Here is a 131,503-nt window from a genome sequence, read left to right as displayed (position 1 = left end):
GTCCAGGCCCAGTGTTGGCAATTTATCAACCAGCTTGCCCGGGTTGACAGTATTAAAGGCTGAGCTGAAGTCAACAAACAGTATCCTCACATAAGTGCTGGGGTTCTCAAGGTGTGTCAGTGCAGAGTGGAGCAGGATGGTTTCTTCAGGGCATCTGATGGTTTTATAAGCAAACTGGTACTGGTCCAGGTCAGGAGGGACAGAGGCCTTGATGCGGTTCATTATCAGTCTCTCGAAGCATTTCATGATTATCTGTGTTAATGCAACCAGCCAATAATCATTCGAGCAAAGAGGTATATGTAGAAGTGTATGGCCATAATACACAGTACCGCATCTGGCAAAAATGAAATGCAGCATATCAGCACAGACACCTCATACCAACTGTCAAACATGATGGTGGAGGGGTGATGATTTGGGCTTGTTTTGCTACCACATGACCTGGACACCTTGCATTTTTGTGTCAACCACAAACTCCTCTGTATATCGAAGTATTCTGGAGTCAAATTTTAGGTCATCTGTCCAAGAGCTGAAGTTTGACCTAAATTGGGTCATACAACAGGACAATGCTAAGCCCAAGCACAGCAGAAAATCTGCAACAGACTTGCTGAAAGAGAAAAAAAATCAAGGTGTAGCAACGGCCCAGTCAAGGTGTAGGATGCAGTGGAAGAACTTCACGGGAGCTCTGCAGAAAAAAAAAAATTCTCACAAACCTCAATCAACTGAAGCAGCATTGTAAAAAAAAAAAAAAAAAAAAAAAAAAAAAAAAAGGGCCAGAGATCTTCCACATCAAGTTGAGACTGATGAAGTCATGCAGGAAATGATTATTTCAAATTATTCCTACTAAACATGGTTCTACAAGCTAATAAATATAGGGGGGGTTTTAGTTTTTCATAGGACTGCATACATGACAGTATGTACAGTATAGATACACATGTATAGCTCACTGCTATTTGAAGACATGCGTCCATACAGTCATACTATTGGTACAAAAGTGCCACAATGGTGTCTGCAGTGTAAACTGGCTGTGGCCATGCTTAAAGGCTATTTGTTAACACTACATAAGGGATCGATAAGAAAGTGCAGTGTCTTCCTGGAGTAAAGAACAGATTTAACAGCATTATTGATTTTCTCATCTAACTCCTGGAAAGAAAAGAAGCAGGCTTATTTCCTGATATGTTGAATTATTTCTTAAAGCAATAAAGCCGCATATCTCAGCAGCAGAAGCATTATATATGTTTACTATACGGATGTCTTCATAATAGAAATAAAACGCCTCCTCTGCACCCCATTGGTTGCAGTAAAAGGCTGTTAGAAAAATCACTGAACGCAGTAACTAAAGGTGTTGGGGTGACTGTGAATCTGCGAAAAGGAAGAGTTTATTTATAAATATGTAAATAAGTGTGTGCCGTGTGCCTTCAAAGTTCAGACAGTGTTTAAAACCAGATCGATTACCTCGAAATCATGAGTCAAGTCATAGAACAGGCTTACTTTTGCCTGCTCCTGCTGTGTAGTGTGTCAAATACACTGTATTAGCAGCTCAGATTTGTCAGCTGCATGTTCATGTTGCATCTCAAAGGCGTTCTAGACAGTTCTGACCTGGGGTCCGTGTTACATAGTAAGTTTAACATTAGTGTCTGGTTTTGTTCTCTAGCCTCACTGAGTCTGACAACATAAATCTCACTAAGCCATGTCACACTGGGGCATACCTAGCTGACGTAAAAGGCATTGTTGAACATTCACAAATATGTCACAAGAAGAGCAACCTTTAATGTTCAGAAAATGAGAGTAAAAATACGCTCCTGTGTGCACATGCTGACAGAGTCAGGAAGGAAAGCTGCCACAAAATTCTGCAAGTTAATTTTCCTATTCATATTTCTAGTTGTAGTTAGAGTCATACTGAATGCAAAACCATTTTAGCCCATTTTTAGCTGCAGCCACAGTGAGGTTAAATAGTCTGGTAGTCCTGTAGTGCTTCCTGTTTCAGGATTAGTATCAATGGAATGGAATCTGAAACATATGGAAAAAGAAGACACGATAGCTTTTTTTCTACCAGGCTGTCAATTTTTTGATTGTAAAGTTGGGCATTTTTACATGCTACTGTATGAAGATTGATTTGCTTTTAAAGCCAGCCTCCAATGGAGAAACCTTTTGGTACCTTTTGGTTTAAATGTTTGGCGCATAACATGGTCCTGAGCTGGCTAGGTTAGGCCCCATAGTTCATACACAGAAATGCATTAATGTCAAACACCTTTAATTCTCCTCTGCTTCGTTTCCAGCAGAGATATATAATATAATGCAATGAATTTCAGCACAGTGATCGCAGGCTTTCTGGCTTCAGCTAGGCTGACAGTAACTGCTGAGTATGTAGAGATCAGCAGCCGCTGACCATCAGTTACATAAAGCTCTGTCCCTGCTGAACTTTCCATTGGGCTGTTTGTTAATCAGTCATTATTAGCAGAGGAAACTGGGGATTAAGTGCTGTGCAGTTTACAGTAATGTAGAACTCAGAAAGGTACAAAAACAGGAACTGACCTTGACTCTTCCTGCTGGTTGTGTGTGTGTGTGTGTGTGTGTGTGTGTGTGTGTGTGTGTGTGTGTGTGTGTGTGTGTGTGTGTGTGTGTGTGTGTGTGTGTGTGTGTGTAAATGGACATTCTTACTTCCTCTGAGCCACCACAGGTAGACAAATCCTTGTGTGTATGTATGTGAGTGTGTGTTGTAGCTGGAATGTACAACGGCTGCTTTCCTGTATGATGAAATTGGCCAATTGCTTGCTTGTTACTGGCATCAGTCACAGCAGCAGACAGGTTCACACTGTGATGACAGAACAGAACACAGTGATCATTAGAAACCCATGCAAACAATGCTGACATTAACATTACAAACATAGGAGGATACAGACTGCACTGTACAGAATAGTGATGAGATTTTAAAGGGAAATGCTGACTTTCATCCAAACTGAAACTTTGGGATGAATGTTATCAGACTGCAGCCGTGTGTCATTTGCACACGAGGCTGACAGTGCAATCTGTGACGAGCACGAGCACAACATGAATGTTGATTCTGCAGGAAAAGCGTCTGTTCCAGTGAATCAGACACTCATGTTACCATTTGCAAGTATAACTTACACTTCGGGGCCACATCAAGGTCAATTGTGAAACGCAAATGACTTATTATCTGCAGTCGATAATATTCCGCTTAATCACTTCTTGAAACATGTTGTTGTAATAGGCTAGTCATTTTTGACTTTGAACCCACAGCAGATGTGACCTCAAAAGTGGGATGGAAATCAGGCTGTGGGTGAATAGTTTGTTTTGCTTCATATGTGAGAAAAGTGAACCAAAGCATCTGTGTGGAAACTATAACAGGAGCCAATTTAGCAGTGGATACACTGGATCACTCTATACTAAAGGAAAGGAAACAAAACTGCCCCACAGTCTGAAGCACTAACACATCAACTAACACATGAATGATCCCAAAGCAGCCATGATCTTCAGCTTCTTCACTGTTTGAATGGCAAATTATCTCTAAAAACTGCAACAAATGAACAAATCAAATAAAGAGACATTAGCTGATGGCCCTTACTAACACCCCATATCAAATCTTTTCAAAGGAAACATTTCATGTCAGAATGCATAGTTGGACTTGTTAGCTTCACACTACAACATACATTTTGGTATTCACTGTAGTAACCAAAGCGATGCTTCCACTTTTTTTTTTTTCAGTGCATCATGCATAAATCATGTCAGAAAGAATCAACTTCAATACATAAATCCCTCCTCTCCAACACATATCTGTTCATTTAGATTTGTATTTATGTCATTTAAAGTTTGCATGGTGTTAGCTTTGAAAGTATTTGGTAATGAAGTGGAGCTGGACTAAAAGAGATGTTATGGTATCACCAGTATAATTAAGTTTCTTCTCAAGGAGACCATGCACGTTTGCATTAACTATCCATGTAGCAGTTATCAAATAAATGGGAGCCTTATGGTGGCGCTTGATAACCAAGAAGGCAACGTTCCACCTGGCAGGTGGCCTTCTGCTTGCAGGGGATCACAGAAAATCCATCCATTCATTTTTTTCCTACTTATGCAATAAAGGTTTGCTGGAGGACTGGAGCCCATCCCAGTTGTCACTGGGCAAGAGACGGGGTACACCCCAGACAGGTGGCAAGTCTATTGCAGGGCAGCGCCCATAAATATAGCACAAAATTCCATGGTCAACCACCGAGTACCTGTTGAGGTATTTTACTAAAAACAATCACTGGCAATCCCATGGAGTACCAGAGGAAAGATCAATATAAAACCAATATAATTTCATTTAATTCTAAAGGGAAAATTTATCCTGCGACAAATGAGATCCACTGTGAACCAAAATGTAGCCCCCGCTCCCCCCTCCCCTAAAGAAAATTCAGGAGACAGTTACCTGGAGGTCATAGGACACTTTTACCAGAAACCATGACAAACTTTTATCTGGTAGATATTCAGATACACCACTGAATAAGTCAGTATGTGCTCTAAATGAAAGGTCACAGACGCACACCGATGCACCCAAATACCTACAGAGGTATTTAAAAATAATTGTCACCCTGACAGTTTTACTAGAAGAAAACTGACTGGTTTACACAAGTCAGAATAATTCACCATGAATGTCTTCATCAAGCCCTGGTCCAAGGTCATGGACCAACCAATCAACCAATGACCTGCTTGGCACACCAGCATTTACCACACTTGGATTCAACTCACTACTTTTGTTAAACACAACTTTATTTTTGCACAGGTTTTCCTTTTTGCAGTTTAATTTTAGCATAATGTTTGCTCTGCTAACACAAGATGGGGCTATTTTTAGCGTAGTTATTAGCAGCATGCCAGTAATGCTGCATTTTCCTGTACAGAGGGTGATAAAAGTGAGCATACATTGGTAATATTTTATTTATAGATGTTTTCTGGCACTTAGAGAGGAAAACTGACATGGAAACCGCAACAGGAAATTGGAAGTTGTGTACAAAGATACAATGAAAGTCAGAGGGCACGTGTTCCAGCCACTGACAGCGGTCCTTTTACTTCCAGTTATTGTTAATAGGATGTACCAAATAATGCTAGGAATGAAGCGGCGGGTGCCGCGTGTCGTCGCTGTGTCTCCCCATACACAGCCACAGGATAAACACACAGACACACACCCTGCATTTTATGAGAAACTGTTATTGATTAAGAACACTCTCACACATCTCCAAATCCTGCTGACGCCTTTGCTCCCCACTCTCTCTCTTTGCTGAGCCTGAGCACGGGGACTCTGACCCACTTCCATCCCCCTGTGACCCACATTACCGTTCTCTTCCTCAGTCCTTGGCCTGTGCAGCAGAAATGTAAGGACACAAAAAAAAGTCTAGGATTTCAAACAGAAAAGGGTTTAAACACAAAACATGACAAAGAATTTAGAAGAAAAACTTTTTATAAATAACCAGGTTTGAAATGCTTTGAAACTGATGGCCAAACTCTCAGCACTGGTTAGAACTTCTGTTTAACATGTGACACATCACAAAGAACAAGAGACAAAGAAACAAATGTGACAACTTTCAACCAACAGAATTCATAGCACCAATTCACACTGTATCGCACTGAATGCGCATTCTGGGAAAACAGCTTCCACAGAGGCATTTGGCTGTAGCCGCTCTGGCAGTGGAACAATGAATGCTGGAGTGTTTCCTGTGGGAGACTCTGCAGTGCTGATGGCCGTCACTGACAGTGACATTTGTTTCTGTTTCGTGACCCTGACAGCTAACTGGAATGTGGCACTTGCAAGTCAGCACCAACAACCTCTAATCTGGAAGAAGCAGAAAAACAGGAGGTGGACAATTTACAGGAATACCTTTGTTGTTTGAAGGAGGTAGAAGCAATAAATGTTGTGTAAGGGACAATATCAACCAGGAAGCCACTTATCTAAAAATCTAGATTTTGATTGGCTGGAAGATACGAATTAACTTCTGGTAACTAACAAGTATAGCTGAACACCTGCTGTGTATATCATAATGCACCCATATTAATCTGCAAGGGTCTGCAGTCCACCACTGCACCACTATGCATCACTGTTGCCTCACAGCAAGAAGGCTCCTGCTTTAAATCACCTGGCTGGGGTCTTTCTGTGTGAAGTCTGCACGTTCTCCTGTGTCTGTTTTTCCTGAGGGTATGCTGGAGTCCTCCCGCAGTCCAAAGACCTGCGTGTCAACTGGTGAGTGCCTTAAGTGCACAGAATGAGTGTATGGTTAATGTAGCTTGTAGGTCCATTTTCATACCTTGAAATATTTTTGTAGCATTGCATATGTAATATTACACATGTACTGTAATATTACATTTCCTCTAAAATGTTCCTTTGATGTTGACACATCTGTATAAGTCAATTAATAATGGACAAATGGAATAACTGAAACCCCTAACAGCTAAAAATGTGTTTTCAGCATTGTGCATGTGGACTGTTGAACCTCTAAACGTCTCACACTGCATGCTGAGAATCACCCCTGCTGCCTGCAGATTTCCTGAGGCGTGGCTACTGCTTGTGGGAAATGCCTTTGGCTGTACTGCCACCTTGTGTTCAGTCTGTCACACTACAAGTTGCTTCATTTTCATTGAAAAGTGCTGCAATTCTTTAACCCTTGGATGCATGGACGACCAATACCTTCACTCTTCCATGAGTGGGGTCAAAAATGACCCCTATTAGAATCAATGTGTTTTTGCAATGAATTTAAAAAAATGTCTATTTTTGGTTAAAGGTGATTATATTAATCATATCTGGGTCAACAAAAGACTGGTTTTACATTTAACATGCTTATTTTTAACTTTTTATAACATTTTTTCACAAAATCTTCAAAAATTATCTGTCTGGAGGACAAAAAAAGAGAATGAACATACATAAGACCACATAACATACATACATAACACTGTCCACCCACATGTGCCCACACAAACATCTTTTCTCTATTCACTGTGTGCAGTTGTCACAAACTATTTGCTTTTGGCTGTGACCATTGCACAGTGGGTCAATGCATTTCCAACACCAATTGGTGGCTTTGCAATCTTTGTTTCTTGGGCACATCCGGCATGCCTCTCTCCTGTTGCTGGTTTGCAGCTTTTGTCACTCCACACCTTCCCATTGCTTCAGTGATGTAGGTTGGTAGGTTCGAGGTACCTTCCAGTTGACCTTCCATGTGAGGAGTCACAGCTCCTTTGAGAGCTCTGTGAAGGGAATGTCGCCATGTGTTGGTGATACCTGTGGAAAATTCAGGGTGCTGAGCCCTGAAAAATGAGTAGGCGTTTAGAGCGGCTATATCAATTTTGTTGTACAGGTGCACCATGGGCCACCTCTGTGTCTGGAGCTTGCAGGTGTAGTTGCCAACCATCTGTCAACGGTATCTACACCCCCTTCGGTCTGATAGAAGAGGATTACTTCTGTTTTTTTCTTTTGGCTGTTTTCATCCACCATCTTGCTGTGGTGCATTGTGCTGAGAAGCAGAACAGCCTTTCCCTTTTTTTCTGACATAGCTGATCATGGTCATGCTGCCACTGAACCCAAATTCAGTGCTGTGGACCTCCCTCGACTTGGAAGCCTTCATCACTGGAGGGACGTCTGGCTTGTTCTGTTGCAACGTTCCCACAATAGTCAGACCCTTCTCCAGCAGATGCTCTGCAAGAGACACACTGGTGAAGAAGTTGTCTGTGGTGATGTTGTGACCTGTGTGTCTGATTCCGCTGCACAACTGACAGACAGCGTTTTCCCCAAGATTCTTCTGGACTTCTTCCCCTGGTTGTCTCCCTGTGTACACAATTCCATCAATTGCATAAGGTTTGCATGCATCACAAACCCAGAATATCTTTATGCCGTGCTTGGCATATACTGCAAAAACTTGGTCCTCCCTCAAAATGGTACAAGTTGTTCGTCCACTGTGATACAATCACTGGGGATGAATTTCTGCCTGCAGTTGACCAGGAACAGGTCCCATATGTAGCAGAAAGGCTGTCATGTGGTCTGTTTCCAGTCGGGAGGCTCTGGTCCTCTTGTCATCAAAGCACAGCAAACGGTGAACATCTTCAAAACGTCCAACTGACATTGTAGCCTTGTACATTGGGTTGTGTCAAAGTCATGGAGTTGATAAATGAAGATAATACTTGTATGCTGCTGTGTCAAACTGACCTCCTGGTGGTGAAACTGCAGGCATCAAATGTGTAAGTGGTACAGAAAATATATCCTGACAGTCACAGTTGGTAAGAATCAAAGGTTCCCAAAGCGGGGTCAAAAATGACCCCGAGCATTTTGAAAAACTGGGGTAGTGACACAAAAACTGCAATTTCTATACTGAAGTTTAAAAACTTTTAATTTCAGAGATTTTGAAGAACAACCACCCCCGGGGTCATTTGACCCCACTTATGCATCTAAGGGTTAAAAAGGAGAGAAAACTGAAATTGTTCCCACAAAACAGATTACACTGGCTTTCTTCATGATGTAAACAATGTGATTTAGACAATGGAATACATTTTTTGCCATTATTTAATCTTCTCACTCAATGACGTAAAAGACCGTGCAGCAATAAGAAATGTATTAAAAAAAAAAAAAAAAAAAAGCTGATGAGGTGAAGTGATGCTAAAAGCAGTAAGACAAGCTGCTGCATTCTGAGTCCTCCCGAGGTAAGTGTGTGACTTTGTTCATAACTGCAGGAATCGAGCCTAGAAAAAGTAAAAGCAAAAGTCAGATTTTGACAGGGTTGGTTAAATTTTGTTCATTGGGGTTATTTGGAAGGAGGAGGACTGGACAGCTTTATTGATGTCTAACTTAAAGGTTAGGATTGAATCAGCAGGATTCACAGTAGTAGATAACTGGCCCAGAGCAAAATGATTCATGTGAATTTATATAGGGTCAGGCTGCTGGGAGGACCTCCCACGGTGCTACCTCAGCACCTCTCCTGCCCTCTTACTTTCATCTGATTGTTCAGATCAGGAGTGGAGTGTCACACACACTCACTCCATTAGATACCCCACCATCATTTTGTTCGACGTGCTTTGTCCTCAAAATAGGACCAACAGCTTCATTGAGAACAATTTCTCCATCGTGCCTGAATGAAAACACAAACTGTCTTATTATTTACATTTGTAGCCCATGCACGCTGTGCAGTGCTTCTTTGGATACTGTACCTCACATAGGCTCCCAAAACTCCTATTTCATAAGAGACAGTGTTGAGTGAGAGTGGCAGTCCTCTCCTCAGCAGGATGTTTTGTTGTGTTCTGGGTTGGATCCTGTCCATCAGGATATAAGCTGCTCTCATTTTGTCATTTTTAAGCTCTGTTAGCACTCGAACTATGTCCTCTCCAAAATAATTGTTCCCTAATGTTGCACAAAGAGAGACACACAAGCCTTTTGGTAAAGCATGATAACTATAAATTCAGTGGCTTATAAAGGTGATCTGATAATCAGTAACACAAGGAGGAACATGACCAGAATATTGGCAATTTGATATCCCAAATCATCAGAATGACACATCACTGATGATGTCTTACCTCCTCCTTCCCTCTGAGGCTTTAGAACAAACTTATCTGGATTGGCCAATGCCATGGCCACAGTTTGATCCCCTTCTGGACCCTGCAGCCACAAGGAGTGAAAACTTTCATTCTCTGCATCTACACAGATATTCCCATCCACAAAACTGAGCAAGAGCATGGGTCTGTGCAACCAGAGACTGGAGCCGCAGCCATGTTTCTTACAGCATGAAAATAAAATTGAAAAATGTGAAAAGATGGAAGACATTTTTGATGGTCAGTCTTGCAAGAATAAATACTACCCAAACTGCAAAGCAGAAACTGAATTCGAGCTGTAATATATGGCAACAATATTATATCTGTCATTATATTATCAATCAGAAGTCCGAGAGGACTGAATCATTTTTAAGCCGTCCTCCTGTGGCCATTTGAGGAACTTCAGTTTTTGGCAGTTCGGTGTTTGCTTCCTTTCTCAGGCCTCAAACATTGCCATTTTGTCAATTCACAAGGCTGCAAAACAGTATACTTAATACTTTAAATTTATTTTTTTTTTTCCACACAACCTTTGTTGGACAAACATAGGGCGTGAGGGTCCTTCACAGATTCTCCACTTTGCAAAGTGATTTCAGCAACATGCTGAAAGACATGCACAAATCTGCACAACAGCTCGGTGAAAGATCTGTATAGTACATGCAATTTTCTCACCATGTCCAGAGTGTAGAGGCCAGTGAATGTACCTCTGATCTGCTCCACTACTTGAGGCTGGTTGGGGAAGAACCTCTCCAGGACTCCAGGTTGGCTGAGTGCCTGCTGGACCTTCTTGGTTCCAGCCAGGTGGGTGCCAATATCTGGACATTTCACAGCCAGGGAGCGCTCCATCAGAAGACGAGTATCCCAACTCTGCACCATACATGAGTTCTGGGTTAAACATAACGTAACAATAGAAGCATCTCTTGCAAACAGTCCAGCACTGTAAACAGGATTCAGTGTGATGCAATTTGTTTTTGTCCATTTGCTACACAGACAAAGGATTTGGTGTGTGCAAGCTGGTGTATGTTTAGGGGATCTGCCTGTACATCTTAAAGTATGGAAGTGACAGACAGCATCCCCTGCAGCCAGTAAAATAAGGGAAAAGCTGTACTTTGATTTAACAGCATTTAAGTCATGGAACTAAATCCAGTTGAAAAGAAGTAGACTGATGTACATGTTTGTGAGCTTGTTGCTGAGACCTTCCTTTTTTTTTTTGTATTGCTGAAGAATCTGACATCTGGAAACTCTGTGCCTCCATGTCTGTGAAACAAACTGTAAAGCTGAGTTAAAGTAATGCAAATATTCATATCTATCTCACCTCTTCAGTGTAGTTGTCTGGCATGTAGCCATAGCGGTAGTACACCACAGCTACCTCCAGCCCATCTCTGCAGAGTGGATGTTAGAAACAGTTTAATCCTGCCAGAAAACAGGTTTATAAATACTTAAATATTTTTTTTTGTTGTTTGGTGAACTGATTTGGGTCTCCTCGTCCCCTCGGAGAGATGGGTCAACTCAAAGAACTACAGAGTTGTTCTGAGTGATCACCTTTAGCTGTGATGAAACCTTTCTATCCTGACAGGAGTGTGATAGGAGGATCTCTTCCAAGATAGAAATCTAGTGTTTCCATCCAGAGGTCACAGAGGCCCACCAATGAGGAGTATGTAAATTATGTGGATTATATGTTATGGGCTTCATAGGCACTAGATCTTAACCTAATTTAAACAACGAAAAATTCTGACAACATTAGAAAATGCCCGTTACCACCATCCCATCCTTCCTCCCATCCATCATCATCATCATCCATAAACTGCACCACCCTGCAGGGGATAGCTTCTCATTTTCTATCTTGTTGTCCTGCATATTTCTGGTAAGGTGGTTTTAATGTTCAGACCAGATTCTGTACCTTATGTTAGCATAAAGACTGGAAATGGGGCTCAACAGTTAACCTGGCTTAATGTTCTCACTAAACAGTCAAACATGTCAGTAAAGCTTCCTAACGTGATATCTCCAATCATTTGCTACATTTCTGTATTGAGAAAAAAAATGGGAAAAAAAAAAAAAAAACAGTGTTGAAACGTCTTGAGTGTAAATTTTTAAAAGAAACTAAATTATTTCTGAATATGGTCCTTTGAACCCATTTTAGAGCTATTAAAAATAAATGCACGTACTCACACAAACAATCTTTTGTCGCTGTCTAGAGATGCCTGTCTCGACACTTCCTCGAATTTTCTCCGGATAGCAGGAATTTTCCTGTAAAAGTGAGAAAGTTTTCTTCATATTACAAAATGTCTGCTCATGAGTGGTGAAACTCTTGGGGCCCCATTTTCCGTACTTTTACCGTTCCCGACTTGATTTTCCTGCTTTCATGTAGCATGTTTGGTTTGCATTATATCACAACTCCAGCCTGAATTTATACTCACTTGTGGACATGGACAGCTGCAAACGGTATGAACAATGAGTAATTTCTTTTATACTAGAGGCAGCAAGTATTTGGTGTAATCGGCTGTGACACACTATGAGCGAGCAGTTCTTTTTGGGGTTTTTTCCTTGTCTGCATGGATCTATTTGGAGGAGGCATGGGGAGTTGGTGCCCTTATAGTGTTTGGTATTATTTCACTTACTATGGTGTCCATGCAAACTAGAGTGATCCACATGGAGCCTCACATTTACCCTCAGACAAAATTTACAATACTGCACAAATGTCACAAGCCACCCCTCATTTCTTTATATTCTGCCTCCAATGAGCCAGGCATTTTTTTTTTTTAAAGTGGTCTTGAGCAATAGTTCTCCAGGCTTTCTGAAGGTTGGTTAAAATTTTTCCTTTGGACATTGGCTGCTTTTTCACTCATTTGGAGGAGAAGATGAAAAAAGGAGGAGAAGAATGTTAAGCAGCCAAACGCTAACCTGTAAATCATTCAAGGGATGAACTAGTGTTGTGTTTACACGGAATAAACAAAGAGCTATTAGCTGAAAACATGTTGAGGACAACATCTACAGCAGATGAACAAAAAAAAAAAGGAGAAGAAGTGTCTTAAGAAAATCAAGCACAGACCTGACAGGAGCCGAGAGCTGCATTCGGGCCTCAGTTGATCCACCTACTGTTGACCAAAGGTGCATCAGAAATGGTGTCAGTGGAAGGCTGGCTGTCAAGAAGCCATTCTTAAGAAAAGGAAGCAGGAAGGAAAGGCTGCGGTATGTTAAATGACAGAAGAGCTGGGCTGAAAATCAGAGGCAACAGGTCTTATGGAGTGATGAATCCAAATTTTAAATTTCAACACTATTGAAGCAGTGTGGGAACGAAAAGCAGCCAACATCTAAAGAAGAGCTCTGAATGTCCTTCAAGAACCCTGGAGAACTGTTCCTATTCCAAGAAAGCTGCCTCAGAGAGTTCAGGCTGTGTTGAAGAATAAAGATGGTCACACCAAACATTAACTTTCAGCCTTTTTAGGATTGCACAAACTGTTTTTGCCATATACTATATTTACCTTTATGCTCGCACGTTTCAATAAATCACTACACCTATGTCCTATTTCCCTGACAATATAAATAATTTAGGGGCAGCTCAAGATTTATGCACAGTACTATAATTACTGGACAAATGGACCTTCATATATTCAAGGATGTGAAATATTTGGCATTACAGATTTGTCATTCCACTTCCTGTCATAGTCTCTTTTATGCACAGTCAAAGACCACAAGAGCTGCTTTAATTCTTTTGTGACTTTGAACAAAAAAAAAAAAAAAAAAAAAAAAAAAGATTTGCATAACCAGGATCTGCTTGTGTCTTTTAAGAGACCTGCAGTGAACAGGGCCCACATGCTGTCAGACACTTTTATAATCCTTACCTTTTCCAAAGCACTCTCTCAATGCAACGGTGAGTGAGCTGGCTTATCTGCAACTCCTCCACTAGAAACAGAATCACTGCCCTACACAAAAAAGAAAGTCAAGCTGATTTCCTGTTTGTCATCCACAGGAATAAGTCTCTGGGAGCTCTTCTATATACAGCAATTTGTTGCTGCCCTTACCCACACTAATGTGTTGACCTCCACTGCCAGTATACTTACTTCTGTTGACCATAAAGCTCCCAGGCCTTGGCAAGGGCGGCACTCATTCGAGGAGTATTGTTGGCATCCTTAACGCGTTCAGTCTCCTCCCACAAACCAGCAGATTCCAGCATGTGCCTGACAAAAAATAAATAAATAAATAAAAAAAAAAAAAAAAAAAAAAAAAAAAAAAAAAAAAAAAAAAAAAAATATATATATATATATATATATATATATATATATATATATATATATATATATATATATATATATATATATATATATATATATATATATATATATATATATATATATATATATATATAAAAAAATGGAAATTACTCAATGATGATTCAATTTTTTTTTTTTGGTACATTGTAATGTAAGATTTGAATGTCAAACACAGCATGTCTTCAGATACCTGTGCACTGCAGGCAGGCTGTCAGTTGTACCAAAACTACCTACAGCAATTGTGTTGATTTCTGTTTGCTTCAAGAAATATGTTCCTCTCCCACCCTCATCCAGCATGTAGTCAGACCGGTTCAAACTGAGTGTAATGGACTGGAAAGAAGAACAAGTTCAGAATAAGTGTATGTACACTAAAAATAAAAAGGGCAAAGCCAGGTCAATTAAAAATTAATTTTTATACCTGTTTCAAACCTTCCTGCTCTATCTGCCTATATATACCAAACAACCTGGCTGTGAAATCATCTGCTTGGACAGTACTGCAATGCAACACATGAAGCATGGTTTTAAATCAACAGCACCTCAAATACTAAAACAGTTTAGACTGGAATTCAAGTTTTCTGATGATGCAGATGAAACTGAATGATCAGACACATTCCTCTCTGTACCCTGCCAGAGCCTCTTCGAGAAAGCCGGAGTCCTGGCTGATCTTGTCCACCAGTGTGTTGAAGTGAGTTTGCACCGCCATAGCCTGGAGAATGGCAGCTTCGGGCACAGGAGTTGGGAAGAGCGTGAATGGAATGTATGTCACGACCTGAAAACACAACAATGTATCAAATCACTGATTTTAGACAACCAAGATAGACAAAAGGCTTTTTAAAAAAAAAAAAAAAAAGAAATGCAACAAGGAGTTCACTATCCCAAGTTTGTCTTGACCATAAAGCCTGAACTTGATATTTTTGGTCTTACTGCCATAATTTATAGATCTACACACTGCCTGGCCAAAAAAAAAAAAAAAAAAAAAAAAAAATGGCGCCACCTGGATTTAACTAAACAAATAGGTACGAGCCTCCTATTGGATAATTACTGCATGGGCAATTATCTTTCAGCTGGCAAAAAGTTATTTAACCCCAACTGGTGCAATGAGTTGCTTCTCATTTCTTAAAACCACCATGTCGAAAGACACATCGCTTGGTCGTGGAAAAGATGTCAGTCTGTTTGAGAAGGGTCAAATCATTGGCATGTATCAAACAGAGAAAAGATCTGAGGAGATTGCAGAAACTACTAAAATTGGGTTAAGAACTGTCAAACGCATTAATAAAAACTGGAAGGATAGTGGGGACCCATCCTGAATCCTGAATGATCGTGATCGGTAATCACTTAAACGTTTGGTGAAATCAAATCGAAGAAAAAACAGTAGCACTCAGGGCTGTGTTTAACAGTCAAAGTAAGAGCATTTCCACACGCACAATGCGAAGGGAACTCAAGGGATTGGGACTGAACAGCTGTGTAGCCTTAAGAAAACCACTAATTAGTGAGGCTAACCAAAAAAAAAAAAAAAAAAAAAAAAAAAAGGCTTCAATTTGCTAGGGAGCATAAAGATTGGACTCTGGAGCAATGGAAGAAGGTCATGTGGTCTGATGAGTCCAGATTTACCCTGTTCCAGAGTGATGCGCCCATCAGGGTAAGAAGAGAGGCAGGTGAAGTGATGCACCCATCATGCCTAGTGCCTACTATACAAGCCTGTGAGGGCAGTGCTATGATCCAGGGGTCGCTGCAGTTGGTCAGGTCTTGGTTCAACAACATTATGTGCTCAAAGAATGAGGTCAGCTGACTACCCGAATATACTGAATGACCAGGTTATTCCGTCAATGGATTTTTTTTCTTGTTGAAGGCTTTGCGCAGTGGTCAGAATTTGCCATAGTCACCGCAAAATCTTGGTGAAAAATTAACACAATACTGGATGGAACTAAATCCTGACATCGCAGAAGCTAGGTTATGCCTCAAAAGCTCAAAAGTCAAGTCTTTGGAATGAAAGTGGCTTCTAACTCTTCCCATTGTTTGTGTGGGTGATTCTCTGTCATGATAATGACAGTTCAGCTGGGCATACTGGCTGTAGACAGTTGTGTTAATGCACTGTTTTGACTAACGGTGTTGCCGTATGAGTCGGTCTCGCGAGGTCGAGAGTAACGCGAGGTGTTAGGGGAACAGATATGCTAGGCGTTCTCCCCCATGACTTTTGTGGATTGTCTCTTAACAGCATGGTATTAATAAATACTGAAACCTAGATCATACGCCTCTCTCGTGATTGACATGGTGTCAGAAGTGGGATATCCCTCGCTGTGACTGAGCCGGACGGAATTTCACAGACAACTCGGCACCAGGAAAGGAGGTGAATAAATCGCCGGAATGGCGGATGGATTCAGACGTCCCGATCCCCTCGTCTTTGACGGAAATGTAGCAGAAAACTGGCGTAAGTTTGAACGTGAATACGAAATATTTATCGCCGCTGCACACAGTGATAAGCCTGCCAAGACGAGAGCATACATACTCCTCAATCTGGCGGGACCGGAGGCTATAGAAAGGGAACAGTCATTCACATATGCACCCGCGGTCACAGATGGCGAAAACGTCATCACACAGGCGGAGTCCCGGGAGGATCCCGTCTGCCTGCTACGAAAATTTAGAGAAATATGTAACCCGGAAACAAACGTGATAATGGAGAGACACAATTTCAATTCTCGATGCCAAAAACCAGCAGAAACAGTTGAATCGTACGTAAGCACACTGAAAAACCTTGCCAAAACGTGCAACTTCGGCCAATTACAGGATGAACTTGTTAGAGACAGACTGGTCGTTGGAATATGTAATGACAGTGTCAGACGTTCCTTACTCAAAGAAACTGACCTCACGCTAGCAAAGGCTATCCGTATCTGCCAAATAAGTGAGCTCACAGACCAACATACAAAAACCCTCTCTGCACCTAAATATGCGACAGCTGCCAGTGTGGATACCATGCAGATAAAACGCAGTAACAAACCCAAAGGCCAGTTGAAATTTAAAGCCAAACCGGAAAGTACACCGATCTCAAACTGCAGCTACTGCGGAGGCACACACCCTGCCCAACGCCACCAATGCCCGGCCTTTGGTCAGCAGTGTCACGGCTGTGGGAATTACAACCATTTCAAGAAGCTGTGCAGATCTACAAGAGTTTGCAAGTCTAGCAGACAAGTAAATCAGCTATTGACAGAGGCAGATTCTGACACTGACACTTTTATGGTTGAGGGCTTGTCAATACAGGGAGACAACAATATCGACACTATACACACTGAGGACTGTTACAAAGGGGAAGGACACTGCACTGTAATGATTAATGACAAAAGCCTTGAATTAAAAGTTGATACTGGGGCCAAATGCAACGTGATCTCCCTCGATACATACAAAACCATCAAAAAACATGAAGAAATATGCAAACCAAGTAGAATGATAAAACTTGTTGCTTTTGGTGGGACTGTGATCGAGTCAATTGGCACAGTGACTCTGCAATGTGAGCTCAATGGCCAGTACCACATGCTAAAATTCCAAGTTATTCACAAAAGTGCACAGCCTATACTAGGCTTACAAGACAGCCTGAAGATGAAACTGGTCACCTTTAGCAAAGATGTGCACCACATAGACACTGTTCAGGATCAAACAATATCACAGAGGATGTTCAAGGAATATGCGGACTTGTTTACAGATGAACTTGGTGATCTACCTGTAACCTATGTAATGAAGTTAGATCCTACCGTGGTGCCAGCCATCAACCCCCCCCGCCGCATTCCTGTGGCAATGCAGGAAAAGGTGAAACTGGAACTCCAGAGAATGCAGGACCTTGGAGTAATCGAACCAGTGGACGAGCCCACTGAGTGGGTCTCTAATATGGTTGCTACACACAAGAAAGACACAGATGAGGTTCGTTTATGCATAGACCCACGAAACTTAAACAAAGCACTAATGCGCCCCCATCACCCAATGCGTACAGTAGAGGAGGTGGCAGCGCAAATGTCAGGCGCCACTGTCTTCTCCGTCCTTGATGCCAAAAGCTCATTCTGGCAGATTAAATTAGACAGTGCCTCATCTCTCCACACCACATTCACTACCCCCTTCGGCAGGTTCAAATTCCTCAGGATGCCCTTTGGCATCAATACCGCCTCCGAGGTTTTCCAAAGAGCCATGGAACAAATATTCGCCGGATACCCCTGCGCTATAATCGTGGACGACATCATTATTGGTGGTAGAGACGCAGAAGAGCATGAGAAAAATCTGAGAATGGTTCTGGACCGGGCCAGAAAAATAAAGCTCAGACTCAACAGAAAAAAATGCAAATTCGGGCTCAGGGAGGTGAGCTACGTAGGACACGTGTTCACTGAGGCAGGCCTCAAAGCTGATCCTACAAAAATAGCAGCAATCAATAAAATGCCTCCTCCAGAGGACAAATCAGCCTTGCAGCGCTTTCTGGGAATGGTCACTTACCTGGGTAAATTCATCCCGAACCTGAGCGAGCTGACGCAGCCACTACGGCAACTGCTACACAAGGATGTGGCTTGGAGCTGGACGCAACACCAACAGGATGCGTTTGATGGACTCAAGTTGTGTGTCACAAGGCCGCCAGTGCTCTGTTACTACGACGTCACAAAACCTGTGACTCTCACCTGTGACGCATCACAACATGGTTTAGGTGCTGCCTGCCTTCAGAACGACATGCCAGTGGCTTATGCATCCCGCGCACTGACCGAGACAGAACGGAGGTACGCACAAATTGAAAAAGAGCTACTGGCAGTGGTCTTTGCTTGTTACAAATTCTATGACTACATCTATGGCAAACCCGTTGTGATTGAAACTGACCACCAACCCTTGGTCACAATCCACAGTAAGCCCTTTAATGCAATCCCTGCACGTCTGCAGCGCATGATGTTGACGCTGCAGAAATTCAACCTGACCCTGATGTACAAAAAGGGGAAACACCTCTACCTGGCTGACACCCTCTCACGCGCACCTAGACGTGATGTGGGTCCTTCAGATGAGGAAAAGCACGAGTTTGAGGTGATGTCAGTCCAACTGATATCCCCACGGCGGCTTGTTGAACTGCGTGAACACACAGCCACGGACCCAGTCCTCCAGACAATCACCCAGTTTATCAGAAATGGATGGCCCAGGTGCACAGGGAGAGTGCCCGTAGAGGCCAAACCATATTTCAATCTCCGCGATGAACTCACCGTCGAGGATGACATCATCATGCGAAGGCACAGAGCTGTCATCCCTACTTCCTTGCATTCCGAGTATATTAAGGCGCTACACAAGGGCCACCCAGGTGTGGAAGCTACAAAGAGGAGGGCAAGAGAATGCGCATTCTGGCCTTCAATAAATGAGGATGTGGAGACTGCTATACAAGCATGCAGTACCTGCAACAGCCTGAAACCACACCAACAAAGAGAACCACTAAAACTACACGCAGTCCCTGATCTGCCCTGGTCTGTCGTTGCCACAGATATATTCGAATGGGAGAACCACCACTACCTTGTACTCGTGGATTCGTACTCAGGGTGGTTTGAAGTTGACCAGCTCAGCAACATGTCCTCCCTAAGTGTAATTAACAAACTAAAACGACATTTCTCTGTTCAGGGCATACCGCAGAAATTGTATTCAGACAACGGCACTCAGTTCACGAGTCAGACATTCCGTGACTTCACCAAATCTTGGGACTTCACACATGTGACGAGCAGTCCCGACTACCCGCAGTCCAACGGCCTCAGTGAAAGGGCCGTACGGAGTGCAAAGAAGCTGCTGGAGACGACAAAAAGGGATGGGACAGACTTTTACCTGAACCTGCTAAGCCTGCGTAACACACCACGGGACAAGATCCTGGGCTCTCCCGCACAAAGACTGCTGTCCAGGCGGACCCGGACGGTCCTGCCCATCTGCAAACATCTGTTAAAACCTGCAGCAAGATCAACGGCTTATGTCAACGCCCAGCTCACAAAGAAACGTGAGACACAGAAACGTTATTATGACAAGTCCAGCAAACCCTTACTTCCCCTGCTACCACATCAAGTAGTAAGACTCCAAACGGAAAAAGGATATGACAGGATGGGCATCGTGAGGCGAAGATGCAATGAACCACGCTCATATGTAGTTGAGTCTGAAGGGAGAGAGTACCGACGTAACAGAAAGCACCTCCTGCCAGTGATGGAACCACAACCTCCTCGACCCTCTGAGCCACTCACACATATAAGCGAACAGAAACAACCTCAAAATAAACACCAACCTGAAACAACAAACCCTGACGCGGAACATGTATACCCAGAACAGTGTCAAATACCAACTACTGCAGAAAAGAGTCCCAACAGTGTACTGCAGGAGAGTCGGAGAGAAAGCGTGGCACAGCCTTCCACATCCACATATGTCACCAGATTTGGCAGAGTTTCCAAACCAAACAGAAAGTACCTGGACTGAAAGTAAAACTCAAATTAAGGCACCATTATATAAGTGGCTTAAATGTACACATGGTGTAAACTGTTATATTTTGTTGGTTAGAATGAGTAGCTGTTTCGCTCTAGACTGTAACGTTTATGCACCACCTTAACTCAGTTGTCCTCTGTTTTATTTTGATATGTTCAGTTTTGATTGTCAATTCAAGTTCTAACAAGAAGTTCTAAAATGACCTACTATCAGTCAGTTGTGTTCATTTTGCATGTTAGGCCTACAAAGGGGGATGTAGACAGTTGTGTTAATGCACTGTTTTGACTAACGGTGTTGCCGTATGAGTCGGTCTCGCGAGGTCGAGAGTAACGCGAGGTGTTAGGGGAACAGATATGCTAGGCGTTCTCCCCCATGACTTTTGTGGATTGTCTCTTAACAGCATGGTATTAATAAATACTGAAACCTAGATCATACGCCTCTCTCGTGATTGACACTGGCTTTGCCAACATTCCTGGTGTACTACTGTTTTTTATGTAATGTTAATTTGTTTGAACAACTCTTTTTACACTAAAGGTGATGAAGCTGCCGGCTTCAGGCAGTCGCGTTCAGCACATAGCTTCGTGTTTACATTCATAGCAAATCCTGCAAAAAATTTTTGAAAAAGGGTGAGCTCAATTTATTAACCAAGTCAATGAAAATTCAGCTAATTTCAATATGGAGAAGTGAGGACCAGCTTCTATGAATGTCTAGTCAACAGATACACTATACTGCCTTCACACGCATATGAACTTGACATCCAATTCTTAATCCATAGGGTTTAATATGATGTTGGTCCACCCTTTGTAACTATAACAGCTTCAACTCTTCTGGGAAGGCTTTCCACAAGGTTTAGGAGTGTTAATGGGAATTTTTGACCAGTCTATGAGAAGTAAATTTGTGAAGTCAGACACTGATGCTGGACGAGAAGGCCTGGCTCACAGTCGCTGCTCTAATTATTAAAGCAACAAGCAGAGGACTTTGAATTTTTTTGGTGGGTACCCATCTGTGTGGCTGCCCTTACCTCTGACGAATTGGGGGTCTCACATGTCCTTTGTATAACCCCATGGTGCAAAGCCCAGTCTTTAGCTTCATCCACGAAACTGTTGAGTTTGTCAGGATTTGTGATCAGCTGCTGGAGAAACACTTCTGTAGCCATCACAATGGGCCTGAAGGACAATATACACCAAAATAAGTAAAATCATGAAGATGCATTTCCACTGTATATGTATCTGCTTTTTCTAACTGTGTAATGTGCACCACCGTTTGGCCAAGGAAACCAAACACACCATAAAGTTTTAGAAGTAAAACTGCAGAACAGCGACACAGTGAAACTTGTCTCCTAGTTCAGTCTAAATTAAACTAGGACAGTACCTCTCCTTATTTGCTGTTACCAGAGGAACAACAGCAGAACAACAAAAACGAGACTAACCTGACAAAGGGACAATGGGAGGTGTATGTATATGCGCTAAGCTGATTAGGGACTGGGAAACAGGTGGGGTGTGTGTGGAACTCTGAGTCCAAGTGCATGTGGGGTTCATTCAAACCTGAAAATGGTGTGCAACATTGTATTTATGCTCGTTCACAAAAGTGAACAACATCCTCTCAAGTACATTTGCACTCGTTTGGTGAGTGTTGCCCCACCAGCACAGACATCCTTGACTTGTAGGGCTTCTTTGAGTTAATTGCTATAAAGAACTGTTTTAGTGCTCTCACACTACATGGGGGTCCTCTGTGATATGTGAGTGAGAGAGCCAGAGAATATAGAGGATGGTGGCTGCAGCTTTAATGCTCAGGACAGTTGAAGAGCAACAGCCTCATCTACAAGCACAGCTACAGTACCCAGCCAAAGGGGGTGCCTAAAAGCAGCCTTGATCATGCAAAAGACTCAATCCATCATACATTTTATGGTATCAAAATATATACTTACCCTGTGTAGCTATGAAATCCTGGGCCTTGATGCAGACACGCAGAGAGAACCAAAGCAGTCTAAGATATCACGGTACTGTCTGCCTGACTAGCTGAGATTAGGCATTAACCAACCAGAGTGAAGTCACACCCAACAAGCCTGAAGGCGTGACAACATCATGACAGGATAAATGTGGCAAAACAGAAAAAACGGGAAAAAAAAGAAAACAGGAAGATGTGTGATATTTACAAAGTGCAGTCTGTGTCAGTCAGTGAAACCACAAGTACTGTTTAAGACCAGGGTTATTATAGTAATAACGAATAATAACGAAAAAATAACGAAATCTGACATTTAAAAAAAAAAAAAAAAAAACATTTTTGTTAAGTGGAATAAATGAAAACAATAATTAAAAGGAAAAAATGATAACTAACTGAAACTGTATTGTGTGTTTACAAGACTAAAACAAACTGAAATTATAGATAAAATGTGCATCGTATTCGTGTTGGGTCTTATTTTTACGCTTTACTTTACAAACAAAAGTAAAATGCTTTAGGATAAAAATCCAAGAATTGATTCATGAATCAATTGAACGATCAAATAAATGGTGAATAAATCAGATTATTAAATTAATCTGAATTGAATTAAATGAATAGTTAGCAGTTGACTTAAAGTTCTAAATAGTAGTTGATTAAATGATAAATACTGGAATCAAATAATGTTTAATCAGTAGTTAAATTAAAATGAGCAATAGTGATTGACTCTAAATAACTGAATAGCGGCTGAAGCAAATAGACAACTAAATAAATACATTAGACAGAGAGCGACAGATAGTGCCAGACTGACTTCACGGCCTTTGGGTGATACCTTTATCTTATGTCCTTCTCTGTCTCAGGGAACAATCTTTCTTATCCTTAAAGGTTTTGCCAAAACATGTCTAAGGAGGGTGTTTATAGGTCATGGCACTCTGTTGCTAAGCGGAATAAAACTGCCAAGACATGATTAGGGACATGTGAGGACAGGAAGGTGTGTGTGTTTCTTTCATGGAAGCTTTTGTTTGACGCTTGTGCCATGACGCCGGAACCAACCACTGGATGAACCAGTCTGAGAAGGCAAAGTCTAAACCACAGCTCTCTCCAACTGTTTTTTTTAATTGATAGTGCTTGTGGTATAAAAATGTTATGGTTAGAGACTTTGCTCTTCTGGGGAGGGGGGGCCACAGTCAGCTGGCTGGAAAGGCCTGTGTCTCCCTGAACCGATTGCTCGTGTACACGTAATTCTTCTGATTCTTGAATATATTACATGTTTTAATTTTTTAATTGAAGTGTTTTAGATGTCTTCCTTCACAAATAAATACAAAAGTTGATTTAAAATCCTCGTGGACTAATATGAAACTTTTTCCACTCTAGCAGTTTTAGCCACATCTCAGTGTGTGTGTGTGTGTGTGTGTGTGTGTGTGTGTGTGTGTGTGTGTGTGTGTGTGTCTCAAGTCAATTTTATTTCTAAAGCACATTTTTTAAAAAAAAAAAAACAGCAGTTGACCAAAGTACTGTACATTTAAAATAACTTAACACAAGGACACAGTTAAAACAGGAAACAAAATAATAAAACATTAAAAGAAAACAATATCACTAATGTATCCAGGACCAGGAGGATTTAAAAGCAAAAGAATAAAAATGGGCTTTCAAACAGGTTTTAAAGATGCCAACTGTGGGAGAGGTCCTCGTGTGAAGGGGCAATTAGTTCCAGAGTTTGAGCAACAGCTGCCAAACCCTGATCACCTCTGTTTTTTAATCCTCACCTCAATGCAGTTTGGAGCATTTGCTCAGCAGACCTTGGTGAGCTAGCGGGAGCATGCAGGCTTATAAGCTCAGAGAGGTAAGAAGGTGCTAACACGCCTTAAAAACAAACAGTAAAACCTTAAAAGCAGTTCTAAAACTGACTGGCAACCAGTGTAGGGACACTAATATGGTCTTGTTTACGAGTGCCGGTTAGTAACCGTGCTGCTGCGTTTTGGATCAGTTGTAGTCGACAAAGTAGTGTCAGACTGACACCTGAATAGAAACTATTACAGTAGTCGGGATGAAATGAAGGCGTGGACTGCTCTCTCAAAGTCCATGAAACAGAAATGGCTTCACCTTTGGAAGTAGACACAGATGGAAGAAGCTAGATTTGATGACCGTGTTGATGTGTTTGTCAAAAGAGTAGCATCAAAGATCACTCCCAACTTCCTTGAAAAGGGTTTATTATATAGGCCGAGATCAGAGGTACCAAACACAATGACCTCGGTTTTCTGCTTGTTAAAATGGTGTGTGTTCACCACACCAGTCTGCAAAATAATAACAGCAAAGGTTGAGAGAAAGCAGCAGCGTCTCATTATGGGATTTCTTTCAGTACGATAGCGAGACAGAAGTGAGTGTCTTGTTGTGGATGATGATAAAATATGTGAAACACTCACCAACTCAAGGCAAAAAAAAATAAAATTTTCAAACAAAATAAAACTAAGGTAAAATCCCAAACTATTATAACCTTGTTATAATAAACAGTGTATAGAGCTTAATTTGCTTGAAGTCCTATTCTCCTTCATTGTATCTGAAGTATTTTGATGAAGCTGTAGTCCTATAAAACATGTGCAGTACTGTCCAAGAGTCTTAAGCCACCCCTCATTTCTTTATAATTTGCTTCCAAAAAATGTTCTTGAGCAACTCAAGGCTTACTGAGAGTATTTCACCTCACCAGGATCTACAGCAATGACGGTGGGATGTCATTCAAAGTATGTCGAAAGAATGCAAAGAGAAGGAAGGTGATCCGGACTGGATGGGCGGACTTGCCAGAAAGCAGAATAATAGATGTATGGGACAGCTACAAGTATGTGGGTATCCCGTGGGCCAATGGGAACCACAATAAAGATGAATAAAGGCCAAATCTGTCCAGAAGGTAAGACAGGTGCTGAAAAGCCAGCTGAACAATAGGGATAAGAGCCAAGCCATTAATACTTATGCCCTACCTGTCATGGATCAGCTGTGTGGCAGGCAGGAAGGAGGACCCCAACACAGGACACACCAGACAGAGGTAAGATGTAAACTCAGCTTCATTTGGCAGAGCTAACAAAAGACAGGACTGGGCAGAACCAGTGGCAAAGAATGCAGAACAAAATTAACTCCACTAGATCACCAGAAAAGAACTAGACAAAGACAACACAACAACAACAGGCACTGAAAACACTGGACTTAAATACACAGGAGGACTGATAAGGGAAGAGGAAACAGGTGGGAACACAGGTGATGCTGATTACCTAGAGGAGACCAGGGGAAACAAAATGAACACAACAGACAGAGACCAGATGACTATCAAAAAAAAACAGGAAGACAAAAGAGGGAAACAAAGACACAGACCAGACACAGAATACAGGGAGAACACCAGGAACTAGAAATAACCATTAAACCCCACAACCAAAAGAAACCCAGAACAGAACAGGCAAAATGAAGCAAAACAAAACACACAGGGTCAAAAGGACCCTGGACCATGACACTACCGGTCATCAGATACCCAGCTGGAATAATGAGCTGGCCACAGAAGGCGATAGATCCCACTGATGTCAAGGCATGAAAATTCTTTGCAATGCACGGAGGCCTCCACCAGACATCCAGCAGCCTGAGGCTCTATGAGCAATGCAAAGAGGGAGAGTGAGGATTAGTGAGCATCAGAGCGACACTCCAGAATAAAACATCCGCATATACATCAACAAGATGGCCCCCTGACATGAGCTGCTCCAAAAATTCCTTGGCCAGCTGAAGACAGACAGTGATGAGGAACAGGAGGACGAATTGTCATGGACAACCAAGGGCCAGCTTGGGATGTACCATCGACAGACAAAGGAAGTGGCTTACATCAAGAAATCCTACCAGTGGCTGAAAAAGGCCAGCACAGAGGCTCTGGTCATGGCAGCACAAGAGGCTCCAAGCACCAGATCCAAAGAGGCAGGAGTCTGCCACACTACAGACTCAAGAGAGTTTATTTCCTTCCAGTACTCCAATATTAACCGTGTTTGTTTTTGTTTTTTTAAAGTCCATACTGGGGCTGATTTGCTTGCAGTCAGGGAGGTAAATGAACAGAGATGAAAATGCAGCCTTACAGTCATACGATTTATTTGTTCACTCAAAATACTGCATATTGTTTTTTTGGTCCAAAGGGTGAAACAAATGGCTCTTCACCAAGTACTGTTTCACTGTATTACACAATTTCACAGTATTAACCCTTCAATGCCGGTCACAAAAAAACTTTTACGCAACCCACAGTGGGGATTGCAAACTGGCAAGCACGTATTACACGGCAGAAATACACTATCTTGTATTCACATAGACCAACACATTCCTGCTAGTCATCAAATTCAGTCAGAAAAACACAGAATAGAAACAGTAGATACCATCAGTAATCAGCTGATGCAGTTTAAGGACACTTGTTCTTTTGTGCAGTCTCACCTGGAGCTCACTTTTCCAGTTTAAACCATCGTGATTAAAGATATGTGTTGAAAGCACAGAAACTGCTCTTTAACCTCAGAAAATCAACATGAAGCAAACACGTGATGTATGTTTTTAACAAGAACCAGATCCAATTACACAAAATCATTACAGTACTTAATGATTAGTATCTCTAATAAAAAAAGTTCAGTTTTTAACAAACAGGGAGGCCAGATGGCTGTCTAAAGATGCTAGGTGGTGCTGAATCCTTCCAATGGAATCAAAGCTTCACGTGTAGTAACAACAGACTGCCAGAAGATGGCAATATAGACACATTTTGCCATGCTTATAACTTTCAAAAAAAAAAAACCTAACATAAACTAATATTATCAAAAATATTTCACTAAAGAAAAGTGATAAAGCCCTGAAAGTGTGACAATGACACTTTTTACAAAAACATCATAATGTGTATCACCTTTAACGTGTTCTTTAATACAGTCTTACAAAGATTTAGTAGTTCTTAACATGTTACTGAAATAATCCATTCTGAACACAATCATCATGTTAAAAATGGAAAAAGATGGTGACTCAGAATTCATATAATCACGGTTTTTGGTAATTGCTGCAAAAAAAAAAAACCAAAAAAACAAAACAAAGCTACACCTGATACATCAGACATTTGTCTGCTGCATCACCTCTGTCAGGTTTTCATGCGCTGTAGGAACTTCGTCCATATGTGCACGCAGGAGTGTGAAATCTCAGAACAGGAGAGGATTGTCCAGCACGGCCACTCCTGCTGCGACGCCCCCGTCTGAGTGTTCGGAGCTCTTGGTCCTCAGCAGATGGCCCGCACACTCGTTCATCACCATGTCTTTACCCTGCCTGTAAGCAAACAAAGAACAACAACAAATGCTGGTAAAGTCGTCCCAAGAAGGTAACTCCCAGTCAATATCAAATTTTTTTTTTTTCTGAAAATAAGTTGCCCACTGTGGCCAAAAACAATGACATGATGCTTTGAGGAGAAACATCAGTTAATGCTCCTAAAGTCACAATGCCCCTAGCATTAGAATCTAGCATCTACATAATATTTCTAACAAAACAGCCACACAGAAAATACATGTACTATCAGTGCAGTAGTGATGGCATACCTTATATATGCTCCAAACACTCCCAGTTCACTGAGACAGTTGCTTATTTTCAGGGGACTGTCTTGTCTCACCAAGTAGTTCCTTACAGGGGTGGGATGGATTTTATCCATCAGAATATAGGCCGTGCGTTCGGTACTGTCCTTCACTTGTTCCAGGACCTGGCAGAGCTCTGATCCATAAATGTTGTTACCTGGAAAAAGAAAATTATACTAAAGTATGGATAAATCATGAGGACATGGACAAGATACTAGTATTTTATAAAAACAAGGTTGACATGTTTGATAAAGATGGTTTGCTTGACTGTGTTTCAGACACATCTTCCATAAAGGTTTTGTGTGTAGGATTTTTCATGTATTAAAAGCTCTCATATTTCCAGTGTGTGAGCATAATCTAAAGGAGCTTTAGATTCAGACTGGGCCTGACTCTCTCGGTTGGCTCTAGCAGCCTGTGGGCTGATTTCTGGGTCGCAGACCTGGAATCGATTTTCAACAAAAAAAATTAAAGGATGTGATTTCTCTGTATGAGTTGGAATGCTTCGCCTCAACGAATCCCTTTTACTCTACTGCTGCAAAAACAGTTAGCAGCACTAGGTAGCATTAGCTTAGAAATAAAGTGCACTAATCATTAACCTCAACAAACATCAGGTCCCCAGCATATGATAGTCCAAAACTAACTCCACATGAGGGCAAAAAACTAGGATTTTGTTCGTAACAGGTACTGAAGCTTGGTAGGTGAATATTCCATAAAGAGGAATTATTTGCATTAGCATGTGAGGTAACTTTTGTCAAACCTTTGTGAACATTAGCCAGAAGAAACTAAGTTTTATCCAGTGAACCCCACCTGGCTAGACCCAGCCCAGCTGACAGACAAAAACTAGTGTCATCAGTTGGGTATTTGATTCATTCAGTTTTGACCCCCAGCAACTGCTTATGTTAGCTAATGCTAGCCTGCCTGCTGATACAAGCAAATTGCTAAATGTCTAATTTACAGTGGCTTGCAAAAGTATTCATACCCCTTGAACTTTTCCATATTTTGTCACATTACAACCACAAACATAAATATATTTCACTGGAATTTAATGTGAACGACCAACACAAAGTGGTATACAATTGTGAAGTGGGACGAAAATTATACATGATTCAAAACATTTTTTACAATTAAAAAAACTGAAAAGTGCAGTGTGCAAAAGTATTGAGCCACACAGAGAGAGGGAGAGGCCTGGGCCAAGGTGGAATCAAACCCAGGCCTTCCAGATAGTATTCTAACTGTGAGGCAGCAGTGCTAACCACTGCGCCACCGTGCTGCCCAGCACTGTTCAATCCATCCATCCATCCATCCATTCGCTTCCGCTTATCCTGGTCAGGGTCGCGGGGGGGCTGGAGCCTATCCCAGCTGTCATAGGGCGAGAGGCAGGGTACACCCGGAACAGGTCGCCAGCCTGTCACAGGGCCAACACAGAGAGACGAACAACCTTTCACACTCACATTCACACCTATGGGCAATTTAGAATAGCCAATTAACCTAACCCCAGTAAGTGCATGTCTTTGGAATGTGGGAGGAAACCGGAGTACCCGGAGGAAACCCACGCAAGCACGGGGAGAACATGCAAACTCCACACAGAGAGAGGGAGAGGCCTGGGCCAAGGTGGAATCAAACCCAGGCCTTCCAGATAGTATTCTAACTGTGAGGCAGCAGTGCTAACCACTGCGCCACCGTGCTGCCCCACTGTTCAATCCATTATCTGGAAATGGAAAGAGTATGGCAGAACTGTAAACCTACTGAGACAAGGCCGTCCACCTAAACTTACAGGCCGAACAAGGAGAGCACTGATCAGAGATGCAGCCAAGACTCATGGTGACTCTGGACGAAATGCAGAGATCCACAGCTCAGGTGGGGGAATCTGTCCACAGGACAACTATTAGTTGTGCACTGCACAAATGTGGTCTTTATGGAAGAGTGGAAAGAAGAAAGCCATTGTTAAAAGAAACCATAGAAAGTCCTGTTTGCAGTTTGTCAGAAGCCATGTTGGGGACACAGCAAACATGTGGAACAAGGTGCTTTGGTCAGATGAGACCAAAATTAAACTTTTTGGCCAAAATGCAAAACACTGTGTGTGGCATAGAATTAACACTGCACATCACTCTGAACACACCATCCCCACTGTCAAATATGGTGGTGGCAGCATCATGCTCTGGGGCTGCTTCTCTTCAGCAGGGACAGGGAAGTTGGTCAGAGTTGATAGGAAGATGGATGGAGCCAAATACAGGGCAATCTTGGAAGAAAACCTGTTGGAGTCTGCAAAAGACTTGAGACTGGGGCGGAGGTTCACCTTCCAGCAGGACAACAACCCTAAACATAAAGCCAGGGCTACAATGGAATGGTTTCAAACCAAACATATTCATGTGTTAGAACGGCCCAGTCAAAGTCCAGACCTAAACCCAATCGAGAATTTGTGGCAAGATCTGAAAACTGCTGTTCACAAACACTCTCCATCTAATCTGACTGAGCTTGAGCTGTTTTGCAAAGAAGAATGGGCAAAAATTTCAGTCACTAGATGTGCAAAGCTGGTGGAGACATACCCTAAAAGACTTGCAGCTGTAATTGCAGCAAAAGGTGGTTCCACAAAGTATTGACTCAGGGGGGCTCAATACTTTTGCACACCGCACTTTTCAGTTTTTTATTTTTAAAAAAATGTTTTGAATCATGTATAATTTTCTTTCCACTTCACAATTGTGTACCACTTTGTGTTGGTCTTTCACATTAAATTTCAGTGAAATATATTTATGTTTGTGGTTGTAATGTGACAAAATATGGAAAAGTTCAAGAGGTATGAATACTTTTTTAAGCCACTGTACCTCTCTTGTGCACTGTCTGTTGCTTTGGATGGTTGACTCCAGCTATTTAACTTTTCTGCCACTCCTGACTTCTTCATGCAGTACCACAGTTCCTCTCTTGGTACCCTCTCATATGCTTTCCTCTAGCTCCACAAAGACACTGCAGCTCCTTCTGACCTCCTCTATACTTCTCCATCAACACTCTCAAAGCAAACATCCCATCTGTAGTTCTCTTTTTCAACATGAAGCCGTATGTTTGACTTGACTGAGACTGTTTGATTTGGCCAGCTGATTTCCCCATTTATCCAGGCTGTCACCAGTTCTAGAAGAACACTGACTTTGTGCCCTTGACTCAACTGAAAGACATAATTCAACTTGAAATTAAAAGCCCAGGTTCAGCTTTAGTCTTCTGACTAACTGTTAAATATGAGGAGTAAAAGAAGGACATGTATCTATTAAGAGCCCAAGATATCTGTACTCTGATATACACTCAATTTGGGTACCCTGAGATGTAGATATTCGAGGTAGGCTCAGAGATTTCGATTTGGAATTGGTGTTAGACAACATGGCTTTTGTTTTGTTTATTTTCTCAGAGAGTGTTAATTTTTTTCCCAAAATTTAGATGGGTTGTTAAGATTATTAGATGTTTGAGTTAGAGAATGATCGGCCTTAGCTTGTCTCAATTCAGCAGTGCAGGCATTATGAAGCTGTCTAAATACTAGCCAATCTGCCTTGTCCTTAGTTTTTCTTGCTTTTGCCCACGCCTGATTGTGACTATGAAGGAGATTTGAGAGGTCAGGAGTAAACCATGGGTTATTTCAACCTTTTCTTCTGTACTTTCTTACAGGAGCATGCTTATCCACAATATTTCTAAAAGTCTCATAAAATGAATTCCAAGCAATATCATCGTCTGATATAAGATTAATCCTGTCCCAAATCAAAACAAAGCAGATCATGCTGGAAAACTTGCTCCGAGAAATGCTTCATGTCACGCTTGGTTATTATGCGTGGCTTATCTTTCTGGTCACTGAAGCAATTGAATATTTGTGAGGGACATTTGTAATAATAACGTCAACAAATGATAAGTTTTCAGGATTTTTGGTATTTGGACGAGTTGCACTGGTGACTGAAGAATCACAACATGCTCTGAAATCATTGGAAACTGGCTGGAACCAATTCGATTACGATTTCACTAGAACACTGGTCTGCTAAGAGCTCTATTATGTGCGAGAGCACCACGATCAGCAGATGGTGTCCTATAGCAGCTGACTACTGTTAATTTAAGTGAGTTTGTGACCACAAGATCAAGAGCCAGAAACTCATTCTGTTTGGTCACTGACACTGAGAGCACCATATTTGCCTGAAACTTATTAATATATATAGCTATACCGCCACCTCTTTTGGGGCGGTCAGCTCTGTACCAGGGTTATTATAGTTAACGAAAACGAACGAAATAACGAAAACTGAAATTGAAAAAACATTGTCGTTAACTGAAATAAATAAAAACTATAATTAAAAGGAAAAAACGATAACTAATTAAAACTGAATTGTGAGTTTACAAAACTAACTAAAACTAACTGAAATTATCGATAAACTGACTTTCATTTACTTGTTTTTTGGGGGTTTTTTTTAAGCCTTGTGGATTGATATGAAATCATTGTTTCCGCTCTCCGAGTTTAAGCTGGGAGCGCCACAGGACAACTGTGTGAGTGCGCATGTGCGTGCGCTCACCGCGCTGGTCCGCAAAGATGGCTGCGGTCTGCAGAGAAAGCGGCAGAGTCCCGTATGGAGGTTCTTTGAGTACAAACACCTGCACACGACCACAAGGTAATTAACACACACAATCCAGCTACACAAGCATAAATGCGGACATGAGGTCGGACACTTCCGTAGGTTATATACAAAGACCCTGCAGGTTTAATTAGCAGCATCTAACCAAGCTAGCTCCAAAACAGAAGCAGCTTCAGGTGGTGAGAACATCAGGATGCAGATGGATTTGACCTTTGACTCCTTCAAAGAGTTTGTTTTTGTTTAACACCACATGTAGGCGTTATTAATCTGCTGCACTGATGCTGAAGTTTATTGTGGAGTTTATTGTAGAATTTATTGAGTTTGGGAGTTCATGTTTTTCTTTGTTTCTCCTTGCTGATGTTCATGTGTGTCCTTAATATTACACAAATTTAGCATGTCTTGTGAACAGTTGGTTGACTATATTTCTTTAAACTGTATCTTTTGTCAAGTTTTCATTACACAATAGTCACTTTTGCGCCTTGAATCTTGCACCTGATCAGGTATGAAAATACTAAAACTAATACTGAAACTAACTAAAACTAAGCATGGAACCAAAAATAAAAACTAATAAAAACGAGCAAAACCTCTCTGAAAACTAATTAAAACTAACTGAATTAGAGAAAAAAAAGTAAAAACTAACTAAAACTAAACTATAATGTAAAATCCAAAACTATTATAACCCTGCTCTGTACACTTTGTAGCCTGTCAGACACTGATTTGTTCAACCAAGTCTCAGACAAGGCAATGACATCAGCATCAGTAGACTGTGCCCCAGATGCACATCACATCTATTTTGCCAGCAAGACTACCTGCATTTAAATGTAAGAAACCAAGAGCATCTTGTTTTTTAAAAGCTGCTGGGGTATTCAAATATGTATTATCTAGGCCAGGATTTGGTTTGACATTCCCAGATATTAATGGCAATGGGATAATCAGGCATAAATGATTTACAGCAGAAACCAACAGAATGGCTGACTCATTTTAAGATCACAAAGAATGTATAAAGCATGAATAAATGTATCATATGATGTCATGAAACTGGTTAAAGAGACCAAGTCTTTAAAGACAGATGGAGGTATCTGGAATGAGGGGGATACTGTGACAGACACAGTGCTGCTGTCTGTACACACTGCTCTATGTGGTAGGTCTGATACTGGAACCAGTGGACTGGAGTCATGCCTCCAGAAGCTGTCAGTTCCAGATCCACATGCATATGATATTAAGAACAGCACTACAAAGAAGAAACAAGCACAGCACCTTATCTTCTTCATCACTATGAACTAGAATGAAATGCTATAACAGCTCGTAGGCATTACATCCAAGAGACTGCAACCCAAATACTATCATAGAAGAGCTGTCAAATTACTGCACCAGCTAACGTGAGCCCTCATACTGACCTATGCATTTAGCAAACAATAAACAATTTAATATTTAATATTGTTATACACAGGTGTACCTTGTGTATACTATTATCTTTGATGGTAAAACAGTACATACAATAGTGCAAAACAGCAGGACAGGACAGTTGTGTGTGTCTCATCACTGTTGACTCAGGCTGCTCACACACGGAAGGCAAGCAAACACTCCATGTGTGTGCAGATTCATGTAATGCTTACACTTCCCTCATTAACAAATGGCAAGCAATAAAATGGGAGTTTCAGCATTTGCTACACTGGCAAAACTTTTAAAGGTGCTTCTATCCCTCCTTCTGTACCTCCTCCTTCTCGCTGAGGCTTCAAGACAAACCGTTCTGGTGCTGCCAAAGCCATTGCTACTGTTTGGTCACCCTCTGGGCCCTGCAGACAACAGCAGCCACAAAGAAGTAAATCAGAAGAATAAAATGTGAATGATATTACTTATACCAAACAGCAACAACCAGGTGAGGATTATCTATTTCCAAATTTTCCAATCATTTTCTCACCGTGTCTAGAGTGTACAGGCCAGCGAATGTCGCCCTGATCTGCTCCACAACTTGTGGCTGGTCCGGGAAGAACCTCTCCAGGACTCCAGGTCTGGCGAGCACTTGCTGAACCTTCTTGGTTCCAGCCAGGTGAGTGCTGATATCTGGACATTTCACCGCTCGAGAGCGTTCCATCAGAACACGAGCATCCCAGCTCTGCAATCGAAAACCAACAGACAATTTATCATTAGATTTATTTCAGTTGTAAAAAGCTCAATGAAATGTCCTCACTACTACTAAATATTCCACAGTCAGCTGTTAGTGGGATTGGGAACGAGAGCAAGTCAGCCAGGAAGTGGTAGGCCAGGAAAACTGACAGAGCGGGGTCAGCAGATGCTGAGGTGCATAGTGCACGTGCACAGAGGTCACCAACTTTCTGCTGCAGACCTCCAAACTTCATGTGACCTTCAGATTAGCTCAAAAACAGTGCACAGAGAGCTTCATGGGATGGGTTTCCATGGCTGAGCAGCTGCATCCAAGCCTTACATCACCAAGCACAAAGTCTCTGATGCAGTGGTGTGAAGCACGCTGCCACTGGACTCTAGAGCAGCGGAGACATGTTCTCTGGAGTGACAAATCACACTTCTTCATCTGACAATCTGATGGATGAGTCTGCGTTTGGTGTTTCCCAGGAGAACAGTACTTGTCTGACTGCATTGTGCTGAGTGTAAAGTTTGGTGGAGGGGGGATTATAGTGTGGGGTTGTTTTTCAGGAGTTGGACTCGGCCCCTTAGTTCCAGTGAAAGGAACTCTTAATGTTTCAGCATACCAAGACATTTTGGACAATTTCATGCTCCCAACTTTGTGGGAACAGTTTGGGGATGGCCCCTTCCTCTTCCAACATGACTGCACACCAGTGCACAAAGCAGGTCCATAAAGACATGGATGAGTGAGTTTGGTGTGGAAGAACTTGACTGGCCTGCACAGAGTCCTGACCTCAACCTGACAGAACACCTTTGAGATGAATTAGAGCGGAAACTGTGAGCCAGACCTTCTGATCCAACATCAGTGTCTGATCTCAAAAATGTGCTTCGGGAAGAATGGTCAAAAATTCCCATTAACACTCCTAAACCTGTGTAAAGACTTCCCAGAAGAGTTGAAGCTGTTATAGCTGCAAAGGGTGGGCCGACATCATATTAAACCCTATGGATTGAGAATGGATATCACACAAGTTCATATGCGTGTGAAGACAGATGAGCAAATACTTCTGGCAATACAGTGTACTTCATGTGTAAACAGTTTGAGAGTACTTCGTGCAGGCTTTCGCTTGGTTGACATTCCTGATAAAACAGCAAGAACATTGACCAGCAGAGCGTAAGAATAGTTTGTTTTTCTTTGACTGGGGGATAGTGAGCATTTAACCCCCGACACAGACAGAAGAATGACGGAGAACAACAGAGAGTCACGCGATCAAAGAGCACTCAGACAGTGGATTCAGCTGTTGGGCTTGAAACTTGCAAACTAGTAATGTCCCAATCAAGTTTTTGCCCCTGCTCCAATATAAATCAATTAAAAGCTAAGTATCCAACAGTTGGTTAATATTTGATATTTATGTAGCATAACCAAGTTTTTACTTATTCCAGGGTCCTCAAAAGTTTTCTCTCACTTGTTTCCTGTTCCTGTGAGCAGAATGCATACATAACTGCAGTGGCTTAACGGGTCAAAACTTATGAATGTAATATACCGTAAATTACAAGTTACACCCAATGCTGCAGATAATATGGAGCAGTAAAAAGTGTGTCAGTCTCTAATCACTCATTCAGACAGACACGGTGCCAAAGGTCTGTTTATGTGAACCAGTGTGAGACTCGGTGTTGCTAATCAGGAACGGAAATAAACCGGATGATACTGACATTCCAGTTTCTTGTGAATACGCATCGTTTCAAGCCAGTCTGTTTCATTTGACTGTTTTCAACTAAACTCTTTGATGTAATTTTCCATTATGACTGCAAATCTCATACTCTTAAAACCAAAAAGTAAAAAGTAGAGACCTGTTCAGAAGTGTAGTTCTGAGGCATGTAACCATTCCTGAAATACACCACGGCGACCTCCTTGCCATCACTGAAGTGAAAGTGACAGAAAGACACATTAAGGACTATTAATATGTGTAACATTAGTATTTTTTATATATATATATATATATATATATATATATATATATATATATATATATATATATATATATATATATATATATATATAAAATTATAATACACGCACACAGAGTGTATCACAAAAGTGAGTACACCCCTCACATGTCTGCATATATTTAAGTATATCTTTTCATGGGACAACACTGACAAAATGACACTTTGACACAATGAAAAGTAGTCTGTGTGCAGCTTATATAACAGTCTTCATGCAGAGCAACAATTCGTCTTTTAAGATCCTCAGAGAGTTCTTTGCCATGTTGGAACTTTCAGTGACCAGTATGAGAGAGTGTGAGAGCTGTACTACAAAATTGAACACACCTGCTCCCTATGCACACCTGAGACCTAGTAACACTAACGAGTCACATGACATTTTGGAGGGGAAATGACAAGCAGCGCTCAATTTGGACATTTACGGGTGTAGTCTCTTAGGGGTGTACTCACTTTTGTTGCCGCTGGTTTAGACATTAATGGCTGTATATTCAGTTATTTTGAGGGAAGAATAAATCTGTTATATAAGCTGCACACAGACTACTTTTCATTGTGTCAAAGTGTCATTTTGTCAGTGTTGTCCCATCAAAAGATATACCTAAATATCTGCAGAAATGTGAGGAGTGTACTAACTTTTGTGATACACTGTATATGAATATGAGAATAATACATTTAAATAATGTATCAGTGCATTGTGATATGACAGAAATGGACTTACACAAAGAGCCTTTTGTCCTGATCAAGAGAGCCTGTTTTAAAGACATTGTCAAACCGCCGTCTTATTGAGTGAATGTTTCTGAAACGCAGCGTGTTGGATAGTAAAAAGCACAACTCTTCAAATGCTTACAGATGATGGCCTAACTTTTCACACCAAACAAAATATGCAGGTAACACCTGCATCACATACCTCTTTAACAGTTCATACTCAATGTATCGCTGATCAAAGACATTTCTTTGGATCTCTTCCACCAAGAACATGATGACTGCTCTGTAATGACAACAGCTACACTTGAAAACACTTTGATTAAAGATTTCTGGACTTTGGTTCTGACTGTTTTGATTTTGACTGAAATCCTTTTCTTTTTGATACCAAATACAAATAAAAATCGGCACTGGCCATTTTTGTCCTGTGGAAAGACTTGAGGTTTTTGTAATGTTGGACTGAGCACCAATAATAGCAGAATTTGAATACACAGCTCCACTGACAAGATGTTTTACTCTGGATATACTAATTAATTAATTGTGTATTTTGAAATAATTAGACCAAGTGAGTAAAGCAAAGGGCACCATGAGTCAATCGACAGCATGTCTGGCATGTACTCAGTGGATGTATTTTGTTCTTACTTCTCTGATCCATAGAGCTCCCAGACTTTGGCAATGGCCTTGGCCAGACCAGCTGCAGGATTATTATCCAGGATACGCTGGCTCTCCTCCAGCCTGCTGGCCATCTCAAGGATATGTCTGTCAAGCAAGATTGCAATCACTCTGAGCAAACCTAATCACAGCACATTATAATTCAGTCTCAGCCAGTTAATCTTCATCTTAATCAAAGAATGTAAATAAAAGATGGACGTAGCCACTGTGACATCATCGGCTTGTCAGCAGTCATGTTGTGAGGCCTTAAGTTGAGCACTTTCGCTGACGTCTTCTGGGTGTTTTGAAATTGAAAAACCAAGGGACGCCGCAAAGCCATAGGGTAGCGACTTGTCAATCACACGGTAAACCATACCCTGTTTTGTTTTTTAAATAAAATTAACATCATATTGTATTTGATAAGATGTTAAACTCTCAATCAAGCCCATAAACCCATGTTTACTATCTGAGGGCCATTTTCACAACAGGATATTTTTTTTTTTTCTGCAAGAGTCACCCCCTGTTGGCCATTTAAAAGAATGCAGATTTAAGGAACTTCTGCAATGGCTTCATTCAGACACAGAAGCTACTATATGTCCAACTTTTATATTGTTTATGACTATATTAAAACCCAAACACACTGGTTAAGAGCCTGGCACCATCTGTACGTTAGTTTGGTTTGTTTATTTATTATTTTTTTTAATACAGGTAAAGTAGCTGTCTAAAAGGATGGCTGTGATGATCGCTGTTACTGCTGAGTTCTAGTAGTTAACCCGTTTTGCATAAAAACAAAACAGAACAGACTACAGGTGATACATAAATGACTTGCTTACCTGTGTAAACCTGGCGTGTGTGATGAAAGGCCTCCAAAACTGGCCGCAATGGTGTTGATCTCTATCTGCTTTAGAGATGACGTGCCATTCTCTCTCTGGTCCAGCATGTAGTCAGACCGATTGAGACCCAACACAATCGTCTATAAGGAAGGCAAAGAATCCCCACTCAGAGCTAATCATCAAGACATGCATACTGTTGCATATAGTATCAAAACCTGAGCATTTGGACCATTTTGCAGTTTTATAATCCAATAAAATTTTTCATGATCCCAGCTATTCTGTTGTAAGGACTTACTGGTTTTCTTCATCATATGCAACAGCAAATCTAAAGATGTCATAGGGTTTTAGAAAACTGTGACAAACATTTTCAAGTATTCACCCAATTAATCATCAAATTAGTGAGCAAAACAGCTGATAATTAAAAAAAGTTTTCAGTTGCTGCTCTAATACCACTACTGCCACTCACCCCTTTCCTGTCTGTCTCTTTCTGAGACAAAATCTCTCAGGATTGAAGTGATAGCATACAAAGCCAAAAAAAAAAAATTAGCTTGTCGATTCATTTCTGACCTTTTTTTTTTCCATTCTCCTCCAAAACAGCCCTGAAAGAAGTCCTACAGGGAGGTTTTCATGGTGTGCAAGCACATAGAGGTGCAGACCACCTCTTTCCATTGCAGACCACCTCTGCAATGGAAAACAGTCTACGCCGCAGTGGAGCAGACGGGCTGAAAGGCTGACAGGCTGTAAACGCTTTACCCCCCTCACACCTGTGCTGAGTACCTGCAGTAGCGACCCAAGATGTTAATTCTATAAACATCTTTATATGTACAACTACAGTAAACATCCTGTAAGGTGAAATTTCTCTCCATTTGTACAACTCATATTCAATCTTCCTTAACTACAAACTGGTTGAGTTTCAGGGTTTTTCTTTTTAGTACTTGAATCCTTATTAAGTGCAAGCAAACAGCTCTGTGGTGCTCAGCGACACAACGAGGTCTTAGCGCCCAAACAGCCAAAGTAAAATGTGTCACCAGGGCTGTGCTGACGTACCTGTGACCTTCCTTCTTTTAGGATCTGTTGGTGGATCTTGAACAACCTTGCAGTGAAATCATCCACAGCAATGGTGCTGTAAACAGAGACACTGTTAAAATCGTGTCAATAGGTATAATCACAGGGGTGCCCAAACTCGGCCCGCGGGATGCTTCCGACCCCGCCCCCCTACTTCCGGTTTGCAAATTGATGTCAAAAATGTCAAAAGATGTCAAAAATAAGATACAATTTGGCCCACGGCCAAATTGTATCTTATTTTTGACATCAATTCGCGGACTAGAAGTAGGGGGCAGGGCCGGAAACGGCCCATGGGCCGCAAGTTTGGGCACCCCTGGTTTATCATCACAGTGCATTCAATTTAAATTAAACTAACAGGTAATTTGAAGACAGACCACCTCAGAGAATGTAGCCATAATATGACTTTTGCCAACAGTTTTCTCTTCCAAACTATATTACAGGAGCTCATATTGGATCCTACCTAGTCAAAGCCTCTTGTAGGAAGTCTGCATCCTGGCTGATCTTGTCCACCAGGGTGTTGTAGTGTGTTTGCACTGCCAGAGCCTGGAGGAACACAGCTTTAGGCACAGGTGTGGGGAACAGTGTGAATGGAGCAAAGGACACCACCTGAAAAACAAGTTGTAAAATGTGAGACAAGACTGCTGACCAGGAAAAAAAAAAAAATGCTTGACAAACACTGGAGATGGCATGTGAGGAATGGAATTAAGCATTTGGACACAGGCTTAATAAAGATCTCTCTGAAATCCTGTGCCCTAAAGCAGAACAAATTCCTAACATGACTTCACATTAAACACGCCTGTTTTATCAGCAGTGGTTTAACAGCCCGCTGGTATGGAGTCATGGCCTCTGTTATTTGATTTATTACTATGTATTCTGCCAAAGATGCTGAAACAAAGCCCACAAATTCACTGATTTAAACTCAAATTAAGTGTTTTTTTGTTAGTTTTTTAGTTTGCTGGCAGTTAGGTAGCACACATCTCCTGGAAGTACAAGTACTAGAACAGATCATTACCAGGTCGCCACAGATCTTAATGGGATGCACCCCGGTTATAGTTTTTTTTATTAAGTAACTTTCACAATCACTTAAAAACCCAGATTTTACATGTCACAGCAGCCACAAATGCTTATCATTGTAAAAAGTAAAAAAAAAAAAAAAATCCCTGCCTGCTGGGTCACCTCTGAAACACCTACGTCACCAGAATTCATTAAGCCTTAATGTTTGAATGCTCTCTTAATCACAGTGTATTCTTTCCTGCATTGTCATGTCAGTACACATGACCAAACAGTGATTACACTGCTTGAATAGGCCTTTGACAAAATATGCAATGGCCTGTTATTTGTCAAAGGCCTATTTAAACACATCAGCTCTCCTTATTTGTAATTGGTAACAAATAATCAAAAAAATTAAACACTTAAACCTATGCACCATTTGACCTTTGAACCTCATCATCATTTTGACTACAAATTGCGGTAATATTGACAGAACAGTCCAGCCCATGTTCACATAAAAGGCAAAAACTCAAAAATGAAACAATAAGCGTGGAGCATCTTTTAACACTTCTGCTGTTGGACTGTTACAGCAATCTGACAGCAGAAGGATTATTTATTATTATGAAAATGATAATAAACCATGTCAGTCAAGGTCAAAGTCAGAGGTCATGTTTTCTGACATTGAGGTCATGATTGCTGAGATTTTTAGTAGATGCATCTATGACATTGTTATTAACATTTAGATAAAAGTATTTTCCTGGTCTGTAGGCTTTATTCTTTCAGCTGCAGTCGTGGGGCAGGGCAAGAAAAGAACAAATATAATAGAATTCAAACCTGTACATGGGTGGACATTTTATATAAGGTCCACAAGTACACACTCCCTTTTTAAGATTATATCACTATACTAAGGCTTTTACAACAATGAAAAATGCATAAAAGGGCTTGTAGCAAACTGGGGAAAAGCAAGAAACAAAGCTGCTTCTATCAATCTACAATCTCCTTGATGTGTGTCAGAAAAAGACAAAAACTTTCGACAGTCTCTAAAACTACGCCGAGCTCCATGAGGTCTTCTAGGAATTCTGATACTATTTTCCACAGAGTTGAGTCAATAGGCAGTGCTTTTGTGTGTATCGATCTTGAATGCAACATGCTCCAGAGCAGGCATGCAGCATTAGTTGAGATGGTGATGCAGCCTTGTAAGAAAGGAACCACGTTCACTTTGTAACCCTGAAAGCCCAGTGTTAAACCTGAAGTCATCTCACTGAGCCCCAGATCAAGCTTCATAGTAAAGGCCCAGATCTGCTCAAACATTGGCCACTTTAAATCAATAAGCTGCTTTCAGCTGCTCCTTTGTCACAAGGATTTGGTTCCAGCCAGAGACATGAATCCCTTCGGATGCTCTTCCTGATAGAATCCAAAGGGATTTGTGTTTCCAGCTGGAATTTATAATTGTTTTATTTTAATTATAAGTAAGCAATGGAGTAGTTATTACATATACTCAGTGTTTCCATCTGTGTCAGATACTATTTGGCTGTTCAGACAGTAACTGTCAGCACTGTGATGACCAGCATGTGTTGTGTTGAATGCTAAGAATACACTTGCTTGGATTAAATAACTGACAGTGTGCATGTGTGTATAATTCACACCTCAGATGAGTTGGGGGTCTCCTGGAGCCTCATTAGGACACCCCGTGTCAGCGCTGAGTCTTTTGCCTCCTCTGCCAGCTCTTTTATCAAATCAGAGTTCGTCAGCAGCTCGTCTGGGATCCCCTGGGCCATTCTGACTCACCTGAAGGATTAAAACAACAATAATATTAATGCCTCTATTACGTTACCTCTGCAGTACACTGCAGTACATGAATAAAAATAACTACAAATAAACACGTCATAAATGAAAAGTAACGTTAAAACTGCACATAATTGTTTTGTGTAATACTCGCGTAATAGGTCCTTGTATAACATGAAAACAACATGTGGACTTACCTGCTTAGGTTTTAACCAGGTAGTTACGAGTTCAACGCCGTCCGTTATCAGTCACTGGTTGTAGAAGCTAGTTAGCTAATCAACCTTTACCTTAGAAAGCTCCCCGGACTGTATCCTTATCAAATATTTTCACACTAATACGTAGCGGCCACTCTTTACCTCCGACAGTACACTTCTATCCTCTCAAAGGCTACAAGACCTATCTGAAGTATACTGTACACATGTAATAACCAGCGGTGTGTGGAAAGAAACAACCCGGCTGAACGGTAACTCTCTCAGCGAAGCTGATTGGTCGGCCCTGACCTGGTATTGGCTAAGCCGAACCACCTGCTTCGCTCAGCCAATCAAAGCCGCGAACATCAACAGAAAAAATGTAAAGGGCTGGCTCGGCTGTGAAGAGGCTCCTATTGACGCTGTTCTTCTGAAAGTGCTGACCGAAGAATGACACAGCATGTGATACAGACCTGAGGTAAATCTGTGTGACTTATAAGAAAAGCGGTTTGGCGTCATTTTTCATTAGTAGTAAGTAGCAGTGTTGTTCGGCCGAAAATAATAATACTACGCGGCCTTCGCCTTCATTTACGACGTGAAAATGTTCAAAAAGTCATTTATAAAGTATAATAAGAGTGGTCTTATTAAACCATTAAACCAGTTGACCGGAGGAGTCTAATTACATGAGGACTTAATCATGCGAGGGAAATATGCTCACATGTTTATAATGACAGATTACCGTGTTTACCCAGCCTTCACGCATTTTAGCATGATAAACATTATTATTTGCTGCCCCCACCCCCTCACGCAGCTACATGAACATACAGCGACATTATGACCACTGACAGGTGAAGTGAATAACACTGATTATCTCTTCTGCGTGGCACTTGTGAGTGGGATATATTATGGAGCAAGTGAACATTGTGTTCTCAAAGTTTATGCGTTAGAAGCAGGAAAAATGGGCAAGCGTAATGATTTTAGCGAGTTTGACACAGGCCAAACTGTGACGGCTAGATAACTGGGTCAGAGCGTCTCCAAAACTGCAGCTCTCGTGGGGTGTTCCCGGAGTGGTGGCAAAAAAAGTGATTTCCGATGTTGCTGGTTTTTGTTTGTTTGTTTATTTAATGTGTAATATCTTTGCTTATATTGGTAAATAGACTGTAGTCAACAGGATTTGTTAAGGGGTTCTAAAATAAAGAAATTACCTGTTTTTGCAAGTATCTTTGAATCTGCGTTATTGTACCTACATTATAAATATCAATCTAGTCCTTTTTGTCCAGATTGCTCTTGAAAAAGACATGTTTAGTATCAGTGACACTTTTTACCTGGATACATAAAGGATAATAAAAGATGTAAAAGTCATTGCAAAAAACTGATTGCAGCTTCTACCTACCTCTGGGCCAACAGCCAAGCTACTGCATCTCAAATTGCTGAAAAAGTTAATGCTGCTTCTGATAGAAAGGCGTCACAGTGCATCACAGTTTGTTGCGTGGGACTGCATAGCTGCTGACCCCTGCCCACTACTGAAAGCACCAACAATGAGCATGTGTGCATCAGAACTGGACCATGGAGCAATGGCAGAAGGTGGCCTGGTTTGATGAATCACATATTCTTTTACATCTTGTGGATGGCTGGGTGCATGGGCGTGGCTTACCTGGGGAACACCTGGCACCAGAGTGCACTATGGGAAGGCAAGCTGGCGGAGGCAGTGTGACACTTTAGGTCAGGCATCCTCAAATCCAGGCCTCGAGGGCCGGTGTCCTGCAGGTTTTAGATGTATCGCTGATCCAACACACCTGAATCAAATGGCTGAATTACCTCCTCAGTGTGCAGTCAAGTTCTCCAGAGTCCTGCTAATGACTTCTATATTTGACTCAGGTGTGTTGAAGCAGAGACACATCTAAAACCTGCAGGACACTGGACCTCGAGGCCTGGATTTGAGGATCCCTGCTTTAGGTCATATTCTGCTGGGAAACCTTGGTTCCTGCCATTCAAGTGGATGTTACTTTGACACATACCACCTACCTACCATGTACACCCTTTCACGGGAACAGTATTAATTGATGGGTTTGGCCTCTTTCAGCAGGATAATACGCCCTGCCACAAACCAACAGTTGTTCAGGAATGGTGTGAGGTGCACAACAATGAGTTTGAGTTGTTGACTTGGCCTCCAAATTCCCCAGATCTCAATGTAATCGAGCATCTGTGGGATGTGCTGGACAAGTCTGATCCATGGAGGCTTCGCCTTTCAGCTTACAGGATTTAAAGGACCTGTTACTAACATCTTGGTGCAGGTACCACAGCACACCTTCAGGGGTCTAGCGGAGTCCATGTCTTGATGTTGCTGTTTTGGCAGTAAAAGGGGACCAACACAATATTAGAGAGGTTGTCATAATGCTGTGCTTGATCAATGTATAGGCTACATGACCTAGTTTCTTAGTAATTTAGATGAACCTGAACCAGGAAGCTTGACTTAACAGCAAAAGTTGATAAACTACTGAGGTAATGCCCGTTATTGTCTCCTGGGGTCTTAGTTAGGTTGTTTTTTTTTGTTTTTGTTTTTTGTTGAGACAGCTAAGAATCTGGCAAACATCCATGCTTGCAATAATGATACAGTAATCACTGCTGCAAGTAATGACTTTGAATTTGAGCAGGAAAATTGGAAAAAGGAAGAAAGCTGACCAAATATTCCTTAGGGGCTCAAGAAGAAGGTCACTAAAAATTTAACAAATTCCCCTCTCTCATCATTGGCAAAATTTTAAAATTCACATCTCAGTGGAGTTTTCATTTATGGTGATGAAATTTGGTGCTCAGGTATAACAATTACTGTTGCAGTTTTCTGTTTTAAATTGAAAAACAAGAATGCAAATAACAATAAAAGTGTAATTTATGATGGCGTATGACAATACTGGGTGTAGGATCAGCACATAGACAGTTTAGGGTGGGCCAGGTATGTGCTCCGAGTGTTCCTCTGGTTCACCCTGTTTTAATGGCACCTGTTTGAATGCAATATGCTACCACTACCAGAAGGTGGCGATAATGCATCTACATTCCATCCATCCATGCATCCATCCATTCTCTTCTGCTTATCCTTTTGGGGTGGGGGCATCCCAGCTGTCATAGGGCAAGACGCAGGGTACACCTACATTCATGAAATCTTAATTTTAGAGCGTAGATTAATGTTGTTCATTATTAGCTTTGGCTAAAAATATTCTGTCTCAATGACACTTGATTGGTGCTTCTCTGTAGTGCTCCTCTAGTCTGTGGTGCACTAAGCATCCATGTGGTTGGCCCATGCCAATCACTAGCTCTGGTTGCTGAGGATTTAGGAACCATCATCCTTTTTGCTTATATTTTGGTTACAGACCAAAGTATAAAGGACTGAAACTGACACCATAAGCATCAACACATTTTGAAGAAAAGTTCACTGTGGAACAGGGATGTCCCCACTTGACAGCCTACTCCACCCCAGCAGAGGGAGCTAAAGCTTTCTCAATGCAAGTCATAGCCATATAGTCACTGAGATCTTCACTTCTAGCTTCTAGCTTGTGTTTTGTTTTTGGTTTTTTTGTGCATGCAAGCCCACAGGCCTCCTTACCAGTAGGTGTCATTAAGGTCTGTTGACTCAGCATATGAGGGAGAACAAATGATAAAAAGCACTGGGATGATGTCACTTTGGTAGTGCATGAAAAGAGAGGGCAGTCAGCCAGTGTGATCAGGAAGCACTGAACTGTGCCTGCATAATTTTTGTACTGTTTGTGTGTATGCTTGTAGATGGCGAGTGGACAGCTGTCGAGGGCGGAGGCATTGGCATGCTCGGGCTGCAGGCATGCGTGCCATGTGATGCTCTACGCTGACACGAAAGCTCAGCTGTTTGGGAGAATTCCCATCAAACATATCATACTGGTGAGGTGTGTGTGTGTGTACTGACATGTTTGAGTATGTGTATGCTCAAATGACACACGCCTTTACATATCTGCCTCTTTGACTAAACAGGCATATTTCTGTGTGTCTATCACTTCCCACAGATGCAGATGCGCTTTGACGGTCTGCTGGGTTTCCCTGGCGGGTGAGTCTTTCCTGGTGCTACTTTTGTTGCTTATAAGCATAGGTACATTTAACGTTTGGTTTGTAAATCACTCTTTTCCTTCACAGAAGAGCCCCACCAAAAGAGTAAAAAAGAAAAAAAATCCTTTATAGCTCTGAAAAACATTCATACATTGATGTTACAATACTTGTCCTGCAAGGATCAAAGACAGTAAAATGTGCCTGACAGGTTCTTATTTATGGTACTTTATCTTGCCTTAAACCCCTCTTTGTCAAAATTGAGATTGTCTCATACTGCTTAATTAGTATTCTGCTAAATGAATCACCTGCGCCTTTGTATTTGTGATTTTCTGTAGTCGCTGCCAGAATCTGTAATGTTTCATTTGCCAAAGCAGTGAAATTATATAACGAGTCAATACGACAGGTCTGAAAAATGATAGCGACATATGCAAAAAAGGGGAAAAGTGCATCAGCAAAGGTAACAGTGGACAAATCTACTGATACAACTACATATTATCTCACTAATCTCTGGTTTTAATATAATGTTGCAGTTGATATATGAAGAAATCTTCCAAAAACTTTCACTGATGATGAGTCAATCAGTCTGGTACTTTGAATAGCAATTAAACATCAAAAATACTGTTATTGCTGTGTAAGTTTGGTCTGCTACTTACTTCAGCTATTAGACTTGATCATGGGCCCCACAAGATAAATGTTACTAACTTAAGGGATCCTTTGACTTTTCTTGTAGCATCCATGAGCTTCACATACTTTTTGCATGCTTGTGACATCCATCCATCCATCCATCCTCTTTTGGGGTGACAGTAGAGATGCTCAGATGCCTTCCCTCTCCCCGGCCACTACCTAAGTGAGGGTAGAAACATAGCTCGAGTAAATTGATAGGTTTGCTTTCACACTCAGTTCTTTCTTTACCACAAAATACCTGTACAGTATTCACATCACTGCAGGTGATGCATCAATCCATCAGTTAATCTCCTGCTTCACTCTCCTCCTGCTTTTGAACAAGATCCCCAAATACTTAATCCTCCACTTAGGGCAGCTACTTGTCCCTGACCTGGATTGAGCACTCCACGCTTTTCCACTTGAGGACCATGGTCTCAGACTTGGAGGTGCTAATTCTGATACGCAGTTTGGAACAGTCATTAGTGTCCCCTATGGGGGCAGTCTATTCACTTATCAGTGGCCATCATCAGCTCAAATTTTAAATATACTTTGGTTTATGACTAAATGCTGTATCAGCAAAACTAGTAATGTTTATTTTCAGAATGATAAACTAAGATGGTGATGGTTATACGTGCTAAGCAGCAGCCTGTTGGCACTGTGACTCACTCTGCATTGGATTATCTTTTAACTTCTCCTTTTCTCATATAGACCAGTCTAAGAAACAGTGAATTGGCTGATTCATAGTTTGAGATGATACCAGTAATACATTAGAGCAGAGTGTTCCACACATTTGTTTACTGCAGTGCTGTTGTCTTGAAAGGTGGTCATAGAACCTGCACCCAACTCTGAGAACAGCTGTATTTCTTGAAGAAAAATGTTTTCTAATACTCTTTCATGTTATTGTATGTGTTGACATAGTATGTCACTGCATTTCATGACGATTTTTAGGTTTATAGTTGTTGTAGGCAGCTTCTGGGTCACCACCCTCTGCAGCAGTGCCAAATAGGAAGTGGAAAATCATCTGAAACTCAGGGGGGGTCACTTATTTGAACCACAGCTCTCTCTGCACTGGACACCTGATACTAAAAGGAGAGTGCAGCACACTCTAGTGGGGACTGATGTTCATTATCATATCATTAAAGGGGCCCTATTCTATTTTTCCCAGTTTTTTTTGGGGGGGGGGGGGGGGGGGGGGGGGTACTAGAGTAGCTTTGCACAATACATATATTTTAAATATTCATGCATCTTAAACTGAGCCCCAGCTGCAGTTTCAGCTCCTTTCCCTTAAGGCCAACTTTCTTCTTATTGCCCCTTGCAAACAAAAGGTGTAACAGCAGAGGGGTGGGGCTGCTGTTCTTACAGGTAGCTTGATGTGCCTTAAGGAATTTCACTAATATGGTCATCTTTTTCTGGCCTAGTAGAAAAACTGTCTGAGGGCTATCAAAAAGTAGATGATTATATTCAGTTTTATTTATATAGCACCAAATCACAACAGTTGCCTCAAGGTGCTTTATACTGTAAGGTAAAGACCATACATAGTGTATAAACAGAGTGAAAAGAGGGGAATGAAAAGAAACACTCCAGCACCCCCCAGCAGCGTAGGCCTATAGCAGCGTAACTAAAGGATGGTTCAGGGTCACCTGATCCAGCCCTAACTATAAGAGCAAAGTTTTAAGCCTAATCTTGAAAATAGAGAGGGTGCCTGTCTCCTGAATCCAAGCTGGGAGCTGGTTCCACAGAAGAGGGGCCTGAAAGCTGAAGGCTCTGCCTCCCATTGTACTCCTAAATGTCCTAGGAACCACAAGTAAGCCAGCAGGCTGAGAGCGAAGTGCTCTATTGGGGTGATATGGTACTATGAGGTCTTTAGGATAAGATGGGGTCTGATTATTCAAGACCTTGTATGTGAGAAGAAGGATTTTATATTTCATTCTGGATTTAACAGGGAGCCAATGAAGAGGGGAGCGAAGGCTGACCCGTGTGGCCTGATGCAACAAACGAGCTGCTGTAGCTCAAATTGCTGAAAAAGTTCATAATGGTTCTGATAGAAGGGTGTCAGAATACACCGTGTGTTGTGTATGGGGGTGCAGACCAGTCAGGGTGCCCATGCTGACCCCTCTCACCTTCCAAGCACCAACAATGGGCACGTGAGCATCAGAACTGGACCACAGAACAATGGAAGAAGGTGGCCTGGTCTGATTCATGTTTTCTTTTAGATCACATTGTTAGTGAGTAACCTGCTGAGACACAATAGATGTAAAAGCAGTGCTCACTTCAGTTAATTGCATGACAGCAAGTGGCCTTTTCTGTCTGTTCCAGTGACATTTACAAGAGTTAAGAACATCTCTAAAGAGCTGCTCTTGGTTGTTGGTATTCTGCTGGTGAGAACAGTAACATGTCTTTCTAAATGTTGACCAACACTCAGACACTCTGGCAGCAGTAAGAAACACCTAAACTTATCAAAGAGATTTTAATAGAAGTCTGAATATTGCTCTGAAATGATTAAAAAAATATCCAAAGTGATTATCTTTTAGGCATTTAAAACACTGAAGCATTACTGTTATGCTCATGTTATAATTGTGTTCTGGATATAAACCAACTATAAATTGCTTCCTGTGATGTAGTCGCTCTGATCTCTTTCCCAAATATTCTGTCAAACACAATGAAACGGTATTCCTTTAGTCTCTGTACATTTAATCCATATGTCTGGTATATTTTTATTGTAACAATTTAGCTTTAGCTTTTCTTACTATATTTTCACCCATTTCTAACATGAGACTCAAGATCTGATGACTTGATGCAGGAGTGGGCAGCACCACCACCTGGGCAAACTAATTTTGGGCTAAATTAAATAAATTTTTCTGTTTAGTGTGATTTAAGTCTCAGGAGAACAATGCCTCTGACAGCGTTTATCTACTTTCATATCTCTTGCTGACCTTTGAGTCCCACACTTCAGGCTTGTTAACCCTTCAAAGGAGACCCTTGAGTCGGGGCTTACCAGGGAATTGTCAGAAGAGCTGGGCCTGGCTTTGCCAATATCTGTTGAAGATCATGTGGATTCTTGCTTTGCCCCTGCTTCCTCCTCCTCCTCCTCACATCTTATCACTCACTTCTACGTGAAGAAGATGGATGAAGAGCAGATTAGGGAGGTGGAGAGGGCAGCTGCCTCCACTGCAGCAGATCATGGTCTGGAGGTAATGTGTCCTTCTAGAATGACTGATTGCAGCGATTTACCTGATCTCATGCTCCGATCCTCACCACCTACTTTCTTCACCTCACTCTAGGTTCTGGGAATGATCAGAGTCCCTCTCTACACCACAAAAGGCGGAGGAGGCCTCGCCTCCTTCCTGTCGCACTCTTTCATTGGCAGCGCTCGCTCCCAGCTGGTCGACGCAATGCTGCGCTTCAACTTGGTCACCCCCGGGGAGTTGCACAAAGCCCTGACACACTCTCTGAAGACTCATGCGCACACTAAACAAGACCTGGAAGCAGCCCTGGCACTGATGGAGGAAAGGAGGAAACGGTTTTGAAAAACACACCTGCATGGGCACATCTTCTCAAAATGTAGATACAGTTCCATCTGGACTACTCGTGAAAATATTTCCATCTGCTGTAACTTATATTCCGGCACCTCCCTGCCATATATACGCACGAAAAGCCAAAGGAGGGAGAGCAGCAGCACATAGCAGAGCAGGTATTAAGGACTACAGATATGACACTGATTAAGTCAGACACAGCATGAAAGGAGGAGGAGGTGGGTTCCAAAGCAGCTTGTAGAGCAAATTAACCTTGGGCAGACCGAGCCAGTTTAAATAGTGTGCCCTATTTGAGATTTGCCAGTTGGATGTGTAGACAGGTCTCAGATGAGCCTTCACCTGCAGTAGGCTGGGGTTGAAATCAGCTGATGTGCCGGGAGTGTGGCCGAGCTTGATTTCGTGGCCTGCCTGAACTAACCCTGTGCTCTGACCGTCCGCAGCACAGTCTCACACTTAATCCTCCACACTCACACACATGCTGTCATGCTGACTCTGAGTTGATGACTCATAATTGCATACTGTGCACCAAACACTTTGGGGCAAAACATTATCAGCTCCTTTACAATTAATGGAAATAAAGCTGTTTACACTGCCCATCACTTTTGAGTCTTTCCTGTCATTTCTCTCCTTTCTAACGGCAACATTTAGATACTAATTATAAGATGCAAGAGCAATTTTTATTGTAATATACACATACATTTTTATGTGGTGGAGAAGATGACATTTCTTCAATTCTAGAAGCAGTTTTGATGCCTATCTCATATCCTTCTGTCAGAAATGCCACACAGCATACAGTGAAGCAACAAAAGATTCAGGGCTACCTTATATGGCATTGCATAAGCATCCTGTGGTTTTCTTTATCTGCCGGTATTGATAATGAGGCAGGATGAGCAAAATCTGCAACCTTTTCAATCAGAAAGAATTCTTTGTCTGTGTGCTCCTCATATATATATTTTTTAATTTTTGGTTGGTTTCATTTGAAGTTCTATCACAGCGGTGCTGGTGGTGGAGGATTAATTACGTCCGTGACATACTATACAGCCTGCAGGCGAAGATTTGATTCTGTTTAAGTGCACCCTCGGTGCACATAATGCGCCTGCTCCAGATGTTAGTAACCTCATTCCCAGACAATATTGCTGCCTGTGAGGAAGAGCAGAGACAGGATGCTCCTTAATGTTCATGATACCTGAAAGTGCACAATCTATACTGTATTTTTATTTTTTTGTTTTTATTTTATTTTTTTTTTGCAAATCAACTTATGCAGGTGCAGGAACATAATTTATTTTACTACACTGTATTCATCCGCATATCAGAAGATGGAACCGAAGGATGAAATAAGCAGAGTCCCCCTCATTCATTCTGTTCAGCTTTATAATAGATTTCATGGAGACTTATTGTATTGTTACAGGGATGTCCATTAATCATGACTTCGCGCAGACTGACTCATCTCTCAGCAGGTGTTAATGCTATTAGTGATGAAGGTAGAATTAATTTGTGAGTGGAGTACAGTGTGATCTGCTGTCGATGCGCGCCTCTCGATCCGAGCGTGTTTTTCTGAGTTGACAGGAGGGGAAAATTACGCACCGCATCCGGCACAACAGACAGGAAGCAGAAGAGACTGGTAGTACCAAACGCTGCTGTCTGTGGTTGCCTTTATGTGATCCTGTGGCTCTTTTCGTGTGTGCATAAACGGTTGTGTCTTGCATGAGAGGTGAAGGGGAGAAAAAAAAAGGATGCTGTCATGTGGTGTAAGGGCGAATAATAGAAGGTCATTAGGAAAACATTTAGAAAAAGAATGGCGTGGAGGGGGGGCAGTGCAGAGTAGGTGAGGGGAAGGATGGATGCAGGGAGAGAGAGCCGGAGTGAGGGATGCTGAGGGAGAAAGACGGTATATTCATAGCAGCAGCGGTATTTATAGCCGCCCAGAGGAGAGGAGAGAGCATGGGGGCGTGGCTTTTTGCACCGCTTCGTGTGGCGGAGAGGGAGAGAGGGAGGGAATGGGAGGAGAGAGGCAGCTCTGGTGCGAGTGAGCGAGTGAGAGGAGAGGCTATTTGGCATATTTGGCAGGAGAGGGAAGGAAGAAAGAAAGGCGGGAGGGAGGGAGGGCTGTTTTTGAGTATGTGTGTGTCCCTGAGAAATAGAGAGAGAGAGGGAGGAGAGTACTGAGCTGAGAGAAATCTGTCAGATTCAAACAGTCTGTGTGTATGTGTGTGTGTGTGTGTGCATGATAGAAAGGGAACGAAGGATGAGAAGAGAGGTGGAGAGCTGAGGAACAGATAGAAAGAGACAGAAGAGGACCACAAAGTGAGGTATGTACAGCTGTCATGCCGCTCATAAATCCAAAAACAACCTGTGTGTGAGCATGTGCATGCATGACTAAAGTGAACATGTCTGTGTTTATATATAGTTTGGTGTCTTAAATGGACACTGTGTCCTCTTGGGGCTTTCTAAGTGGACAAATGGAGCTACTGGCTGTTAGGAGTATCAATTATGTAATACTGTGTGCACCATTTTCACTGTTGATGCTCTGTGTGTGTGTGTGTGAGAGAGAGAGAGTGTGTGTTTACATGCTTGTGTAATTATGCTGAGGTGTTTATGTGGCCATTGTGTGGAGCCCTGCCACTGTGCCTTGACCATATGGGGTGATTTACAGCCATTGTAAAATATAACTCAATACTAGTGCTGATAGAGCTGTGGAACCTTAATTCCCCTGTTGGGTTTGTCACCTATAAGGTACTGACAGCTATTTCACATTATGTTAATAAAGGACGCAGATAAACAAGCTTCTCAGAGGCGTCTGCAAAGTAGCATTGCCTTTGTGCTGTTGGTTTACAGTGCAACAACAAAGATTGTGATGGTAATGCAAGAGAGCAGCTCGAGTACAGGCATAGCAATCTTAAAAGCTTATGTAGGAAGGTGATTAGGGTATTAATTTTCTTATTTGATGAGCTTAAGTTTAGTTAAACCTAGGAGGAGGTCCAGATTCACTAGCAGCACTGCGATCACTTGAAATTGTCACATTGATTGAAATCGTAGCGAGGCAGCTCATGGGTTGGAAAGGGAAGCAACTCCAACCTGATCTGAGATGCAGATCCCTGACCTCAGATGGGAACATACCCGTCCTTGCTTTCACTTCATCAAAACAACTACACAGACAGTGGTCCAAATACTCCAAATATGTTTTCTGTGCTTGCACATGCAGAACCTGGTGCTAATTATGACCTACTCCACTTCCCTCTTGTTTGCCCGTGAGCTGTGGTGGTCACTTAAATGGCATTACAGGAACTCAGGCATGCCATTTCCCCCCCAAATTTGAAACCACGTGAGAGGTATTTACAGTAAAGTATTTACATTTTTAAAGAAGCCCTTTTAACCAAAGTGAAAGTACTTACGATGCAAAATCATTTCACAGTAATATTGCTTTCTGTTTGATGCAGTAATTAATTCTATATAAGTGAATGTGACCTATGTAAAGTGGACTGTCTTTATAACCACTTTACTATTGTAAGTTCAAATTTGTAATAGTGGGTCTAGCTGAAAGATAGTGGAGTCCAAAGCTGTTTTATTCCCTGAAATGTAGTGCAGTAAAAATACAAAGTTAGCATCAGATTTACTTATTAATAAGTATGCATATCTAAAAACAACCGTTCTTAGGTGTGAGATTTGTCTAAATGTTCCTGGTTACATATTAGAGCAGTGAGATTTTCGACTTGAGGATAAAAAATGTCAGACGTAAACCTAAACTGCTGATTAATTTACTGTTATAGAAGGTTTCAGTGCTCGTACTGAAGCAGCTTCAGCTGTGCCTGAAGAGCGGATGTGGCCTGACAGCCTTCCACCCCCTCACACTGTCCAACTGTTTCATTTCACTTTTTTTTGTTTGTTTGCCCAATGCTGGGATCTACAGGTATGTATTCCACAAACATTACCTGTAAATGATCTTCTGCATGAAAGTTAGCTGTGGCAGGACATGAGTGGAAATCTTTCTGTACCTGTTGGCTTCAGTTTTGTAGCCCTGTTTGATGCAAAATTACCCTCAGTGCTTTTGCAATTAGGTACCATGCCAGGATCTAAAAGGGGTCTGCCATGTGTATAATATAGTCACTGTGCTACTGCCAAAAATGTATGCCCTTTTGCAAATGTAAATACTTTTGCTGTGTATGGTACTTAAGTGACTACTGGCCATACTTTCTTTTATGGAATGAATTATGTGCAGTTCTCCTCTGCCACCTTGAAACTAGCTGTCCCCGTGGTCTGTGTTTTGGCAGCGATGAAAGCCAGGATTAAGCTGCCGCTTGAAACTTTTGGTGAGATTTGCAGGTAACAGAGTAATTCTCTACAGATGGTATGAGAGGAAGAAAAACCTGTGGTAGCATGCTATGATATGGTTTCCTGTGTACTGTGGCAGTTTCTGCACAAGCGGCACTTCACAGGGATGTATACTGGAGCGTAGAGAAACTTTGGCAAGAAGTAAACTTTGTCAGTGTTGTGATGAATTTGGATTTTGGCTACTTTGCATCGCTAATGTAGCATCCTAAATCTCATGACACAGTCTAAATAAGTTATGGAGCTGGAGTCAGTATGAGTTTGTGCTACCTGTTGTTGTGTTACAGTCAGGTTGGCTGTATGCTACACTTTCAGAATTGCAGTCATGTAGCCAGTTGGCTGACAAATAAGGTAACTTCCAGCAGTTGAAAGTGGTTTCACAGGAAACACTTTTCAAGTCACTTTTCAAGTCATTTTACTCTACAAGTCACATTCAGCCATTCACTCTTTTCTTAGAGAATAAAATGCTTTTGTAGTTTAAGCCAAAGACTGTATATCAAAGATGGATGTAGCCACAGTGACATCACTCACTGGTTTTAGACTCCTCATTATGAAACCTCAATGTTAGCATTTTAGTATTTCCGCTGTTTTGGTGGGGGTTTTGTAGTCAAATGTGACCATATTAGGAAGAGAGCGTGAAGTGCAAGTTATCAGTTAGCAATAGCAAGCTTAGTTAGTAAATTGCATCAGTAGACTGTATGGTTGTATACCTGTTAATTAATGCTATATAACAGACTAAAACACTAGGATGTCACTCACCAAAACTGAAGCACAAACCTCTTGGGCAGGCCATATTATTTGTTAGACGATTACATTGCAAATGTTCCAAAAGGCACAGACAGCGCAAATGTGGTTCAGGGGGGTGCAGTCATCTGTCACAACTGGTTGGGGGTGAGGTGAGGGAGACAGGACAAAATGCATGCTGTGGAAGAGAGCCTGAGATTAATGATTAAATGCAGAGTGGTGAATAATAATAAATACAATAGTCCAACCTAGAAGTAATAAATGCATGCAGCATCACTCTGAGACAGGATGTTTCTAATTTTAGAGATATTGTGCAAATGCGAGAAAGCAGTCCTACATATTTTGTAATATGTGCATTGAAGGACATATCCTGGTCAAAAATGACTCCGAGATTCCTCACAGTGCTACTGGAGGCCAAAGTAATGCCATCCAGATTAAGTATTTGGTTAGACACCATGTTTCTAAGGTTTGTGGGGCCGAGCACAATAACCTCAGATTTATCTGAATTTAGAAGCAGGAAATTGTCCATCCATGTCTTTATGGCTTCCTGCGGTTTAACTAATTGATGTGTCATTTGGCTTCATGGATAGATAAAGCTGGGTATCATCTGCATAACAATGAAAATGTATGTAATGCTTTCTAATAATACTGCCTAAGGGAAGCATGTATCATGTAAATAGAATTGGTCCTGGATCCTTTTGATTCTGGTTAGAGACAAAAGGAGCCTTGTTTCTAATGACCCCTATGAAGGGGAATCTAACCATGGATACCAAAACTGTTTTTTGTACCAGGTTGTAGACATGATTTTTAATGCTGTAAAGTTGGTTATTTTATCATTGGAATCTATGGGAATTGGCTCACTTTTGGAGCCAGCATCAAGTGGCCAGTAGAGAAACTGCAGTTTTCAGCACTGCTGCTTTGGTGATATTTAAAAGCTGTGGAAGCTGCTGTTTGCATTTAGCATGTATTATATCAACTCCTAGTTACAGTTGCAGGGGATGAAAATGAATAAAAGTTGCAAGGACTCATCTTGAAGAGCTGCTACAGAAAGTTAGTGTTATACTTTCACAAAACTGAAACTCAAAATATACAGATTTTAGTAGCAGTGGTCAAAATGGAAGTAGCAGACTTTAAAATCTCCAGACATTCAGTTGGTAATATGGAGCGAGCTCTTCGTGAACCATAATGCCACTGGACAGCGGGTTTTATTCAGTCCCTTTCTGCCTGCTGCACACCAAAGTTAATTTTTTTCACATTTCACACCCACATGTGCTTTCTCTTTGGATAACTAATTACATCATCAGGGTTTCCTCTACAGAGAACATTAACATTTGGGCTCGTGAGCTAATCGTGACAAGTACCTCTAATGATGAATATAGAGAACTTGATCCTTAAAATTAAAAGAGTGACCCTTCATTTAGGTTACCTTGCTATGGATGGAAGACACTGTATGTACATTCAAATAAATAGTTAAAAATACACAACAAAGCTGTATTTTTCCATCCATAGGTCCAGATTGTTGCTCATTTGTGCAAATTCTGTATGTTATATCAATGAGATAGTATGCCAGATGCAGTATGAATCCATACTTATTTTTAGTTGCACATTAGATATATTTTGAAGCCATTTAACCTGCCGTTTTTGTCAGCCAGCTCCTCTTGCAGCCTAAATTCCATCCTGTCGCAGGTCCTGTCTGCGTCTACAAGAGCCTCTCCAATCAGCCTGTCAATTGATCACTGTCACACCTGACTCTGACTTGTGCTTTCACATCAGTCAGTGCACAGCTGTAGCATACATTAGCATATGATCATGTCTGGCACATTTTTGCATCCTTTTAACATTCGGTGACACTTGTGTCTGCACCTGTGTCTGCTGTTATTATTGAGCGGAAGCCTAATATTTCCCAAAAGTCAGCTTTTTTGGAAGTTAGATCATCTGGCTGAGGCTCCTGCTGACACCCATGTGTTTCCTTCCTTGATTTTTATGATTCCTTTTTTTTTTTTTTTTTTTTTTTGTTTTAATACACTGGCGTAGAAATGGTTTGGCTTTGTCCTAGGTTCAGGGAGTTTATGGGTCATAGCTTTATGAAAAAAAAATAGCACAACAAAACCTTCTGCACAGTAATGCGGCAAACATAGTAGATCATTGCTGGCTCGCACAAGCGTCAGGAAATCCCCATGTAGTATCAGCCATAACATCTAACACAACATCATCCTTGTATTGATTCTGCTTAGTGTTCCTTTTTTTTCTTTAGCTGAAATCAGCAGGAAACCCCCTTGATAGCAATAAGGATCTAACACACTCCACCACATTTCTCCTGTCTTGTGATCGGTCTGCTTTATATTCACCACGTGACCTCTTTCATTCAGTGACCTTGACTTTAAGTATGGAACACTGCTCCCCAATAACCCCTCTCTCTCTGTCCTGGCTGCCCTTTTTTGCCGACGCCCCCATCCCCCCACCCCCACTGTGTTCCCTCGTCTTTTGCCGAATCTCTCACATCCCCTCCTCTCTCCTTCTCAGATCATTTACAGTGGCTTTGTTCTGTGCAGATTAAGGTCGCACGCTGATGAAGGCCTCCAGTGCCTCCAGAGGTCTCGGGACTCTTGGAGTTTCATTTGCGGATTTTCTCTTCACATTCGCTCGCTGTGCTTCCAGATTTACTCTCTACTCGCTCTGAAACCATCACTGAGCTGTGTCTGGATGACGTTCAGTGCACTGTTTTAGAAGAGGAAATGAAAGCATAGGTTTAACAGCATTTAAGACAAAAGTGGCTGGCTTTTGTGATGATGGCATTTATTATAACGGTAAATGGACTAGTTCTTATGTAGCACTTTTCTACTCTGAGCACTCAAAGCGCTGATAGAGATGTCAGGCCAATTTTTCATGTTTACTTTTCTCCTCTTGAGTGTGCCATGCTGCTACAATGTTCCTACATCAACAGTGTTCATTATTCAGTATTAATGAAACTACATTTAACCACACTGTCTCTTTTCACTTCAGTTACTTTTGTGAACTGATTACAAACAATTGCTTGTGGCTGATTGTGGAACATTTTCCACTGAAAGATTTTTGGTGTTCTTTGCTGAGTTCTGAAACCAGTTGAGAAACTGACACAGGATGTGGGGGGTGAAGTTGCTTCTGTATGTATGGGTGTGTGTGTGTACTTCCTTGCCAGTGTGTTGAAGTAAAAAGTTAGATATGAGTAAGAAAACTGTCTTCATTCACAGCTTATGTTATTTCCTTCCAGTCTCTTTCCAATTTTCTTCTCATCTGCTTAATGTCTAGGTAAATGTGCAGTATATTTTTGGTTCAAATTTAAATATTTTGAACCTTAGCAGCACTCTGGTTTGACATGAGCACAAAACAAAAGATAACCAATTCTATTATAAAATATCTCATACATTATTATACAGCTCATAGCTATCATTAAGATCTGACCTAGTGCCATTTTATAAGGTTAAACCAACGAAGAGGCCACCCACAAGCTGAATATATGGATGAACACCCTGACAGTGGGGAATGGACACCACCAGTTTGCACGGTAGAAGTCATTTGACTGCGTATACATGAATGATGCAGTTACTGTAACTTCACCCGTTGTTTTGTAAATTCCTTTATGAAACCCCAAAGTCAGGGTGCCATCTTGGTATTTTGGAGGAAGAAGTAACTATATTTAGAACGGGGATGTGCATGACTAGACATGTTGCTCCTCTGGCTCGTAGGCATCAGAAATGTTAGTAGGTTAAACTGCAGTTACCAGGTGTTCCTGAGATGCCACTAACCAGGATGGCAGCCCCTTTATTAGTTTCTTTTTCAAACATTCTGTTATAGATTTGCTGGGATCATTGTCCTGTTGCATGACCTAATTTCAGCCCAACTTTAGCTGTTGAACAGATGGCCTCACATTTGACTCTTGAATACTTATACAGAGGAGCTCATGGTTGACTGCAAGGTGCCCAGAGGGGTGTACTACAAAGCGAGCTATGTCGAGCTTAAAGTCAGAGTTTTCTGTGTCACAGAAGTGGCTCTCTCTTTACCTAAATCACTATAGTAACTTGTGCTGAACACATAACCTGGTCTGGAGCAGATTGTTTATGAATGTATAAATACAGTAATGATTTATACATTTATAATTAAAATCATTCAGTTAAAATGTTAATTTCATGCTGTCTATGATAAAGCCTAAGGGTTTTCTGCAGCATTAATCTCTTGTCTTATTTGCAACAATATTGTATTTCACTGTGACATGTTTATGATCTTTTTAATCACCATTTTCATCATCGTCACTTGAAGTGTCTGATTGGAGAACGTGGTACTCAAAGGGATCTCCGACTGGGGTTTTAGGTTTTGTTAAGCCAGCTAACACAGGGAAAGCCTGGCTGTGCAAACAAACAGGTGCTCACACTGACTGCAGATCAGTTCATCAAGTATATTTGATTATCAGCATCTGGCTGCTTCTTATTCTCTTATTTCCTGTGGAAGCAGTAAGGGTGTACTTAGTTTTTCACAGGACTGCATAATAGAGTCAATACAATAGTGGTCAGAAGGGGAGACTTGGCTACAGAGACCAAATCTGCTTTTGCACCAGTCTGTAAGCATATTTATTTCTGCTATAAATTGGGGTGTTTTAACATTGGGTGGTGTCACGGGGTAGCCCGTGCCCTGTAAGACTAAATGTGTTAATGGCCGACAACAGACTGCAATGACTTCTAATAGTAGAACATCTTGCTGGCAAAATAGAGGTTGTTCAGTGGTAAATGTGAGGCCAACACTACATTGGTCCAGTCCTTCATTGGTTTACTTTAATTTCAGTTTGATTCAATAGTATGCAGATTTTTGGTATTTATCTCTTAGCATTATCATTCTCATTATTTCCATGTCATAGTAAAATAAAATACAATGAGCCCACATATTCAAAACCATTTATTAGCACTAAGTCAAGTCATGTCAATATTACCAAATGTTTGTTGAATGCTCTGTTCCATGCTGCCACCATCTTGGAGATCTGGACTGCCAAACAGGATGTGGAAGGTTCCAAATCTTTTTATAGTAAGGGGAGCCTGGGAGCTCACTATGTCAGTAAGAATGCAGAGGGGGAATTTTCTTGTCTTTTCTTGTGAAATAGTCTTTGGTACACAGGAAACCAACCAATGTTTTGATGATCTTGTGTCAGAGCTTAAAGGAGGTAATTGGAAAGTTGTGTTTTGCTCATAAGTAGGAAATCTTTAATTGGGGGATTTAATTGAATTTTTGTGTGGTTTATTCTGGGGAGGGGCTTAGGTTTTATAAGCCAGAGTTAATGCTCTTGAGAGGGAGAGAGGGAGGCATAGCAGGCCTAGTGTGTTGGCTAGAGCCCAGTAGCCATGGGCTTAGCCTTTGGGTTTCTTTGGTTTAGTTATTTTTGAATTCTTTTGAACAGTTTTAAGTTTGTTTTTCTTTAGTTTTGTATCTCTTTTTTTTTTTTGGTCATATCACCATCCTGACCCTCCTTGTAAATAGCACTTGTAATAAATTGCAGGACGGGTGAAGAGAATTCCAGCCTCCAAGTGTGTTTCCTCAACTGCAGCTGCAGCATTACTACAGGTGGCTGTAGCTCAGGAGGTAGAGCAGGTCACCTACTGATGGGGAGATCGGTGGTTCGATTCCAATGCAAGCATTGGAGTGTGAATGTTAGATAATAAAAATAAAAAAAGCACTTTGCTTATTTAATCATGGAAGTGCTTGTATGAATGGGGTAGTGCTCAGACTGAGTAGAAAAGCGCTATATAAGAACTAGTCCATTTACCGTCTATGGGAATTGACTCTACTGGCCCTTCAAAGAACTGCAGTGTTTTGTTCTTCTTTTGTTTTTTGTTATTCTGTGTTAACATCCTTTTTCATTCCCTTCTCTAAGTTTCATTACTGGCCATAGGTGGGTATAATGAAACTTCTATTCCTTACATCCTTACAGTCATCCTTACAGTTGTGGAGCTGAATTAAGGGATCTTTTGGAGGGTGGTTGGCATTTATTCCAGTTTGAGTAGCACATACATTATACTGACTCTGTTGTGTTAGTGGGGTCACCTTTTATCACCAAACCACTGTCAAACCAACAATTGCAGGTTGTTAATACACCAACAAACCACAAGTGATTTAAAAAAAAAAAGTAGACCAGTGTGTGGTTGTTCTCTAACCAGCGTTTACATATTTAAACTTCTGTGAAAGAAAAAAAAAAAAAAAGTGAATCACTAGAGACATTTGCTTGACTATTACCTTCATGGACATCCCCAACCAGCAACCTCGAGGCAACGACTGTCCTTCATTATTGCTGTTACTCACCTCTCATCTTCCCATCCCCCGTCCTTCCTCCCTCTCATCCCCATCACTCTGCCCTCTTACTGTCCATTCTACACTCTGCCCCTGTCTCACCACCCCTCCTATTAAATCTCCCTTCTCTGGTGTCACTGTCCCTTTCTTTCTTGTCACCCTGCCCTCATGTGTCCTCTTCCTCTAATTCGTTCACTCTCTCATTCCGGTCTCAGTAAATCTGCCTTCTTGTCATCCATATCCACTCTCACCGTGCTCCTCTTTCTTTTCCCCCCTGCCTGCTGCTCAGGCCAGCTCACCTATGGATCAGCATTCACATCGGAAACCCTGGGGATTCCATGGATACATCGACCCGACTCACATCCCCGCCAGTCGACACTGATGCCGATACACTGCACCCAGCTGTAGAGCAGTGAGGCCAAGGGGTCAGGGGTGAAAGGTCACAGAGAACTGAGAAAGACCAGGAGCTGAGGTTGAGAGGTTTCGGAAGGGGGGAGGACCGCAAGGCTACGAGAAGCCATCGTGAAGGAAGGTCTCAGTGACAGACGAGAGTCGGGGAATCAAAGATGATGACTTCACATGGAAAGCTGAGGCGGGAGAAGGGGAGCCTGGCCGAGTATGAATCGCAGATGAAAGGTGAGTTTCTGTCTGTATGCATGTGCTCGTCTCCGTATATGTGTCTCTAACCTTTATTGCACTTCTGTTGTGCATGTGCGTTTACCTGCATGCATGACTGGATACAAGACAGCACATGTGCATTCATGCATGAATGTGTGCACTTGCATTATGCAGTCATCCCCTCAAACACACACATACACACACTATCGTGTATCTGAACATATGTGTGCGTACTCAAACCTATGTTCCCTGCAGAGTAAAGGGAGGAAAACCTTGCCTAGAAAGGAGGAAATAATTTTTGTTAAAGTGAAAAGACATGATCAGTATTAGTGTAACGAGGTTTTCTCATGACAGCAGCATGTGCGTGTGTGTCGTGATTTGGAGGCTTGATGCCGTGGCTGGCTGGCTCTCTGTACTGTACTACAAGGGTGTATTTATAGCTAGTATTAGTGATGCTGTCTCCTCACATACAGTCAGCCCGGGGCTGTGTACTCACACAAAGACAGAGGAAAAAGAGTAAAGAGGGGAAAGAAGGAGTAGGCAGAGTGGGGGGGGGGGTGAGTGAGGAAAAGGGAGAGCCACGAGAGAGGTGAGGGAGCAAAGCAAAGGTGGTTTTCTAAGAGAATGTTTGGATTTGCCTTTTCAGAGCAACAGCGTTGGGTTGCTGTGCTATTGATTTAGGTGTGTTTACATACAGCTTGTGTGTAATATATAAAGTTATGATTATAACAAGTAAGCTAGAAGTAGTAATGCTGTGACAGTACTCTGTCAAGCAGAGGCAGCCAAACAGCTGTCTCTGTGACATCATAAATCACCTGAGAGAGAGAGACTTGAATTATTATTATATACACACTGTAATCCTGTAATCAACTTTTCCCCCTGCTTAAGGATAAATGTCAGCATTTTTTTTGTGCCTCTGTCCTAAGTTTGCTTGCTAATTAATCAATAATCAATAATATACAACTTGTGAAAGAAAGTAAACAGAAGAAACCACCACTAAGAGTAAGTTAGTTTTTTTTAGTGGTGGTAGAAGTGCTCTGATCTTTTCCAATTAAAATTCCTGTTTTGAAAATCTTGATTCAAATATACAGAAGTGCTATCAGCAAAATGTACAGAGTCTTTAAAAGAAAAATTACACAGTCCACTGGCCACTGTGGGAACACCTATTAAAACTTCATATACCATTCATCTAAAACACGACAAGCCAAAAGAGGTTGAAAAAAAACTGGTTTGATCTTTAATCCCGTGCATTTTTTTTTTTTTTAAGTAGCTTTGAAGATGTGAAAATCATTGTATTCCTCACTGACAGCATTGCCTTGTTAATTTATATTACGCTGAGGAAAAAAACTGTTTTTCTCACTCTCACAAGGAGATCTATTAGGCCTTTCTTTATTTTTTATTACCCAGTGGTGGATCCCAAAGGAGCTCTACTGGATTGACTGTGGAGGTCATTTAAGTACAGTGCATTCATTGTCATGTTCAAGAAACCAGTTTGAGATGATTTGAGCTTTGTGACATGGTCCGTTATCCTGCTGGGAGCTGCTAGCAGAAGATGGGTACGCTGCAGTCATAAAGGGATGGAGATGGTCTGCAGCAATACTCTGTGGTAGGCTGTGGTGTTTAAATGAGTTGTGGTACTAAGGGGCCCAAAGTGTGCCAAGAATATATCCCCCTACACCAGTGGTTCCCGGGCTGCAGTAATAACAGTAATTCAGCCACAGCACTTTTGACTTTGGGAACCACTGCCCTGCACCCTTCCACCACTACCAGCCTTGATCCATCCTGCCTTGTGTCATCCTATCAGCTCGACACAGTCTGGCCATTTTCCTCTGACCTCTGCCATCAACAAGGCATTTTCACCCAGAGAACTGCTGCTCATTGGATGTTTTCTCTCTTTTTTTGGACATTCTCTGTAAAGCCTAGAGATGGCTGTGCGGGAAAGTCTCTGCACATCAGTAGTTTCTGAATTACTCAGAGCAGCCTGTCTGGCACCAAAAACCATGTCACGTCCAGTCACTACTTCTTCTTTGTTCTACTTATAGAGCACTATAGCTGACATAATAGTTTCTTTTTAATGTTATTTGAGACATTAAGAAGCAGCACAGTTTATAGTGTAACGTGTGTTCATTTATAAGCCTTTATTTAGTGATACAGTGAGAGATTTGCTACATGTTTCATGCACTGGCTGAGCAGGTAATTACATTCAGCTTGTGTGTGTTTGTTCTCATTGCTCTCTCTGTGTGGTGAAGTTTATAAGCATGTATTTACTTCAGTGTCTGATCTATTCTTTGTCTCCCTGTCTCCGTCTCCCTCATGTCCCAGACCTGCGGGCCCAGCTGACAGACCAGATCAAGATTTTAGACTCTCAGGTGGAGGTGAAACAGCAGCAGCTCTCAGACCTGTCTGAGTTTCTCCGCCGTCGGGGTGACATCGAGTCTGAATATGCACGAGCCCTTGACAAACTCACAGAGAGATTTACCCACAAAACAAAAAAGTAAGGCCGTATGCATTGTGTGTGCATACATTTGTGTCCTTCCTCTTCCTTTTGGTCCAACGTGCGTGATTGGGCCATAATCTTGGGGCACATATCTGTTACTGTGCAGGAAGGAGCAGTGGGGACAGTCCGTGTGTCAGGTCTGGTCTGTTTTGCTGACTCAGACTCGTCTGGAGAGCCGGGAACATGCAGCACTGGGCGACACCTGCTGCAACGCGCTCACACAGAGGCTGACATACAGTACAGAGGACACACACCGCCTGCACAAAAGGGTGAGAGGATAGTTTAGTGTAAGGTCACACGAATGAAAAGCAGAGACGTGCTTAAAGCGAAATGTCCAGGAAGAGAGGTAGCCATCACAGTCCTCCTACTCCAGGGTACAAAAAAAAATCCAGTCAAATCCAACCAGATTCTGGCTTTACATTGAGTTTTATTTTGAAGGTCATCTATTATGCACAGTTGTAGATTAATCCAAAGCCATAAAAATAAGGTTGTAAGAAATCAAAATCAAAATTAGATTTTTAAGTCATGTAAAAATGTTTTTACTTATTTTTCAGCCCTTTGCAATAAACGACCGCGAACCCACATCATCAAATTACACAAGTAAAGAACTGAGTCACTGCATTCAGTCTCCCGTATGAAGAAACCTGCATGACTTCCTGAAAACTGAAGTTTTCAGTGGTGCCAGATTAACTTGGTAATGCAGCATAATTCGGAAATGACTCCTTAAAAAGTGACCAGACTCCCAGAGATGAACTGACAAGGTCGACACATACTGAATACAATGACAGGCCTCTTATAAATTCCATTTTGTGTATTTGTCTTGGTAACACAGGGTCATCTTCAGCCTCATTCACTTTAAAAAAAAAAAAAAAGGTACACAGGCTCATCTTGTTCAAATTACTGGTTGTCAGACATGCTCTCTGTTTCTTCTTGTGTTTGAAGTGTGAGCAGAATCTTAATTAAGCCACTACAGACATGTCAGAGCAGCTAAGAGGTTTTGTCTGGCCTGACGCCAAGCAGAGCAACCCTTTTAGTTTTTCTAATATCACTTTCAGCGCTATATTAAATGAATTACGGCTGCAGATCAAATGAATACCATGCAGTTATGAAACAACATTACACTGGCCAAGTTAAAAGTTTCCTACCAAAGAAATAAAGTTCTTGTTAAGCAGGTGTACAATCCAGTTGTAAAGTGGTGTAATATTATTGTTGTATAGTTGTTAGCTAGTTAGTTATTAATAAATTTTGAGAATGTCTGTTTCCTTTCATGCCTGGAATCAAGAGACAAGGTGCCTCCCACATGTCTGTGGGCAAAAATGAAGGTGTAGCTGTGATCATGTGTCCACCCTGTTTACAAGTCCAAGTCTCTGCTGCGCTCAGGCTGCAGTGGTGTGATCCTTGCATTTTGAGTAGACAGGAGTCCTACAAACTATTCAGTAGTCATTTTGTCCCTTTTCAGCATTTATATTGGCACAGTTCAGAAGTAGCATGACACAGTTTATAAAAACCCAGGGCATAAGTCTATACTGGAGTGCTCTGGGTCACAGTGTTCCAGTCACCAGTATTTTAACAATCAGCAGTGCCTCTGTGCTTTGTAATTATTAGAAAGTGAAAAGATAATTGGACCGAGAAAGGCTAACTATATCTTATTTAATAAACTTCCAGGTTTTAATGTTGCCAAGATCTGAAATCCTAAATTCCTAAAGATCTACATTTACAGGGTTCCTTGTTTTAACCCCTTCACCCCAACGTTACTGTAATCCTAGCATTTAGTTGCCAGACCTAATTCCAGGACTCTTACCTGCAGTCTGCCATGCAGAGGAGACTTAGAGTAGCAGGCCTTCACACCTGTTATACTAGGAGGTATATGACATTGCTGAGGAACAGAAAACCCCTTTCAGTTTCTGCAATAGCTCATGTCATAATTATTACAAATCTAGGGAGCTTATTTTTCTCATTATGTGCTCTTAGGACCCTGAAAGACAGAGATGCCTCCTCCCAAACAAAGCTATAGCAAGCCATCAAAGCGCTGGTATGGGGAAAGGTTTTGTTCTTTCCAAAAGGACAATTACCTGACTGCAAACATGTAAATTTGTTCATTAACATATTTAAAATCAGACATTATCAGGAGTTAAGTGTCAGAACTAAGCAAGGCTGGTATTCTCTTTAGATTTAGCATAAAGACACAAGAGTGGTATTGAGCTTCTATCTTTAGAGTGGAACAGGAAATAGATATATTTCCTTAAATGGCAGTTATTCTGCAGCAAAAGTGCAATATATATTTTTGCCTAGCATTCTGTTTTTGCATATCGCAGAGCAAAGAAGTTGGAATCCAGATGCAGGATGAGCTGCTGAAGGTCACCACTGAACTGCAGACGGTGAGTGCGTTATACTGTCGCCCTGCATGCAACAACGCAAAATACTACAGCCGCTGACACTGACAATGCTGACCTGAGGTTTGTGCTGTTGCTTGAAGGCCCTAAAGACGTATAACCAGTACCACACAGACTGCCTGATAGCAGAGGGGAAACTGAAGGAAGCCGAGCGGTTGGAGGAGAGACACACCGGCAAGTCAGCTGAACTCGGCCCTGGTCAGTTGGTAGGGCAGAGGCGGAGTTCTGTTAAGAAGATGGAAAGATTAATGGAGAAGGTGAGTGTGTACTTCTGTGAGAGACACACACACACAGAGAGAGAGAGAGAGAGAGAGAGAGAGAGAGAGCAGGCCACAGAAAGTCTTTGTTTTTCACAAAATGCACCACTTCCTGTGTTCAGGTGGTATACGCTTCTGTGTACTGTATGTTTCCATAATGTACATGAATGTGTATGCATGTATCAGTACATATGGTTTTGAATTGTTATGCATGCTTTTTTCCCCCCCTCTTACTTTGTGTGTGTGTGTGTGTGTGTGTGTGTGTGTGTGTGTGTGTGTGTGTGCGCGCGCACATGCAGAGGCATGGCAGAGTGCAGGAGACCCAGCTGAAGTGTACCAAGGCACGTAATGACTACTTGCTGAATCTAGCAGCATCAAACGCAGCCATGAACAAGTACTACCTGCAGGATGTCAGCACCCTCATTGATGTAAGAAACATGCAGTTTGTGCTGCGTGATTATATTCATATGCATTTATGATACCATTCACCCTTTTTGGTTTTCTTTCTGAAGAATAATAAATTAGAGATATCATTGGGGATGAAATAGACGAGCTGCCACAAGTTTGTCAGCCTGTCCAAATCATTGCCTTCCCCTGTTCTCGCCATCCTTCCTTCTGTCTACAATTTCTCATGCCATTCTTACACCTTTGGTTTTCTCTCCTGGCAGTGCTGTGACCTTGGTTTCCATCTGTCTGTGGAGAGAGTGATGAAATGCTACCTGGCCAGTAGGTGGCGCATTCAGAAGACAGAAGAGACGGGGCTTAAGCAGTTGGAGTCTGCAGTGACGTCCCTGGACCAGAGTGGAGACAGAGATGCATTGCTGCAGCAACATGACGCCGCCTTTTGCCTTCCGTTCAGATTCAACTACCATCCACATGAAGGAGACCAGGTGAAACTACTGTACCTCTGGTAGAGCTATATGACCAAGCTGAAAGGTTACTTTTGGATAGATAGTACAGAATAGTACCCACTGCTAATGAAGGATTCTTAGATATGCAATGCTGGTTACTATGTACCTCCCTTACTTAAGTTACCTGTTACCATATCTAAAATTTCTATTACAAGGCATGGCTGAAGCATCAAGTGTTCTGCATGGTGAAGCTTATGGAGGCCTAAAAGTGACAGAAAGTAGAAAAAAAATCTAATGTTTAGAAAACTAACTAAATAGATTTATTTGGAGGTAAGTACAGTATTGTGCAAAGGTCCTGAGCCATTCCTCATTTATTTATATTTAACCATTTTTAAAGTGGTTTTGAACAATAGTTCTCAAGGCTTGCTGAAGGTTTTTCAGAGTTTTTCTTTGAGCATTTTTGCTTTTTTACTCGTTTCCAGGCCAGTCCTTGTACCTGACCATTTTCAGAGGAATGCTTGTTTGTTTGGTTGGCTGTGAAGCCACTTAACACTGACCTATGACTCATTCAAGCATTAAAAAAAAACGAACCTAACTTAGAGGATGAACCAGTGCTTAGTCTACACTTAAGAAAATTTAAGAAAGAACCAATTTGGCATGGTATCTTTAGGCACTTTGCCATTTATAGCTTGGTGGAAAATATTTGTTCCCATTTCTTTGGTTGAATCTACCAAAAATACTTTTGACAGTCATAAAATAACGTTTTTGCTCCAAGAAGGTGATTCCCAAAGAGCTATTAGTTGAAAACATGGCACATCTCAGCATGGTGTGCAGTGTGTTTTTAAAATTTTTTAGGAAACTGAAGAAGTAACAGGCCTACAGTATCTGTTCATCTGTATTTGAAAGTTGTGTCCTCAAGAAAAAAACAAGAGCAGCAAAGACCTGACACAGAACCTGAGAGATCCATCTGGAGGTCAGGAGAGACAACAGTGAGTGTCAAACATGGTAGAGGTGCTGTCATGGTTTGGAGCTGCATTTCAGCCAGTGATATCGGGGATCTTGTCAAAATTGATGGAATTATAATGGTAGAAGAGTACCATCAGATTTTCATCCACCATCCATTACTATTTGGAAAGAATCTAACTGGCTTTATTTTTCAGCCTGACAATAATCTCCAACACACTACCAATGCAGTAAAATCACACAATGGAATACTATCAGTTATGGATTGGCCTCTGCAGAGCCAGGACTTCAACATTATTGAAGCAGTGTGGGCTCATCTTGACAGAGGACAGATCAAAAGGTGGCAACATCCAAAGAAGAGCTTTGAATGTCCTTCAAGAAGCCTGGAGAGCCATTCCTGAAGACTACTTAAAGACTAGTTGACTACTAAATTACCAGAAAGCTGCCTAAGAGAGTTCAGGCTGTGTTAAAGAATAAAGGTGCTCAAATATTGACTCAGATCATTATCATCATTACGTTATTTAATGTCCCATTCACTTCCAGTCTGATTCAAGATATTATTATCATGGTTTAGCCTAAGGCTAACGGCTTCATCCTGCCATTTAACTTTATTTGGGAAGTTCACACTTCAGATCCCAGACACTCTCTTTAGCAGGGCACTGCCAGGATTGTGATTTTGGATGGGTCAGAATAATTTGGGCTGGGTCTTGTAAAGACAGACCTTAGTGTTTTTAATACTCCACTTCAAGTTATTGCAAGGAGGTACAGACATGAATAAATTAAGGAAATAAAACCTGTACCCGATCTGTTATTTTTGCTATGAATTGTGAACACCAGTATAGGGTATCCATTCACAGAGGTCCAAAGTTGAATTAAATAAATACTGAAACTATACCTGAAAGCTTGGCAGGCACGGCAAAAGCAGCTAAGAATGGTGGGGTTTAGCAAACTGTAAATTACATCCATTTTTAGCTCGGCAGTTTCAAGGAAAAAGTCAAGCTGTTATCACAGCGTCTGTTCCACAGAAACTTTAATGTTGGCCATAACTCAAGAACAATGTGACCGAGAAAGTTCAAATTCACACCATAGATGCAGCTACTAAAAAGACAAGTTCAGACACGTTCGAATCTCAGTGACCTTGACCCGAAGCTAAAAGTCAGAGGTCAAGTTTTTTGAAAATCTTTTGAATGCAATAACTCAAGAACAATCTCGCCTAGGATGTTCAAATTCACACCATAGATGTGCTAGACCGATCACACTTCACACACATGTTCGCTGACTTTACTATAACAGCAATTTGACTTTTTTTCAGGTGTGTGAGGTCAGTGCGGAGAGCCAGGTGAGGTACGAGTTGGAGACCAGGTTCCAGCAGCTTCAGTCTCGACTTGCTGCTGTTACTTTGGAAACAGAGGAGGTCAGCTAATTGTTCTCTGCCTGTTCTCATAATGATCTAACTGCCCTTGTCTGTCTGTCACTGGATTAGTTAGTGTGCAGCTTTACAACGTGAACCTCAAACCTTTAACGTTAATTAGCTAAATTAACAAATCAATCGATCTCTTTCCCTTTCTCAGATCAGTAAAACGCTTAAAGCCACACTCGCCGCCCTTCTGGATAACATGTGTGACAGCGACTCTAACCCCTCCCCTGACGTGCCCAGCAGCCTATCACACGAGCCACCTGGAGGAGGCACCCTACCAAAACTTACCCTTGCCAAGCGTCGAGCCAATCAACAAGAGACAGAGACCTACTACTTTACAGTAAGTTAATGAAGGGCCAATGCACGCTAGATACATCGTTATCAAATTATATCTAATTGAATATTATTCAACATGTCAGCGTAGCATTTTTCTGATATTCCTTACAACAGTTTAAATGACCCAACACAACTTTTATCCAAACACAGATAAAAATGTTGAACTATTTTTGATTCATTTAGTATTTCTTTCTTTTTTGCCTTAGAAAGTGAAAGAGTTCCTTACCAGCAGCTCTCTGGCCTCCAAACTTCAAGCCAAACATGATCTTCTACAAGATGCCATACAGAAAGGTACAAGGATGTTGGATTAAATGCACTTGGTTCCAGGGTTGACATTGATCATGTCTGCAAAATATGCACATACCTTGCCCACAATGCAACTTGGCCACCAACAGTTTAGTTGAAGAATTTTTTGGCTGTGGGGTTAATGAGCAACTTGTAAGTTTTGTGACGCCAGTGAAAAAAATCTGTAAGAAAATAAAACAAATTTTATTTATTAACTTGAGTTAATCTTTTAAAATGTTTTTGGCCCCAGTGCCCATCTAAAATAAGTACAGCATGCCCCAAATGTATTAACTTTACAGTCATCCAAGGATAAGTATAAATTTAGGAAAATCTGCCAGTTGGTCTTTAAACAATATGCTGCTGAGGTTTGCTAAGCTTAAATCTTTCTAACTCCACACACTCAGGATTTTATTTTCATTATCATCTTGCAATTTTCTGCTCCCCTCTGATGCACTATTAAATGGCACATTTATTAGATTATACACAGTCCCATATGGGGCAGCAAACATACGCACGTCACTGTGAAAAATCAGTGGAGTTCCCCTTTAATACTGCTGCGCATTCTTTGCTAACGGACACACTTTTTCACGTTTTCTGTGTCTTCCAGCTGAGGCCGTTGACAGTGACCCTTCCAGGTAAACATTGTTTTTACGCTGATGAGAATAAATCAGTGTGACTGAAATGGAGAGAGTACAGAGGACATGGAGAAGAGGACAGTGATGGGCTAAATTTAAACCAAAATTGCTTTTTCAATAATATATACAAATCTATTTCTGGGGGGGGGACACTTAACTGAACATTGCAGTTATCAACAATATTAGATCTTGAGTGTCATTATGGGATCATGCATTTTATCTATTATATTTCCCAGAATGCAATGTGCTCGGTCAGTGCGTGTTCGGAAGTCCAGACCTGTTTCCCAATTCTGCCACACACTCTTCACCACAGACATACTGTCCTACATAGAGGTAACACTCGCATTCATACACACAGAAAAAAAACCCTTTTTAAAATGCACTCTTCTTTTGTTTTTACTTGCCTTGTATTGTTTGCCGCACTGCTGTTCAAACCTTCCAAATGAAATCATTTGGAAAATCCTGCCACACTGATGCAGAAGAATTGGGGATGGTTGAGGGTTCTTGCAGCACATGCGCACACTGACAGCCCCCCCCCCCCCCCCCCCCCCCCCCCCCCCCCTTCCAGTGTAGTTATTGCTGCCTTCTTGTGTATGGTCATGCTTATGGCTTATTGCTGGCTTTCTCTCCTTTCAATCCATCCCCCCTTTTATCTCTTCCTCTCTCTCTTGTGAAAGGGATTAAAATGCACTGGCCTCTTTGCTGCCTCCTCTCGACTCCTCTATTCAATGTGTGTGCATGAGTGTGTGTGTGTGTGTGTGTGTGTGTGTGTGTGTGTGTGTGTGTGTGTGTGTGTGTGTGTGTGTGTGTGTGTGTATATATGCTTATGTGTGCCTCTTCCCACTGCCTCTAAATCTTTATTCCCCTTATTGTCCCCTCTCTCTTCTCTTCTAATCTGCTTTTTCTGTGTCCCTGCTCTGCTGTGTTTGGCTTGGTGCAGAAGAAGAAGGCGAATGTCTCGGACACAGGTACTGTGCACTGTCTGGGTGTGTGCTTATGCAGTGCATGCAGGCTTGGGACTGTTTCCCACATAGAAGTAGTCTCTGTGTCTTAGAGTTGTATGTTGTCCGGAAGGTTTTAGCAGCAGAAGTGTAACGTTTATATCCAGTATATTGAGACATTTATACAGTTTTGTCGACACAGTGTATGCTCTGTTTGTAAAAAAATGTGTATGCAATATTCCTCCTCCAGTCTGGCCTCAACAACTTGAGCTGTAAAAGTTAGAGTTATTGAGGCTGGTGAAAAACTGGTGAGATACTCTTACTCTCAGAAGGGCAGCACTGGCAGCAGCAGATATGATTAAAATTGTAAAGATTTTCCTCACAGTGTCCATCCATTGTTTAAGACCATCCGGTTTATACCGGTTCTTTGTGATAGCTTTTTTTCACCAGCAGTGAGCAATATTTTGCATAAATACTGATCCTTTTTAACATTATCAGAATCAGCTTTACTGACCAAGCATATGTGAACATACAAGGAATTGGGCTCCAGTTATTTCATCCTCTTTAATTACAATACCATAACGTCTACTGGGATTTCAGAACCTAGCATCTTCCTTAGACTTAGACATATATTAATTTTACTGCGTGTCCAAACTATGCTATATTGCCAAACGTATTTGCTCATCTCCCTTTACATGGATATGAATTTGAGTGACATCCCATTTTTAATCCATAGGGTTTAATATGATATTGGCCCACCCTTTGCACCCTTTGGAGCCCAGCTCCCGAAAAACAACCCCACACCATGATTCCCCCTCCACCAAACTTTACACACCGTGTATCAGGCATGTACCGTTCTCCTGGCAACCACCAAACCCAGACCGAGTCCATCATATTGCCAGATGGAGGAGTGTGAGTCGTCACTCCAGAGAACACTTCTCCACTGCTCTAGAGTTCAGTGGCGGCGTGCTCTACACCACTGTATCCAACATTTTGCATTGTGCTTGGATGTAGCTGCTCAGCCATGGAAACCCATTCCATGAAGCTCAAGAACAGTGTGTAGAGCTGTTTGGAGGTCTGTAGTGACTGACTGTGCAGAAAGTTGGCAACCTCTGGCCTCTCTGCACCTCAGCAGAGGCCTACCACTTCATGGCTGAGTTGCTGCCATTCCCAATTCCCTTCCATTTTGTTATAATACCATTAACAGTTAACTGCTGAATATTTAGTAGTGAGGAAATTTCACAGCTGGCATCATATCACGGTACCACGCTGGAATTCACTGAGCTCCAGAGAGCGACCCATTCTTTCACAGATGTTTGTAGAAGCAGTCTGCATGCCTAGGTGCTTGATTTGTACACGGAAGTGACTGGAACACCTTCAATGATTTGGATGAGTGAATGAATACTTTTGTATGTGGTTGCTGTCTATGTGAGCACATTGTCTCCTGCATTGCTGTTTTGACAGAGGTTGCTTGTCACCATCAATGTTCAAATAATGGACATAAACAAAGGTGGCATGTTAGTCAGTCTAAAAGTCTCACCAAAAAAACGAACATAGAAACGTGAAAGTGTTTTGTTCTTATTTTCAGCTGATCACAGTATTTCAACAGGTTCATTATTCATTTACCAGAATTGTACAAGATTTTACTGTTATGTAACCTAATGATTTCATTTGAGTTACAAGGAAAATCCTTTTTAGTTAATTGTAGCCAAATACCCTTAAAAGAACTCGCATTGCATCTTTCTGCCTTGCATATTTTTCATCCCTGTTGTTGGTGTTACTTGCTGTCTTCCTTTTCCTTTTCTTTGCATCTCTTTCTGAGCTCTGTTTCTGTCTTTTACATACTGTTCCCATCTCATCTTTTTCTAACCATCCTTCTCCTGCAGAGCTCTGGACAGCAGATTCCTGTGGTGGTTGAAAGCTGCATCCGTTTCATAAACCTTCACGGTGAGTCGGTTTTTGTCATATCAGTAAGTCATGCTGTGAGAGCTTTGGACATTGAAAATGAGTAGGTGGAAGCACTTTTTGTATTTTGCGTGCATTTCTGCGTATCAGGCATCTATGAACGTATCATTTGGCGTGAATGTGTGTGTCTGTGTGTACCACAGGCCTCCACCATGAAGGAATTTTCAGAGTTCCAGGCTCACAGAGGGAGGTGAATCTCATCAGAGATGCATTTGAAAGAGGTAAGCATTTGGCTCATTCTTTTCTGTGACTCCGAGCTGCTGAGATTGCACAGGTTTTTCCCTGGTTGGAGAAAACTAAACCAAAAAAAAGGAGTTAGGAATTTACAATTCAATAAATGTTACACTGTTAGTTTTGTTAAAGTTTACACAATTACAAACATCAGTAAGTATGAGGGTTTCCTGACAAAGCCAATAAAAAATATATGGGGAACATATATTAGGAAAGCATTTGCAAAACACTTTTCTACCACAATAGTCATTCCTTTAGCATAATCTAGTGAACATAATCTAGTGAAGATAATTAGGAATTCAGGGAGGGACCATGTTCTCATCACTACGATGCTTTCAGAAAGCAAAACTTGCAGGATGAACCTCCAACTGAGGCTCTTAATTGTCTGGTCAAATAATAGTGATGACTGAATCATGGCCATTTATAATTTACACTGCAACACTTTTTTATGGCCCCATTTGTCTTTGTCAGGCCTGTAGTGTTTCCTATCCATCACCCTTTTTTTTTTTTCTGCTCACCCAATTCAGGTCATAGGCTAAGAGGCGGGTTACACCATGGGCAGGTCACCAGTCTATCAAAGGCATAACACAGAAAACCATTCACACTCACATCCACACAATTTAGAATAAGCAGTTTGCTTAGGGGATGGCTGGGATGGCTGTAGCTCAGGAGGTACAGCGGGTCACCCACTGATCGGAAGGTCGGTGGTTTGATTCCTGGCTACTCCAGGCTGCATGCCAATGTAACCTTGGGCAAGATACTTAACCCCAAGTTGCTTTCCAACACAGGTGAATGTTAGACAATAAAAGCACTTAGCTTAGTTAATCATGGAAGTGCTTGTATGAATGGGTGTTAATGTAAACGTGTTGTATAAACGCTTTGAGTGCTCAGACAGAGTGTGAAAGCGCTATATAAGAACTAGTCCATTTACCATTACTTAGCATGCAAGTTCATCAGTTCCAGGAAGGTGGTAACGGCTACAGATTGGGGGGCTGTTTGTTTTAAAGAAAGAAATACATTTCTGGAGTCATACACAACCTCACATAACTTCCAATTGACCAAAGCAATTTAACAAAAAAAAAACACACACACACAATAGCACACATAAAATAGGATGGGTGAGTGAATACTTTTGGCAATAAATGGTAAATGGACTAGTTCTTATATAGCGCTTTTCTACTCAATCAGAGCACTCAAAGCGCTTATACAACCTGTTTTGCATTCACCCATGCACTCCCATTCATACAAGCACTTCCATCATTAATTAAGCTAAGTGCTTTTTTAATTAGCTAACATTTACACGCATTCATACTCCGACAGAACGGTCGGAGAGCAACTTAGGGTTAAGTATCTTGCCCAAGGATACATTGGCACGTAGCCTGGAGTAGCCAGGATTCAAACCGCTGACCTTCCGATCAGTAGGTGACCTGCTCTACCTACTGAGCTACAGCCACCCCACAATATAGTGTACCTGTAGGTAGGGAACATGAATTTCTGGTTTCCTGTTATCTGCTTGTACTCTGAGTGGTGCTGACAGTCAGTGGCTTTGATTGCGTGTTTGTAAAAAGGTCATGTGAAGAGCAAAAGAGTAAACAATTTTTCAAAATCAACCTCAAACCATTGGCTACCTTCTGCCAAAGATTGAGGTTCATAGTAGCTTTTTATATTCATAAATAAGGAGTAGCATACAAAACTTTGGTTCAAACGTCCTCTAGTTACAGCCCTAAAATATTCACCATTCTGAGAATGCCAGTGTTACAGTTTCCTCCTCGTGAATATGCAAGGGTGAAGTGTGAATGCAGCACTCCATGTGGACATCTGTGTGCCTGGCAGTTTTTTGTGACAGTGCAGTATTGTACATACAACACAGTGTTGACATACTGTGGGTACAGAAAGTATTCAGACCCCTTTAAATTTTTCACTCTTTGTTTCTTTGTTTCATTGCAGCCATTTGCTAAAAATCCAAAAAGTTCATTTTATTTCTCACTAATGTACACTCAGCACCCCATCTTGACAGAAAAAAAAAAAACAAATGTAGAAATTTTTTAAAAAGAAAAACTGAAACATCACATGGTCATAAGTATTCAGACCCTTTGCTCAGTATTGAGTAGAAGCACCTTTTTGAGCTCGTGCAGCCATGAGTCTTCTTGGAATGATGCAACAAGTTTTTCACACCTGGATTTGGGGATCCTCTGCCATCCTTCCTTGCAGATCCTCTCCAGTTCCATCAGGTTGGAAGGTGAATGTTGGTGGACAGCCATTTTCAGGTCTCTCCAGAGATGCTCAGTTGGGTTTAGTTCAGGGCTCTGGCTGGGCCAGTCAGGAATGGTCACAGTTGTTCCAAAGCCACTCCTTTGTTATTTTAGCTGTGTGCTCAGGGTCATTGTCTTGTTGGAAGGGGAACCTTTGGCCCAGTCTGAGGTCCTGAGCCCTCTGGAAGAGGTTTCCAGGATATCTCTGTAGTTGGCCGCATTCATCTTTCCTTCAATTGCAACCAGTCGTCCTGTCCCTGCAGCTGAAAAACACCCCCGTATCACGATGCTGCCACCACCATGTTTCACTGTTGGGATTGTTTTGGGCAGGCGATGAGCAGTGCCTGGTTTTCTCCACACATACCAGTTAGAATTAACGCCAAAAAGTTCAATCTCAGTCTCATCAGACCAGAGAATCTTATTTCTCACAGTCTGGGAGTCCTTCATGTGGTTTTTTCATTTCTTGCACTGAGGAGAGGCTTCTGTCGGGCCACTCTGCCATAAAGCCCCGACTGGTGGAGGGCTGCAGTGATAGTTGACTTTGTGGAACTTTCTCCCATCTCCCTACTGCATCTCTGGAGCTCAGCCACAGTGATCTTTGGGTTCTTCTCTCTCACCAAGGTTCTTCTCCCACAACTGCTCAGTTTGGCTGGACGCCCAGGTCTAGGACGAGTTCTGGTCATCCCAAACTTCTTCTATTTAAGGATTATGGAGGCCACTGTACTCTTAGGAACCTTGAGTGCTGCAGAAATTCTTTTGTAACCTTGGCCTGATCTGTGCCTCGCCACAATTCTGTCTCTGAGCTTCTCGGGCAGTTCCATCGACCTCATGATTCTCATTTGCTCTGACATGCACTGTGAGCTGTGAGGGCTTATATAGACAGGTGTGTGCCTTTCCTAATCAAGTCCAATCAGTTTAATTAAACACAGCTGGACTCCAATGAAGGAGTAGAACCATCTCAATGAGGATCAGAAGAAATGGACAGCATGTGAGTTAAATATGAGAGTCACAGCAAAGGGTCTGAATACTTATGACCATGTGATATTTCAGTTTTTCTTTTTTAATTAATTTGCAAAAATGTCTACATTTCTGTTTTTTCTGTCAAGATGGGGTGCTGAGTGTACATTAATGAGAAGTAAAATGAACTTTTTTATTTTAGCAAATGGCTGCAATGAAACAAAGAGTGAAAAATTTAGAGGGGTCTGAATACTTTCCGTACCCACTGTGTCATCAGGTTTTTGTGTGCGCAAGTTCTTTCTAGATCTGTTTCTCTCTTCAGCAGAAGAAAAATTCAGTCCGTAACTTTCATCATCTATTTACTAACTTTGTCTTTTCAGTGCTGAGCAGGTCGCATACAGTAGACTTTTACAGCACTGCTATGACAGAAATGTATACAGTGAGACCTGTGACCACAACGATGAGCTAAAAGGCTTAAAGCATATATAGAGTGAACGGAAAAGCTCATGCCTGTTAGTGTCCTTTGCTACGCTGATTCAGTCATCTCACGTGTGTTTAAACTCTGTGCAGGAGAGGATCCTCTGTCAGACAGTGAGTGTGACCTGGACTCTGTGGCTGGCGTGTTGAAGCTTTACTTCAGGGGCCTTGAGCCTCCTCTCTTCCCCTACGACAACTACTCTCAGCTGCTGGAGTGTGTCCGTAAGACGCCTTATGTAACTTCTGTGTGTGTGTGTGCGTTTTCATGCGCTGGTTTCACTTGGGCTTTTTGATGTCTGCTTTCAGTTATTCAAGTATTTTTGGAACATGGCTTTTTCAACCCCGGTTAAGCTGATTCAGCCTCTCACGTACAGTACAGTGAACTTTATTTGCCTGTGCTCCTGTGTATCTTCATACCGTACATCTTCACTGATGTTCCAAACACAAGGTAGCGGAAATAATGCAGTGTTGATGCAAGAAGGTGCAACCTATACACTTGGTCCTGGTGCTCACAGAGCCTAGTTTGCTGTGTTTTTATCTCTACCACTGTCTCCTTGTTATTCTTGTAGGTGTGTTATCTCAGTACTGTTTTTCAGTACAGATGCTCTGAGTCACAATTTGCACATCTAACCAAGGCTGCAAACCTGCCTGCAGGTTGTTTACTCCCCTTAAGTTTTTAGATTTTCCATCAGTGGCATAATAAAATTAATCCAGCCTCCTCACCTCTTTCTTTAGGAAAGAATTTTGGGTGAATGGTCAATGCAGGCTTGGAAAAACTGTAACCGCAACTCGTAAAGCTCAGGTTTAGGTTTTGCTCAGCTCATTTTGTCTTCTTCCTGTCATCAGAAATCGAGGAGGAGGCAGAGAAAGCCACCCAGATTAAAGCGATTGTCTCCACCTTCCCGAGGCCTCTCCTCATCGTGATGCGTTACCTTTTCGCTTTCCTCAATCAGTAAGCTGCACCAAAACCCAGCGTGGGATATTTTCACATTTCTAACAAGTGCTATGGTCATAGAACTTCACACCCATGCCAGAAATAGAAAGTCACCATGTGTGTGTTTTGTTTTTGTTTTTTTTTTCCCCCAGTGTGTCTCAGTACAGTGACGAGAACATGATGCAGCCCTACAACCTGGCTGTTTGCTTCGGTCCAAGCCTGCTGAGGGGGATAGATTCTGATGATGCTGTTGCTAGGCAGCCACAGGTTAACGACCTTGTCAAAACCATGATCCTCCAGCATGACAGCATCTTCCCCAGCCAATCAGAACTGCCGGGCCCCGTTTACGAGAAACACATGACTTTGGAGCAGGAGTACTGGTGAGAGATGAGTAGCTATTGATAAAAATTCACTGTGAAAATACAGCGAACCTGAGATCTCAACAAACAGCAACTTGAGTGAACACAACACAAATTAAGAAGACAACTACAGCTACATTAATAAATAAATATATTGCGCCTTGAAGTGACTGTTGTGTTGATTTGGTGCTATATAAATACAATTGAATTGAATATAGTACAGAAAATAAGTAAAAGTATTATAGGGCCACTAAACTCATGTCATTTTCAGTCTGAAAAAAATATGTAGTTAAGTGTTTACTGTCGTCAGTAAATAAATAACTGGGCAGCAGCCTTTTCGCTCCAAAGATTTGTTGTTCATGTCAGACTTTAAGACTCAGGCCGAGATGGTTCCAAGTACATAAAGCATCTTCCCCTTCAGCCCCCTTTTTTCATGGTTCGTCCTCTTGAAACAGAATTTCATGCTATGCCAAAGGCAGTTCTGTGTAGCTCGCAATGCTTTGTGTAAAAACTGCTTAATGCTATTAAGCTGATTGCTCGCTAAAATTGAACACTAGCCTCCAGGCTAACCTCCAATATCAGTCTGTTTGCTTCGTGATCTTTATATTAAAAAAATATCCTGTTTGACATTAGACTGGGGCCGAGGTTTCTGGGTCATTTGGGAAATCTCACAGCAGTGTGAAGTCTTGCATAAAGAGTGTCTGTGGTGTGACAGTTGGTGGAACAGAAGAGGAACTGAGCATGATTTTGGTTTTTCTGCTTATCTGCAGTGAACCAATCACAGAAGAGGGAGATGGGGAGACCGAGCATCTGCCCAGTGAGGACGGTCAGTACACACAGAAGCCAAGCCTGTCACATGAATGCACCACAACCAGAACAACATAATGATAATAATGTACCACAGAGATGCATCGTAACCTTGCTCCGTGTTTGCTGGTGTGTACAGAATGGGAGGCGGTGGCTATGTTCGACTATGTGGCAAGATCCCCAGCCGAGCTTTCCTTCAAGCAGGGAGAGCCTCTCATCCTTCACAGCAAGGCCTCTTGTGATTGGTGGCGAGGAGAGGTGGGAGGGGTTAAGGGTCTCATCCCTCACAAGTACATCAGTGTGCTGGAAGGGTGAGTGACATTTCTATTTCTGATAAGCACTACCAAAATGAAATTTCACAATATCCTTAAATGGACCTTGGAGTTATCATTTGGTACATTAAATGTTATTTAAGCCCTGGCTCCCAGAAATTGCTGTATTTGCCTTCTATTCAGGTCACTTTATTCAGTGCCAAAATTCAAGTGAAATTAAGACAGTTCAGTTTCCCTGAGTGAGCACCATGACAGCCTGGAGTGCTGTAAAGACTGATAAGAGTTTATAGAAATATATGTATGCATGTTAATCAAAGGAATAGTTTAATATATAACAGCATACACGGCTCCACAATGATATGTGGATCTGGATTACTTGACAAGATGATGTCCTTCAATTTTTTAGCTCATCTGGTCAAAGGACTGATGAGTTTATATCATGGAAAGCCATCTGTCCATTCACAAGTCACACGAACTGCTACTCTTCCTGCAGTATTGGAAAGAATTTAATCAAACTTGCACACAGTCAATATCACATTTGTCATTTTACTAGCAATAACCTGCAAATAACCTCACTGATGTTGTGGTTCTTATTTAATTTTGTATTTGTGAAGCTATAATGCAAAATAGATGCATGGAAGAAGATGTGGTGCAAAATGTCCACTTTTGTTCCCGTGCAAATGCTAACGAATCCTTGCAAAAATTTCAGTTCTGGATCCAGAGTGACTCCAAATGTTCATCAGTTCTAAGCAGAGCTGATCCCCACCTCTGGCTTATCCTGCTGATAAACAAACAAGCTCAACCAATCACCAGAGGTGGCAAAAGTACAGGCATTCTTTACCTAAGTAGGAGTACAGATACTTGTGATTTAAAAAAATACCCAGGTCGGGAATCCTAAGATTGGTTGTAGTGGCTCAGCGTTTCTATTGGGAGCTCCCGTGGGTTTTCTTTGTGTAGAGGCTGTGATCAGCTGATGCTGCTGCTCTGAGGTTTACTGCTGAGTGTTGCTAATGTAGCAACTTTGTCACTAGATTTAGCAACTTTCCAGACCCCTTTTTTTAAAAAAATCAGCAAATTTAGTCCCTTTTTCCAGTGATATTGGAGACATTTGGAGACCTTCAGAGTCTGAAGCCAAAAACACCGTAACAGCACTGACAGGCGTTTAGTGGCAAAGACAGTGTCCTAGTTGTCTGGGGTGGTTGTACCTAAGGAGATAAAACAAGTCACCTAATAAACTGAAGGTTGGTGGTTTGATCCCCAGCTGCTCCAGTCTGCATGCCAAAGTCTTCTGAAATATACACAAACTGAACTTCAAGTAGCTCAAGTGAATGTTAGATAGAAAGCACTTAGACAGAGAAAGTTCTTGTATGAATGAGTGAATGATGCATGTTGTATAAAGTGTGTTGAGTGCTAGATTAGAAAAGCGCTATACAAGAACCAGTCCATTTACCATTCTGTTCAGATACCTGGCCTTTGTAGTTTGATGCATTTTAGTGACTTCTAGCAACTTTTATGACAGCCAATAGCGACTTTTCTTACTGAGGAGTTTCTTTGTAGATTTACACAAATTAATTCAACAAGATGTAAGCAGATGTTTCATGAGCTGTCTGATTTCCATCCCCTGCACTGACACTATGCTGTTCATAGTGTCTTCATACTGACAGTATACAGCTGGTATAAAGCCTGAATTCAGTGAATGTATCTAAGCATCATTGCCTTAATTCAAATTCATCTCTGCTACACTTGATACAACCAAACTGTGACCATGAACGCCACAGCAGCTCTGCACAAGTATGGAGCTTTACTATAAATTCACCACAGTATGAAAAGCGGACCTATTTATCCTGCACTAAATCCTGCAGAGTATTTATTATCAACCACTGAATAACACAAAGTTATACAGTACCTCAGTTTTGCAGGATGTTTTCCATCCATCTATTCTCTTCCGCTTATCTGGGACCGGGTCGCGGGGGCAGCAGCCTAAGCAGAGAAACCCAGGCTTCCCTCTCCCCAGCCATCTCCACCAGCTCATCCGGGGGGGACCCCAAGGCTTTCCCAGGCCAGCCGAGAGATATAATCTCTCCAGCATGACCTGGGTCTACCCCGGGGCCTCCTCCATTTTGCAATATGAAAAAAATGTAACTATACATTATATACAGATCCACTATGAGATTAAAAAATGAGGACATGTAAGCTTTAGATTTCCAGTTTATCAAATGTCATTGAGCAGTCCTTACCTTTAAATCTAAGCTCTCTTATTCCTCTCCTGTCCGCTTTCTTACATCTTTCTTCATCTCTGGATGAAGTTGTCTCTCATTCTGGGAAATACAGCAGCTGGACCTTTAGCTAGCAGACACAGCTGTGATAAACTGTGTGTTGTGCTGTTAGAAAGGTTGCATTTGAAATTACCTGCCACTTAAAAATTGTCCTCCTCTTCTGTAGCTAGATGCTGCTGTTGCTCCACAACTTATGGACATGTACACCAAAAACACTGTTCCGGATCGTTCTGGCCCACTTTAACCCCTGAGTATCGCTCTATAAATGATGCATGATAACGTGTTCTTGCCTATTTCATCTCTTTGTATGTGATAAGTCCCAGTGATGGCTACACCAATACAATTGTCTTTTATGTTATTGTTCTGCCATTTAGGCTCAAATCAGTTTGATGTCTGAAGGCGCAGTGATGGGAACTTAAAGCTTCCCTTAGGTGTCTTAAACCTAAAGTAATGAGCCTGTTTTAAAAAATATAAGTAGCAGACAGTACAAATATTTGTGTAAAAATGTGGGTAGGAAAAGTAAAAAGTTGTCAGAAAAATAAATACTCAAGTAAAGTACAGATACCTGAAAATTCCACTTAAGTACATGTGATTGGCAGAGGTGGAAAGTAACAAAGTGCAAATACTTTGTTACTTTCCACTTGTTCCAATCACATGACCTCCTTTGGTGGAGTTAAACATATTTATTTTCTCTCTTGCATAAAGTTAGAAAGTTTCTAGATCATTCTCCTTCTCGGCCATCTTTTAGTATAAAACTGTGGCGAAACAGCAAACCTGTGTCAGTCAAAGGTAAAACAAAGTGTACATTTAGACTGTTTCTTGGCCGGGTGTAGTAACTTCTTGAAGTTGAAGAAACAGTCCATGTGTGTGAGTATTCATGAAGTGCAATCATAAAGTTCTCTCAATGCTCTTTAGCCCATTGCAATGCATCTTTTTTTTTTTTTTTTTTTTTTTTTTGCACCTCTGCATTTTTAACTTAATCACAGAACACAAACATCACCTTCTGTGTCAAACATCAGTTTGACTTTCACAAAGTGGTGTACAGGAGATTTGTCCCCTAGGGTAAAACTGTATGCAGAGTCCTGTGGTAATGTCCTGAGGCAACTGAAGGTGTGCGCCATTATGTGCTAAGAAACAATAGAGGACATTTTTGACCACGCCTACACAATCTCACTCAGTATCCTCAGGGCCAACATTTGAGGCCCTTAAGGTGGACTGGGGACTTGACCAGGGTGTACCCCGCTCATTGCAGATTGTGTTGAGCCCTCCTGTAACCCTGAACTTAATAAGAGGTTAAGAATATGGATGGATGGATTTTTCTCACATTTGGATATCGTTTAGCTTTCAAGTTAAGAATGTGGCTCGAATTAGCTGATTCGATTCACTGAACTGGACTTCTCCATTATAAATTGCCCTGCATGAGTGGAATTTGCCACAATAGCTAATATAATTTACCCGTTACAGTGACAAGAAATGACAAAATAAAAATAACACGTGAGCTGATTGAATGCCATTAACTCAAATAAACGGGTACATTTTAAAAATGCTTGTGAACCACAAGTAGAGAGGGAAATTATTTCTGCATCAATTTACATTCTCTGCTTGTGTGTAGGTGTTTAAACCACATATCTAATTCATACTGCTTCATACCAATCCCCAGTTATTGCTAGTACAGTTTTACTGCAAATGCAGATGTGAAGGGATAACAGGGATAGACGGAATAGTGTTATAACATCCTACAGCTGACCACAGTTAAAAACTGTGCCCGCATTCATTCGCATGAGTTTGATTTAATATGAGTGCAGACTGAGTGCCATCAGGACGTCACAAGTTTATCAAAGGTCATTTTTTTGTTGTTGTTGAGCTGTTGTTATTTTTAAGTTATTTTGTTCTTGTCACACATAATTTCACCTCTGCGGCTGCTCCCTCCTACAAAAAGTTTGTCGCTCAGTCTTTAGCCCATATTTAAACTTGTACTGGTTGTACTTTCTCTAGTGAAGGATATGCTTAATATATCTCTCTCTTCTTCTCCTCCCTCAGGTCAGAGCGAGGGAAAAGAGAAGAAGGAGGAGGAGGAGGAGGCAGCACTGGAAACCTGACAGCAGAAGATCCACAGACAGAGAACACAACCCGGTACACACAAACACACACCGAGACAAACACACACACACACTCAAATGCACACTGCGACTTATTAAAGCATGTAATAGCCGTAGACTTCAAAGTACACAAACAGATGCATCATACTCAGTTCCACATTATTGTACAGAGATGCAGCAGAGATACAAGCTCGCACACATAAATACAATAAAAGCTTTGTGTGCGCGTCTTCACAGGATGCGGGTGAACAGCGATAGTGCTTCACTGCCGGGGCGGCAGAGAGGAAGTGAGGGGAGCCCCAGTCGAAAGCCGCCCACCTCCCCCGCCACACGACACCTGCCAGTGTAAGACTCACACCCATCTTGACACACTGCAGACTGCATGTATGTATGCCCCCCATTAGTCAAATGGATATGCAGCAGGTTTACAGCCACTGGAGACACAGTGAACACATTTGATTCACGTAAAAACAGCATGAGGGGAAATAATAGACATGAGGGCTGTAAGTATTTGGACTCTGTACACCAGCACAACTCAGCATCAGAAATTTGTCCATTTGGCTCATCTCCACTGTGTTTCTGAGAAGAGCAGGGCGGCGTTTTCTGCTGCTAAAGATGAGGGATTAGTCTTTGTGCCTTTTTGAATCAGATCATTTACAAGCACAGATATAGCATGGGAAGTAACATAACAGTTCAGAGCACATACAGTTCAAAATACAGCCAATTATTTCATATAGTTATAAGTCAGGGCGCCTTAATCCTTTTGCTATAAACACACTTGGGTGGATTCCACAGTCGCAGACCAACTGTGGGAAGATGTAGGTTTTCAGATGCCATCTAAAAGTTCAGTAACCACATAACTGTGATTAGCAGTTACCATCACGTATTAATAACTGTCACATTTAAAAATCAAATATTGACATTGTGCCAGTTATGTACAGATGACATAAAATTTTTTCTCTGTACTGAGCTGCTGTAATGCCCAAATTTCCCCGTCGTGGGATCATTAAAGTTTTATCTTATCTCTTATCTAAAAACAGGTGTAATTGTTCTTTCTGTATGCTTTTGTACATATGGACTCTCACTACATATGTAAGGCATATTTTACCCCTGACTTTTGTCTTTTATAGCATGAAACAATGGAGAGAAAAAAGGTTCAGATCAGAGGTGGCATGTGCCTGGATCTTTCAGCATCTCTGTCTTCAAATATGTCTTGGTTTACCTCTGTTAATCTTTTTCTTCTTCTTCTTCTTCCTCTTCTTCTTTAGGTCTCAGGAGCGAAGACACACTTTGGACACTCTGAGACAGGGAAGCTTCAGACCCCCTGACAGACCTTCACTCAGTCAGGCAGAAAGAACACCAATTGATAAGGTTAGTTTGACATATTCAGTCCTTTGTTCACAGCCAAAACAAGTGCATCACATTCAAATTATTTACAGACAATTTTCTGCTGGTGCACAGCTCTTTGTATACTGCTGATTCTTAATTGTGTTATGTTTACAACCAGGGTGGAAATAGCAAATTACACTGATGTTACTGAGTCTCATCATGCAGTGTTAGCTTTCTTTGCACAAAAATGTGGACATAGATACTGTGCTACTACTGTCAGTGGTGTCTGTTCCGCAAAACTGTTCAAGCCAGATCCATCAAACTTCACACACTTGTTTACTGACTTGACTATAACAGCACTTTCATGCCCCCACTCCCCACCAGACTCATATAAAGTACGTCTTTGTTTGTGCTTTCATTCATTTATTTTGATCCTTTATCAGATTCTTCAGTCAACTGGCTTTTTTTTTTTTTTTTTTTTTAAAGCTCGCAGGAAATTGATTTAATAACAAATTCCACCTTCAGAGACCTGCTCGGTTATAAGATTCTATTAGGGGGAGTCTTAACAAAGAACTGTTAGAAAGATAAACCTCCGATCTTCAACAATGCCTGGACGCAGCAGTGGAAACATGCAGTGTGTAATAGAAAAACTGTGATGTACCTCTCTTTTCCTCCTCCTCCTCTTGCTCTCTCAGGAGATGATCAGCCGTCAGATGAACTCAGTGTTCAAGGAGCTCCTGTCTCGCCAGCCTCCGTTGCAGCCGTCCGGCCTGACTGCACCTGCTGCCCCTGCTCCTTCCTCCTCCTCGTTGTCCACCTCTTCCTCTCTTCCTCAGGCCGCCCCTGTTGCCAAAAAAGCAGGATTCGGTCTCAGGGGACGGGCTCTTTTCAGACCGGTGGACTGAGAGCGAGGAGAGGACAACCGGGAAATTAATTCTTTGGCTAACAATGATGATGATCTCGCCGATGCCGTTATTTGCATTAGGTGAAGATCTTGATTTTTTTTTTTTTTTTTTCTTTTTTTTTGACACGTGTATAATAAGTGCGTCTCTGCCATCTCATAGTGCCACTATTCTCTGTGCTGTGTACGTCCAGTATGTCTGGTTTGGTCTCTCTGTTTTTTGGGGTTTTGTTTTTGTGGTTGCTTTTTTGTTTTTGTTTTTTTTAATGGTCTGGTCTGATTTTGTTCTCCATCCTTTTGAGGGTTTTGGAGAATCAGGGATGCGACTTCACCAGTGATATCACCAGACTGACTTTTAAAAGTGGTTGCCATGATACTAACTTTACATCAACAACAGAAGACTAAAGCTGCCCCCTAGTGGCAGGTCTGAGATCAGCTCGCACTCCTACTGTTTCTTTATTTTAAAAAAGAAAACTGATCTGGGGCCTGTGTCTAGGAGTGCCTTCACATCTTTTCCTCTACATTTTTATTTCATTTGAAAAGCTCTGATAGGTTTAAATTCTGCATATTACAATAAAAATGTGACCCAGGTCGACGTGTATGAAACCCAAGGTGTTCAGTATTAACAACAAAACACTGTCCCATGCAGTCGTAGTTAAAAGAAAGTACACCCTCTTTCAGTTCTAAGTTTTTTGCATCACTACATAATAAAAATAATCTGGACTTTAGCAGGTCTAAAATTGAGTAAATACGATCTCAGATGAAATACAAAGCATGACACATTTTACTGTCATTATTTATTAAGAAAAACTAAGCCAAAATGAGGAGAACTGTGTGAAGAGCTAAGCACACCCTTACTGCTTCCATAGGAATTAAGAGGGTAAGTAACAGTCAGCTGCTGCTGATCAGATACACTTGATTTACTGGTCATCAGCAAGTCTGACCATCAGCAATGACTGCTATCCATCGGTCTGTGAAGGGTTGTGGTGCCACTTCAAAACAATCTGCAGTGCAAAGGATTGTTCACAAGTGAAGAACATTCAGGAGTGGATGTCCCAGCAAATTCACCCCATAGTCGGGTGGTGCAGTGCTCACAGAAACTGCAAAAAACCACAAAAGCTACATTTCAGACAGACCCCAGTTAGCATGTTAAAGTTGGTCACAGTCCAATTAGAGAAAGACTGAACAAGTATGGGTTGTTTGGAAGGGTTTCAGAGTTTCATCTGAACAAACCATGACACTTGTAGAACAATGTTCTTTGGACATAAGAGACCACATGAAGGGGTTTTGGGCTTGGAAGTGTTTTGCAGCCACAGGACCTGGACACCTTGCAGTCATTGAGTCGACCGTGAACTCCTCTGTATACCAAAGTGTTCTAGAGTCAAATGTGGGGCCATCCGTCCAGCAGCTAAAGCTTGGCTGCGTCTGGGTCATTCAACCAGACAATGAACCCAAGCACAGCAGCATATCTACAACAGAATGACTGAAAAAGAAAAGAATCAAGGCATTGGCCAAGTCAAAGTCCAGACCTCAACCCAACTGAAATGCTGTGGAGGGACTTGAAGCGCTACGTATTAACAAAAGCCGTCAATGTTGTAAAGTGACTGAACCAAAATTCCTCCACAACTATGTGAGAGACTGATAATACAGATTACTTCAAGTAATTGCTGTTAAAGGTGCTTCTGCAAACTACTGAATCATGGGGTTCAGTGTGTTTTTCACACACTGCATGGCATAGTTTTAAAAATAAAACCCCGGAATATGTCATGCTGTTGTGCATCTGATCTAATTTTAAGACCTGGTAAGGGCTATATCATATTTTTTATTTTGTCCCGATACATAAAACCAGAGAACTGACAGAGGTGTAGTTTCTTTCTACCATGGCTGTAAATCATAATTGGAATAAAGTGTGTAAAATAACCGAGCTACTGACGAAAGTATAAAATGATTAAATGTGTTGTTTTTCCTGAAGAACATTGTTAGAATCATAATGTGGCAGAAATAACACCAGCTAACTGTTTAACTGGTTAACGTTAATTTTGCTGTCCACCCTGTCTTTTCAGCTGACTCGTTTTGGTGAACCACATCCTAGGCAGGTAGTTTTTGTAGCTTTTCTAAGCTATGTGAAACATATTTGTAGGAGTGGCAGCAGCTCATGTAGAATTACTTTGATAATGATGTTGGTCTTGCTAGCAGCTAACAGGTTAGCCCCGCTGGCTGTTGAGCGCACTGCTTTAGTCTGGTAGCATATAGCTAAAATGGCTGGTGAAGACAGCTCTGTCATTAAACAGTTTATCTGAGAAAAAGAAATGAATTTAAAATGATTTTTTTAATGCAATATTTTGAATGAATACCGAACACTTTGAGACTCCGCGAGGTCAGCGCTTGTGTCCGCATAGCATGATGTTGTGTTGGAACACAAAGAAGAAAAAAAACATTCCCCTTCATATGTGACATGGCCTGATGTGTTGGCCAAATCTCAGGGCTTTTGCAGAGTTAAAGACGGGCTAACTCAGGTTTGGCTTCGAAGGAATAAGAATGAGTTTTCTCTCAGGTCTTAGGTCGGCTTTGCTCTTCAGCTGGAAACTGTGCCCTAGTCCCAAGAGCCAAAATGGTCCCTATATCAGAGAGGTGTCTTTCTCTGGTTTAAACTGTGAACACCACGGCGCCATGTTGGCGCCACAATTGAAAATCTTCTCTCATTCATCTACACATTTTGGGCCCCCTTTGTCGTGTTTATGGAGCCATCATAGGCTCTATAAAAGATGGACGCAGCTACCGTCTTGGTTGCAGAAACCAGGTGTGATGAAGAGCATGAAATTGCTTGACAACTTGTTAGCCAATGAACAAGCAGAAAATACCACCGCTAATCCTCCTTTTTGAAACATGGTATAACCAAGATTTTCAAAAAATAGATTAAATTTTTTTTCTTTATTCAGTGTGCCCCAAAGTGAGTGACTAAGATGCAGCAGCAAAGTGTTTTTTTTTTTAGGCACCGCTTCATTGGCTTCAATTTTCCGACCAGAAAGCTGCATCCATCTTTTTTACTGTCTGTGGGCGCCATCCACATGTCCCATTCAAATGTCCCGCAGTGAGGCGAACAGCTCCTTTGACTCTAAAAGCATTTTCAAATCTTCCTACATACATCATCTCCCATCTGTTGTGTTTCAGTACTGGAAATATGAAAGAAGAGTAGTTTAGTTCTCCTTTCTTTTATTGATTCTGCATCTATGGTTAAAACACCCTGTTGTTCTGGATCACTGTTTGATGATGTCACTAAATTTACTGCGTCCAACTGTATATGTGGTTAAAAAATAAATAATAAAGATGACAAAGTGAAGAATGGTTAAGGGGATTGTTGCTCATTTTACTACTGCTTTACTATTGCTGCACTTCGTGTGCTCTCCTATTTGAAGAAGTGAGCCTGGGCGTGGTTCAGCTGGACTCGGGCATAATGGGGGTAGACGTGGTTGCTATCTGCGTCTGAGCATGGCTCTCCAGTGCTCACGCCAAGACAACTGCCTCTGTAAAAAATACACAACCCCCAGCTTCCACCCCTGTGTGACAGTTTCTCTGTGTGCCAGTGCTGTAGCCTGACTCATCACTGCGTTAAACGCACATATTTAACGATCAGATTATTAATGTTAATTCACAGGTGCTCACTGTATAATTGGTTTCTGTGGGTGCATGTGACATTGTTTCTGTTTTGGGAAACCACACCAATTTTGTAATGTGATCATTCAGACCCATCCACACCTCCTAAAATAACCCCTTCCCACAGCCACCCAACACACACACACACACACACACACACACGGCACAGGACTCACGGTACCACATTAGCACTGCCGCATTAAGTCAGTGTCAGACACTGTAGGTGTCTGTGTTGTGTCTCTGCATATCCTGTAAATTCCACTTCAGCTCCAAGGGACATTGTGATGAAGCTGCTCAACTGATCTCATTGACATTTCAGATTAGCACTAAGCAGAGCACCCCTGCCCCATTTCTCTCTAAGGGTCTCTGCAAGCGATAAAAGGATTAAGAAAGCACTTAAAAAAAAAAAAAGGTAAGTCAGACATGATTTATTCATGCATTTGCTGTCCATGCTGTGAATCTGCCATGATTGTTTCATAGGAGGTACAGAACCAGTTTGGACACATTTACCCATTTATATGAATGGATGAGTGGGTCCAAACTTTTAACAGGTACTGTACATGGACAGTTTTTCATCTTACAGCAGTTGTTGTATGCATTGCAACTATGTATTATACCTGATGCATGCAATTTGATATAAATCCCTTGAGTACATGTATTGAATGCATGAATTTGAATTAGATTGAGTCAGACTACTGACTGCATCGCAGAGCTTTCAGTTTAAACATGTCATCTTAAAATTACCAGCTGCTATTTACAGATTTTGGACCGACTTCTTTTTCGGGGGGCTGAAGAACAGGTGGTAGTGCCAGAGCACAGCTCACTCTTACACTTCCCTGCAATCAGCTGGAAGACTGAGTCTGTCTGTCTGTGGGTTAAAGCCAGTTGTCTCCATAATTCTGTGTGTTTTGAAAGCAAACATTTACATTTTATTTTAGCAGACATGATGATGGTGAGCGACGACTGTCTGGTCGAGTGTAAGATCGATGACAGTGATGAAGATGAATCAGGGGAAGAACAGATAAACACTCCTCCTCCTCCCCCAGAGTTTGCATCCAAAGCCCCGACTCCTGCACCCAGAGCTCCAACTCCACCTAAAGCTCCAACTCCGCCCGCTGCTCCTGCTACACCGGCACCCACCCATCCTGTCAGCAGGGATCCTCACGGTATCAACGAGCACCTAAAGGTCCATTTTGTATCCCATATCTACTCTGATAACACGCAATTGCATCTCTAATTGCATCCCTTTGAGGCTCTGTAGTTGTTGTGTAAGGAAGTGGGACACAAAAAAAATTCACCTCCAGCCATGGTCAAAAAGAAAGTACACCCTCTGTCAAGCCTGAGGTTTAACATGTCCAAACACAGTAACAGAATAAGTAAAGAAAAATGACTTTTATTGCTTTCTCTCCTGTTTCCCACCTGCAGGTGGAGGTCAGTGACGTGTTGGCAGAACCCAGCACGCATCAGAGCATAAAACAAGTGTGGGTTTACAGCGTCGTGGGCTTTGAGAAGGCTCGTTTCTGGACGTACCAGTGCCTCTCCCTGCTGTTTGCCGTGCCCTTCGCTCTCCTGTGTGGCATTTTCCTGGCCGTTCTTGCCTGCCTACATGTCTGGTATGCTGGCGAATAATAAAATCTTTGTGGACGTGCACTGAGAAAGACACATAAATGCTTTTTCTGCAAATAACCACAAGACACACTTGCACAGTTTATTGGAGGTTTTCATTTTTTTTCTTGTAAGAAATCACTGGCGCTTACAAAGCTGGAAAAGTTTGTATTTGAGTGGTTGGAGCAACATTTGTGGCCACTCTTCTTAAATTTACTTGTGAACCGTGTTTGATTCTCATAGATTTTCACACAAGCAGACTTGTTTTTGCAACCAGAGACACTGCCCCCTGCTGGCCATTAGAAAGTATGTTGGTTGAAAGGCACTTGCACATTGGTTTCACTTTTCAGACCTAAAAGCTGTGTCAGTCTTTTATATACAGTCTATGTCCTAACCCCATTACGCATGAGTCTTATCTCTGCCAAATTCATACCAACTTCCTGATTTATTGTACATACACACATAGGGTTAGGATTAGGGATAAGGGGTGGGGTTAGTTAAATGGCTTTCTTGGCAGATTCCTGTTTGGTTGACAGGGTTGATATAAAGATGTCGCACGGGGAAGACTCTCTTCTAGGAATCCTGTCATCAGTATTACAGATGTGTCTCTTACAAATGTAGAAGGCTTTTTGGGTCTCATAAGATTTTTTTTTTTTCCTTTATAGTACTGGAAGTGGGAAAAAAACGTAGTAAAGCTCAGTGGTGGCACCATAGCCTGCTCTCTTACGACAGATATCTCTAATTAAGATATAAAGTTGGGGAAATTGCTGGCCCATTAAGAAAAGGTTGTTTTTGCACAAGTTAAACAAACATGAGACCATGTATTAGAGGATATTAGATGAGTTTTTCGGTGGATTTTGTTATTTTCTGACATTATCAGATTAGTTGTTTTCCTGTGTGGATGTCAAGCTAACCAGCTGCTGGCTGTAGGATGCAGGGGCAGAGCAGGAATGTCTAACTCAGATTTCTAACCTAGGTGCAAAGAGATGGAAAGTAAAAGTTTCCTTATATCATTTTATTAACAGTATAAAGAACAGCTTCAATCTGAGACCAAAGCGTTTTGGCTTCCTGCCATCATAGAGATTTATGAAACTACATTAGAAAAAAGTGCGATAAAAGTCTAGTATGAACCAACTTCTGTGGGTTGGGTGTCTTGAGGCCAACAACATTCCCAGTTATGTCAACATGGCTGCTGCAGCTTCACAGACATGAGAGTGGTGTTGATCTACTCGTCTAACCCTCGGCAAAAAAGCAAATGTTTGAATTTCCAAAAATGTATTTGTATTCTCTGATGCTCAAAATCTGCTTTATTTCTGGAGCATTGCTCTTATGCAAGGTTTCTTTTAGAAACTTTAATAACAAAGTTGCCTTCATTTGTTCTGCTGCTGAGAGAAAACAAACTGCTGTCTTTGACTGCTCATGTCGACATGATGTGAGATTAACAGTGTGAGCAGACAGGATGGAGTTCAGCAATTATAGATCAATTCATTTGACTTTAGGCAACAACATATGTGTTATATAATAGTAAGGTGATAAAAAATACAAAGCCAATTCTGAACAAGTAGAAATGCTGTGTAAATAAAAACAGAATGCAATTATTTTCAAATCTCATCAGTCAATATTTTATTCACAGTAGAACACTGAAAGCATATCAAGTGTTTGAACTGAGAAAATATTACTTCCGTTTGAATTTGATGGCAGGAGCGCATCTCTAAAGTTGGGGCAAGGCAGTGTTTACCACTGTGTAACATCCCCTCTTCTTTTAACAAGTCTGGAAACAGCTGAGAAATTACATTTTGAAACATCTGACCACAGAACAGTTTTCCACTTTGCCTCAGTGTATTTTAAATGAGCTTTATTGGCCCAGAGAAGACGGGAATGTTGCATGACAGAGTTTTAACCTTCATCACTGTGTTCACAGACTGTGATTTCTCAAAGTGTCCCTGAGCCCATGCGGTGATTTGCATGACAGAATCACACCTGTTTTTAGTGCAGTGCTGCCTGAGGGCTCAAAGATCACAGGCGTGCAGTACTGATCTTCAGCCTTATCCCTTGTTGCACCTTGTTTCACCAGATTCGCTGAATCTTTTGATTATGTACTGTAGATGATGAGATATTCAACGTCTTTGTAATTGCATGTTAATGAGCATTATTCTGTAATTGTTCCAGAATTTTCAGATGCAGTTTTTTTGCATATCGGTGAAGCGCTGCCCATCTTCACTCCTGAGAAACTCTGCCTTTTTATACCCAGTCATGTCACTGACCTGCTGTCAGTTAAACTGATGAGTTTTCCTTAAAATGGGACATTTTCTCAGTTCAAATATTTGATGTTTGCTGTGTTCTCTTGTGCATAACATGGATTTATAATTTTTCAAATCATTGCACTCTGTTTTTATTTACATTTTTCACAGTGTTACAACTTGTTGGGAATTGAGTTTGTATTTACCCTGCAGTATATTCCTGCAGTATATATAAAAGATTCATCCAATTTAAAGCCTGATGCTTCTTTCAGTGACTCAAAAGTAACCTGTCAAAAGAAAGTCACTGTAAAAAACAATCTCTGCAGTTACACACTGAGTCTGAGCACCACGCAGCAATTTTTGACCTGCAAAAGTGGAAAACTGCCACATGAGTGTTTAGAAACACTACACAGGTCTTTTTACTGCCTTAGCTGGCTTCACTCATTTACTCTGGTCTTGTTCTCTCCCCAGGTTTCTGGTGCCCTGCCTACAGCTGAGCACCACGTTCCTTCCATGCCTGCGATCCTTGTGTCTGTGTGCTATTGATGTTGTCATCACTCCCTTCTGTGCATCTGTCGCTCTCTGCTGCAGTCGAATCGCAGTTTCACTGTCGAACAAGGACTGGATTCAAATGGGAGACAAAGACAAAGACACTGTATGAATGTTAAACATGTTCTGAGTGGGTGACTGAGTGAATGCTTAAATTTGGGGGCTATTTTTCTTTTCTTTTCTTTATTTAAATTTAGTTTGGTTTAATAACCTATGTTAATCATATTTGAAATGGGGTTTTTTTTACATGTAAAGCCAATTTGTATTTTATTTCCACTATTAGGCTATATAGAAATGTATTATTATTATTATTTTGCTTGTCATGTTAAATTTACTTTATTTGTATGAAAGCTGAATCAAACTGTCAATAAAAAATGTTTTTTAATTCTTATTTTTTATTTCTTGATTAATTATTTCGTGATTTGTTTATTTATATTACAAAATGGAATGGATGTAAATGGAAATCAGTCAAAAATCTAAGATATATTTAGTTCAGATTTTCAAAGTAGAAATGTATTTAGTAAATAATACAATAAGTAAGTATTTAAATAAGTATTTAATCTTTAAAATAATTTATGAATCAATAATAAATAACATTAATGTTTAATTTTAAAAAAATGTTTGGGTTTTTCTTGGGGGGGGGGGGGGGGGGGGCACCCGGGACAACGCGCTGTAATATTTGCGGATATTATCACAGTGATTCCGAGCTTCCCTGAAGGCACCGTATAATACGTAACTACCCAGCATGCCCTTCGCCGTCGCCATTTTTCTTGTTGTGATTCGCTGGGAGAAGTATCTTCACACTTCTGGAAAAGTCTGAGATTTTAGCGTTAATCTTGTGTTTTTCTTACTTGTGTTTGAACAAATATTCTTCTGAGCGGACTTTGAAAACAAAGAAGTCAACATGGCGCAGTACAAAGGAGCTGCCAGCGAGGCTGGCAGGGCCATGCAGCTGATGAAGAAACGAGAAAAAGAGAGAGAGCAGCTTGAACAGCTGAAGCAGAAGATTGCAGAGGTTTGAAACTTCTCTCCCTTCATTATAATCTGCTCCTTAAGAAATCCATGTCACTGCGAGCTAATTTAGCTCTCCGTTTGTGGCAAAAATGGCAGAATGTAGTCCCTCAGGGCCAGTGAAGGGATCACAGCGGACGAAAACGGTGATAAGAAGACAAATAACGGGAAAGGTGTACATGCAGTTACACAGTCTTAAAAAAAAAGGCATTAATCTTTGAGGAGGTACTGCCATTTTTATACTCACACGTCTCTATTTTTAGGAGCTCTGGTGTAATTGCACAGGTGTGGGCTGTTTCTTTGTTATTCATCAGTCAAACAGACCTGCTGTGAACCCACAACATGTGGTCAAAGGAGCTCTCAGCAATCCTTAACCTCCAAAAACCATAAAATAAATTATGTAAAAGTACAGGTGGATTTGGCAACATGAAAAGGCTTGGAAGAAAACAATTGTGGATGATCACAGGATCCTTTCCATGGAAAAGACAGCTAAGTGAAGGATGCTCTAAAGGAGGAAGGCATGTTACTATCCAAATTTATCATAAAGAGAAAACTTAACACGAGCGAAGACACAGGGTTCACCACAAGATGCAGCATATTCACCACCCTCAGGTACTGAAAGGCCAGATTAGATGCCACCCTGCCAAAAAAAACAAAAACAATAGAGCACATTTGGAACAGTATTCTATAAAAAGAATAAACTGAGACAGATGAAAAAAAAAATTATGGAGAAAGGCTCATAAGCTGAAGAATATAAAAATTATATGATTATTTGTAAATCATGGCGGAGGCACTGTGTTGCATGGCTTCCTTTAATATGTGGGTCACTACTGTTAAGCCAGTGAGTTCTGAAATGTATAGAGCTATATTTTCTGCTCAGATTCTGCCAAATTCAGTTGCATGGTGCAGTACAGATGAACGATGACCAACCCAGCCGAGCTTAGTTTCACTTTCTGAAGACAAAACTTACCCGCACCAATAAACAAACAGCAGCTGAACACTGATCCCAGAATGGATAACTGTGTGTAAAAATTGCAGATTGGTCCAACCTGTATAATTAATTTAAAAAGAGGTTTTTAAGGCACAGGCTGTAATGGCTTTCTGATCTGTTCTCTTTATGTTGTGACGACACCAAGCCTGACCTTCTCTCCACTGAGCCTTTGCTGTGTGTGTTTTCTCATAGGACAACATGGTCAAGGCCAACATTGACAAGAAGTTCTCAGCTCACTATGATGCTGTAGAGGCAGAGCTGAAGTCCAGCACAGTTGGTGAGTATCGTGGCCATGTGTAGATTAGGAGGAAATGTTTGTGTGATTCTTGCTTAAGATTTATTTACTTGTTTGTTTTCTTAAATCTGTTGATCAGGTTTGGTGACACTGAATGATATGAAGGCCAAGCAGGAGGCGCTGGTAAAAGAGCGAGAGAAACAGCTTGCCAAGAAGGAGCAATCCAAGGAACTCCAGCTGTGAGTTTTTCTTACTGCCTGTTGGTGGCAGAAATACTGATTATTTGTGTTAAGGATTCTCTGAGGCCTGTACTACTAAGCAGGTTTTGGTCTTATCCAGGTAACTTCAGGGTTCGCCCTGGGGTTTTCTGTACTACGAAGGTGGATGACTTATCACCATTGTAGATCGCTATGGGAGCATATGCTGTGAACTTAACTGGCTCTGGTGCAGGTTCAGTTCCAGATTAGAGATCGACAGGTATGAAATCACCACCTACTGACCAATCAGATCTCCAGAAACTGGTGTTACCGTTCCTGGAAGATAACCCAGACTTCTGTGTGTGGCGAGTAGGAGGGTCTAAAGTCTGTGTTTCCCCCCCAGTGAGCATCAGTATTGGATATAGATTCTTATACATTATTCCTTGATTCCTGCAGACAGTTTCAAAACAATTTTATTGTTCTATAAGCATTATTATATGATGCTAAAACAGAGCACCTGTTTGTACTTGGTGATGTTATATTATGCATGTAGACTAAGCTTACGTTTGAATTCTGTTCTTTAAAAAAAATAACAGTTTCTTTTAAATATCCATCATTCACTTCCGCTAAATTAACGAGTTAATCCCCAGTGTTATGTGACCACTTATCCTGATTGCTGAAGTTAGGATAAGTCCAGATAACAGACAGATACCCTGGGTATATTCATCTCACTTCGCAGTACAGACCTCTGGTCTGTGCCTGATTAGGTGACTGTTTGTTGTGATTTGGCAGCATATAAATAAAATTGAATTGAACTGAACTTTCCTTGGTCCAGGGGTGTGTGAAGCTCACCATGGCTTTCATTATAACCTGCTTTGGGATGTCCTTTTTGTGTACTTCTTGATGGTTTGGGCTGGAAGGAAGCCTTTCACTGACATTTTAGACCAGTGGGTTCAAACCATGCTCCCTCCTGAAGAGGTCGCCAAATAATTACATTTAAAAGAGTGTATGTATTTATTTTCTTTCTTACTTTTGCCTTTTTACTTGTGTGGTATTAACACATTTTTCAGGCTTCTAATCATCATGCAGTCAAGCATAAATGCCAAACATTTGCAGACTGCAAAATTTCCTGTTTTGGGGTTTTGGACTAAAGGTTAGTTTAAAAGGGATGTCATCTAAGGCTCTAGAAAATGTGATGCACATCTTTTTGTTAATTTCTGGCTTTTAAACCATTAAAATTGACTAATTTTTAGATTAATTGCTAGTGACAATGAGTAGTTTTTATCACGATCATCTAAAATGGAAAATCCCATTGAAATTGTTGTTTTTTTGGCCTGTTTGAGCTTGCAGCACTTGACCCTTCTACTTCAAGGAAAAGTAGCTGCTTCTGTTCAGATATTTGAACCTCAATAACATTTCACCTGGATTCAAATTGAAACGTTCTTTTTGTCGTGAGCGTTGGCCTCTCATGCAGGTGAAATTGACTTCCATAGCCACAGGTGTATAAACCTGAAAGAATGGCTCGCTCTCAGGAGCTCAGTGAATTCCATCCATGATAGGATGCTACCTGTGCAGCAAATCCAGTTATGAAAAATTTCTTCGCTATTAAATATTCTACAGTTAACTGTTAGTGGTGTTAAAACAAAGTGGAAGCGATTGGGAATGACAGCAACACGGCCACAGACTGGTAGGCCACGTAAAATCAAAGAGAGGTCACCAAATTTTTGCAGAGTGAATCGCTACAGATCTCCAAACTTCATGTGGACTTCATATTGGCTTAAAAACAGTGCATAGAGAGCTTCATGGAATGGGTTGATCCAAGCCTTAAATCACCAAGCACAATGCAAATCATTGGACGCAGTGGTGTAAAACACTCTGCCATTGGAGCAATGGAGAATTTTCCTCTGGATTGATGTATCACCCTTCTCCATCTGGCATTATGATGGATGAATCTGGGATCAGCGGTTGCCCGGAGAACGGTACTTGTCTGACGGCATTGCGCAAGTGTAAAGTTTGGTAGAGGGGGGATTATGGTGTGGGATTGTTTTTCGGGAGTTCCTGTTCCAACATGGCTGCACACCAGTGCACAAAGCAGGTCCATTAATATACGGAAAGGCGAGTTTAGTGTAGAAGAACTTGACTGTCCTGCACAGAGTCCTGACCTCAACCCGATAGAACACCTTTGGGATGAATTAGAGCGGCGACTGTGAGCCAGGCCTTCTCGTCCAACATCAGTGTCTGACCTCATAATGCACTTCTGGAAGAATGGTCAAAAATTCCCAGAAACACTCCTAAACCTTGTGGAAAGCCTTCCCCGAAGAGTTGAAGATGTTATAGCTGCAAAGGGTGGCCGACATCATAGAAAACAGTATGGATTAAGAATGGGATGTCACTCCTGTTCATGTGCGTGTGAAGGCAGATCAGCAAATACTTATGACAATACAACATAGTTTGAGAAAAACTCTAAAAGAAAACAAACTTCACCTTAAGTGGTTTTACCTCTAAAGAGCTGTTGACAGTCTCTCTAACAGCCCTTGGATGGTGTCCAACCTGCATTGTGTTGCCAAGAATATGAAACACAGAAGCAGCTCATCACAATGTGACAACAATAATGTGTATGTGTGTGTGTGGATGTGTGTGCGTGTGTTCTTTTCTTTGATTTTTTTTTTTTTTTTTTCTTTCTTCCTTTTCTCCCCCCACCTCTTGTTCTTGCCCTTTCTTTGTTGCCTGTCAGACTTGGCATAAATAACTAAATAAAAAGATAAATAAATAAAAATACAAACATTAACAAGAATAGCCTATAGAAAACTTATAGAGCTGTTCTTGTAAAAGCAAATATGTTTGGTACATCAGTGCGTTTGGATCATCATTCCGATTGTGAAAAATGCCAGACATGACAGGCTTTAATAAATAAATAATCAGCTCAGTAGGAAATAACTGCATGAGACTTTTGCTTTCACTGGCAGCCTTTGGGTCTCAATGGGTCAATATTTATATTTCCTTTGCTCTGTCCAGCAAGCTCGAGAAGCAGAAAGAGAAGAAGAGAAAGGAGGAACAGAAGAGGAAAATAGCCAGCTTATCGTTTAATCCTGAAGACGAGGAAGAAGAGGAGGAGAATGAAGAGGAAGAGCAGGACTGTGAGCGTTTGTTCTTTAGGATGCTACGACTTCGCTCATTTGAAGCTGTTTTAATTTAGTATAGTGTGACTTTGTTTTCTGTGAAAAAAAAAAAAAGGGAGATATGCAGCAAATGGTTGTAGGTCAGACTTGACCCCAGGCTGCTATGTTTCAGATGTTAGGAATCAGGGTGCTGGCTTAACCCATGAGCTAAACTGGTGCCCAAGAAGCTGCTAATTTATCCAAGTCTTGTAAGAGATTGTTGGAGTCTTAATGAGACTTAGTGGTTTAAAATGTTTTAAAAAAAAAAAACTTGAAATAACAATCTTGGATCTAAACATAAATCAGAGCTTGTTTCTTTAACTATGATTTTTGTACTGCTAAAACATGAGCTTTATATATATCACATGATATCTTATCGATCTTTAACTCTATCTTGTAGATGCTCCAGTTAAGAAGAAAAAACTGGGGAAAAATCCAGATGTGGACACAAGTTTCCTTCCTGATCGAGACAGAGAGGTGAGGTCAATGTAAATGAAACTCACTTCATGAGCGTGTGATAACATAACATTGTTCCAATTCTGGGAAATTTTAAATGTATATCTATTGCATAAATTTTACTTTTACATTAGCTACAGAGATATGTTTAGCAGTGCTCTGCTTTACCCGACAAGCTGCCAGACAATCCAAAATTCAAGCAACACTAAAGGCAAGAAGTGATGACTGATTACCTGTCCACGTGCACTTCCTGTTCGTTTTCAGTTGCCCATGTCAGCAACAAACAGATGTTGGAATAAGTGTTAGTGTCATGTTGATTAGCAGGTGGTGTGCTCACACCTCTGTAATGTGATCATCTTCAAATATAAACCCTGTTGGTAAACCTTTCTGCTCTACTGATGGTGTTTGCTTTGTGTGTTCAGGAGGAGGAGAACCGGCTCAGAGAGGAGCTCAGGCAGGAGTGGGAGCTCAAACAGGAGAAGATTAAGAGTGAGTATCAGGATTACAAACTGTAGTGATAAGTACTTTTACACTAAATACACAGGCAGGCATTAGCTACGCATGATCCACTATTGATTCTTTCTATGGTGACAGTTTGTACATTTTCCTCAAAGGGAGTGCCTCTGGAAGCATTTTTCCTTGAGGGCAATGGGTTTTTTTTAGTTTGTGACGGGAGTGTCATAAATTTTCACTATGTGAACTGGGCAGTGTGACAAGGCTGTGTCACATGTGCTGTGCGCATAACTGACACTTGTCTCAAGAGCTTGAAGGAAAAAAAAAAACAAACTAAGTTTCTGAAGATGTTTCACTCTCATCCAAGAGGCTTCTTCAGATATAAAACCAGAAGGTGGACAGTCCCAAGCATTTAACCCTTTAACACAGAGCGTATAAGAGTTTTTCCATACCTCCACTGCAGGAGTGTCACTAATTTTCACTATGCTAACAATACTGGCAATACTAGTGTGACAGGGCGTTGCTGTGCACATTATCGTCACCTGTCTTAAGAGCTTGAGAAAAAAAATAGTGGTTTTGTGGGCTTCCTGCAACAGTGCGAGTGAAATTACTGTAATGTTGGCTGTGAAGCACAATTTCTCAGCTTTCAGAAATTATTGAATTTTTGCAGTAGGACAAACCATCGTGTAATTACGGTAATGCAAAAGTGTCACAATGATACGCTCAGTGTTAAAGGGTTAAACTGTAAGGGGGCGGGTTGTCCCCTTTGGAGGTGGCCGTTGACCCGCTGTTAATCATGAGCACATCGCATGAGCTGGGAAGACCGAAGGTTTGAAAGATGAGTTAAAGAAGCCACCTGTGTGCAACACCAAGTGACTATCAGTGAACAGAGGTGGTGGCTTCCAGCACCAGCTTTCAGCCACCTACAATACAGTCTTGAGATCCCTTCCCAGGCCCATCAACACCCACTCACACACCTTGCTCACATGATAGGGTGGGACAGGGTCTCTCTGTGATTTTACCCAAAACCCCTGGTGGTAATGACCCACGCGTTTTTTTTTTTTTTTTTTTTAAACACCTTGGCACATCACATTTTCATCCCCACCGGGATGTAAATATGTAAACTTGAAAACTTAAAGAAGTGCAGTTTTTTTTCTTTTCACCTTTCCTTCTTGAGGCTGTCATGACCAGGATGACTGAGAACCTACACAGACATCACTGTCACTTTTGACCCAGCTGCCCAATAGTCACATCACAACTTTTGATGGAAACAAACTCAGTACCTCTGGTTTCTGAGGGTCTGTGTCTGTACCAGATTACATTCCCACGCTTCCATCCGTCCCTCCATTTTCTGCCTCTTACCTGGGCTTGGGTAAGAGGAGCAGTTTGAGTAGAGAAGCCCAGACCTGTAAATGTTCTTCCTTAACCCTTTAATACTGAACCTGTCGCCAGTGGCAGAACTTACTTCAAAAGTGCTGCTAACCTCCAGCAACAATTACCATAATAACCTTATGTTGGCTGTGAAGCACAATTTCTAAGCTTTCTGAAACTGAATTTTTCAGATCGGACAGCAGTCACATAATTATTATAAGTCTAAGTTCCTTTGATCAGCCACCTCAGCGGTGATTCGCTTTGTGTTGACCAGCTGTTCATGGCAAGTGAGGGCAGTTAACGGGTGCTGCCGCTGAGATTGCCGCTGTTATAGGGTTATAATTATATAATTGTTGTTTTATGCGTACGGCACCTTTCGTAATCAGATTTGTTGAACGACACTGTTATAATTTCTCCACTTCAAGTATTCTTATTTGGCAAGTCATTTGTGACAAATTACTAACTGAGCCGTTGAGTCTGCTCCTTCCTGAGAGAGCCTGGTGTCCTGGAGATGAACTCAAACACATCATCATGACCTTTACGGTAGCAACTGCAGTCCTCTTCTCTGCAGTCTTAGTAACCTCAGCGTAGCACATGTAGTTTGCCGTCTGAGGCCGGTTCTGTTTAGAGTGACTCTGCAGATTGCAGCAGTTCTGCAGAGATGAAAGGGGAATACCAGCTGCCACAATAGCAGGCGACCATGTTCCTAACGCCAGATTCCAAACTGAAGAGGCCTGGGCTCGAGTCTGCCCCCGGCTATTTTTTGAAAGGCACACATTTTTCCACTTTAACTGTTTCTCAGAAGTTATGTCCATGTTGTGTGTTATATGAAAATGAGACCATAAAATGTTAGGAGCAGATCTTAATTAAAAGGTTCCCATTGCATTATTATTATTAAATTACTGTGGCAGTACAGCAGTGTGCAATCCTCTCTGTCAAGTATAGTAATGGTGTGTATCCTTGTCATCAGATGAGGAGATTGAGATTACATTCAGCTACTGGGATGGCTCTGGACATCGAAAAACTGTCAAGGTAAAGATTGATGCAACGCACGCTTTCTGTGGACAACTCAAATTGAGGATTTTAAGCAGAAAAAAACTGTGTCCACACCCTGTGTAGCAACACACCACACACAGCATTCTCTCCTCATGTTTTTGTTTTGTCTGTGTGTGTTTGTGTGTGTGTGTGTGTGTGTGTGTGTGTGTGTGTGTGTGTGTGTGTGTTTCTGCTGCAGATGAAGAAGGGTAATACCATCCAGAACTTTCTGCAGAGAGCCCTGGAAGTCCTCAGGAAGGACTTCAGTGAGCTCAGGTGAGTTTAGATATGACGTCTCTGGAGACTGAAAGTGTTCTTTTCCACTCGGATTGTTCGAGAATGCAGGAATTTACAAAACTAGCTGAAACCGCTCTCAGCTTGACAGCAGTGTGAATTCAGAATACGTTGGCTATGTTGGTCACTAGAGACGAATGCAGCATCATTTGAAGTTGACACTGATGAGCCGCCATAACAGCAAATCTGATCTGAATGGGTTTTAAAAGTATAAAGCAAAGCTATTCTTTTAAATTGAAAAAATAGAGGACTCCTTCATGGTTTAGCCACACTGCTTCACAAAAGCCTGACAATAGTGTCAGTGCTGTCTGTGAATCTCGTTCCTCCTGCAGTGCTCAGCTGTCAAATTTCTACAGGAATTATTATTATGTATCACGTGTCTCTGTCAGCCTGTCCACCTTTAAACACTACAGTAATAACCTGAAATGTTGCTGTTGGCCACACTGTTTAATCTCACGGAGGCTTTATATTGGGTGAAAACAAAAGAAGCCACCTGGGAGTCATGACACATTGATAAATGTTCTTTTTTTTTTTAAAACTGTGCGTACTTTTCCCTGCTGTTCAGGTCTGCTGGAGTGGAGCAGCTGATGTACATCAAAGAAGATCTGATAATCCCACATGTAAGCGCTGCGGCACATCTGCTGCCAAACTATCACTTCACTTTTTCTCATATTTTTTTTTCTACTCTTTGTTTAAACACCTGTGCACCTGTGGCTACAGCTCAAAGTCACTTTTCGATAGTCAAGTGCAGTTGCGCCGGTAGATTGTCAAACTTCTATCACTGTTGGAAAGAGCGTCTTTGTGTTTTTGATCTGGTGTGAGTTGTGAGATTTCGATACAGTTTGTAGTGTGATTTTAAAGTTTCACGTGATGTTTTTCTTTTTCTCCTTCAGCATCACAGTTTTTATGACTTCATCGTGACCAAAGCCAGAGGCAAATCAGGTAAGCAAGCATCAACAGCATCCACACTGTGGAATGATGTACTGCCAAAGTAATACAGTGTAACAGCAGGTTTTCCACATTTCTTTCTGAAAACAGTGAGTTATTACATTTATTTACATATTTATTAATTTTCAAATGACAAAAATCAGCTGTTAATTTCACTCCTGTATGCAGTTCCCTGTATAAAGATTTACAGATGTGTGTTTATAAAATAAAGAAATGAGTAGGCAGATGTGCTGCAGGAAAAAAAAATGCCACATCAGAGCACACTGTTTTGTTATTAATCCACTGAGTGTCGTATTTATTACTTCTTTCTTTAAACTAATGGCATTTTGTGCTGTTGAAGTTGACCTTGCCGCCACCTCAACCGCTGGATGACCGATTGGTCACCACAACTCCTTGAATCTGGTTCCAGGCAGCAAAAAAAATTCATTGTAATGGCCGACCGAGCACTGTTCGCACGGAGGTTGCCATGCTGCAGAGGTCTTAAGAAGCCTCGGCGTTAGCATGTTTGTTAGGTTTTTTTGGAGCCTAAGGCGGTCATATTTGGATGGGATTGTGGCGTTCAGCTTCACTGGCATGTTGCATCTATAAACATTTTAATATGGGAGTCTATGGGGATTGGCTCACGTTTGGAAAAAGCCTAAGGTGGAACTGTAGTTTTAGGCAGTCAATTTAATAGTTAACATAAGTTTACAAAAAAGTTTGTTTCCTTCTCCGGCATTGATTGTACTGAACTATCAGTGAATTAGTGAAGCTATAGAAACTTTTAAACCTGACGAGTGTCAGATAAGTGCATTCCAAGCTTCACTGTTAACCTCTGTATGTTATCGTCTGAAATTCTTTCTTTGTTAAACGCTTCGTGCTTCTTAGTTTGCTGCTTTTTTCACCCAGTTGATGGTGTTTCTCCACAGGCCCTCTGTTCAGCTTTGACGTCCACGATGATATCCGACTGGTCAACGATGCCACTGTGGAGAAAGATGAGGTGAGGAAAACAGTTTTATTAGAGAAAAGTTAGTTCTTTTTAATTGTTTTTAGCTGATTGGAGCAGTTGATGCTAAACAAAAAAGAAGGAACTATAGGTGAAATCGAGTTTCTAGTGTTGCTCTGTGTAAAGAACTCCTAAGAAATGCAAAGTATTTCTCAGCCAGCATGTGACACAGAGGAAGAGAAATAAGAGTTCTTGTTAGACACAGAGGTATACTTCTTTTTGGACTGATGCATCAGTGTGGTGCTGGATCGTTCGGACTCAACGAGGTGCTTGTTATCAAGCATCTGGTGGGCAGAGCCACACAGGTCCGCCCTGCTGTGGTTCCACAAGAGGAGCTGTGGGGATCTTGTGGCATGTGGATTGGGCAGCAGTTGAAGGCAGGTGCCTCGGAGGTCCGATACTCGACTGCCCCGACTGGATTTAGGGACAAAAATATCTCTGTAAACTGTAATCTCTGTCCCAATCATGTTGAAATGTAAAAACAAAGCAAAATATTTAATACAGCTGTGCTCTTTTGCATCAAGTCTCATGCAGGTAAAGTGGTGCTGAGGAGCTGGTATGAGAAGAACAAGCACATCTTCCCTGCCAGTCGCTGGGAACCATACGATCCTGAGAAGAAATGGGACAAATACACGGTGAGAGTCCTTTTTGATTAGAAAAAGTAATCAGGTAGTTAATTAGCTAGTTTTGCTTTAAGTAAATCTCCGGGGTTTTGGTGCAGCTTTGGTGATGAGGCTCTGTGTGGCCTCATCACCAAAGCTGCAAGAAAAGCTTTGAAGCTGATCTGTGAGGTGGTGGGCCCGGCAACCTGATCCAAACAAAGGGAAGGTTCAGGGTCACCTGGTCCAGCCCAAACTATAAGCTTTATCAAAAATGAAAGTTTTAAGTCTAATCTTAAATTAGGGAAGGTGTCTGTCTCCTGAATCCACACTGTGGGAGTTGCTATCACAGTAGAGGGTAATGACAGCTGATAGTCCTGCCTCCCATTCTGCTTTTGGAACCACAAGTGAGCAGCAATGTGAGAGCGAAGTGCTCTACAGGAATAATATGGTACTCTTAGGTCCTATGATTTTAAATTTGAGCCTGGATTTAATCGAGGCTTTGAAAGTCATTATGGGAGAAATGACTTTCTGCTCCCTGTACGAGGCTCTTGCTGGTTCTTGACAGGATGTGGTGACTCATGTGGCACAAGTTTTCTTTGCAGTTTTTACAAGGGATACTAGGAGTAAGTCCAAAGCTTTGTACTGTTGGATTGCAACAAGACCTTATTTTCCACTTATGTGATTTATCTTTTTTTTTTTTTTTTTTTTTTTTTAAATGCAGTGGAGAAACAAACATCTGGCTTTTTAGTGCTGAACAATTAATATGCGCATATATTACAAAAGTACTGAAACTTTAATGACCACATCAGGGAAGCTGCACTGCATGCTGGTACTAACAGGGTACTCAGGCTGCAGCTGTCAATGACTTCTTACATGGGCTGGTGGGTAGAAAGGCCAAGTGTATTTTAAACGATCATTTTGATGATTCTGTGAGTTACGCACATGTAGTCTGGTAGTCCCAGAATAAAACGATGCAGCTGGAAATTAACATAAACCAGCCAGCCCCCCCCCCCCCCCCTTTAAAGAGGAGCAATGCTGTTTTGGCTCCCCTGTCTTGTTAGTGCAGCTGGATGTCAGCACTGTTAAGGCAGAACCTCCAAGAGGCAGACTCCTAAAATGGACAATTACACATTCAGAGCCTTCAAGTCCTGTTAATTTATCACTAATTATTTTAATAGGTTAATATTTTAGCAATGACTGGATGAGTATTTGTCGTGAAAGTAAGGGAAAAGCTGGAGATCCAGTTTTTTTGTTTGTTTTTTTGGGGGGGGACTTCTAGTGGCCATTTTGGGGCATTGTGCAAGGTGAACTGTTTTCAGCCTCCGGGCCTGAGCAAAATATCTGACAGCTTAATGGGGAGGATGCACAATCCATCCCCTTTAATCAGTGTGTTTGTTTCCAGTCTTTTGGAAAAACTTGATATTTTGTTTTATTTTCCAGATCCGATGAGACGGCCTGCACCTCCTCTGGCTGCAATCCTTCGTGCAAATGTTTGTTACTTTCCATCTTGTTGTAATTATCTGTTTTAGTCTAAAGTATTTCAAAGTGCTTCTTTTCCATATTTGGTTGGTTTTATTTGGAAACACCCCCCAAATGTCTTTGAATTGCCACGTTCTTGTGTACATAGGTGATTACTCTGAAGCTTTTGTTGGAACGTCTTCTGAATAAAATGAGCCTGGATAACACTCAGAAGTCTTTCTTGAATTTGGCACAGCTGCCTTTTTTCTCTCTTCTGTCTTTCACCTGTAACTTGTGTTTAAGAGGAAAAAAAAGTTTGGTTTTGATTGGTTATGTGCCCCCCCCCCCAATGTGGCAACAGAACAGTTGCAACATGTATAGTTAGCTCGTTGGCCACACCTCCCTTTGCAGCCTGAAGGCACCACTCCCCTCCATGTCTTTCTCCCTTCTTCTTAAGGTTGTTGTCACTTAACTCACGCACCAGCGGAGACGCGTTAGCTGCCAGTGTGTTGGTGAGGGTTTGAGGTCTGGCGCTTGCAGTGGGACTTTGAGGCGCTGGCAGTAGCAGCATGTGGGGGATTTTGTACCTGCTTTTGACTCTTGCTCAGCCGCTCTGGTGTCAGACCACAGCTGCTCCTGTCACCGCTCAGGACTGCAGTCTGGACTGTATCCAAAAGGTACGCTGTCCTTCATGTTCAACTGTTACCTCACTGAACGTACTGCGAAATTTTGCTATTTTGAGTATAGAGTGTAACCTTCAGCATCATGTTTTGTTTGTTTAATCAGTTTTATGACCCCTTCAGATGTTCTCCTGCCCTTTGTTTTAAATGTGAACAAGTCAGTCAGTTGACTTGATTCGACATGATTTATGTAAGGCATGGAACAAGAAATTCTTCTGTTGGTCCTGGTTTTATCCTGAAGAAACTTTTAGGGCCTCTTTAAGCAAGACAAATCCAAAGAATAGCAAATAAACCAAAAGCATAGGATGAGGGCACAATTTGGAGACTTTTCACTGGGGTTTGAACCAGTGAGCGTGATGGTGCAACTCACTAAAAATTAATCCCGTCCTGAGGGATTATCCAAAATGTTGATTTCAGCTGAGCCAGATGCTTGAATTACTGTCAGAGCTGCAGTATTCTTACTTGAAAAGGCATTACCGCTGGCTAACTGTGCCACAGTGTGGAGGTTAGGCCAACAAGTCGTCCTCATGTGTTCCATTAAACTTCATTTTGATTGATGAATGAGATGAACTAAAAAGAATGGAAAAACTGAGTCATACAGTAACATGTTATTCAGTTTGGCTTGCCTCAGGTATTTAGGCTATGCAGAGTTTCTGCCTGACCTACCACACACTTCCACCTGAGGCACATGCAGCATTTCTCTTCATCACCTTTTCCTCAGCCTACTGGTTGTGAGCTCTAAAACCTGTAGGGCGAGTCAGCAGTGGTGGAAAGTTTGCAAACCTTTGCTAATAATGAAAATACCAATGAAACAACCAGCCCATACCCATCTGTCTGCAGGGACTGAGACGCTGACAGCCTCCCGCAACTCTCTGCACTCCTCCCTAACTGAAGAATTGTAAAATGTTATTGGTCTATAGTTATCAATTACATATTTGCTATTAGTGGACACATAAAGCTGTACTACTGGCAAACTTGTGTACATGACCAAAAAGTAAAGATACTCATGCAGTAAAATGTTCCCCATTGGTGTTACATGGATCAGTATCACTGCTGCAGATGTTTAAGGTTGAGCTCATTTTTAAATACTTTATATTCTGTTTATTCTACAGCAGTGCATCATATTCTATAAAATCACTTATTTGTCTTGTGACTTGCCTGCATCACACTTACTGGTTGAGGCTGTTAGTGAGAGGAAACGGATCTGTTACAATTATGAACACAGAAGCTCGTTTACTGTCGCGGATTGTAATTGATTTAGAAAATAAAGATTAAAGATTCATTCCCTGAGCATGAGTACCAGTCAAATCTGTCCCTCTGGAGTCTAGGGTGCTTTAAGTGCTTTAAATGTGAAGAAGCATGAACTATAATTACACAAATAAATGAATGCAGTGCGTGGGTAAATGCACTGTCCTCATCTTCAGTGATATTTATGCTTTAACTCGACACAGTGAATCATCATCATGCTGATCAGCGCCTTCACTGCAGAGTTTGTTTGAGCTACTTAGGAAACAGCCGCTGTTTAAAACACAAAGAAGCTGCAGCTCATGCTGTAGCTTTGGACTTAGGTTTTACATATGGAATGCCACATGGAGAAACTCGTGAAACAGACCCGTATTGTTTATATTCTACAAAGAAAGTTCTTCTCAGTGTGACAGTGTTGTCAGTTTTAATATATTGTTTAAGCCATGAGATGTAAGTACATGCAGATGTTTGGAAATCAAACCTCTGCTGATTGATACTTGAACTGAACTGAACTGAACTGGTGCTGCATTTTTTCCATTGCCAAACCACCGTGTAGTAAATGCAGGTGTACGTTTCAGACAGTCTCTTGTGGAAGGCATTCGCAGTACAGATACATTTTCAATTGCTCTCTGATCACTTAAGGTGCTGCTGATCACTAACGCTGAAGAGAATTTCATACTTGCACAGCAAAAGTGCTGAATTCAGGGTATTTTGTGATATGAGAGCTTTTTGTCAAAGGCTTACCTATTTCGAGGAAAAAGTGGAGCAATTGTAGCCTTGGCGGCGGTGGCGTTATTGGCAGTGTCTGTTCCACAAAAGCTTTCACGCTGGCCACAACTCGAGAACCATGTGACCTGGGATGTTCAAATTCACACCATAGATGCATACTGTTCAGGCTAGGCCCATCAAACTTCACGCACTTGCTCACTAAATTTTACTATAACAGCCCTTTGCCCCCCCCCCCCAATGACAGATCCAAAACGTTGGCACCCGCTCTTGTGTTGTTGCTGCTCACTTTTGGCAGCAGAACGGGGGATTATGCACAGTCCTGCTTTTCATTATGAATCAAAGTGTGAGGTTTGACTTCTTTATTTTCTCTTGTGCAGGGAGACCCAGCATGTGAATACTGCAGAATAACCAGGAGTCACATCACAAAGGGTCTGGGTTTTAACTCCATTGAGGCATTTGGAAGTAAGTCAGGTTCAGACACCACACTGCAAAAATCTGAGCTCTGTGTGAATAACTGCACTGACAGCACCAGGTTAAAGTTTGAATGAACTTTGTTCGCACGCATTTAGGCAGTGCTAAGAAGGTGGTTGGCCTTGTTCTTGTTATCTCTGTCTAGCATGTGCTCCAACCTGCACTTTGCTGCACGCCTAAAGAGCCAGCGCAGAAAAAATAAAAGACAAGTATGAAAGAAACTATAACTCGTATATTCCTCCCAGTAAATCTCAGTGGGACTTTTCCTGGTAAAATAAGGTTTAAAAAAAAAAACTAGAGGGAAGCACATGCAGAATATTTATCTTATTTGAAACCTTTTTATGTTGCACATTACAGTAAAGGTATATGAATTATCATGTACATGACATCATGCATTTAAAAATCATGAAATGATTAATGTAAACCTCAACATCTATTAGGAAAAATACAGTAATTAACATGCCTGGGTGCCTTAATGAAAAGATAATATTTATTGTAGTTTTTCTTTCAGCTGGCAACCTTTCTTCATGTTTTTCTAATTTCTAACATTTATCATGCTAACTGAGGCCTGCAGTCTGAGATGGAGCTTTTGCAGTTTCTCTGAGCGCTGCACGGTCTGACCTTGGGGTGAACTTGTGGAGACATCCACTCCTGGGAAGATTGACAGCTATCTTGAATGTTTTGCATTTGTGAATAATCTTTCTCAGTACAATGATGGACTTCGAATATTTTTGGAATTGACCTATGGAGGAATTCCTATGGAAGCAGTGAAGATGTACTGGGAATAAAACTAAATACAAATGTGGGGATGCCAAGGAGAACAAAAGGAAATGTAGTTATTTTGTGTAATTCCCAACAAAAAGCAGAACAAACTAAGAATGAAAAGCATATGCAAACCGGGAAACACAACAGAAGAATTTCAATGAAAACAGAACCTAAAAGAACAAAACACAAAATGCTGGGCAAAAGGCCCAGGACCACGACGCACTGAAGATCAAACTGGGCTTGATGTGGCCCACAGAGTAAAATGACTTCAGCGCTCCATAAGCTACTCCTGGAGATTCAGAGAAAAAGATAAAGGTCACAAGTTTATGAAGCTCTGGAAACATAAAGACATTTTTCATAATTACAGTATTTGGAGTTGTCGTGAATACACGTTCATTTGCAGAGGTGAGAAGTAACAAAGTATAAATACTTTGTTACTGTACTTTTTCAGGTATCTGTACTTGAGTATTTATTTTTCTGCCAACTTTCTACTTTGACTGCCTACATTTTTACACATATCTGTATTTTCTACTCCATACATTTTCAAAGCAAACTTGTTACTTTAGGTTTAACACATTTGCAGGATTTATCTCACATCACTGCACCTTCAAACACTGAACTTATTTGAGCCTAAATGGAGGGAACAATAACACATAAAAGCCAATCTTATTGGTGTATCCTCCATCACCGGGGCTTATCACATACAAGGAGATGAAATAGGCAAAAACAAAGTTTTGGCATCACTTATAATGCTCTACTTAGAGGTTAAAGTTGTAGTCGTGGTACTTCAGAATCCAGTTAGTGCTACTGAAGAGGAGCCAGCATAAAGAGAGTAACGTGTTATGGCAGCTAATTTCAAATGCAACATTTCTGTCAAACCCTGAAAAGGATAAGCGGAGGAGAATGGATGGATGAAGGTTAAAGACTGTCTGCTCTAACACACTTGTGTTCTCATGGCCCTACCTCATGTAATGTCAAGAAGAGTTCACACTGCAGTACATTCATTAGAATAACTATAAGTAACGTCTCTCTAATTGATATTACTGGAATGGTTCAAATTAAATTTGTCATGTTCCCCAGGCGATCAGCTGTGGTAGGATAATGTGATACAAAAGTGTTCACTCATGCATCCAAATCACTGAATTCAGGTGTTCCAATCACCTCCATGGCCACAGGTGTATAAACCAAGCACCTAGGCATGCACACTGCTTCTACAAACATTTGTGAAAGAATGGGTCGCTCTCAGGAGCTCGGTGAATTCCAGCGTGGTACCGTGATAGGATACCACCTGTGCAGCAAGTCCAGTCGTGAAATTTCCTCACTTCTAAATATTCCACAGTGGGATTATACCAAAGTGGAAGCGATTGAGAACGACAGCAACTCAGCCACAAAGTGGTAGGCCACGTAAAATCAGAGTGGGGTCTGCGGATGCTGAGGCACAAAGTAAAGATAGGTCACCAACTTTATGCAGAGTCAAATGCTTACAGACCTCCAAACTTCATGTGGCCTTCAGATTAGCTCAAGATCAGTGCACACAGAGCTTCATGGGATGGGTTTCCATGGCCGAGCAGCTGCATCCAAGCCTTACATCACCAAGCACAATGCAAAGCGTAGGATGCAGTGGTGTAAAGCACGCTGTCACTGGACTCTAGAGCAGTGGAGACGTGTTCTCTGGAGTGACAAATCACACTTCTTCATCTAACAATCTGATGGACGAGTCTGCGTTTGGTGTTTCCCAGGAGAACGGTACTTGTCTGACCTCATTGTGCCAAGTGTAAAGTTTGGTGGAGGGGGGAATATGGTGTGACCCGTGGCTACAAAGGAACCAACATTCCCATCAGCCCCAAATTTGGTAGCGCTTCATATAAATTTTAGGCATGTTAGCATGTAAAGATTAACAAGTGCAACCTCACAGAGCCGTTATTGAAGCATACCTGTTGACCAACCCTGTGGCGATATCTACTGAGAATGTATAATCCTTTCATGCTGTGGGCTACATGTCTGTTTTTATTCCTCTTCAGGTTGTATTCCATGGCCATGTTTTGAGCTGCTAGGAGATGAAGACCCTAAAATCTGTCAACACTACGTTCAAGCACCAAATGATGTGAAGGTTGAGTTTTTAAATGAGCCAAACCCTGAATCTGATAGCATCGTTGTCTCCTGGAAGCCCAGTTACTATGGTAAAATTCGGTTGTTTTTTTAAGATTATATGTATTGTTCCAACTCATTTATTATGTTATATAATAAATTTCCTCCTCCAGTTATTTTTGAGTTCATGGTGGGACATTGACAGGATTTGGTTTTGCTTTGTTATTATGAGAGGTTAAAAAAAAATCTGGCTTCAGCTTTGAGAGAGATGAGGGATGTACCCAGAAATATTGTTTACATTGTATTACATAACTGAGGTGCTGACAGATGACAGTGTAAAAGGCTGTAAAAACAAAACAAACAAAAAAGCACGCACCCATAAATTTGACAGTGTGTAACTTAGATGATGGGTTGTAACCAATTCTGTCACTTTCTTCCTTTTGTGTTCGCTGCAGGGATCGCCTTCCTTCGAGGCTTTCAGGTGTTCCTCCAGGCTTTGGGAGGAACTAGTGTTGCATGTCAGCTCTTTCTCTTCCACCGCAACATATCCCTCCCAGCTTCACATGCTCAAAGGGTAGGAAGGGCCCCACTCTCTTTGCCCTCTTTTTTTTTTTTTGCCTAGTATTATGTTTTGACCACACAAAGAAAAAAGCTTTTAGTTGCAGCTAGTTTTGATTATAGATGAATAACAAAATAAAAGCCTTCATGCGGATATATTTCTATTTTATTTATTTATTTTATTTAACTTTTATTTATACAAGTAGTCCAATTTAGACTGTGACTGATTTGCAAGACGGATCTGTTTCAAGCAAGCATAATAAAATGATAAGAAAAATATGTATACAATAAAATGGTGAATAAAAGGCCAAATGTTTACGCACTCATGTTGAAACAAGAGCAAGTTCCCGATGATGATTTCACAAAATGGTTTTTGTCTATGAGCAAAATCAGTTGCAAAGGCTTCAAGTTCATCTGTAATGTTTCCACAAAGGTTGGGCAGAAAAGGAGAATGCCTTCCTCTGAGCTCTGTACAAACTGATGGAGCAGTGAATGTAAGAAAGTCCTGAGACTGCAGACCATGACTAAAACTGTTTACACAACATATAATCTGTTAAATATGAAGATATTAAACCCGAAATAGATTTATAGATACAATTATAGCAATCCTGTGTGAGGCCAATAACAACCAATCAACTAATTCAGTTCAATTTTATTTATATAACACCAAATCACAACAAAGAGTCACCTCAAGGTGCTTTATATTGTAAGGTAAAGATCCGACAGTAATTACAGAGAAAACCCAACAGTCAAAATGACCCCCTATGAGCAGGTACTTTGTGACAGTGGGAAGGAAAAACTCCCTTTTAACAGGAAGCAGTGAAAACTTCAGGCATGTGAGGCTGCGTTAGATTTAAAACCAAGCAGTGGGCCGTAAAAATCATCAGACACAGAAGAAAGCCAGTGCCAATTTAAAATAACCTTCCAGAATAATTTCATTAAAATAAAATTCAGATAAAAGTTGAATTAAAGATGACAGTGTGCCAGGGCAACCAGACGGGGGCCGAAAATAGGCAACAACAGTTAAAAACTGATTTCAAAACCGACTAATACTTAAGCCCAAAATTTCATATTGCTCAGGTGCAGATGTAGAGAATAAAACCTGAACAACAAAACAAAAACACAAACTGCCACACCAACGCCAGTCCTGGGGTCTGAGTGGTAAATGTTCAATCCATCAATTGTCACATCCTTATCCCATACAGATTTGGTAAGCCAAGTCTCAGAAACAACAATTACACCAGTTGAATGGGCCCAGAATAAACTCCTATCCATTTTAGGTAGCAAGCTGTGAGTGTTTATGTGAAGGATGTGTAACCCAGGCAATTTCTTAAAATCAGCTGGTGTGTCACATACAGCCAGGCGGCCAGGGTTAGGCTGAATACCAGGCAACAGTAATAGCATCATTATCACACACTTGCCTGTAAGTTTTCTTGCAGAAAATAATCCCTAAAAAGAGTCAGATTCAGCCACACTAATATGCCTGCCAGGAGACTCAGTATCCAGTGCAGATGTCACTGCAGTGGAAACGTCTGGAAATGTTTTGAGCTACAAGTGGTTCCTAAATCTTTCCCAGCAGCATTCCCCTGAGCAGCATCTTCTAGTTTTGAAGATCATCGAAAAGCTATAAATGTCAGGCAGTGTCGGGAAGACTATTATTTATGGATTGAAGCTTTTTGTAACAAGCACATCCCACAAGGGCTCCTTTGTGTAGCATAATGCATGAAACTACATAGATAATTTATTTTTCAGAGGTCACAATTCCACATGAGCACTGATAGAGTTTACAGCAAGGAAGGGGAACATATACAAGCCACATGAACATTTAAATTTACAATTTAAATATTGTAAATTTGTAAAGTCTCAAGCAACAAACAGCAGCAAGCAATAACAACAACAGTAACAGCCAGCCATGGAATTTCTTTCCTGATGATGCCACATTGGGATGTGCACCCAAAGAATCTACTGGTCTTCCTGACCAAGAATCATCCATAGACACTACAAAAGTTCCCTCTGCAGTACAGATAAAATAAAATAACAATGCAAATCAGAAAAAGTCTGAATGCTGTGTAAAAGGTTAATAAAAACAGAGTGCACCCATGTGTTATTTACAAGAGAACATAAAAAAGATCAAATATTTGAATTGCTTTTGGTTGGTTGCCCATGAAAAACACATTTTCTGTCAATGGCCAAACATCTTATTTTCATGGGCACAACCCACATACGCAACTCAACCCACAAATCCATTTTCCTTACAAATGTGGCACCATTTAAAGGGAAATAAACACGCTTTCCAATTATATAAGATTTATTGCCAAGAAGCATTGTTACAGCAAAGATAGAATTTGTGTTAAGTATATTTGACCATTTTGGATTTGATGGCAGTAACAGGTCTCAAAAAAAAGTTAGGATGGGGGCAACAAAAGTAGTGAGCGGTAGTAAAAGAAACAGCTGGAGGAACATTTTGCAGCTGATTACAATTATTGGCAACAGGCCAGTAACACAAGTGGGTTTAAAAAGAGCATCTCAGAGGGGCAGAGTTTTTCAGAAGTAATGATGGGTAGAGGTTCACCAATCTGCAAAAAACTGCATCTGCGGACTCTGAAAACAATTTCAGAATAATGTTCCTCAATGTAAAATTGAAAACTTTGACATTTTAAATTATTTTTGGAAAACATGGGCATGCATCCTCTGGACTAAAGAGGACAGGGACCATCTAGCTTGTTATCAGTGCTTAGCTCAAAGGCCTGCATCTCTGATAGTATGGGATGCATCCGGCATTGGCAGCTCGCACAACTGGAAAAGCACCATCAGTCCTGAAAGGTATATGCAGGTTTTAGAGCAACACATGCTCCCATCCAGACAATGTCTTTTTCAGGAAAAGCCTTTAATACTGCATCTATTAGAACAGCATGGGTAGCTAATATTAAAATTAGTTTAATGGTCTGAAACATGTAAGTGACAAATGTGCAAAAAAAAAAAAAGCCTATCCCAGTTGTCATAAGGCAAGAGGCAGGGTATTCTTTTTTAAACCTTTTACCCATATGCTTGCTTGATTATCCTCTCCTTGCTTTACTGTATTTGTCCAAGAGGTTTACTTATTTTATTTATGTTTCCTTGTTAGATGTAGCAAGTACAATGTTAAAAAAAAAAAGACCATTGTTGAAGTGTGTAATGTATCCACACTACAATCTGTTAATATATATAACAAGTACTGCTGCATTCTGCAGGTGTACAAGTCAGACCCATTCCCCGGCCTCTCCCTTGGATCCCAATATGCCGTGACAGTCATGGCTCTGCCAGTGCCTGAGAAGTGGGAGAAGTTCTACCACAGTGAGATCTTCTCTACGCGATGTAAGACTCTACTGAGCGCACACATTAGTTAAATTCAAACAGTCTCATTTACTTTGTTTTGTTTTTTTCTGGGGGTTTGGTGGTGGGTCGGTCTGCTTTCAGTGAGTCACATTATAATAACTAATCATATTCTGTCATCAAGCTCACTGTTCTATCAACATTGCATTTTTCTGCCAAGCATTAAATCAACAGTGGATTTCAAGTAAATTGCCCTTCATGTTTTTGCATGTGTTTGCAGCGTGTGCTGAGAAGAAGGGTTTTGAGCAGTGCAAAAATGGTGAGAGTAGCTTAGTTTCCAGTGAAATCCAGTATTCAAGAATTTTTCTCTAAAGCTGAGCTTTATACCTGACAGTATGTTATGGCCTGGTTATAGACTGGTACCCGGAACATATTGAGGTCCAGCAGGAGGGCACTGCCATCACTGTGACCTTTAACTTGGCTCCCCCAAATCTGGGCATAAGAAGCTACTTCTCACTGTGTTACGCAAATGGCATGAAAAAATACACCAACATAACACCTGTAAGTAGCTTCTCCTGCAGCACCTTTGTTTTTATCCAGTGCACTGCTTGTTTTTACTTTAGGGAAGTAAGGTCTCTTTATAAATATAATAACTATAATTAATTTCATCACCTTAGGATTTGACCACAAATAAAACTCACCATAGCTATCAGCTGAACAACCTTCAAGAAGGAGCCAATTACACCTGTGAGGTAAAAAATAAAAATTAATTAACAGCATATGTAAACATCAAATTCCAAGGTCAGATATGTACTTTCAGGCTGAACCTTTTCACATAGATTGCAGCTAATGAAGTGGATGCAGTTAGGAAGGTGTTCAATGTCCGGGTCACTCATATTCAGAACGGTAAGGAAGGCTGTTTTGTTGCTGCATATTCATATAATAATGATATTACAGTAGGTGCAAAGCTCTTTGATTTGTAAACCTATATCTATTGACCCATATTCAAGTTTCTTGCATGACACCCTGCACACATTTCTCAAGAATTGTCCTCCATATTAGGCATGAATAATATGTATTCCCTAATGGCTGGCGAGTTGTTCCTGGAGGTCACTGCAGTCACTAGGTGAAATCAGTCACAAAGAAGGAGCTGCACCAAAAATCTCCTTGTGATTCTTTGGTTGCTAGCAGTACGCAAACTACAGGAAGGCGCCAGCTTGTCTGCAAGTACCAGTGAAACCTGAAAACGTGTGACGCATCCCAGAAACAGAGAACATTAGCCTTCAAAGTAAAAGTTGTCTCAGTATTGCAGCTAACATCTTTCAATTCAATTCAATTCAATTTTATTTATATAGCACCAAATCACAACAAACAGTTGCTTCAAGGTGCTTTGTATTGTGGGTAAAGACCCTACAATAATACAGAGAAAACCCCTTTTAACAGGAAGAAACCTCCAGCAGAACCAGGCTCAGGGAGGGGCAGTCATCTGCTGTGACCGGTTGGGCTGAGGGGAGAGAGACGGGACAAAAGACATGCTGTGGAAGAGACACAGAGATTAATAATAACTAATGATTAAATGCAGAGTGGGGTATAAACAAAAGGAACCCCCCCCCAGCAGCCTAGGCCTATAGCAGCATAACTAAGTGAGGGTTCAGGGTCCCCTGATCCAGCCCTAACTATAAGCTTGATCAAAAAGGAAAGTTTTAAGCCTAATCTTAAAAATAGAGAGGGTGTCTGTCTCCCGAATCCAAGCTGGGAGCTGGTTCCACAGAAGAGGCGCCTGAAAGCTGAAGGCTCTGCCTCCCATTCTACACTGAAGTATCCTAGGAACCACAAGTAAGCCAGCAGTCTGAGAGTGAAGTGCTCTGTTGGGGTGATATTTTACTATGAGGTCTTTGAGATAAGATGGGGCCTGATTATTCAAGACCTTGTAGGTGAGGAGAAGGATTTTAAATTCTTTTCTAGATTTAACAGAGAGCCAATGAAGAGAAGCCAATATGGGAGAAATCTGCTCTCTCTTTCTAGTCCCTGTCAGCACTCTAGCTGCAGCATTTTGGATCAGCTGAAGGCTTTTCAGGGAGCTTTTAGGACAGCCTGATAATAATGAATTACAATAGTCCAGCTTAGAAGCAATAAATGCATGAATTAGCTTTTCAGCATCAGTCTGAGAAAGGATGTTTCTGATTTTAGAAATATTGCACAAATGTAAAAAAAAGCGGTCCTACATATTTGTTTAATATGTGCATTGAAGGACATATCCTGATCAAAAATGATTTCTCACAGTGTTACTGGAGGCCAAAGTAATGCCATCCAGAGTAAGTATCTGGTTAGACACCATGTTTCTAGAGGTGCAGCTTTAAGTTTGAAGGCAAATGGTCTCTGTTTCTGCTTTTCACAGTTTCACTACAGCTCAGAGAGTAGGTCATGCATGTTTACAGACATGCATGTTTAAACCTCTTTGGGAACAATTTCACCATTCCACTGTCAGCAGCCCTCAGCAACTAATTTCTTTGCCAACTGGTCGGAGAATTCCCATTTTTCCCTTGCGACCAGTGGTTTCCAGATGATCAGCAGTTGGCCTCTAGTCCAGAGATGTCCAAATTGGCAGACAAGTTAATGTCACTTAGTGGTCACATGACTGTAAAATCTAAATACGACACTGTCTGTGTGCTACATGTATACATGTGTGGTCAATGCCATTAGTCTTATAATTTTAACTAGCCTAATACTTTGAAAAGCAGTGAAATAAGACATAATTAAAACTAAAAGTTTAGAAAAAAATAATTAATACTCCTATTACAAAGGGCTTCTAGGTATATTTTTGAGTCTCAGAGAGAGCTTACTTAATTATTTGTATCAAATGACAAATTAGTGATAGATGAAATGTGTTGAATTTGTAATTTAAAGGTTGTTTAACAGCACAAAATCACAGAGGCTACTAAATATTTACCTTTTGTTATATTTATAGGATAAAACAAACTCTGTAACTGAAGTATTTGAGCATCTGAACAGATTTTAAAAAATAAAAATTTCAAATAAGTTTCTTTACTGTCTCAAACGGACTTTCTGTATAATTGAAATATCCATATCCTCAGAAGACGCCTCCCCACGCTCTGCCGCGCCCTCCTTGGCTGTGATTCTTCCACTGTGTCTGGTCGCTGTAGCCATACTTGGAGCCTGTCTGGCTATTCTCAGTAGGAGGAGGCCTGAGCTGCAGATGAAGAAATTTAACATGCAACCAGGTGCAAAGGCAACCCAAACACATCCCGTAAATTTAATATTTGAATCACTGAGAGTTTTTACTTTTACACCTTTTCAATAAGTACCTCTAATCTGTCTGTTTCTGTGACCACCAAAATATAAACATGTAAACTGTTTTCTCTTATTTTAATCATCAGATATTATCAGCCAACATGAGGAAGGTGGGGATCAGGAAGAAGTGGTGTCATTGCACAGAAACAGGCTGAAACCTCCTCGCCTTCTGATTTGCTACAGCAGCTATGATGGCCCCACTCACATCAAAGCTGTCATGCAGTTAGGTGTCTTCATACAGCAGCACATGGCCACTCAGGTACAGGATATGACATTTTATGTCTTAACTAGCAGCACATTTTGTAAGGACAAATTTGGCAATATTTGACCAAAGCAGCCTTTAATGGGAGAAAGAGATTGTATTTAATTAGTTTAATTAGTCCTTTTTTTTCTTCTAAGGTATGCCTGGATCTTTGGGACTCTCTGAGAGTGGCTGAGGAGGGCAGTATGGCTTGGCACTGCCGGCAGATCCGGGAGTGTGACTTTGTCTTGGTGATATGTTCTCGGGGCTTTAACCGAAGACCCGAGCCAGAGGATGACAACGAAGATCTGGAGGTAGGCCTTAAATCCAACACCTACAGCTCTGGTGTAGTCATCCAGCTTATTGGCGAGGAGGTGGGCCGAGCCAAAGCCCGGGGCCAGGACCTGTCCAAATACATGGCAGCCATTTTCGAGTACTCGGAGGAAACAGACATTCCCACTGAACTGAGGCTCATTTCTCACTACATGCTGACAAATGACTTACCGCTGCTCTTCTCCCACCTTCATGGAGTGGCTCTGCACAGGCCTGGGGCTTACCTCAAGATAGACCACATCTCAGACAAAGGCTTTGCTAAGGTGCCAGCTGGAGCTGCTCTGCAGTGGGCTATCTATGAGGCAGGGATGGCACTGGGAGAAAAGAAGCAGCGCTCTCTGGAAGAAGGTGACTAAATGGTAAAGAAAGGAATCCACACACTCCAATATAATGATACATCTCAGCTCTATGTAGGAGATAATTGAGTGAAACTGTGGTTTACAGCTGAAGTGCATCTATAATCTGTGCTGATGAGCCCTTAAACAATGAGCCAACTAGCCACCTATACCTTAGCAGCACACTATGACCTCTGTAATCCCGCTTGATATACACAATGCTATCTTTGTGTAGCACACGATGTGCATCTAGTAACATGCATCCTGGCCAAAAATACATTTTCTCAATTATACATTTTCTGTCCCAGAAGTGGAAGCAGATGGATGGATACATTTTCTAATCATTTTCGTGCAGTGTCTCGTAAAAAGCTTCCAGGAATACATGAACTGCTAATCTCATTATAAAGCTTACTTTGCAAAACTGTTTATTTTTTGTTATGTTACATAGTTACATAATAACATTATAAACAAGCACTTTTACAGCCATGGTTCATGTGTTTGTGTACTTACATATGTAAGAATTTAAAAAATGGGTCCTGTCATTTAAAATGTTATCCCAATGTGAGATGAATAAATGATGTGAGTTGTCTTGTATATTACATAATATTTGTGTAAAATAAAACATTTATTTGCCTCTAATAAAGTCAATAAATACCATTTTTTAATACTTTAAATTTTTAAAAAGCACAGTGCATTGTCTGACCACCCAGTTAAAGTTTTAAAACACCTGATATTAGAGTTTTGTTTCAAGTCTTCTATTAAAAATGTGTCAACACTTCTTTTTCCACCTTAGCATGCTCATAATGACTCATATCACAGTGTTTATGCAGCAAATGGACAGAACCTGAGATCAGTTTCCATGTTAGTGTCGATCATTACTAGGGACCCGCTAAATAGATGGCATATTATCACATTAAATATCTATTTTTCTCCAAACGAATGTGGTAAAGATCCTTCAACTCAAAACCTTCATATCTACAAACAGCATCCCTGGTTGTAAATGATAAACAGACTGTTACTTAAATAGTGCTTTTCTACTCGAACTGAGCACTCATAGTGCTTTTTCACTTCACCCACTCACATACACATTCATACAAGTGCGTTTTTTTAAGCGCCTTGTCCAACACTTGCACACACACACTAACACTTTGATGGATGTATCAGGGGCAACTCATGGCTCAGTATCTTGCCCAAGGATACTCCAACATGCAAACTGGCATAGCCAGGGCTCAAACCACCAACCTGATTGGTGGCCTGCCTGCTTTACCTCCCTACCATCTGCTGTACAACCCTAATTCTGAAAAACACTGTGTGAAATGTATGCAATGCACTGATTTAATGATAAAAACAGAATTCAATTATTTGTTACTCCATGCTGGAGTAACATTTTGCAACTCATCTGGTAAACTGGCAACAGGTCAAGCTGTTGCTCAATCTGTGCACATATGAACATGATCCAGGAATGCTGCTTCCTCTCTGGGCCCAATCATTTAAATTGGACTGAGGCGGGGCGGAAAACTATTCTGTGGTCAGACAAGTCGCCTCCCCTGGATCCCTTCCATCCCTGCCCTCCCCACCCTAGTGCTCCCATGTTTCTGCACTATCGCAGAGGTTTTTGTAACCTTATACTGTGTATATGTGTATGTATACAGAGTATGAGATGATTTTTTTCCTCACTCATCCCTATATGTTTTCACTATTGTTTCTGTCTTTTTAATGGCAGCGCCTCCAGAAGGGGGGGCAGCATGGCCACAGTTCACCATGTTTGTTTGTTTGTCTTCTTGGATGGGTGTTCTGTTGACTGTAATTTCCCCATTGTGGGATCAATAAAGTATCATCATCATCATCAAATTTGAAATTCTTTTTGGAAAACATGGATGCCACTTCCTCTAGCTGAAAGAGGAGAGGGACCACCCAGTTTGTTATCAGGGCTCAGTTCAAAAGCTCGTACCTCTGATGTATGGGGGTGCATTAGTGCCTATGAAATTGGCAGCTTGCACACGTGGAAAGGCACTGGCTAATAATTTTCTTAAAAAGGCAAATTTTCTCAGTTTAAACATTTTATATGTTTTCTATGTTCTATTGTGAATAAAATATGGGCTTATGAAATTTGGAAATAATTGAATTCTGTTTTTATTAACCCAACTTTTTCAGAATTGGGGCTGTATTTAGTTGTGTTGTATTTATATTCATATAATGACATGGCACGATATTAATGTTTTGACACTAACATGCATTATGTCTTGAGTATCAACAGACAATCCCGTTTCTGAGGGATTTATGGAACAATGTCGACATTTTTTAGTGTGGAGGAGAAATGAGGCAATGTCTTCAGAACAGATGAATGTAATGTGTTACAGTTAAAAGCTTTTAGTCAGTGTCACCGTACCAAGCAAAGGTGTAGGACAGCAAGGACGTATCAGCTCTACCGTTCTATAAGAGAAATTGAACCTCTTTTGATTGTTAATATTCAACAACACTAAGACAGGAAACCTAACAAATGGTTCACGATAAATATTCACATCGTTTCCTCTGTGAAAATGCAAATTCTTTGTTTTGTCAAAGTCCAGAAAGAAGTCTGCTCATGTTTGTGTGTGCTCATGTTTGGCTTAAGAATATAAATAAAAGGAGCATCTACATTCTACATACAGTGGTATGCAAAAATTTGGGCACCCCTGATAATTTTCATGATTTTCCTTTATAAATCATTATGCATCTGCCTAATTTTGTTTGAATAATTATTGCACACTTTCTGTAAATCCTATCAACTTGATTTCACTTCTCAAATATCACTGTGTTCGTCTGCTATGTGATATATTTAACTGAAATTGCTGATCCAAACAACCAATGATTTATAAAGGAAAATCATGAAAATTATCAGGAGGGCCCAAACTTTTGCATACACTGTATACAATCAGCTGGCCAAAGGAGGAGATAGAAATCAGTGATGTTAAGATAAGAAAGCTCCTTACCATGCATGGAGGGTTTCACCCCAAATCCAGCACTCTGAGAATGTATAATAAGCTGAAGGAAGGAGGCTGAGGACTAGTGAGTGTCAGAACCACTATCCTAGATGAAACAACAAAGATCCATGACTACATCAGGAAGATGGCCACAAAGCATCATGTGCTTAGTGAGTACCTCTGTCATATGTGGCTGTGTGGCAGGCAGGGTTGGACCCAAATGGATACAATGCAGACTTACTTACATAAAAGGGAGGCTGGCACACAGAGGGAATCTAAACATGACTAAACGGAACCTAAACACAACACACAGGGAGATACCAGGAAGTGAAATTAAAACACAAGACGTGAGACAATGGACCAAGACACGAGAAACAAAACAGACACAGGAACACCAACAGAACAGGCGGACATGGGAAACACAGGAGAAGTGAGAGTCAAAACATAACAATAATCAAGAACATATCTCAGATAACTGAAGTAAGATCCAAATATGCAAAACTGTAAAGTCATCATAAAACTAGAGCAAAAGCTAGGGAAATAAAACACTTCAATTACAGAAACATAAAACCCTGGCCAACTGGCCCAGGACCATGACAACCTCAGGCAGCAGAAACCTGAGAAAGAAGAAGAAGAAGAACCATCATGGAAGGACACGCCTCTGCATGGCATGTACCACCGGCAGATAGAAGAAGTGGCTGATATAGAAAAATCCTACCAATGGCTGGACAAAGCTGGACTAACAGGCAGCACAGAGGCATTAATCATGGCAGTGCAGGAACAAGCTCTAAGCACAAGATCGACAGAGGCTGGAGTGTACCACACCAGGCAAGACTCCTGGTGCAGGTTGTGCAGAGATGTCCCTGAGACATAACAGCAGGGTGCAAAATGCTAGCAGGATGGAACACCATAACCAAATGGCTGGCATAGTACACAGGAACATCTGTGCTGAGTATGACCTGGAAGTTCCGAGGTCAAAATGGGATACGCCCCCAAGCGTGGTCGAGAACAACAGAGCTAAGATCCTGTGGGACTTCCAGATAACCGAACATCATAGTGGTGGACAAACAAAGGAAGAAGGTTGTAGTAATAGATGTTGCAATACCAAGTAATGGTAACATCAAGAAGAAGGAGCACGAGAAGCTCAATAAATACCAAGGGCTCAGAGAAGAACTAGAAAGGATGTGGAAGGTGAAAGTAGCAGTGGTCCCCGTGGTAATGGGAAAATCCAAACACTCGCAGCAGTGACCCCCAAACTGGGAGAATGGCTCCAGCAGATTCCTGGAACGACACCCGAGATCTTTGACAAGAAGAGCACAGTCCTGGGAACAGCTACGATACTGCGCAAGACCCTCAACCCCCCATAGGCCTCCGGTAGAGGACAAAGTCTGCCCGCAGGGTGAGCTGGGATTTTATTTATATATTTATATATATATATATATATATATATATATATATATATATATATATATATATATATATATATATATATATATATATATATATATATATATATATATATATATATATATATATGTGTGTGTGTGTGTATATATATATATCAGACAATCAGACTAGGAAATAACAAAACTCAATGAAAACAAAGCTAAACACAAAACGCTGGGCAGACGGCGCAGGACCATGACAGTTTGGTCCTTGTCAGACTTGCTCAGATCCTTAAGCTTGCCCTTTTTTTTATTGTTTCTAACACATCAATTTTGGGGATGTAATCACAGTTTTATAAGTACTTCTTCATTTACATCCTTGCTGTGTGACATTCCTGCTGATGTACAAATCCTCATATGAATAACATTTAAAGTACAAAACCTCCAAAAGGTGACAGTAGCACACTGAGTGAACTGCTGTGTGACTAAATATTCTAATAATTGATTTCATTCATTTAATTTATTTAAAAATGGAAAATGCACACTAGTTATCATAATAATCAGAATAATCTTAGGTCCATCACGTAAATGTTAAAGAATTAGCCATACAGCCTATTTTTCTGCAGTCCCTGCAGATTATTTTTTCTTAAACAAGGTATTTATATTATTTAATAATAATTGTTCGCACGGGATTAAAGAAAAGGAACTTGTGGGGCTTCAGGGACTCCGTAATACTGTGATTACGTTTTTTTCTACGTAAGCACCAAAGTGGGAGCTCAGTGGGAGCTCAGTGGGAGGCGCCGTCGGCTTTTTCAGTTTCTTCTGTGACAGCGTGGAAAGATGGTACTCGACTTGGACCTGTTTCGGACCGACAAAGGCGGTGACCCCGAGGTCATTCGTGAGACTCAAAGAAAGAGGTTTAAAGATGTTACCCTTGTTGACAAACTGGTCGTCGCGGACACGGAGTGGAGAAAATGTAAGCGCATCTACGTTTGTGCAGCTTCACTTTCGATAGCTAAGGGTGCTAATGTTAGCGTAGCCGTCAATGTGTTCTCTGGTGGGGAGTTCACGCCAGACTCCATTTAATATTTGTCTTTTTGAACTGTTGCAATTAATGTGTGGTGAACAGTTCGATCTGGGTCTTAAAAATGTTTTGTTAGTATTCAGGGTCCTTGTTTTCTATTCGGCTCATTTTAATACTAAAACAACTGTACAAAAAATACATTTAGGGAGTCATTTTGGTTGTTAGCCTTTCTGTGCTTCACTGCACTGCAGTGGTCTGCTATCGCTCAAGAAAGACAGTAATTTTAATGGTTAACGTGCTTTTTGGTCTGTTATATTTGCGCCGTATTGACGAGTGGACATTACTTTAATAGAGTGTTATGGACCGTTTCTTAAAACAATTCATTAAAGTTTGTTTGTCAGTTTATCATCAACTCGTAGCCAGATTTGAATGGAGCTTGGTGAGTAAGGGAGTTTCACGCTAACAGTGCTAATCTTAGCACAATGATGCTACCATCATTGTGCGAATCTAAACAAGCCGCTGTGGTTATCTTTCAAGTAAGACCAGGCTTTTACAAGACCAAACACTGGGTAACGAACAGTTCCCGTGATTGCGTTTACTGGGTTAGCTTAATAGGAAAGGCAGACTAACGCACAGACAGCTAAGCGACGCCGGGTAACAATCTGATGCAATCTTAGGCAGCAACATGTCAAGTCAACCTCACCCTGTAGTTTGACTGCAGAAAGTGTCATTGTGATCCAACATTAATCGTTTTCTCAGTACAGTATTGCAGCTTTGTAAGTGACCATGACAGCTTTATGTTTATATTATTTTTTTTGACTTTTTTAAGAGTTGGTTGATAACTCCTGTCACCAGACGAAGCTGAAGTTGGTTTCGATTGCAGCTTCCGATTCGGGAAATGGCTAAAGGGCCATTCCAATTTTTCGCTACCTTCAGCATCTTTAATCTGCGCTAGTTAAAAATCTATAACACCTACACACTTCAAACCTGGACTAGATTATTCTGCACTAATAGCAGAATACTTAACGCCAAGTGTGTGATTTGTGAAACCTTTATCTGATTTGTGAAACTTCTATAAAGAATGGTTTCAGCAATTTTTTGCATCTTTTTTTTTTTTTTTGGCTCTTTATAAAGATCAAACTAAAGTGTTCCTAAAAAGGACATTGTTAATATAATTTGACTACACAGAAAGATGTAAGTCATGGACATCTGCATTAAGGCCAACACTTCTTAGCACAATTTTCTGTTCATAGCTGTTTATTTATATAGTGCAAATTTACAACACGTCATGTCAAGGCACGTTGCAAAAAAAGGTCAATTAAACCTAATAATACATACATTTCAACTGGTAGTAGTAATCAAACAAGCCAGTAAAGTTCAAATTATTATTTACATTCATTCCAAGCAGTTTCTATATATGAGGAAACCCAGCAGATAGCATCCAGTCATGGACGTGCAACATTCACTCTTTGTTCAGCATGAAGCCACAGTGGACAATGATTTGCATTTGTCTTTAACTTTGCGGCAAACCCTTATAGCAAGCAAGCATGTAGCAACAATGGAGAGCAAACACTTCTTTTAACCTGGAAGAAACTTCCCATCATCAGTATGAACAGCCATCTACCATGACCAACTGGGGTTTTAAGCAGATGCACGACACTGAAAAAGAAGCACTTATGGAGGAGTACTTTATGTGTTAAAGAAGAGCAAAACATTAGAGAGAACAGAAAATTAAAAGTGGAAATAACAGAAAAAAATGCAAATTTCAGAGGAGCAGTTCAATTGTCGTATGATCCACATGCAAAAAAATCCTTTATTGAAGTTTCACAAATCAGATAAAGGTTTCACAAATCACACACATGATTTTAAATACTCTGCTATTAGTGCAGAATAATCTAGTCCAAGTTTGAAGTGTGTAGGTGTTGTAGATGTTTAACTAGAGCAGATTAAAGATGCTGAAGGTAGCGAAAAATTAAGTGGAATGGCCCTTTAGCCATTTCCCAAATCGGGAGCTGCAATCAGAAACCAACTTCAGCTTTGTTGTCACCAGGTGGTTAGCCCAGCTGCCGTGGCGCACACACACAGTCTGATAATGCACTGACTCTCTGATTTACCCCTGACAGGTCGCTTCACTGCAGACAACCTCAACAAAGCAAAGAACCTTTGCAGCAAAAGCATCGGGGAAAAAATGAAGGTATTTCAGTACAACACTATATGGGGGCTGCTGAGCATTGTATTTGTTCACCAGCCAGTTGAGGAAACCAGGGGGAGTTTAGAGTTTTTGAACTCTCTTTAACCCTTTCCTTTGTTGCTCACGCAGAAGAAGGAACCAGTTGGAGAGGATGAGGCTGTTCCTGAAGAAGCACAGAACCTGGAGTCTCTTACAGCTGAAATT

General features: G+C 41.2%; 8 protein-coding genes across 11 annotated transcripts in view; 6 read left to right on the top strand and 2 right to left on the bottom strand.

The window, feature by feature from the left end:
- Positions 1 to 8,345: 8,345 nt before the first annotated feature.
- LOC115783714 (glutathione synthetase-like) lies at positions 8,346 to 22,477 on the bottom strand. Its single transcript, XM_030734664.1, has 13 exons — positions 22,207 to 22,477; positions 21,301 to 21,445; positions 14,447 to 14,592; positions 14,242 to 14,317; positions 14,014 to 14,153; positions 13,614 to 13,730; positions 13,395 to 13,475; positions 11,722 to 11,799; positions 10,868 to 10,934; positions 10,225 to 10,419; positions 9,541 to 9,622; positions 9,178 to 9,367; positions 8,346 to 9,098 (listed from the first exon to the last, which is right to left on the bottom strand). The coding sequence occupies exons 2-13, from the start codon at positions 21,433 to 21,435 to the stop codon at positions 8,975 to 8,977; spliced, it is 1,431 nt and encodes a 476-aa protein (XP_030590524.1). The 5' UTR covers positions 21,436 to 21,445; positions 22,207 to 22,477; the 3' UTR covers positions 8,346 to 8,974.
- A 3,851-nt stretch (positions 22,478 to 26,328) lies between these two features.
- On the bottom strand, positions 26,329 to 43,005 carry gss (glutathione synthetase). Its single transcript, XM_030734825.1, has 13 exons — positions 42,740 to 43,005; positions 42,404 to 42,545; positions 40,228 to 40,373; positions 39,750 to 39,825; positions 38,703 to 38,842; positions 37,861 to 37,977; positions 37,424 to 37,504; positions 37,235 to 37,312; positions 36,367 to 36,436; positions 34,337 to 34,531; positions 34,130 to 34,211; positions 27,791 to 27,980; positions 26,329 to 27,524 (listed from the first exon to the last, which is right to left on the bottom strand). Exons 2-13 carry the CDS (start codon positions 42,533 to 42,535, stop codon positions 27,401 to 27,403), a joined length of 1,431 nt encoding a protein of 476 aa, XP_030590685.1. The 5' UTR covers positions 42,536 to 42,545; positions 42,740 to 43,005; the 3' UTR covers positions 26,329 to 27,400.
- A 113-nt stretch (positions 43,006 to 43,118) lies between these two features.
- On the top strand, positions 43,119 to 51,593 carry zgc:103759 (U8 snoRNA-decapping enzyme). Its single transcript, XM_030733917.1, has 5 exons — positions 43,119 to 43,208; positions 46,505 to 46,636; positions 46,759 to 46,799; positions 50,415 to 50,652; positions 50,743 to 51,593. Exons 2-5 carry the CDS (start codon positions 46,505 to 46,507, stop codon positions 50,986 to 50,988), a joined length of 657 nt encoding a protein of 218 aa, XP_030589777.1. The 5' UTR covers positions 43,119 to 43,208; the 3' UTR covers positions 50,989 to 51,593.
- A 1,525-nt stretch (positions 51,594 to 53,118) lies between these two features.
- On the top strand, positions 53,119 to 91,765 carry LOC115782959 (SLIT-ROBO Rho GTPase-activating protein 3-like). Of its 2 annotated transcripts, none has more exons than XM_030733521.1 (24): positions 53,119 to 53,303; positions 62,663 to 63,009; positions 65,314 to 65,485; positions 65,595 to 65,757; positions 67,804 to 67,866; positions 67,965 to 68,138; positions 68,438 to 68,566; positions 68,807 to 69,028; positions 71,265 to 71,366; positions 71,524 to 71,709; positions 71,912 to 71,996; positions 72,598 to 72,625; positions 73,566 to 73,593; positions 75,453 to 75,513; positions 75,675 to 75,752; positions 79,542 to 79,670; positions 80,295 to 80,400; positions 80,535 to 80,762; positions 81,512 to 81,567; positions 81,688 to 81,859; positions 86,137 to 86,229; positions 86,433 to 86,540; positions 87,464 to 87,566; positions 88,220 to 91,765. In XM_030733521.1, exons 2-24 carry the CDS (start codon positions 62,940 to 62,942, stop codon positions 88,427 to 88,429), a joined length of 2,766 nt encoding a protein of 921 aa, XP_030589381.1. In that variant the 5' UTR covers positions 53,119 to 53,303; positions 62,663 to 62,939; the 3' UTR covers positions 88,430 to 91,765. The 2 variants fall into 2 exon arrangements, with proteins under 2 accessions (XP_030589381.1, XP_030589380.1); XM_030733520.1 differs by lacking the exon at positions 73,566 to 73,593 and adding an exon at positions 72,862 to 72,958.
- Positions 91,766 to 93,022: 1,257 nt separating this feature from the next.
- Positions 93,023 to 96,585, top strand: cav4b (caveolin 4b). Its single transcript, XM_030732582.1, has 3 exons — positions 93,023 to 93,265; positions 93,505 to 93,692; positions 96,396 to 96,585. Exons 1-3 carry the CDS (start codon positions 93,023 to 93,025, stop codon positions 96,583 to 96,585), a joined length of 621 nt encoding a protein of 206 aa, XP_030588442.1.
- Positions 96,586 to 97,217: 632 nt separating this feature from the next.
- Positions 97,218 to 109,894, top strand: fam50a (family with sequence similarity 50 member A). The gene is made up of 13 exons (XM_030733742.1): positions 97,218 to 97,488; positions 98,668 to 98,752; positions 98,850 to 98,949; positions 101,923 to 102,044; positions 102,466 to 102,542; positions 102,944 to 103,010; positions 105,316 to 105,377; positions 105,580 to 105,656; positions 106,240 to 106,294; positions 106,568 to 106,616; positions 107,531 to 107,601; positions 108,132 to 108,242; positions 109,650 to 109,894. Exons 1-13 carry the CDS (start codon positions 97,378 to 97,380, stop codon positions 109,656 to 109,658), a joined length of 996 nt encoding a protein of 331 aa, XP_030589602.1. The 5' UTR covers positions 97,218 to 97,377; the 3' UTR covers positions 109,659 to 109,894.
- Positions 109,895 to 110,076: 182 nt separating this feature from the next.
- On the top strand, positions 110,077 to 125,413 carry LOC115783211 (interleukin-17 receptor D). 3 transcript variants are annotated; one of them, XM_030733931.1, is made up of 12 exons: positions 110,077 to 110,344; positions 112,699 to 112,783; positions 115,579 to 115,737; positions 116,101 to 116,219; positions 119,434 to 119,557; positions 119,796 to 119,834; positions 119,931 to 120,076; positions 120,193 to 120,267; positions 120,355 to 120,421; positions 122,614 to 122,757; positions 122,914 to 123,086; positions 123,227 to 125,413. In XM_030733931.1, exons 1-12 carry the CDS (start codon positions 110,237 to 110,239, stop codon positions 123,755 to 123,757), a joined length of 1,770 nt encoding a protein of 589 aa, XP_030589791.1. In that variant the 5' UTR covers positions 110,077 to 110,236; the 3' UTR covers positions 123,758 to 125,413. The 3 variants fall into 3 exon arrangements, with proteins under 3 accessions (XP_030589791.1, XP_030589790.1, XP_030589792.1); XM_030733930.1 differs by having other exon boundaries at positions 122,611 to 122,757; positions 123,227 to 125,412; XM_030733932.1 differs by lacking the exon at positions 119,796 to 119,834 and having other exon boundaries at positions 122,611 to 122,757.
- A 3,511-nt stretch (positions 125,414 to 128,924) lies between these two features.
- The window catches only part of sars1 (seryl-tRNA synthetase 1), a 10,231-nt gene continuing 7,652 nt past the window's right edge, over positions 128,925 to 131,503 (top strand). Inside the window, exons 1-3 of the mRNA XM_030733198.1 lie at positions 128,925 to 129,060; positions 131,232 to 131,302; positions 131,429 to 131,503. The exon at positions 131,429 to 131,503 is cut by the window's right edge and continues 6 nt beyond it. Of these exons, the coding sequence (XP_030589058.1) occupies positions 128,925 to 129,060; positions 131,232 to 131,302; positions 131,429 to 131,503 (282 nt within the window). The remainder of the gene's footprint in view (positions 129,061 to 131,231; positions 131,303 to 131,428) is intronic.

This window comes from Archocentrus centrarchus, chromosome 7, assembly GCF_007364275.1.
Source record: "Archocentrus centrarchus isolate MPI-CPG fArcCen1 chromosome 7, fArcCen1, whole genome shotgun sequence".
In the NCBI taxonomy this organism is placed as follows: Eukaryota; Metazoa; Chordata; class Actinopteri; order Cichliformes; family Cichlidae; genus Archocentrus; species Archocentrus centrarchus.
The sequence above is the reverse complement of the archived record's forward strand: the minus strand, read 5'-3'. Positions and strand labels throughout refer to the sequence as shown.

Coding starts and splice junctions, on each gene's coding strand:
- LOC115783714 (XM_030734664.1), bottom strand. CDS start 21,435: ATGGCTACAGAAGTGTTTCTCCAGCAGCTGATCACAAATCCTGACAAA. Junction 14,154..14,241: donor AGCAGGAAGGTTTGAAACAG/GTATAAAAATTA, acceptor TCTTCTTTCCAG/TCCATTACACTCAGTTTGAA. Junction 11,800..13,394: donor GAGAGAGTGCTTTGGAAAAG/GTAAGGATTATA, acceptor TCACTTTTACAG/GAAAATTCCTGCTATCCGGA.
- gss (XM_030734825.1), bottom strand. CDS start 42,535: ATGGCCCAGGGGATCCCAGACGAGCTGCTGACGAACTCTGATTTGATA. Junction 40,374..42,403: donor AGACCCCCAACTCATCTGAG/GTGTGAATTATA, acceptor CTTGTTTTTCAG/GTGGTGTCCTTTGCTCCATT. Junction 34,212..34,336: donor GCCTGTACACTCTAGACACG/GTGAGAAAATGA, acceptor TGTTGTCTGCAG/GGCCCAGAGGGTGACCAAAC.
- zgc:103759 (XM_030733917.1), top strand. CDS start 46,505: ATGGCGAGTGGACAGCTGTCGAGGGCGGAGGCATTGGCATGCTCGGGC. Junction 46,637..46,758: donor CCATCAAACATATCATACTG/GTGAGGTGTGTG, acceptor CACTTCCCACAG/ATGCAGATGCGCTTTGACGG. Junction 46,800..50,414: donor CTGCTGGGTTTCCCTGGCGG/GTGAGTCTTTCC, acceptor CCCACACTTCAG/GCTTGTTAACCCTTCAAAGG.
- LOC115782959 (XM_030733520.1), top strand. CDS start 62,940: ATGATGACTTCACATGGAAAGCTGAGGCGGGAGAAGGGGAGCCTGGCC. Junction 65,758..67,803: donor CACACCGCCTGCACAAAAGG/GTGAGAGGATAG, acceptor TGCATATCGCAG/AGCAAAGAAGTTGGAATCCA. Junction 71,367..71,523: donor TTACTTTGGAAACAGAGGAG/GTCAGCTAATTG, acceptor TCCCTTTCTCAG/ATCAGTAAAACGCTTAAAGC.
- cav4b (XM_030732582.1), top strand. CDS start 93,023: ATGATGATGGTGAGCGACGACTGTCTGGTCGAGTGTAAGATCGATGAC. Junction 93,266..93,504: donor GTATCAACGAGCACCTAAAG/GTCCATTTTGTA, acceptor TCCCACCTGCAG/GTGGAGGTCAGTGACGTGTT. Junction 93,693..96,395: donor CTTGCCTGCCTACATGTCTG/GTATGCTGGCGA, acceptor TTCTCTCCCCAG/GTTTCTGGTGCCCTGCCTAC.
- fam50a (XM_030733742.1), top strand. CDS start 97,378: ATGGCGCAGTACAAAGGAGCTGCCAGCGAGGCTGGCAGGGCCATGCAG. Junction 97,489..98,667: donor TGAAGCAGAAGATTGCAGAG/GTTTGAAACTTC, acceptor GTTTTCTCATAG/GACAACATGGTCAAGGCCAA. Junction 105,657..106,239: donor AAGGACTTCAGTGAGCTCAG/GTGAGTTTAGAT, acceptor CCTGCTGTTCAG/GTCTGCTGGAGTGGAGCAGC.
- LOC115783211 (XM_030733930.1), top strand. CDS start 110,237: ATGTGGGGGATTTTGTACCTGCTTTTGACTCTTGCTCAGCCGCTCTGG. Junction 119,835..119,930: donor TTTTGAGCAGTGCAAAAATG/GTGAGAGTAGCT, acceptor GCCTGGTTATAG/ACTGGTACCCGGAACATATT. Junction 122,758..122,913: donor GAAATTTAACATGCAACCAG/GTGCAAAGGCAA, acceptor TTTAATCATCAG/ATATTATCAGCCAACATGAG.